Consider the following 144,179-nt stretch of genomic DNA (forward strand, 5'->3'; position numbering starts at 1 on the left):
AATTCAAGAGATTATAAACTAGAGGCAGCTTTTTTGGTGTCACAGCGAATGTTCTTACACTTTTATACATAATAAATTTGTTTATGAATAAAGATTGATCTGTTGAAAGCAGTTATTTTGAATTAGATGCCAAATTTTCTCCTCCTATTCCAATTTGACATTGAAGAGATACATACAACATATTTGCCCACTGGTAACTATAGTTGCCTCACGTTTAAATACGATTTTCAAGAAAAAAAATAGGACACTATTAACATGACAATATGCATGAAACCTTTGAGAAAAATTTGGACACAAATGGGTTAACAACTTTTTCTCAACCAACAGAAGACCTATTCAGATTGATTTTTGCAGGTAATTCAGCATGGTTTTCTACTAAGGTGTTGCTATTATAGATTGCCATTATAGGGGTGAAATTGGGAATATGGTTACAGAAAAGGAGAGGTGTGTCTCTGTGTTACGAGGGTTACACAGACCGGTTCCTTTTTCCAGGAGTGTCTCTGTGTTACGAGGGTTACACAGACCGGTTCCTTTTTCCAGGAGTGTCTCTGTGTTACGAGGGTTACACAGACCGGTTCCTTTTTCCAGGAGTGTCTCTGTTTTGTGAGCGTTACCATACTGGGATTTTTCTAGCTTTCAGTCTTAATTTTATGTCCCAGTCAGAAACTGCAAAATTATTAATTCCTCCCAATTTTGCTATTTTGTATTGACATTTAGCAGTGTAGCAGTGTGCTCAGCAAGTTGACAGCATAGTATCTTAACACTAGAACCGTCGAGATTTCAGATTACATACAACCGCCACACCCGCAAAATGTGCTGCTCCATTTTAAAACGGCTTCGATGTGAAAATGAAAAACAAACAATCGGATACAACTAAGTATTTTTATTTATGGACATCACACATCACATTTTCAGAGCAGGAACACCATATTTAAATTGAAAATTAAACTTTTTTCTTATTTTTTCCAAAACAAGCACAAATGCATAAACATGAAAAAAGCTGTAGTAAAATAAATTTTATGAAATAAACTTCTGTGTAAACAAGTGTAGAAAGCTGTATGCACATATAAAAGTTTAAAACATAAATAACTAATTATAAAAATAGCAGAAAACATAAATATACCAACTTCTGTAAAGTAAAAGCGCTATTATAGCTTTCCTAGTACAGTCTATGCAGAAAACACATTTTTCAACAGTACCAGTGCATTTGCCACAGACTGCCTTTTCACAATGAGCGCAGACATCAAAAGTTATGTTTTTATTGCATTTAGCAACCTGGCATCGTCTTTTATTTGAAAGTGGAGGGGCATTTGCCAGCCGGCTTTCATGTCTCTTATCAAAATGTCCCTCCGAGTGATTGTGTTGCCGGAGCACTCCTTGTACAAAACCAAAGCGTTTATAGCTGGCAGGTCCAAAACACTATAAAAAAAAAACATCCACAGGCCACCTGCGACTACCGCTTTTGACAGAATATAGTGATGCCATTTGACCCAGTATATCCACAATGTACTTTGTTGCATTGTTAAATGCAACAGTTTCTGGCTTTTGTTTAGCATCAGTCCAGTTGGTAACTGATTTGTGCAGAGAGCTTTCAAAAAACACTTTTATTTTATTTAATTTTTTTCTACACCTGTACACACTCAGGGTGGACCAGTCCTTCTACCTGAGGAGTGAAGTGGAGTGCAGGGGGACAGTAACAAACTTGCAAGCTGATTCAGAGGACTGGCAGACAAGAAAAAAGTAGCATAGCTATATCACACTGTATTGTGTATCTTTTGTGACAAATGCTAATAAAATAATACTTATTATTATTATTATTATTATTATTTATTATTATTATGAATAATAATAATAGAAGAAGAAGAAGAAGAAGAAGGAAGAAGAAGAAGAATGATAATATATGATGTGTAGAAGGACTTCCATTAGTATTTCAGCATTCAACATAATACTTTCTTTCACAATGATTTTATTACAAAGCCCAGATTAAATTGTCAGCTATATTGTATTGATTTCAATATGCCGCATAAACTGTGGGTCTGGAGGTTGAAGAAGCGAGTGCTTATAACTTATTAATTTTTAAGATTCTGCAGCTGAATCACCACATGGGTATTTAATTCAAATATTTAGTAACACTTAAGAACGGACATGCACGAGATATTCACATACGCGGAGATATTTAAATTTGAATTGCAAAAGCCATTCAAAAAGCGGCTATAGCAGTGCTAGTGTTAATGTACAAAAATAAACTAAAGAAACTTGTAGATTACTTGTTTAATAATTCTGATTATGTGTTTAATAATTCATATTCTGTTTAACTTACTGGTCCATGGCAGATATTGAAAGTGTCACCAGCCAAGTTAGCCTGTTAAATTAGTCCCTATCAAGAGTATTGTGATTATATATATATATCTATCTAATATATAATATATATATATATATAGATATATATATATATATATATACACACACACACACACCCACACACACACACACACAAACTTGCATGTTACAAAATCCATCCAAAATGTCTTAGTTTTTCTTAGTACTACCCCCTCACCTGTCTGACATCATTAAGATTGGTTTTCAGTGCAATTCTGCAATTCTGTCTAAAGCACAGGGGCCCCGTTTTAATTGAAAGGGTGGTGTTGTTTAGATCACATGTCTCTGACAAGGGTAAACACAATCAGTATAAGCCTGAAATATGTCATTCAAGCTGGCAGAGGAAGCTGTGCTAGACATTACCTTAGAGAAACGGACATCACTCCAGTCAGCAGGACCGTTGATGGGTTATTACTATCGCCATCATAAGAGCGAGGGAGTCATTTTCTGTGAGTAATAGGCAATTGAACTGGTCTCTTCTTTTTCAAACGGATGTTATCATTTCTTGTAATCCTTTTGTGTTATGCAGAGCAGGACATTGACACTGTCTGCATTTGTTATTTCCACTTGTATTTGCTTGATGCTTTTTTCCCCAGCTGTTTTTTTTTTTTTTGAAGATTTATTCAATTTGGCGTCCCGTCATTAAAGGGAATTGAAAACTGACAGGAAGTTTAACAAGAACTGAGAAAGCTGTAACTCAGCTGGTATGGCCTGGCCACTTCACTACAATCTGTCTCTAATATCGGTCACATTGCCTGGCCAGTTCACTATAATCTATCCCTAAAATCGGTCACGGTGCCTGGCCACTTCACTACGATCTGTCCCTAATATCGGTCACGCTGCCTGGCCACTTCACTGTGATCTGTTCCTAATATCGGTCATGCTGCCTGGCCACTTCACTACGATCTGTCCCTATTATCGTGTTGGGCTCCTGTTTGCCCCGATCGAACAGCATGATCGTAATCAGAATTTGTAACTGTTAATTCAGAAGTGTATGCCAACCTGCAGCTGCCTGAAAAGATACAAAACCATCAGTCCTGAAAAACAAAGACATCTGTACTTACCATACGTTATCCTGATTATAGATGTCCAGTGGTTAAAGAAACGGGCTTGTAACCAGGAGGTCCCCAGTTCAAATCTCAGCTCAGCCACTCACTCATTGTATGATCCCAAGCAAGTCACTTAACCTTCTTGTGCTCTGTCTTTGGGATGAGACGTTGTTGTAAGTGACTCTGCAGCTGATGCATAGTTCACACACCCTAGTTTCGTATGTTGTAAAGCTGTTTGTGATGATGGTCCACTATGAAAGGCGCTATATTAAAAACATTTAAAGATTATAAAGATAAGAAGATGATTTATTAACAACAACATCATATGTAATATCTAAAGTGCTAACCAAGGTTTTCAAATCCGTTTTTCTTACCTCTTATTAGCACTAGCAGTATTATCACTGCCCCCTCCTAGCTTCTGTTAAAGATATGTCAAAGGCAAAACTGAGTTGAAGTGAAATTGTAACAGATTTCCTAAGAGTAAGGAGTGGAAACCCCTGTCCCTGCTGCTAACCAGCTGTGGAATGTGACAGGTGCTAATTGATTGCTGCTAATTGGGAGACAGCTCAAGAGAGTTTGTTTAGGAAAAGGACCGGGAGCAGCAGGTTGTGCTTCTTGTCTCTGCACCGAGCTAGCCTGCTTGGACACTTGATTAATGTGAATTTTGATTTGTTTAAATCTTTTGTTTGTTTTGCGCATAAAGTGCGCAGAAAGCACTTTAACTGCAACACCCTGTTTCCTGCCTCTGCGATTTCCAACACTAGCCTTCCACACTGGCTTGCAGAAGTGCGATAGCACCCCTAGCAACCACAAAAAGATGAAGATTGCAGAAGACTGGGTTGTATTAAACTCTGAAGCCTCCAAGGTGCTGTGCGAGCTAGAGGAGTTCCTCGGCTGCCTGGAGGACCAGGGTTGATGTCTTACCTGCGGGGAACGGAGGAGCTGCTGTCCCAAGCTGTCCCAGGAGGGAGAAGCCACCACAACAGCTGTATTAAACAATCCTGGAATCATGGGACCAGGTGGCAACACTATGATCAGTTTTGTATGAATTACATGATCTCTCATATATCTCATATATCTCTGATATATCATGAAAATGTATACTTCCACAGTGTAGCCTTTTGTGCACCCTGAAACCACAGCATTATCTGAAACCAAAGTATATGTATGTATCACACTTCTGTGAAATTTCTATTTATATATTCAGTTACCAGCCTCCAAAATTTTCCTGAATGTATAATTTATTCACAGCCCTCATGTGCTGCCTACATGTTGTTATTTTACATCCTCTATAAAAAGGCTTTAAATCAGAGAGTAAGAGCACCAGGTTTACAGATTCCCTGCTGTGTCATACATTGCAAACTTTTTGTAGTCTTTTAGCATCTCAACCATAGATGACATATTCACATTTTTGATTTTGACAGGGCATTCAAACATGCTCCAGCTACTACAGTGTGTGCAATCTCATGGTCACCCCAAGCAAGGTAGACTCATCGCGGGACTTCAAGGGAAAATTCATAGCTTTCTCTTTCCAGCAGAGAGTGCCAGAGAGCTTTTACGACTTTACTGCTGTCCTGTATGCTATTGTTCCTTAACAAGACAGTTTCTGCTGTTCAGATATTTACTTTTTAATCAGGAATCATTGCAAAACCTTGCTAGATGTGTTTAATATCCCCCCTCTTGGTGACTGTATTATTCATTCTAGTGGTATGTATTTATTGATTAACAAGAATAGTAAGGTATAGGCTAGACTGCATAAAAACGTTTTTCTTCAGCAGAAAATCATAAATGCTATTTTAATTGTGATGTTACTCATGCTAAACTTAGAGCAGGTTTAACTACAGCAGGAAACATGTACAAACTTGATATTTAATTGAGCTTGTAATAATAGTTGTCTTCAAATCCATATGGCAGACTAGAAATGAAAAAAAAACAATTTTCAAATCCATATGGCAGACAAGACGTGGCGAGGGATACCTTTGTCTATTCCAGTTAGAATCGTAACTTTATATATGTATTTATTCAGCCTAAAATATACAATAATATCTGGAATACCTCAGTCTCTGAATATAAACTACATCTTATAGAATATTAGTGTCATTTATATTTACTGTTGGAAATACGAAGTCAAATATTTTGAATTTGTTTATGGCAACATTATTTTCAATAGCATTGATGTTATGAATATGAATTCAGATTTCCCCAGGGCACGTGCACAAGTTCTATTAGCATTGCACTGGATTATGATGCTCAGAAAAATGCAAACAAACTGAGGAGAAAATAACACATTGAAAATAATGCAGGACATTCACAATAAACTACAGTGGACTAAAGAAACTAAAATGTACACATAGAAAAGTTAGTATTTATTGAGAAATATACACAACACAACAGCACTCATGCAGATCTGAATGTACTACACTGCACGCTGATGGAGTCTGTGTTATTGGGGGGGGGGGGGGGGGGGTCAATAAAGACACAGAACAGAAAGTACTGTAACAGTAAGTATAGTATTATTAAGAGCAAATGGTCATTGTATCGTTATAACTCCACAACATGCTGATTATCTATCGAAGACTCTTTATTGGTACATTCACAGTGTTATATAGCATAGCCTAACACTGCCATCTGGTGGCTGTTTGGTATAACAGTAACTTCAGTCTTTCATCAGTCATTACACTAGTTAAATGATCACTAGAAGGCATGCATTGTCCAAAGTTCAGTTAAGCTGCTAGCCTTAATTGAAATGTATGTGTGACAGCACCACGGTGCCACCTAATGATCAAAATATACCTCACATAAATGCAAGAAAAATGTTCTAACTCCACCCCCACCGTTCTTGTGTTGAAGATGCTTTGGTTCTTTGCTTAATTTGTTTCGGCAATATTTCTAACAAGAGGAGTCGAGAATGGATTTTAAACCCTTGGCTAGCGCTCCTTTAAACAGACAGGCACTTCACTTGCTAATCTAGTAGAGATTTACAGGTACTGTAAATATATCCTGAGAAAGGAGAGAAATTATTATATTTGTGTTTTTATTGAAGCAAGCTGAACCCCTGGGTGTTGTGCGAGTCATCATTGCAATTAATTGCACACATGTGTTTTATAGCAATCTGTCTTCTGATGGGGGAAATTGTGATATTAAATTCTGTGAGAAATTATACAGAACAAGGAACCTACTACTGCTATTAAATGGTGTGATATACGTAGAAGTAATGTGCTGTAAAGCATCAAATATTACTGTCAATAGACTATTCACTGATGGACAGTTCTGATGTATTTAATTTCAATTTTTGGTTCAAACTGGGGCTCATGAAGTTACAAAATGATGTGACCCGAGGGACTGCTCCAAAGGAACTCCCCTTGCAAATATACTCACTGTAAGCAATAACTTTGCACTGGTTAAATGTACAAGAAAATAAACACAGAGTTACACACAACCAGACCTAAAGTTATAGCAATTATGCAGCAAGTGTTTTCAGCATGCCTTTAAAAGGATCTGGATTGTGTTAGTGTCTGTCAACAGTATAATCTCTAACTGGAAGTAATGTGGTGGGCTTTGGAATTTTAAAACATTATAATAAGACTTAATTAGACTTTCTACCAGGATCAGTATTAGGTATAATACTACAGTAGGAATAAAGTGCAACTAAAACCTTGTAACTGACACGTGATTTTATACGTCAGTGGTGACACAATGTCAGTTCTTATATATGCCAGGGGCTGTGTGGCCCATTTTGTTTGGTATGCTGTCTAATGGAATGGATTTTACTGTTCAGTTAGAATTCACTAAAGCCATAATAAACATATATCAATAAATATATAATTTTCTGTTTCAGTCATAACACCCTGATGAGCATTTTAAACTCAGCAGTTTGAAGAGCCCCTGTGGCCTCAGTAGAGCCCTCACACAAGTCTAATCTCCAGGTACAGCTGCATTAGAAATCTCAATAGAGCCCTCACACAAGTCTAATCTCCAGGTACAGCTGCATTAGAAATCTCAATAGAGCTCTCACACAAATCTAATCCCCAGGTACAGCTGTATTAGAAAGACCACATTTGTGCTATGTAGTTTCTCTTACTTTTAAAAAATTCCCAGGACTGTTGGCTGAAATACATGTTCAAAAAATACTGACACTTCACTCTGATTGTACATTTTAAAAAACGTCTTCTCAAGAGTTGAGAATCTTGTCATTCCTCTGGCTCAGTGACCTTGAGCTCAATTTTTTTGACAAGGACAACTGCTTTCAATTACTCTGTACCCAAGAATGTCATGCAGGGGGTCAGCCTCTTAACTCTGGAAACATATGGTCCTCTCCTGCCATTTCATTCTGTTTCACTGTGATCTGTGTGGTTATTGAAGAGTTATTACAGGGCACTCAGAAGCCCTGGCAGATAATTGGGACATTTCTTGATAACTTCATTGTATAAAGTGAGCTTAAAAAAGGGAACGGAATATATTTTATAGAAACCTTAGTACAAAAGCTCTACTAATATGAGTATAACCCTCCCATAGGAGCTGATTCAGATACCAGGGAAAGGACTGTATTGATTACACTTTGAATACTCAGACTAAATATTACTGACAGTGCCTGGTGAATGTGTCGATTTCCGGTTGTCGGACAAAAACTAAATATGAAATCACCTGCAAATTTATTAGAACACCTCAACATTTGTTATTTCTATCCTTTATAAACCTGCCTGCATGAAAACCTCTGGGTGTAAGAATTTCAATTTAACCAGTGATATAGAAACAATAGGCACTCGTGTGAAAATGTTAGACCACTTTTTTGCTTTAATTAGGCTTCTTAACAACTTCTAAAAAGTAATGTGGTGCTGTATTAAATATGTGCACTACTCTATATTGTTATAAGTTATAAGTTATAATGGATCTCCTAGCGATTGATGAGTTAATACTGTCATCAGCGTAAGATGTGCACTTAGCTCTGTGCTAGAGCTGGCTCTTCGGTTGAAATGGTAAGACGTATTCAGATGTCCGAGATGTGATGTTAGCAGTTTGTCTCCAACTCTTGCATCTCCATTCAATCCATTACAGTGGCACCCTACAGAAAATAATCTTGTCCCTTGTGGTTGAAACAAGTAAGTGAATGCTTCTTCATTAAAGCTGTATGTAAACTGACTTGCTGGATGGTGGATCGTGTCCAGCCCTTGCCTTTTTATTCAATTCAATGGGCTGAGATGCCAAGCCATTACATGATTGCCACCTCTGGCTTGGCAGGTGTTTTCGTATTCAAGAAGCTAACTTTTAATTCAATTGCTTTTTTTTCCTGCAAACCATGTTGTTTCCTTCTAGTTTTATATCATTACCATTTCTATTGTGACAAAATAAGTGTCAGTGGTGAAATAATCCAAAGCCAAGTATACACTCCCTAGCAACTTTACTATAGCAGTCTATCTGAGTGGATTTGGCAATTGCCCTGGTGTGGGGCATGTTCTCCTGGTATACCCAGGGTTCCTTGATTACTCTGGAAGACCAATCGAATGTTGCAGTTTATTTAAGCATCAATGTGGACCAGTCCCATCTAACAGTGCTGCTGTTGTAGACGATAACAAGAATGTGTGAGGAACATTCAGGACGAGACTTCTGGCATCTTCCATGGCTACCACAATCCTCAGATCTCAATCCAATTGAGCACGTTTAGGATGAAATTGAACAGAGCGTTCATGTGACGGAGAGCGAATGAATCCGAATCAAAAATCTCCCTCTCGACCAGTGAGGGCACTGTACAACAGGAGCTGCGGGCTTCCTACTGAATGGTTGGGCAGTTCATCCTGGGGACAGTCGGGAGCCGGCCATTCAGGAAGAGGGCGGCGTTACGGTACCTGGAGTCATCGCCCTAGTACGGTGAGCGAAGTTTCAGTCATGAATTGGAGGAGACGTGATTGAACTAGCTATCGGAGGGGGCGGGGCTTAGGGTACTTTAGGGGGACGTGACACCGTAATCGGCTCCTTTGTTGTGGTTAATGGGAGGAGACAAGGACGGAATCTTGAATGAAGTGTGGGTTCATTGAGGAGTATTGTGTTTGTTTTGCCAGACAGCTGATACAAAGCTGGAGCTGCAGCAAGAAGCCCGGACCTGAACGCGCACGAGCACCAGCACTCAGAGCACCGCACCTGCACCAGAGCACCCAGTTTGGAGACGTGTTTTTGTGTTTATTATTTCTGGACTGCAACCCCTTTGTTTTGTAGCTGGTAATACCCATTGCTGGGTAGAACCAGCTTTATTATTTTTGGTCCAGTTTTCACTGGCAATACCCATTGCTGGGTAGAGCCAGCTTTATTATTTGAAACCCAGTTTAAAAAGGGCATTAAAATAAACCTGACCGGTAGACTTTGTGTTTGTCCTTTGTTGGAGCACCTCAACTCACCTATACACCGGAGCACTACAAACCACTTTGCCACAGTTCATCATCACAATCCTCTGCTTATGCACCAACTGTGTGAAATATTAATGACTGAAGGAATTAACATCCCTCGAAACGCTGGCCAAGCAGTGTATGTCAGTGCATTTGGAAAATAAAATAGATTACTTTTTATTATAGCAAGTTAAAACAAACTAAAGATCCTTAAAACATCAAAAGTGTTACCAGTGAGTATTTAAAACTCTTATCACGTGTGGCTAATGACAGAATCCACAAATCTTAAAAAATCTTACCATGCGCTAAGTAGGTCTCACATGTGCAGTTTTGAAAGAAGCTAAATGTATTTTCATTTTTTAAAAATAGTATCTGGTACCATACTACATTTTAAAAAATAAGTTAACAAAATATTCTCTGAGAGCTTTCTTTAACCTAGTTTGGTACTAGAATCTATTTGAATTTATATATATATATATATATATATATATATATATATATATATATATATATATATATAAAATACACGTTTGTAATAACATATTCTTCTTTCAAAACTGCCTGTGTGAGACCTGCAGAGCTCAGTGCAGGACAGAAGAGGCACGGAAGATTTGTGGAATGAATCCATGAGCTAGAAAACATTTCAACGTGGCACATGCTGTAGAGAATAACGATTCAACAGCAAGAGGCTGAGGTTTAATTATCATTTTATTAGTGAGCCCATCACTTGGATAAGTGGTTATTGTGTCCTGTATATGCAGCATGTGGCATGCTACCCATTCTGTAATTCCTGGGGGACCCTTTGCTGAGCTCAGGAATGTACTCCTAGGAAACAAAACGAAACAAAGTAGAATTATGGGACATTAATGTGTTGAAATGGCCCGGGTATCATTACTGGCAGTAGTTACTGTGAGTTACTGTAACTGCTTTTCTTCTCATTAGTTCTTGCAGGTCCCTTATCATTTCCCTTTACTTCAGTATTCCATCCAGATCCCCCTTTAGATTCCTCCCTGTGCAGCTGCTATTAGGATCCCGCACACCAGCATGTAAAGCCCTGTCTACAGCTAAGGCGGTCGATGTTTCACGTGGGATTGCTACAGCTTCCAGTTACTGCTGTTTCTCTAGGGCAAGTTTTAAAAGTAGTGACTCTATGGACCATTATGAAGAACAGACTGGGCTAGAGACATGTATACCTCCAGAATGTTTGTGTTAAACCAGTGTTGTACTGGCTGCCTGTAGTCGCTTGTTCCATGTTTTGGAGTTAGAGTGACTTGATTCAATTTGTTTTCTGTCGGATTAGCTATTGGAAGGAACCCATATTGACTGTATAGTCTGCAGGATTCGTTTAATCAGACATGATTGACCTTATCAGGCCCTGATCTTACGAAAAAAACAGGGAAAGATCTGATGCTTCTTTAAGCTGCAGGACTGCTGTCTGAAGATAGTGGCTGGCAGTAGAGTTTATGTTGATTTGTAAAGTTCAATATCTCTAGTCATTAACCAATGGTGTGCTTCCACTTGGGATTTCCTTTAAAAGTTACTATCCCAGATTTAGCAGGGTTATTTTATTTCAATAATACCAGAGGTCTGATACAGTTGCTACATTCAGGTATTTGTAATCTGGGACTGCATAGTCTGTCAGAAATGTTAAGGTGATGTTGTTGTCCCTTATTAGTATTTGACTTCAATGGAAATATTGTAAAGTACATTGCCCCACAAGCATGATATCTGCTATTTCATTTGATTAAAGAAACCTTTGTTTGATATCAGTGCTTTCAGATAGTGTTGCACTTGCTTAGCCACTCCACATGGATGGTGAAATTGTCCCCTCCCCTTCACTGGCTTCACTTCCTGTCAATAACCAATCAACTGCTTCTCCTATTGACTTGCTTCTCGCCAGTAACTTGCTGTGACCCAGAAGACATTGCTGAGGTGAAATGGCCGAGGAAGTGCAAGCATAAGGCAGTTTTTAAAGCCCTGGTTGGTCAATGCCTGCACTGTGGAAGAGCCAGTTGCATTCCGCACTGGTTGGTCAATGCCTGCACTGTGTTGTGGGATGAGCCAGTTGCATTCCGCCCTCGTTGGTCAATGCCTGCACTGTGTTGAGGGATGAGCCAGTTGCATGCCGCCCTGGTTGGTCAATGCCTGCACTGTGGAAGAGCCAGTTGCATGGAGCCCTGGTTGTTCAATGCTGCACTGTGTTGAGGGACAAGCCAGTTGCACAGCACCTGATTGGAAACGATGCCTGGATTGGAATGGCTTTATTTAGTTTTATTTAGTGTGTCTAATTATTACCACCAGGTCCACTTTTAATAAATATTTTATATATTGTATATTTTAGCTATTGGCAATCTCTGAATGGAAGCATATAAAAAAAATCCAACTTAAATGCTTGAAAATACAGTTGAAAACCTGGGACAATAATTTCATTTCCCTCCTCATAAACAGCGAGATACATAAAATCCATCATCAAAATTTCTCCTTTCTTTAAATTAGCACTCCAACCCTCGATATTTCACTACACACAATCCTATTATATTTCATTCTTGTGGGAGCCCTGCCATACATTTTCCTTACTCTGTAATGGTGGTTTACTTTTAATGTGACCTCCTTTTATGCTGGGTTGGTATTGGTATGTGCAAAGAATTACCTTTTTACAGGAAGAGCTAAGCCACAAAGTACCAAGCAGTATAGTTTTTAACAGAGAATAACACATTAATAAGTGCTTATACATTACGTCTAACTCCTTTAGCCTTTAACAAATAGTCTTCAATAGTAGTCAGGCTCACTCTGACTCAGGTTCTGTACTAGACACTGGGTTTGTCAGTTTGCTGTGCAATCTGGTCTCTGATATTCTACAAGCAAGTTTTCAAGAAACAATGAGATAGATCTGTAAGGTTTTAATATCAGGGACGTGCCGAGCACTCAGATCACACGCCTATCTGTTACGATTATGAGTAAAAAGCCTATTACTCATTATTTTCTGAATGTTTTCTGCCCTGTCTACTTGAGAGTATGACATTTCAGTGTACACAATGAGTATGAGTAATAGATGCTGGATCCTGAGTCAGCCTGTATATACAGCAGAACAGTGGTTACGGTGCCATAGTGGTGCTTCGGAAGAAACTGTACATTCTGACTCAGGATATCAGTCAGTTGTAAGGGTAACTCCTTTTGTATTTAAACTGAGTGTTGCAAAAAAAAATTGTGGTGTGCAGGGTGAGTCATACAGTCAAGGGAGTGCAGGCTGTGCGAAGTCAACGGTCACCTCTGGGGATTCCGAAGGGAGACACTTGCAAAGCTAGCCTTTGTCCTCCAGAGGCTGGTAGCTCACTGACATCTGATCTTGAGTTCCTGGGTGTAAAAGAGGAAGCTAGCTTAGTCGTGGGATCGGAGGACGCCTACTGATCCTTCACTTCTCTTGAGCTGTGGTGAGGGGAAGAAATAATTAGGGGAAAAAAATCAGGTGTTAAATAATTAGGCATACGAAATAATGCTGTGGTAAGATCGTTGAAATAAACTTGATTTACCACGAGTTTAGGTGCAGTACCTGCAATGTAAACCTATAAGCACTGTTGAGAAACCGCCCTAAAACAAATGTATAAATACAATGTAACAGCAATACTGTGTGCATTCCTTACAGTCCCATGTAGATTGAATTGTAACTTCCACAGTTTGCAATTATTGACAAAATGTGCTCCAAGTATCCCCATGTGATTACTTTGTAAAAGGAAAACAGTGCTGTTGTACAGTGAAATCACCCAGCTAACATGCCCATTCAGTACTGTCTGAAAAAGGGATTGCACTCACTCATTCAGATTCCTATAACCTTGCTCTCTCATTCCCTATGCTGTCATTAAGCATCACCGAGAAGTGCATATATAGATATTACTGAGGCACGGACAGAATGATGCTGCTTAAAGAACTTGTAGCTTCAAATTGACATTTTATTGCCCCCGGCTTTCAGGATGCTTGCCATCATTGTGAGTGCTTCGTATTGCGATTACTCAAACAATTTTTGGTTTTTAGTTTTTGATAAGTATGTGTTAAGGTGGTCTGTCGAGTTCAGGAGCTGCTTTTGATTTCTAGTTGCCTGCCAGTGTATGTTATATCAGCCAAGGTGTCTTTATACTAGTAACCACCAGCAGCATCTAGTGCTCAGCAGTGTATTGCCAGCAAAAACAAAAAGAAATGCATTTGCAAAGTGCCAGATCACTAGATGGTGCTGATTCTTCTATAAAAACCGTTTGGCTGATCTAGCGTATGCTATATATAAAGATTGCAGGTCACTAGAAGTGAAGAGCAGCTCTTGAACACAGGTGATAGGCTCGTCATATTTGAATTGCACACAGTAATTGCAGTAGAAGCCACTTGAATTATCATGAACAGGTTACGGCAGTAAAAACAAAACACAACAAATCATCTAAGAAAATGTACTATAAACCTACTTCATGTTTAAAGGAACAGTTATGATTAGCATGGTATTTAATTTGTTATCAGAGTATGATCCCATGATTTTTCACTATTTTTTTGTGGTCACAGATATTTGACAGTTGCCAACATATTTGGCCTTTGGAACTGTCTTTGAGCAAGCCAGAGCAAATGGAAATTTGTCTAATATCAAGAAACGAGTGGATAACTGGCGCTCCGCTGGGAGCCACCCCACTCCCTCCCTTGGCAACATTGGCTCCTCACTTTCCTTGACATTATCTATATGGAACTGTCTATTGCCCGAATCCATGGTGCCAGGGGGGACTGTGGCGTCATGGAGTGCAGCTGCGACCATTGTCAGGTCATTATTATAAGATCCAGTGGGATGAAATCCTTAGAGGAAAGGGGGCACCAACGGGGGGGATCGGGTTGTTCTGTGTTTGGGTTTTTATATTATGTTGTGTTATGTATTGTTCCATGTTGTTCTTTTCTCTTTAAATAAAAAAAAAAATGTGTTAAAAAAAAAAGATATAAGCAGGTACTATTTCATGAACTACAGTTATCAGGTATGTTTTTTTTCTTTCTTATTAATGATAATAATGGAATGAATAACTAGTATTTGATTTATAGATATTTACTTTGAGAAAATAATTGAGAGTAGTGTCCATTATTGCTTATAAAGACCCTGAAAATAAAGGAGTATTATATCATTGCAATCACTCAAGTGTAATTGTAATTTGCCCAAAAAACAATATTTTTCAACAAAACTAATGTAGGTCCCTCGGGTCATAGAATAACACATTTTTATACATGTATCTCTAAGCAGAATGAAACGGTATGCTTTCTGAAGTACTTTATAATGTTCCCAAGAGTGTTCTGAAAAAAAGGACTGTAAAAAGTAGATTTTCAGTGAATTTTTATAGTCAAATACAGTCATAAAACGCCTGGTCCTGGGGGAGCATCCCACTGAAAAACGTTTGGTCCTGAAAGGGTTAACTGTCACAAATTGTTATTGACTCAGTCAAAGGAAATAAGAATCATTAAAAACAACTCACAGGATACAAGAAGCAGAGGAGAAGGAAATCGTTCCTATTAAGCTTTTCATGAGTGCATATAATTAACCCATCTTGCCTAAAAAATCAATGAGACAGAAACACTTAAAAGCGAAGTTTCCTGTCAGAATTCATGCAGCAGATTCACGAGTCAATACAATAAGAATACAATAAGCAAGCTTCTAAATATTTACCATACCTTGTTAGGTTTCTCTTAACCTGTTTGCAAGTCACAAGAAAAATGAATCCGTTCCATAGCTGGATGGTATTGAGCTCTGTATTTATTCCTTTTAAATTGCCACAGTAGAAGATAGCTATGCTAACATGTCAACACAAGTAGACAAAACATGACCACTTTAAGTAGTTTTACCCCCAATTATTATACCTCAGTTTTCTCCCCAATTTAGAATGTCCAATCATACTCCATCACCACAGGAACTCTCCACAACAGGTCAGGAGAGCCAAAGGTCAGTTTGAGCTCACCAGGCACTTTGCCAGTAGGGGGCGCAGTGACTCAGGGCCTGTCCATTTCGTGTCCCTAACCCACAGGAGTGCCAGAGTCGTTTCCACTGCTTGTGGAAAAACCCAGGACAAGAATCACAACCAGGATATGCACATGCGCTCCCAGACTGTATTTCTAACCCTGCACACCACATGGTCACCATTTTACCAGTTGAGCCACTTACAGACCCTTGATATTAGTTTCTTACTGCCTAATTTATGCAGTATAACATAAATAAACAATATGATAATTCTAATGTATACCAGAAGAGCAAATATATCTAGCGTGGGATATATTTTTGTTATCCCACTCGTGAGTGGAATAATGTTATTTTTTCCAAAATGTATATTTTATAGATAATTGTGTAGCCAATACTACACAAGTTACAGGGAATAGCTTTCTAGCCTGATAGTTAGCTAAACAATTGCATTAGTAATGAGTTTAAATTGTTAATGTGCTCCGACAAATGCTTTCCATTTGTGCTTCTACATTACATCAGTGATATGGCAATTTGGTAAAATTGCTGTTAGGCCATGTTGAATGTACATTGCACAAAAAAATGATATGTGCAGTTAGATGTACAGTAAAACTATGAAGGAGCACTGTATACCTGAGCTGTCAAAACTAAAAGCCATTCTGACAACCAACATTCTCTTAAAGACTAAAAAAGTCTCTGTAACTCGCCTTGGATAAAGGCAAAAAAATGGTAAACAAATTAAATAAAATGTGAATCTTGCAGACTGAAACCTTAAATATGTCACTGAAACTAAAAAGACAACTAAATTGTGTCCTAAGTGTTGAACTTGGTCTTTACTGAGGGTTCAAGAGAGGCTGTGGCATTGGTTCTGCTGACAGGTCAAACAATTGTCCTGTGGTCTGAAAATGAAGAGGATTCGGTGACCACTATAATGAAGCCCCCTAATCATCCCACCTACCACCCATTAATTCCATTCCTGTCTCCGGCAGATCTCAGCAACAATTCAGTCCCATGTCCTGGGTTTGGTTTTGTATAATCTGCATCTCAATAACACTGAATCCGATCGACCTGTATAATAAAATCAGAAAAAAGTTCATTGAATAGTAATCACTTTCACCTAGACCCCGGAGCCCCACCATACACTATCCCATCTGCTAACTGTCAAGCTCAGTCATAAAATATTGGGACCGCCGCGAGACTTTAAATGGCCAACTACCGTCAGATTTTTTTCAACTCCACATTATTTTAACTGACTGACTGAAAGCTGCTACTAGTTGCTTCTGGCAACCACTTCTTCCCAGCTTTCTCTAACATCTTATTGGTTGGCCTTTTGTTGTGCATTTCTGAACCTTCACTTCACGCAAAAGGAAGATTTTGTAGGAAAAGACGTGGCTACCCGACAAAGAAGAATAGATTTACTAGTGTTTCTACCCTTACTGGGGAAGACGGACACAAATAGCAAGACTTTTTGTGGCACCAAAGAAAGTTGTTTTTTTATACAGAAATGCAAGTGAGCAGACATGTGAGCTGTGGTGACATGCTACGTTTATAGAGTCCAGTTACTATTGATAGCAGCAGATATTACTTCAGGTATGTATAGAGTTCAAATTCAAAGATTTCGCAAAGTTGCATCTTTTTCATATTTTTGTAATACCGTGTAGCTGCTATAAAATATATCCTAGACTGGTAGCTCGCCAACATCTGCTCTTGAGCACCAGGGTGTAAAGAGGCAGTTGGTTTGGATCTGGGATCAGAGGACACCAATGAACCTACATTTCTCTGGAGCCTTTGTACTTACTTAACACCTAGTAAAGCACTTGGGAGTGGGGGTTGATACCATGGGAGGTGGGGTTGATACCATGATGGTTAATGATGAGAGGGGGTCAAGGCCCTTATGACATACCTGATGATGTCATACATTAACCTCTAAAGTTGATCACCTTGCCAGGGGCCCGGAGTGGGCAGACCCCAATTAGTACTAAAGTTGGATTACTCAATGTTAATGTAGGCAAGGTAATCCAATATAAGAGTGAATCAGCGTCTGTACAACTAGCCGATAGAATGTGGAAAAAAAAAACACAACAAATGTTATTAGCAGTGTTAACATTAAGTCTATCTTTATTTTAAACTTGTTATCTCAACAAAAATTCTGACGCCTAAAATATTATGAGAAGTGTTTATGAATAAAGTTGTAATTGTCAGCAAATTAATGTGCAGTCATTAGCTTGTGAGATTAGGTGAGAATTTCATCTAGCTAAAAATATGGAAAAAATATACAATTACTATGGATCCCACTAACCCTTATGTAAATCAAAATAATTGGATTTCAGTTTTTGTTTATGTGGAAGGAAGCTAATGAGACCTAAAATTACCTTCAGTGTTGATTTCTCAATTTTTTTTCATTTTTTAAAATGATTATTTTAAGTAATTAAAAAATGCAAAAACTAATGAATGAGTGTATTGTAACGTCCAGCCCATGTATTTAATTCAAGTTAATTAGCAAATACTTTCAGAAAATTAGTATGAAATGAATGTCAAAACACATTTGTCTTTGTAGAAAACCTGAAAGGTATATTACAAATTACATTTCAGATGAAATTATTGTTAATTGTAATTTTATAGGAGTAATTAGATATGTAAATTAGAATAATTGAAATATATTTATATTCAAAGGGAGATTAAACTTGGTTGAGTGTAGTGTAGAGTGCAACACATTAGGTGAATAATTAAAAGAGGTAGATCTAGTAAATGTAATTCAAAACCATTACCTGAAATCTGTTCTACAACTTGAAGTCAATAAAATTTGAAACTTGAATTTCCCTTAATTAGTGACTAATTAGAGTTTATCAGTAGGGTGTAATAGTCGAAATGGGTCGATTTCCTTTGATGTTTTGTACACTGTGAAAAACATGAACTACATCAAAATGAATCGTTATCCAGGACACAATATATCTGACTTTATGCTGGGCTGAATTGAGACTTCCAGGTATCAATTACATTTGTTAATTAACTTTATTAAACCTTTATTTACCTCCATCTAAAGTGACTGTAGCTGATAGTTTCCATGCCATGCAAATCCAGTCACTTTCTTGATCTCAAACGTGTAGTTTTGAAATAAATGTATGTTTTAATGGTATCTGGAACTACACAATGAATCTCTGTTTGCATGGTTTGCTTTCTGATAGTCTTGCACTTCCGTGGTAATTTCACCTAGACAGTAAAATTTCACCTTTCAACAGCTTCATCGCTGTTAGTAACCAATCAGCTGCACTTCTAACGACTGTTATTCTGTACAGCCATGAAGATGCTTGGCCTTTACAGGAAGTGCAGGCGTAATAGATTCCCTAGCAGGGAAAGCAAGCAAACTGATAACTTTATTTTACCCTGTGTAGTACCAGAAGTCAAGCTTTAAGATGTAAATACCTGACTACAGTATGACATATCTTTCTATACTGCATATTTCTATTCTATACAGGAACATCTACTGTGCGCACTGTTCTAAAACCTGCTGTGTGCCCCAATACCACACACTGTTTCATTTAAAACTGCAGTACCTAAGACAAAACCTGAACATCATTAATCTACATGAAACATGCTGCAGTCAAGGCAGAGAAGTTGAAGATTGATAACCTTTAGTTTTTGCTGATTGGATCCAGACAGAAAGAGATGTTTAAAATAATATGAGGGTATTTATGAGAGGATTTTTATAAAAAATATATATTAAAAGAAACTGGAATTCAATGTTAACCGTTTTGACTTTTTCAATGTCTTCAATTTTTTTTTACTGTAGAGGCAGGAGGGTGTAGAGAAATGTAGAATGGTCAAGCCACTGTATGTGTCTGTCTACAACTGTCAAAATAAAGTGTAAAGCAGGGTCTGCTTATAATGTTATTGGTAGAATAATAAATGGCTTTATAAATAGTTGGAGGTCCCTGGGGGTCTCAGCTGGTAAAGGCACAACCACTTGGTTTGCAGGATCAGTCATACAGTCGAGGAGCTCAGAATTGCGTCCTGGTTGTGCCTAGCTGAGGATTCCACAGGGAGCATTGCAGTGGCACTGTATGAAAGGTGAGTGCTGTATTGTATGGAAAGGTGAGTGCTGTATTGTATGAAAGGTGAGTGCTGTATTGTATGAACGGTGAGTGAAGTCTGAAAGGTGAGTGCTGTATTGTATGAAAGGTGAGCGCTATACTGTATGAAAGGTGAGTGCTGTATTGTATGATAGGTGAATGCGTTATTATATGAAAGGTGAGTGCTGTATTGTATGATAGGTGAATGCGTTATTATATGAAAGGTGAGTGCTGTATTGTATGATAGGTGAATGCATTATTATATGAAAGGTGAGTGCTGTACTGTATGAAAGGTGAGTGAGATACTGTGTGAAAGGTGAGTGTTGTATTGTATGAAAAGTGAATGCTGTTATTATATGAAAGGTGAGTGCTGTATTGTATGAACGGTGAGTGAAGTCTGAAAGGTGAGTGCTGTATTGTATGAAAGGTGAGCGCTATACTGTATGAAAGGTGAGTGCTGTATTGTATGAAAGGTGAGTGCTGTATTGTATGAAAGGTGAGTGCTATATTGTATGAAAGGTGAATGCGTTATTATATGAAAGGTGAGTGCTGTATTGTATGATAGGTGAATGCGTTATTATATGAAAGGTGAGTGCTGTATTGTATGATAGGTGAATGCATTATTATATGAAAGGTGAGTGCTGTACTGTATGAAAGGTGAGTGCTGTATTGTATGAAAGGTGAGTGCTGTATTGTATGATAGGTGAATGCTGTTATTATATGAAAGGTGAGTGCTATATGAAAGGTGAGTGCTGTACTGTATGAAAGGTGAGTGACATACTGTGTGAAAGGTGAGTGTTGTATTGTATGAAAAGTGAGTGCTGTATTGTATGAAAGGTGAGTGATGTCTGAAAGGTGAGTGCTGTATTGTATGAAAGGTGAGTGTTATACTGTATGAAAGGTGAGTGCTATATTGTATGAAAGGTGAATGCGTTATTATATGAAAGGTGAGTGCTGTATGAAAGGTTAGTGCTGTCCTGTAAGAAAGGTGAGTGATGTCTGAAAGGTGAGTGTTGTATTGTATGAAAGGTGAGTGCTATACTGTATGAAAGGTGAGTGCTGTATTGTATGAAAGGTGAGTGCTATACTGTATGAAAGGTGAGTGCTGTATTTTATGAAAGGTGAATTCTGTATTATATGAAAGGTGAGTGCTGTACTGTATGAAAGGTGAGTGCTGTATTGTATGAAAGGTGAGTGCTATACTGTATGAAAGGTGAGTGCTGTATTGTATGAAAGGTGAGTGCTATACTGTATGAAAGGTGAATGCTTTATGAAAGGTGAATTCTGTATTATATGAAAGGTGAGTGCTGTATTGTATGAAAGGTGAGTGCTGTACTGTATAAAAGGTGAATGCTTTATGAAAGGTGAATGCTGTATTATATGAAAGGTGAATGCTGTATTAAGAACATAAGAACATAAGAATGTTTAAAAACGAGAGGAGGCCATTCGGCCCATCTTGCTCATTTGGTTGTTAGTAGCTTATTGATCCCAAAATCTCATCAAGCAGCTTCTTGAAGGATCCCAGGGTGTCAGCTTCAACAACATTACTGGGGAATTGATTCCAGACCCTCACAATTCTCTGTGTAAAAAAGTGTCTCCTATTTTCTGTTCTGAATGCCCCTTTTGCTAAACTCCATTTGTGACCCTGGTCCTTGTTTCTTTTTTTCAGGCTGAAAAAGTCCCTTGGGTCGACACTGTCAATACCTTTTAGAATTTTGAATGCTTGAATTAGGTCGCCACGTAGTCTTCTTTGTTCAAGACTGAACAGATTCAATTCTTTTAGCCTGTCTGCATATGACATGTCTTTTAAGCCCGGAATAATTCTGGTCGCACTTCTTTGCACTCTTTCTAGAGCAGCAATATCTTTTTTATAGCGAGGTGACCAGAACTGAACACAATATTCAAGATGAGGTCTTACTAGTGCATTGTACAGTTTTAACATTACTTCCCTTGATTTAAATTCAACACTTTTCACAATGTATCCAAGCATCTTGTTAGCCTTTTTTATAGCTTCCCCACATTGTCTAGATGAAGACATTTCTGAGTCAACAAAAACTCCTAGGTCTTTTTCATAGATTCCTTCTCCAATTTCAATATCTCCCATATGATATTTATAATGTACATTTTTATTTCCTGCGTGCAGTACCTTACACTTTTCTCTATTAAATGTCATTTGCCATGTGTCTGCCCAGTTCTGAATCTTGTCTAGATCATTTTGAATGACCTTTGCTGCTGCAACAGTGTTTGCCACTCCTCCTACTTTTGTGTCGTCTGCAAATTTAACAAGTTTGCTTACTATACCAGAATCTAAATCATTAATGTAGATTAGGAATAGCAGAGGACCTAATACTGATCCCTGTGGTACACCGCTGGTTACCACACTCCATTCTGAGGTTTTTCCTCTAATCAGTACTTTCTGTTTTCTACATGTTAACCACTCCCTAATCCATGTACATGTGTTTCCTTGAATCCCAACTGCGTTCAGTTTGAGAATTAATCTTTTGTGCGGGACTTTGTCAAAAGCTTTCTGGAAATCTAAATAAACCATGTCATATGCTTTGCAATTATCCATTATCGATGTTGCATCCTCAAAAAAATCAAGCAAGTTAGTTAGGCACGATCTCCCTTTCCTAAAACCATGTTGACTGTCTCCCAGGACCCTGTTACCATATAGGTAATTTTCCATTTTGGATCTTATTATAGTTTCCATAAGTTTGCATATAATAGAAGTCAGGCTTACTGGTCTGTAGTTACCTGGTTCAGTTTTGTTTCCCTTTTTGTGGATCGGTATTACGTTTGCAATTTTCCAGTCTGTCGGTACCACCCCTGTGTCAAGAGACTGCTGCATGATCTTGGTTAGCGGTTTGTAAATTACTTCTTTCATTTCTTTGAGTACTACTGGGAGGATCTCATCCGGCCCAGGGGATTTGTTTATTTTAAGAGCTCCTAGTCCCTTTAACACTTCTGCCTCAGTTATGCTAAAGTTATTTAAAACTGGATAGGAACTGGATGACATGTGGGGCATGTTGTCAGTATCTTCCTTTGTAAAAACTTGTGAAAAGTAATCATTTAACATATTTGCTATTTTTTTTTCTTCATCTACGATTTTGCCATTTGTATCTCTTAAACATTTAATCTCCTCTTTGAATGTTCTCTTGCTGTTGTAATATTGGAAAAACATTTTGGAATTGGTTTTAGCTCCCTTAGCAATGTTTATTTCTATTTCTCTCTTGGCCTTTCTAACTTCCTTTTTGACTTGCGTTTGCAGTTCTGTGTACTCTTTCTGCGTACTTTCTTTTTGGTCCTTTTTTAATGCTCTGTAAAGTGCCTTTTTTCGCTGAATATTTTTTTTAATTGATCTATTAAACCATTTTGGCAATTTAGTTTTACATTTAGATTTGTCTACTTTAGGGATGTAATTGTTTTGTGCCTCTAGTACTACATTTTTGAAGAACAACCATCCTTCTTCTGTGGGTGTTTTCTCTATTTTACTCCAATCTACTTCTGTTAGTCTTTGTTTCATACCTTCATAGTTTGCTTTTCTAAAATTGTAAACCTTAGCTTTAGTCATTACTTTTGGGGATTTAAAAAATACTTCAAATGAGACCATGTTGTGGTCTGAGTTTGCCAGTGGTTCTCTGACCTCTGTTTTAGTTATTCTATCTTCGTTATTTGAAAAGACTAAATCAAGGCATGCCTCCCCTCTAGTGGGTGCCTTCACAAATTGTGTTAGGAAGCAGTCATTTGTCATTTCCACCATTTCTATTTCATCCTTCGCGCTACCCACCGGGTTTTCCCATTTTATTTGGGGGAAGTTGAAATCCCCCATTAGTATGGCTTCTCCTTTGCTACACACATTTCTAATGTCATTGTATAACAGATTATTGTGCTCACCATCTGAATCTGGCGGTCTATAGCATGCTCCTATTATTATGCCTTTTGAATTTTTGTCCGTTATTCTGACCCATATTGATTCGGTTTTATTTTCTTTGTCCAGGTTTAACACCTGGGCTTCAAGACTGTTTCTTATGTATAGCGCTACCCCTCCTCCTCTTCTGTCCTGCCTGTCTTTCCTATACAGTGTATACCCACAAATATTATATTCGTCCCCATCACTCTCAGACAACCACGTTTCTGTAACACCTATCACATCATAGTTACCTGTTAGTGCAGTAGCTTCAAGTTCTAGAATTTTGTTTCTGATACTTCTAGCATTTAGATAAATACATTTAATGGTTGTCTTACCTGAGTTGTTGTTCTTGTTTTGATGCGGTCTCCCTTCTGTTTTTTTGTTGATTTCTCCCCCCTTCCTTTCTAGTTTAAATGCTTCTGAACCTGCTCGAGGATCTTTTCTCCGAGTAGACTGGTTCCCTTTTTATTTAAGTGCAGTCCATCCCGTCTATACAGATAGTCCTCGTTGTAGAATGTGGTCCAATGATCAAGATAGGTGAAGCCTTCCCATGTGCACCACGTCTTCAGCCATGCGTTTTTGATTAATTATTTCCAGCTGTCCATATGGTCCTTTGCAAGGTGCGGGTAGTATACCAGAAAATACCACAGTTTTGGTTTTCTCTTTTAATTTCCTTCCTAGCTCTCTGAATTTGTTTTGCAGGGATTTTGGTCTGTCTCTTCCAATGTTGTTTGTATCAATGTGGACGACTACTACCGGGTCGTCTCCTGTTCGTTCTAGGAGCCTGTCCACGTTCTCAGTGATGTGCTTGACCGAGGCTCCCGGAAGGCAGCACACTGTTGTAGTAAGGGGGTCCAAACTGCGAATTGAACTTGCTGTGTTTCTCAATATGGAGTCCCCAACAATCATGACCTCCCTTCTTTTTGCTGTCTGGTCACCACTGTCAATAGGGTCCTGGATGTTGTTCCTTTCATTCTCTTGTTGTTGGTTCTGCTCATCAAAATTCTGAAGTGACTCAAATCTGTTGGTTGTTTTGATTTCTGGTGGTTGTGTTTGACGAAGTTTCTTTTTTTCCCTGCTTCTGCCTACCTGAACCCAGCTGTTCTGACCTTCTATCTCCCTGGTGGCTTTCAGTCTGTTAGGGGTGATGCAGACTTCCATGAATTGTGGGTGTGCCAATTCTTCAAGATCCTGTTGCTGTCTCACTTCTTCCAGCTCCATTTCTAGCATACTTACTAGTTTATGCAAGTCCTGCATCGCGCGGCACTTTACGCACACTTGGTTTAGCTCCGCTGGGTTTTCTCGAATTTCCCATATCAAGCAGGTGTCACAGATTACTGGCTTGAAGACCATGTTGACAGTTTTTTTTTTTTTAAGTTTAGTTTCTTCTGCAGCTGTCAGCCTGCTTTCAAACTGCTTCTAAACTGCTCTGTACTTTTCCACGCCTGTACTTCTCCCACTCGCTGTCGCTGGGAAGACTGCCTCGTTTAACTGCGTTGTTCTGCTGTGCTGTTGGCTCCTCCCCTTGCCCGTGTCTCAAAACGGCGCTGAATTTGAATCAGCTGCTCCGAGTTTCAGCTTGTTTGTTATCAGAAAAACACACGCGGCTGTTTGACTTTGAGCTGCTGCTGTGTTTCCCCAATGTCCTCTGTTTTCTGATTAAAGCAATTCAAGATGCAATTTCTCCTTTCTGCTTTGAAACTGCTCTGTACTTTTCCACGCCTGTACTTCTCCCACTCGCTGTCGCTTCCACTCGCTGTCGCTGGGAAGACTATGAAAGGTGAGTGCCGTTTTGTATGAAAGGCGAGTGCTGTATGAAAGATTAGTGCTGTACTGTATAAAAGGTAAGTGCTGTATGAACTAAAATGTTGTCATTGTAATTCTGAAAAAAACTAGGAGACAGAGTTCATACTTCTTTGATTAGGAAATATATTCAATCTGTAGCTTCAAACATAATTCAGATTAAATATATAAGAAATATATCAGTTAAGGAAGTTCCTAGATTTTAAAAAAGGAGCTTATCTTTATTGTTTATATTCATTCTATTGTGAGGCTGGCTTTTTAACATTTAGGAAATCTACCTAATATTACAGCCTTGACATATCACCTTTCATACAGTACAGCACTCACCTTTCATACAGCACTCACCTTTCATATAATAACACATTCACCTTTCATACAATACAGCACTCACCTTTCAGACATCACTCGCCTTTCTTACAATACTACAATAGACTACAATATGCTGGAACGTCTCTCAAGGGGTGTTAATGAACGAATATGGTGATCAAGCTCCCACCAAGCATAATCTAATGGAATGAGATGGGGGGGGGGTTGTGATGACGATGGAAAATGCCTGAAGTCTCTGTCTCTTGCTCCTCAGAGCATTCCCGCAGTCCTGGCATGCTGGGTGAGTGCCTGATCCACTTTTATGTTTGAACGTTTTTTCTAATAGCAGAAGAAAGAAACATATTCCACTTTCATGGCAATCCCAACTAAAGCTAGTGTCAGTAAATTGATTGATTTTAAGATTAACCTTGAGTCTAGTAAGTTTATTCACACACAGGCCTTGTGGATGATGGGAGTTTCATGCATCGTGTTGTCAGGGTCAACCTAGTTTATTAAGACAGAGACACAAACGCTCTTTAGGTGTCAAGAAAGGCCCCTGGATTGCAGAGCTCTCTAACTGTAGTATGATAGCTTTTATTGATTCTTGCTGTTTTTTGGGTTTCATTTTTTAAAACAGCCACCTTGAGCTGATAGTTTCACAGTAATTCAATGGAAATCATCATGTAGAAAACCCTTAGCAACAGGAATGTGCAGCACACTCAATATACTTCAACGGGCTAAAGCAATTGATTGGGCAATTGTCCTTTGTCTACTGGCAATCACAGTTGTAGCTTCAAAAAATAATTCCACAAATTGTAAAGCTATGCAAAGTTTCAAGCAGAAAACATGATGATTTGATTGACAAGGAAATGCAACCATCATTCATTGGACTAAGGAGATTACTAGATGCATGTCAATCTCCAATCAATGTCAGTTTCTAATAGTAATTAAGCCAGCTAAATTACCTAATGATTAGAGGAAACAGCTGGTCAGTTAGTGACAGTCACAAACGAAGGCATCGAAGGGGGGGAGGGGACAATTTCATTAACCAGGTGATATGATGTAAGAAAATGCAAATAGGGCTCTCTTTAACTTATTATGGTGCAAGATTTTTGAAACATATGCTTTTTGTAATATCTTTATATAGCACCTTTCACAGTGGACCACCATCACAAAGCATTTTATTGAGGGAGGCTGTGAACTGTACATTATATGCAGAGTCACATGTAATAGAGCATTGATTTAACATCTCATCCTCAGGATGGAGCACAAGCAGGTTAAGTGACTTGCTCAGGGTCACACAGTGAATCAGTCAGTGGGAGGGTGGGATTTGAACCAGTGATCTTCTGGTTACAAGCACTGGACTGTAACCACTGGACCACACTGCCTCTTATAACATTTGTTCCTCTCAAAACTGCACAAGTGGACCCTTCATATGAAATGGAAGAGCACCAGGTAGGATTGATGGAGTTAGTTATTTAGACTTTCAAGAGTGGTGGCTGTGCTGCTGTTCCAGGCAAGCTTGAGTTGGTGTCAGCAGGAACAGCTCCTCCTGTGTTTAATCCAGGCTCTGCTGCAGGTATTGCTATGTGACTCTTCAAGTGCACAGTAATCTGTCAGAGTCGTTCATTTACACAAGAACTCACTTTTACTAGTTCAGCTGAGAGACTGTCTCTAATTCAATCAAACAATTTGTGGCTTAAACAATGTACTCTCCTAACCCTATTAGCCTTGTCTCTGCCAAGTCCCTTGTGAAAACACACTCTCAAGTGGAATCCAGTCCCACTCGCCATTCCGAGCATTCCAGTGTTTAACACATTTTGCACACACGTGTTTATTTTTCATTCAAGAGAGTTTACTTCTGATTCAAATACAGCAGAACGATGTTTTAACATCTTTATTCATTAATTAATTGTAAAACATACATGACTTCTCACAGGTATGAGCTATGGGCTTTATATTATTTATGATTCAGTTTGTGATTCACCACTCTGGAATATACAGGTTCTTTATGTTATGCTAATAATATACAATTATTTATAATGTATGGAGTAGCTCCACAGGCAGCAACTATCTACTTTTTTATTATTATTAAGTCAGTCATTGCCTTCAATTACAGTAAAAAACATATTGAAGAATACCAAAGTATTGCACATCGCTGTCACTGTAGTTGCTGCCCTTCTATTTCTCATGGTTCTCTTACTGCTGATTCCAGTATTATCCATTTGCTTGAAGCACACACTGTTTTTATATATTGTGTTTGTTTCTATTAAAATTTAATATGTACAGTGATCCTGTTTTGCAAAATGCTCATGAGACGACGTTCTTAAACCACAAGAGACACGTCTCAATTAAAAATAGAACAGTTAATGGCTTTATCCAAGAATTTTGTCAGTTGGTAGTTAAGTGTGAAAGTGACAACACGGCAACATAAGATGGAATGTTCAGAAATCTGGTCCTTCAATTGGCTGAGAGTGACGTCATGATTTATAATAAAGCTGGAGACCCTTGTGAGTGTTGGATTAACTGGAATCTTGTGAATACACCATCATAATGCAGGAGGGAACAAAACATGTAGAATTGAAGATTGTATTGCAAATAGTTCCTGCAGAGCACATTTAAAATTACCATGCATTTAGTAAAAGCTTAGTAAAAGATCTAGGAGGGTAACCATTTGCTAGATATATACCAAGGGATGTTTGATTTGAATATGAACTCTTACCTACCTTTGCATTTAAACCATTGCTATGTTTTTAGCTACCATATATGCAGATCAGTAGAACATACTTCTTGACTGAGGTATTTGAATCAAGCTATTCCATCACTGCTGTTGACATGTGCATGGAATTGTCATGGGATTCCAGAAATAAGGTCTCTGTGTACTGAAGGTTGATTCTGATAACTATAGCAACCAGTGAGAGGGGAGGTACTAGAGCCGACCACCAGACACAGTGGAGTCTGCTGAGAGCTGAACAAACTGATTCAACAGAAAAAAACTATCCAGTTGTTAGCATTGCATACAGTTACACAACACTAGATTTGCCAACAGTTTTTCTCTGAATTGCACATGTCTTGTATAATATTACAGTTTTTCCCAATTGTTTACACACGTTTGCTGACTCTTTGGCTCATTTTCCCAAAACTCTAAACACAAAACACAAAACCACAAACACAAAATGCAAAACTGTACAAATCTCTAGCAAAAGCAAACACTGCATTCAAAACTGTTTTATCTCTTTCCTAAATGTTTTTTTGCATCAAAATGACACACACACATGTCATAAGAATAGATCTGTCTACCAACCAACAACACACTGATGTGCTCAACACAAAACACTACTATGAATATCCCATCAGTAGGTTTATGCCTTTTGCATTTTCAGTGTTACACTGTAGCCGGTTGTAGAAAATTGTCACAGTAATGTATATCTACTCAAATATATATAAATAAACACACACAAATGCAATACAGTAACAGAAACATTGTCATATATTTCCAAAATGCAGTATTTTTGAACATTTGTGTTTTGTATGTAGCACTTTCCATACCCAACAGGAGAAAACCAGGAAAAATATTCAGTAAGATAAAGGGTTTTCTGTACAAAAATAAAAAATGAAAGTGGCTCATTCTTTCAGAACTCTAAACACAAAAAGACAAAAACACATGCAAAATGTAAGACAAAAGAAATTAGGCTGTATCCCGCCTCTCATTTTGGTCTGGCCACAGTACCTTATCTACATCACAAGAGATGTTGTCTCTGGCTAAACAGCGGGGAAAGAATCTTCTGGAGTGATGGATCCAGCCGCCGAAAGCCCCCACATCAACTTCACCACATGCATCCTCCATTGCCTGGAGAAGAGGCATGCATGGGAGGGGATGGCGGTCATACATCTTCCATCGCCATGCTGAAAACTCTTCAGTTGGGTTTAGGAATGGGGAATATGGTGGGAGGTATAGAACAATAAATTGTGGGTGGTCCATGAACCAGTTGCGGACAAGAGCAGCCCGGTTGAAACTCACGTTGTCCCAGATGACAACATACCTGGGCTGTTCTGGTCCACCCCTCTGCTCGGCTGGAATGAGGATGCCAAGTAGTGTGTCCAGGAATGTGATGAGAAGGGCGGTGTTGTAGGGACCAAGGTTGGCATGGTGATGGAGGACGCCTTGCTGGCTAACGGCTGCGCACATGGTGATATTCCCTCCACGCTGTCCAGGGACATTCACAATGGCACGATGGCCAATAATGTTCCGTCCCCGTCCCCTTCTTTTGGCTAGGTTGAAGCCAGCCCATCAGTGTAAATATAGACATGCTGAATTATGGCGGCATCCAGCTCCAAGACTCTCTGAAACAGATAACAAGACAATATGTGAAATAGACCTAGAGCAGTCAATATGGTGAGGCACAATACACTGGATTACAATACTGTAATGTGTCTATACAGTGCTGATATGATAGTAAATTCACAGTATAGTACTTACTTGCACATATTCATAGCACTGTTCTTTAACCCTCTCTGAGTTTCACTCAAATGGCACCCTGTAGACCTGTTTCATCTGGATTCGTTTGCGCTGTAATACACGGTCCAATGTAGACAAGCCCACCTGGTGAATGTTATTGAATATTGTGTTGTCTGCAATTATGTGGTTCTGGATTTCTCGTAGTCTAATGGTATTGTTTTCCACCACCACGTTCACAATAGCGGTCTCCTGTTCTGGTGTGAACAGCCAGTGTCTTCCACCATGGCCTGGCCGTCTCTCAGTTCTGAAGAAGATCCACAAATATGATATGATTGGTTACAGTAAGCTAAAATAATCTATTTTCTTTCAATATGAAATGACATTACTGTAACATTGACCAACAATCACTGAGTAACATAGGCCTACTGATATGTCGGACTGCAGTATACTACAGTATACATACATAAAGAGCATAGTGTAGATGGTAGGTAACTTACCGGTTCTCATTTCTGAATGTACGGATGATAGATGCAACCATGTAGCGGCTCAGGTTGGGCTGAACTCTCTGGTTGAGCACATGGTCAACCAATGTGGCCCTGATCTCATCTGAGACAACTGTCCTTCCTCATCCTCATCCTCCTCTTCCTCTCACTCCTTGACCTCTAGCTCTTGCTTCACCATTGACTTCCATTTTCCTCCAAAACAGGAGAGCTCATCTGTGGCCTTTTCTAGTGCTAAAGCTCTGATTTCTAAGTGAACAATTCAGCAACTAGTGTTTACACCTGTGAGGAGTGGGTGTTGCCAATTGGTGTATAGAGCTTGGCATTGTGATTGGCGTTGCTTTCCAAAGGGACTACAAAGACTTTAATTTTGAATGTTGTGCCTAATGTAGAGAACTGTGTGTAGTGTTTTGCAAAAAGTATGATATAGAGTTGGAAACTGAGTGTAAAGCAGGAATTGTGCTTGCAATTTTGCAGACTTGGTTTAGGGATTTGGTACATGAGTTTCAGGTTTCGGTGATTGCGTTTCAAGTTCCAATTTTAGTGTGTAAACAATTGGGAAAAACTGTAATATTGTTTCATAGCTGCTCTTGCAACACATGCAATTGTATTGCGCTTACCAGCCTTCCAAGAAGCTCAAGGGAAGCTAGGCTTCTGAGGCTGCGACTGTACATAAAGAAAAATGAAATGCAGAAACAATGCAAGAACAAGATTTTCATTTAGCGATTTTGTTCATTCATTGAGGGACACTGCTATTGTTGGTAGCATTTGAAATGTATCCTTTAATTGTGTTTCATATTGGTTAAAGATAAGTAGCTTTCTAATTCCATTTTCCCCATAGCTTTGTATGCTGTTTCCAGTCATTTTGAGTGGCTGTTGCAATTACTCAGATGTTTGACAAGTCTGTATTAAAGTGCTTTAACTATGAGTTCAGGGACTGCTCTTCACTTCTAGTTGCCTGACATGTGTAGAAGTAAGAGCCAGCACCATCTAGTGTACTGCCACCTGGGATAAAGATTTATATAGTTTTGCTGGCAATACACTGCAGTGCTCTAGATGGTGCTAGCGCTTAGTAATATAAAGACACTTGGGCTGCTCTAGCCTACATTACGTATGTCTATGACAGGAATCTAGAACCACTCCTGAATTTAGTCAAAGCACCTTAACACTTGTTGTTATTGTTTAATTGCAATCAGAACCACTCCGATTGATTGCAAACCTTGTAAGGAAAGTAAATCAATGTGATCTAAAGTTTATAAAAAAATGAAATCCAATTCCAAATGGCAGCGAGTACACCCCACAGCAGTGTTTCGATACTGGGACACGTCTGTACAGTTCATTTAATGTTGTTCTACGGGGTTAGCCAATGCAGGGTTAAAGAGCTATGCAACTGAACCAGTCGGCCAGCTTGCATTCCTTCACTGTGTTTCTGTCTTCCGAGTTTAAAGTGAGACTCCAGTTGGTGCCCATATCCCAGTGTTATCCAAACAGCCGCCTGGTAGCATGTCCTGTTGTGTGCTGTGCTCTTCTGCCTTGCTGTCATAGACGGTGGGCTATGCAGCTCTCCGTCTCTGGTATTTACAGTGCAGTGCAGTGCTGTTTGTTATATATTTGTATGTAAAGGGATTGACTGATATCTTTTTACGAGGTTTCTTGAGTGGGAATGTTTCACTGTTGTAATTCGATTATGCAGACTATTCAATTAACACCCCTTTCTCCCAGTGAGTTCTGATATAGCTTTTCCTGCACAGTGAAACCCTAATTTAGTGTTCGGTGCAGGTTCACACAGGCGCTTAGTCAAAGCTCTTCTGTATGGTGGGGTTTACTTGCTGTTAGGAACCGGTGCAGCCTTAGTTCAGAATGCTGTAAATACAGTTCTTACTGAATAAAAAATAACAGGGCAGTTGTTTTGTCTTCAGTTTCTCGTGCAGTTAGAATGTCACACAGTAAATAAACTCTGCTGTACAGTTCTGGAGTTGATAGGCAAGCAATATTGTTAGCTGAAGCACAGTGTGTCCTGTCTAGTGCTGTGCTGCTTCCCCCTACAGAAATACCACAGTGCCCCCTGCTGCCAACATTAGAAAACACAAGATAGGATTAAAACTGAATAAGCATGTTATTACGCTTGCTTGGATGCTTACAAAGCTATTTATACCAATTTGTGCTATCGTTAAGTGACACATCACCCTAAATTGTAAATGACTATTTAAACTTAAACAGATTGCTAGAAAATAGGGTGTAGCAAATAACATTAATGAATCTAATACTGTACATGTAAAACTCTGCATTGCCCTGCAGACACCGGAATGCTAAAAAAAAATAATAATAATTTTTGCATAAATAGTAGCAAAGAAAAACAATCATCATTGGCTTTATAAATCTGATTTGAATGTGTTTATTTAAACATAGACAGTTCTTGGTAATCATCTAAAGAACAAACATCTTAATTCGAAAGTTTTTAAGTTGTTTGGGATTCTTCTTGTACTATTCATACACAATAACTACAGTTGAAGTAATTTCTGGGAAGGCAAGTTGCTGCCTCTCTCTTTCTTTCTTATCAGAACACAACCAATGTCCCTGAATGTTGTTAGTATAGTATACTATAGGGGGTGCTTTACTGCATGAAGAGATGTTAAACCAAAGGTCAGTCTGCTTTGCATCTCAGTGGATCTGTCCTTCCTAAATATAGTATTATTAGTCACACTTAAAATATCAATGACAAAGCATTCTAAACTACGCTTTGCCTGACACAGCAAAGAGTGTGCAAGAAATACACTCTCAATATGATTAAACAAAGCCATTGAACACAAATAAACATACACAGTATGCAACTTGACTACTTTATGTTGCAAGATTTTTAATTTAAACTAATTGTGTAGGATATTTGTAACACCACAATCCAGCTTAAAAAAAAAAAAAAAACCTGCAATTTCTGGCATTTGTATTAGCATATGACTAATATCAAACTAATATTATAGTCTGACTAATAGCATTAAATGCTTTGTGTATGCTGCCTCCACTTAAACACAATTTCAGTCCTTGGGTCTTGCTTTGGAGGATATACTTACAAGGAGGTGGCTTGAAGCAGTTGTCAGGGGCTCCCCTGGGGAAGGCACTCCTGTGGGAGGGCAGTGTGACCAGGGGCTCCCCTGAGGCACTCCTGTGGGAGGGCAGTATGGCCAGGGGCTCCCCTAGGGAAGGTACTCCTGTGGGAGGGCAGTGTGACCAGGGGCTCCCCTGGGGAAGGCACTCCCATAAAGGCTTAATCCTTTACAGGGTCACAGTGAGCCAGAGCCTAACCCAACATACACAGGGCACAAGGCAGGACTGCACCCTAGACAGGACTCCAGTCCATCACAGGGCACCACACACACAGAGGACAATTTAGAGTGACCAGTCAACCTAATCAACATGTCTGGACTGTGGGAGGAAGCCAGAGTGCCCATAGAAAACCAACCTGAACACTGCACACACTTATTATCCTGAATAAACAGATTAGGCAACCTTGTTTCTTTAACACTAAAACAAAAGTGGCCATGCAAACCCTTACATGCTGCTTTCTCTCGCAGTTTCAATCTGAATGGAGGAGTATTCAATTGTCACAGTGAGATCAATTATTTTATTTATAGAACAGTAAGGATTATAGAAAAAAAATTCCTGATAAAATAAACGCCGGTGTGTATAATTCAGTTCTTGTCATGCAGATCAGTAAATTTAATCTGACCTTTTTGTTTCAAATCCCGCTAAGAAATTGTTAGGGTCATACTTCCTAGCCCATGAAAAACAGTTATATTGTTTATGTTTGCTTTTACAGTTCATAAAAAAAAGTGCCTAAAATGCAATAGCGTCACACCTCCACACAGGACATTTAAAAAAAATGTAGATAGCTTTATTTTAACAGAGTAAAAGTAGGGGGACCATGTAGGAAACATGGAGGACCAGGGGCCCCTTGGTGGCAGTGCCCTGCTTCCATTATCAATAGCTCACCCACGGCTGGTATTCCTCTTATACCCTGGAAGCCATGACAATACTACTCCCTTGATCCTTAAGTAATCAGTGGCCCATTTCAAATGTTTGGCCAACGTCCTTGGAAAGACAGGTGCTAAATAAATGTAGCAGCCTCATGGGCAGCTATGGTTGATACAGCGCTGGTTACTGCTTCACTGGTGCCACGTTGCCTTCGTGTTTTACTTCATCCGCAGATACTGTCACCCCCAGACTGGAGTGGCTCACAAGACTATGCTGTTTCCCTGACTGTGTACAATGCTCTTGGTTCCCATAGGCCAGATTACCTGTCATGTTGGCCACTGTTTTCTTCTCTTCTCTGGTGACCTAACAGTAACCACGGTGACATCCTCTCCTGACATGATCATAGTTTTCACCCATGTGTTATTTTATATATTCTATGTTTCTGTATGAAGACAGTAAAGTGCTGTTGCACTTGCCAATGAACGTGAACAATACAAAGAAAGATTTGCCACAAATGGTTACAAACCATTGTAACATAAAATACATATCAGTGTTGTAATTGTATTGTGCATTGTAGCTCTGTACAGTATTGCAGTACAATGAAATGTGAAGAGTAGATTGATGGTTCTATGTGACAGGGTTAACAATAGACCCCTGGAATCTGAATAGACCTGGTTCATAATGGGGAGCCAATCAGTGGTAGTATGAATACAAAATTAAAGGCACTTTTTCTGGAGACCAAGTGTTTTGGGACCAATGTTTCCTGGTTTGTAAACAAAGGAACTGTATAGTTTGTTTTGTTCATGTAAAGAGCCAGGTCTGGCCACCTTATTAGGACCTCTACTTAATACTGGGTTGGGCCACAGTTTGCCAAACATGGCATAAACTGTAGGTGCTGAAAGGTGCCCCGATGGCACATCAGGAGAACATGCCACACACCAGGGCAATGCCAAATCAGGTAGAGGGGTTCTAATAAAGTGGCCAGGTATAGTTACAGATATAGCTCTTTTTCCCACTTTTACATAAGATCATTTAAAAAATCTAAATCAAAGCATTAATGCACCATGCATTGTTAACATATACTGTCTACAGAGAGGGCAAATTATGAAAAATAAACATTTAACTAAAACGTATGACACATTTAGTTTGGATTCAGCTTGCAGGCGGTTTGATGCAATATTCAAGAACATTTTGCCTTTTAAAATACAGGAATGCATAGCGTTTTCAAAATAGATAAGCATCCAGTAACGCTTTTTATAAAACTTCCCTATTTTTTGTGTTTTGGCACGTTTACTCATAAATGGAAATGAGGTGTCTTGTGAAGAGATTGCTTACCTGGGTGCCTTTATATTTAAAAAAAAACAGACAATTCTTAAGACAACATCTTGTGATTTATAGCAGCAATAGTACTAATCTCCTCAACCCTCTCGCTGTAAAAGAAAAAGCAATAAAAGCCTTTATAATCTTACTAGCAATAATGTTCTCTAATACCAACATCTAGACAAAATCACTTAGGCTGGCTCCAGCCCAGTGCCATACATCTTGTTGTGTCACCTCTCCATACACTGCATACAGAATGAAGCAACAGCATTACATCTGAATTGACTTTCTGCAGGACTGAAGAACTGTCTCTGCTTCTGCTGTCTGGGTGGAGTACCGGGCAGTGTATTTATTAGTCTCTAGACTCCCTGTTTTAAAAAAAAAAAAAAAAAAAATGTTAATACATTTTAACCCCTGTATCTCACTTGTCAATCTGTATATTAAACTGTGTGTTGTTTTTCTGCTGTTCACCTTTTTAGCCCACTCACTGTGTGTGTGTGTGTGTGTGTGTGTGTGTGTGTGTGTGTGTGTGTGTGTGTGTGTGTGTGTGTGTGTGTGCGTGCATGTGTATGTATGCATGTGTGTGTGTGTGTGTTTATATGTGCGTGCATCCGTTCTGTTACAAGAGAGAAAAGTGGGGAAAATGTAATTTGTGTTTTGGGGAGTAAATGTGATTATATCATCCTTGGACCACAAACAATTCTGTGGCCACTGACTTCACACATTTAGTGAGGGGTAGAGAATGTGTTCTGCATTTAGAAGTCAAACAACCTAAGCAGAAACAAATGGAATTGACTGCCGCTCCACCCCCTTCTCTGAAATCAACAGCCTTTTATCTTCCAGAGACTGAAGGCCAGTTTAGCCTGTCAAGAGTATTATAATTCTATTCAGCAGAGTGCTATTATAATTGCAGGTTTCATTTTTGCAGTGGAAGATGTATGATGGCAAGAGGGAGAATTATGAGCAGCAGGTCACTTAATTATGACCCACTGCAAATCCCTGGAGTTACCCAATCACTGCTTCAATTACATCATTAGAAACACTTGTTCTGCTAGCCCTGCTATGCAAATGTACTTCCACATGACATTGGGTGTCTTTGTGACAAAACAACTTGAATTTACAGGTTGTGTATACCAGACCACCCAAGAGACCCGCATTTAATTGACATTAAACCTGCACAGCCGCGACAATCATTGTACAACATAAAACTTATATATGAGATCACTGGGTGATAACAGAAGTGTGCCATCAGTTACATATCATTTTATGCACACTCCATTCATTGATTGGGTCTGAATTGAAGTTGCAAATGGTCACACAAGTCACTGATGGCAGGGAACATTGGAGAGAGCTTCAGTCTCAAGTCATTTTTTGCATTCAGTCTCTGGCGGTACTTGGTCTTGATCGCCGTGAGGGCAGAGAATCCAGTCTCGCAAAGGTACGCTGTGGAGAAGGGCATGAGAAACTTGACAGCTCGTTTTGACAGGTCCGGGTAATCTTCCACAGTCAGAACAGAGAAAACAAACATACCATTGTAAATATATTATAAATTACTCAGCTTCCCTTAAACTCACAACATGGATAACTAGTTTAGTCAGCTTCACGTAGAATCACAACATGGATAACATTTTTATTGTTCACCTTTCTTTAGGCCTTTTTTGCAGAAAAAATGAATAAGTAACTTTTATTACATTTTTGTAATTTTAATTGGTAAAATTGTGTATTTTCACACGTTCTTATAATTGTCCATCACCATGGTAACACCCCCTCTCCCCTTCCAGTGATGACACAATACTTTAATGTCCTCCTAGTAAGTAGTCTAATTGGTAGGGGTGTCACAGTTCGCAACACTCTATGGTGCTCATCATGACCCGCAGGTCACAATGCCATAGGTATCACCATACATGTAGTGGTCCTGATGGGCTGTATGATGCATAACAGGATCAATCATTTAATAATTAACTATTTTGTTAAAAGACAAACCTTAAATGAGACATGTATTCATACCACCTATAAAACACACTTATTATTCATCCAAGAATCATTGGGAACTACAATGAACTACTGTATGTTGTGCTTTTAAACTGGCATCACGATTACAGTTAACAGATGACTTCATGCACATTGGGACAGTTTGGAACAGTTCAGGCTTTTCAACTCACTTCGCTGTGCATTCTGGCACATTTTACCTGTCTCAGGTACCTTTCACAGTTGGACTACACTTACCAGAATGCATTGGGGTGTGAGTTGAAAAGCCTGAACTGTCTCAAACTGTCCTGCTGTACATGGAGTCATACAGTAACCCTAATGACAATACAAATATTAAGTATCTTCATCATGATACAATATATAATGGAGAGAAAGTATCATGACTCATCGATACACGATTCATAGTGAGTAATGGAGTAAAAACAAATGATCTGCCCCCAGACAGCACTCGTAAAATCTCTCCAGGACTCAGTATACAGATTTCTTCCCATAGTGTTTCCTTAATAAACTAATAAGCACATTTATGCTTGAATGTTGACGGTCTGATTAAAACAATACTAGTTATTGACATTGCATTGGTTTTGTTTTCAATATTGATTTATCGTACATCACCATTAAACACTCACTCAAACTACATTTGGAAACACTACAGAAATTCAATGACAAACATTCTGACTAGAAGTCTTTCTCAGTGGCACAGCGTCTGTCATTCAGTTTACTTCGTCTATTTTAGTATTTCTAAATTCAATATTGATTTAGCATGGCAATACAAATACAAAGACATTCCTGTCTCACCTGGCCGTGCTGCTTCGTGCGTTGACCTTTCCTATTCGTTACTCTCTACATGTTTCACATAAACCCTCCTCAGAACAGGAGCTGCTGCTTTCGGACTACCCTGATCCAGTGACAGGGCTCCCCTGGCTAATTAGGACTGTACTGTTTCAGTAGAGGGATCCCTCATTACAGGGCCTAATGTATCCCAGGTGTCATATTCACAAGCAAGAAGCTCAAATATCTAAAGCACAATCATAACCTTTTTATAGTCCCTGTGAACAGGGTGGCTTTGTAGGGGTGACGTCAGACCAGAAATAGACTCCAAACACTGATAAATGGCGGTGTGTTTTATTGCAAATAATAAGAAACAAAAAGGTTTAAACAAAACACACTACTGAAAATAAAGGGAGTGTTGGCCAAACAAACAAAACGCACAATACTGAACAAGACAGTGGATGAACCCAACAAACAAGTACCATGTTGGCACTTCTAGCACGCTATAGCAATTGTTATTTTTAACTTCCTTCTCTCTCCCATTCTCCACTCACGAACACAAAACCCAGAGTGAGTGAAAACATGCCGCTTTTATGCAGCTGTACCAAGACTCGATTGCTAATCAGTCATTCAATTGGAGTCTTGGTACAACTGCACGTGAATTAATAAAAGTGCAATTCCCCGTGCTCACATATTATTTTACTTGCACGTGAAGTGCTGTGCAATCCTCGTGCCTAAATACAAAATATACATTTTAAACACTTGTGCTCGCAACCCATATTTATATCCAGTGTATTTTATACATAAACATGACATTAACACACTACAGACAAGATAAAACACTTATAAACATAAAGGGGCGGGACACTCCACCACAAACCCCCATACACTGATTACAGCAGAGAAGACAATGCATTGCAGGAACAAACTACCACCAATTGACTTGTACGAATGGCTGGAGAATTATTGACATGGACCAAGCTGAGCAGAACTTCTATGAATCCTATATTTTGTAATGGCTGTTAAAGTCATACTTTCATTAAACAAATGAGGACCTTCATGTGCTGATCATATCTGTCTGTCTGTCTATTGGTTTGCACCAAATTGTTCTCCTAAACTCCTGCAGATGTTTTGGGTTGCATTTTGCATATAATCCATTTAACTAAATTCAATGCAAATAAATTATATAATAATAAAAATTGTAACATTTTAGGTACCGTTACGATTATGACACTGTTATGAGTACCCTCAGTATGTGCGTGCACTGGTTTCGTTAACTGTGAACAACTAGATTATTAACATAGTCTGCCTTGTCACTTTCTAAGGACCTGTCTACCCGGTTTGGCATTGCCCTGGTATGGGGTATGTTTCCCTTGTATATTCTGGGTTCCTTGATTACTTTGGGATAATGAACACATGAAGCATTGCCACCAGAACTGTGCACCACTGGTTTGAGAAGAAAGACAGAGACTTCAAACATTCCTCATGGTCACTACAATCCCAAGATCTTGATCCAGTTCAGCGTGTTGCAACTTGAACTATCATTAACCAGTATAGTGACTATATATATATATAGATATATAGATAGATAGATAGATAGATAGATAGATAGATAGATATATATAGATATATATATATATATATATATATATATATATATATATATATATATATATATATATATACACACAGCTCTGTAAAAAATTAAGAAACCACTGCAAAATTATCAGTTTCTCTGGTTTTACTATTTATAGGTATGTGTTTGGGTAAAATGAACATTTTTGTTTTATTCTATAAACAACTGACAACATTTCTCCGAAATTCCAAATAAAAATATTGTCATTTAGAGCATTTATTTGCAGAAAATGACAACTGGTCAAAATAACAAAAAAGATGTAGTGTTGTCAGACCTTGAATAATGCAAAGAAAATAAGCTCATATTCATTTTTAAACAACACAATAATAATGTTTTAACTTAGGAAGAGTTCAGAAATCAATATTTGGTGGAATAACCCTGATTTTCAAGCACAGCTTTCATGCGTCTTGGCATGCTCTCCACCAGTCTTTCACATTGATGTTGGGTGACCTTATGCCACTCCTGGCGCAAAAATTCAAGCAGCTCGGCTTTGTTTGATGGCTTGTGACCATCCATCTTCCTCTTGATCACATTCCAGAGGTATTCAATGGGGTTCAGGTCTGGAGATTGGGCTGGCCATGACAGGGTCTTGATCTGGTGGTCCTCCATCCACACCTTGATTGACCTGGCTGTGTGGCATGGAGCATTGTCATGCTGGAAAAACCAATCCTCAGAGTTGGGGAACATTGTCAGAGGAGAAGGAAGCAAGTTTTCTTCCAGGACAACCTTGTACTTGGCTTATATGGCTTATTTATAATTTATGTAAGTTGTTGTTTGATGTTGGTATGTGCAGAGTTATTTAATTAAAGGTTTTTGTTTTTAATTTAATGTCATATACACCTTCCTTATCCTACAGATTGCAGATCTGTAGGTCTTTAGAAGAACTATAGCATTTTTGACATTTTCCTCTGCATATATCTAAGGATCACACCTGTCTCTAGTCTTCTATCATAGATTTCTCTCATTTTCTACATATCTGTAAAACTGGCGATACATTTCTTACACTTTCTGTAGATTTCTATAATTATCCATAGATTTCTTGTTTTTTGTGTAATGTTATCAATATCCACCAGAGGGAGTTAGTGATTCAACAGCTGATATATGTTTTTTTAATACAATACAGTAAATACAAGCTGCAGGGATTCTTGAATCGCAGAGAAGTTGGTCCACCACCAGAAAACTGTCTCGTCCAAAAATGATATAGCTTCCTATAGTATACTGTAGTAGTGATTCTAACGTGACAGAGTTGAATAGTTGAGGTAAAAATAGTCGAAAATGTCAACTAGTCACCACTTTAAATGCATGTTAATAAATCATGTGTTTGATTATGCCTGGTGCTCTATTTGTGAGCATATTGTTTCGTAAAGCTGTCTGCGCACTATATTTTAAAACTATTTTTTTATGTTTTAAAATGTCATTTATATATTAATGGATTGCAACTGCAACTGCACCCTCGTCTCTCTGAAACTGCACCCTCATCTCTCTGAAACTGCACCCTCATCTCTCTGAAACTGCACCCCCGTCTCTCTGAAACTGCACCCCCGTCTCTCTGAAACTGAACCCCCGTCTCTCTGAAACTGCACCCTCGTCTCTCTGAAACTGCACCCCCGTCTCTCTGAAACTGCACCCCCGTCTCTCTGAAACTGCACCCCCGTCTCTCTGAAACTGCAATCTCTCTGAAACTGCACCCCCGTCTCTCTGAAACTGCACCCCCGTCTCTCTGAAACTGCACCCCCGTCTCTCTGAAACTGCACCCCCGTCTCTCTGAAACTGCACCCCCGTCTCTCTGAAACTGCACCCTCATCTCTCTGAAACTGCACCCCCGTCTCTCTGAAACTGCACCCTCATCTCTCTGAAACTGCACCCCCGTCTCTCTGAAACTGCACCCCCGTCTCTCTGAAACTGAACCCTCGGGGTGGCACAATATTCTATCATTAAAAATACACTTTGGGTTGGAGTAAAGATTCCACTTGTATATTTCAAATGGATTTCAGTGATTTGGAAGCAGGCTCCTGGCAGTGCAGCCATGAATTAGATACTCTTACCTCTTGCCTTTTTGCTGCAGTATAGTATATTGTATTGGCCAAATGTATACAACCCTGAAATCTGACTTTTTAATACAGAATCGATTGACATAGATGTGTTTAATAAGTATATTGTGCCATTTAACACTAGTTAAGGTGTTATCTAAACTATTACAATAATCCACCAGACTGCCAGGATCAATTTTAGTTGTTCCAAGCCATGTGTGGATATTTTGTATATATATTTTGATATACCCCGATACAGACCAATGCATATTGAGATTTACAACAACTGAAAATCAAAGATCACTGAATGACAAAACAGTTGACATTGTACCCTATATCTAGACAGTCGTTTATCCAATGGTAATGAACACTGGTATTACAATTATTTATTGGGAGAATTGGGAGGATACGTAGGGGTCTGTGCATGTCTGTCTGTACCTGCAGAGCATGACATTCCTTATACAGTAAGAGCCACCCTGCACACCTGTCAAATAAAATCGATAACACATGTCAGAGGTGATACAATTAGAAACTGTTCAGTGGAATGATCCAGGACTACCTGAAAGTAATCAAACTGAAAACTTTCTTTTAAAACTGCACACAGGAGCTCTATAGTGAATGGAAGATTTAAGGAACCCTTTTAACATTGACTGAGAGAACGATTTTCTTAAGCAGCTACGTTTGGATAAATGTTGCATTCCCCCCATCTAAATCCTCCAAAGACAACGAAAAGTCATCAAATCTGCTGACAGTCTCTAAACTGGCAACATAAGAGGAAATATATCAGGAATACTTGTGTTTGGTTTACTTAGATGGCTACATGTATACCATGAATTATTTTCTGTGTCTAGACAAAAGCAGCTGTGCTTTAAATATCTGGTTGAAGAAGAATAAATCTCCCGTTAGGACAATGCTGGAATAAAAAACACAAATCACATGAGTAATGCTGAAGAGTGGGGAGCGTTAATGTGGCAGATCAGGAGATAAATACGTACAACTTAAAAGATTACCAAGCCAAATCTTCAGCCAGAATAGTTATGTGGTTTGTAATCTTTTAACAATGTTGTATTGCTGTGTGTCCATCACTCCCAGGAAAAGTTTTCAAAGGCGTGTGTTGGAGCAAGTTTCTAATGCCAGACAAGCACAGGTATTCTACTAGAATATCACTGTTTCATCATACAGATTGCTCTAATTAGGAATATACAGCTGTGATGGGTGAATGTTACTGACATGGTTACTGTTTCATCATACAGATCGCTCTAATTAGAAATATACAGCATTGAATGTTACTGACATGGTTACTTTTATTCCTTTTGTTTATCAGGTAGGCAGTAGTTGTAGAATAGTACTGCCTTACTAGACAAACCAAAACATAAATCTGGGGGCTGCTCAATGCAGCTGAGATGATCTAATGAATGCACTGTTTACCAACGTAAAGATATAATCATTGCAAATACTTTCAGCATGATTCAGTAAGCACAGTGGGGTATGTCTACACACAGACTGTGTTATGCAATTCAATCACTTTGATATGTGCAGTGGATCACAATACTCACAGTATGGGAATAGGTCCAAGTCTGCTATTCTTCTAATAGCACATGCTGTTCCTGTGTCTGTTTAATTCATGTTTTCCTCTCATCTTTAATTTAAAAGGAAAACCAGCACTGAATAAACACAAGGAAGAAGAAAGGCATGAGTATGCTGTCTGTCTAAATGTAACGCTCCCGAGACATTGCAGAGGCACGCGTCTGTCTAAATGTAACGCTCCTGAGACATTGCAGAGGCACGTGTCTGTCTAAATGTAACGGTCCTGAGACATTGCAGAGGCACGCGTCTGTCTGTCCTTCTAGAAATACTGTAGGTCAAAACTCCTCACTGTAAAACTCCTCAGGTCAGCGGTCCTGTGACATCGGCTGACATACACATAGAATACTTCAGCAGTTCAGGAACAAATCCATTACAATCTATTGCTCTCTTCTCTCAATATCTGCTTTTGTGCCAGTTTGATACACCTGTATTGTCATGTCATTTTATTATACCTTTTGGAGTTTAAGAGAGAAAAAATCTGCCCTCAACCCTGAGCAATACACAGATGTGACCCAGGCCAAAAACTGCTTTAGATAAAAGTTTGTTTGCAGGTGCTGTGACTTTTTATTGTGCTGATTAACAATTGACATCACGAAGATACTGCAAAATGATCTGTCGATCTTGGGCAGGTGTTGTGACTCTTGGTCTCCCAGTTAGTGGCCTGTCATTGGCAGAATGTGTTTGGTTATACCTTCTCATCAGGTTTGAAATCACTGGCTGTGAGTATCCAAGATGACGAGTCACGGTACGCTGCCCATGTTCAGCCTCCAACATGTCGATTGCACGAAGGTGCTGTTCTCTTGACAGATGTGGCATATTGGGTATTTTTTTTGTGTGATTTTCTTTATTGCTTTTATTCAAGCTTGCAACTCAACAGCTGAAATCACTCCATATCCAGTGTCCAATCAACTATCTCACTAATTAGACGATTAAGTGCATTTGCTTAAGTCATAGTCACTCAAGCGTGTCATGGTCAAGGGTGAATGACCGAATGATTAAAAAGAAACCAAAAACACTTTGTCAATGTCCATCATATATATTTTATTTTTTTATTTTTTTATTTTTTTTAAATAAATGTGTTATACTAGTGCTACGTTTCTTTTGATGGTCGGTATGATCTTAGCATTTCTAATTTTACAATTAAAGCCACATTTTGTATCTCTTTTTTCTGTTTTATCAAATTCTGTAACTATTTTTAATTTACTGGTTTAATTGTTCATATTGTGTGTGTGTGTGTGTGTGTGTGTGTGTGTGTGTGTGTGTGTGTGTGTGTGTGTGTGTGTGTGTGTGTGCGAAGCGCTTTTGCATCCTTGTGATGAAAGGCACGGTAGAAATGTGAATTGTTGATGTTGTTCTATCTGAATTTAGGTAACAGTGGCCTATTCTTCTATAGGTTTGGGAATAATAGTAAGAACATAAGAACATAAGAAAGTTTACAAACTAGAGGAGGCCATTCGGCCCATCTTGCTCGTTTGGTTGTTAGTAGCTTATTGATCCCAGAATCTCATCAAGCAGCTTCTTGAAGGATCCCAGGGTGTCAGCTTCAACAACATTATTGGGGAGTTGATTCTAGACCCTCACAATTCTCTGTGTAAAAAAGTGCCTCCTATTTTCTGTTCTGAATGCCCCTTTGTCTAATCTTCATTTGTGACCCCTGGTCCTAGCAATGTTCATTTCTATTTCTCTCTTGGCCTTTCTAACTTCCTTTTTGACTTGCGTTTGCAGTTCTGTGTACTCTTTCTGCGTACTTTCTTTTTGGTCCTTTTTTAATGCTCTGTAAAGTGCCTTTTTTTGCTGAATATTTTTTTTAATTGATCTATTAAACCATTTTGGCAATTTAGTTTTACATTTAGATTTGTCTACTTTAGGGATGTAATTGTTTTGCGCCTCTAGTACTACATTTTTGAAGAACAACCATCCTTTTTCTGTGGGTGTTTTCTCTATTTTACTCCAATCTACTTCTGTTAGTCTCTGTTTCATACCTTCATAGTTTGCTTTTCTAAAATTGTAAACCTTAGCTTTAGTCATTACTTTTGGGGTTTTAAAAAACACTTCAAATGAGACCATGTTGTGCTCTGAGTTTGCCAGTGGTTCTCTGACCTCTGTTTTAGTTATTCTGTCTTCGTTATTTGAAAAGACTAAATCAAGGCATGCCTCCCCTCTAGTCGGTGCCTTGACAAATTGTGTTAGGAAGCAGTCATTTGTCATTTCCACCATTTCTATTTCATCCTTCGTGCTCCCCACCGGGTTTTCCCATTTTATTTGGGGGAAGTTGAAATCCCCCATTAGTATGGCTTCTCCTTTGCTACACGCATTTCTAATGTCATTGTATAACAGATTATTTTGCTCACCATCTGAATCTGGCGGTCTATAGCATGCTCCTATTATTATGCCCTTTGAATTTTTGTCCGTTATTCTGACCCATATTGATTCGGTTTTATTTTCTTTGTCCAGGTTTAACACCTGGGCTTCAAGACTGTTTCTTATGTATAGCGCCACCCCTCCTCCTCTTCTGTTCTGCCTGTCTTTCCTATACGGTGTATACCCACAAATATTATATTCATCCCCATCACTCTCAGACAATCAGGTTTCTGTAACACCTATCACATCATAGTTACCTGTTAGTGCGGTAGCTTCAAGTTCTAGAATTTTGTTTCTGATACTTCTAGCATTTAGATAAATACATTTAATGGTTGTCTTACCTGAGTTGTTGTTCTTGTTTTGATTTCTCCCCCCTTCCTTTCTAGTTTAAATGCTTCTGAACCTGCTCGAGGATCTTTTCTCCAAGTAGACTGGTTCCTTTATTATTTAAGTGCAGTCCGTCCCATCTATACAGATAGTCCTCGTTGTAGAATGTGGTCCAATGATCAAGATAGGTGAAGCCTTCCTGTGTGCATCACGTCTTCAGCCATGCGTTTTGATTAATTATTTCCAGCTGTCCATATGGTCCTTTGCAAGGTGCCGGTAGTATACCAGAAAATACCACAGCTTTGGTTTTCTCTTTTAATTTCCTTCCTAGCTCTCTGAATTTGTTTTGCAGGGATTTTGGTCTGTCTCTTCCAATGTTGTTTGTACTGATGTGGACGACTGCTACCGGGTCGTCTCCTGTTCGTTCTAGGAGCCTGTCCACGTTCTCAGTGATGTGCTTGACCGAGGCTCCCGGAAAGCAACACACTGTTGTAGTAAGGGGGTCCAAACTGCAAATTGAACTGGCTGTGTTTCTCAATATGGAGTCCCCAACAATCATGAACTCCCTTCTTTTTGCTGTCTGGTCACCACTGTCAATGGGGTCCTGGATGTTGTTCCTTTCGTTCTCTTGTTGTTGGTTCTGCTCATCAAAATTCTGAAGTGACTCAAATCTGTTGGTTGTTTTGATTTCTGGTGGTTGTGTTTGACGAAGTTTCTTTTTTTCCCTGCTTCTGCCTACCTGAACACAGCTGTTCTGACCTTCTATCTCCCTGGTGGCTTTCAGTCTGTTAGGGGTGATGCAGACTTCCATGAATTGTGGGTGTGCCAATTTCTCACGATCCTGTTACTGTCTCACTTCTTTCAGCTCCATTTCTAGCATACTTACTAGTTTATGCAAGTCCTGGATCGCGCGGCACTTTACGCACACTTGGTTTAGCTCCGCTGGGTTTTCTTGGATTTCCCATATCAAGCAGGTGTCACAGATTACTGGCTTGAAGACCATGTTGAGTTTTTTTTTTTTTTTTTTTTTTTGAAGTTTAGTTTCTTCTGCAGCTGTCAGCCTGCTTTCAAACTGCTTCTAAACTGCTCTGTACTTTTCCACGCCTGTACTTCTCCCACTCACTGTCGTTGGGAAGACTGCCGCTGGAAGTACAGCAGCTACAGTGCCTACAGGAAGTATTCACCCCCCTTGGATGTTTCACAGTTTGTTGTGTTACAACCTGAAATCTTGATGCATTTAAATGTGATTTTTTGTTCATTTAATTTACACAACCTACTCATCACTTAAGAGGTAAGAGAATGTTTATTGTGAAACAACAGTTAATGAAAAAAAAAACTGAAATGTCTTGGTTAGATAAATATTCACCGCTCTGAGTCAATACTTGGTAGAACCTCCTTCGGCAGCAATTACAGCTGTGGGTCTTTTCGGGTAAGTCTCTGCCAGGTTTGCACATCTGGATTGTGCAATATTCATCCATTCCTCTTGGCAAAATTGTTCAAGTTCTGTTAAGTTGGATGGGGATCGTTGGTGAATAGTAATCTTCAAGTCTTGACACAGATTCTCAATCGGATTCAAGTCCGGTTTTTGACTTGGGCCACTCTAGGACATTCACTTTCTTGTTTTTAAGCCACTTCAGTGTCGCTTTGGCTGTGTACTGGGGTCATTGTCCTGCTGGAAGGTGAATCTCCGTCCCAGTCTTGGGTCTTTTGCAGACTGAAGCAGGTTTTCCTCAAGGATTTGCTTGTATTTAGCTCCATCCATTTTACCCTCTACCCTGACAAGCTTCCCCATAGCATGATGCTGCAACAACCATGCTTCACAATAGGGATGGTGTTACTTGGGTGATGTGCTGTGTTGGGTTTGCGCCAGACATAACGCTTTGCTTTTAGGCCAAATAGTTAAATTTTTGTTTCATCAGACCACAGAATCTTTTGCCACATCTTTTCAGAGTCTCCCACATGCCTTTTTGCAAATTCCAAGCTGGATTTTACATGGGCTTTTTTTCAGAAATGGCTTCCTTGTTGCCACTCTTCCATACAGGCCAGATTTGTGTAGTACCTCAGCTATTGTTGACACATGGACAGTTTCTCCCATATCAGCCATGTAACGCTGTAGGTCTTTCAGAGTTGTCATTGGCCTCTTGGTGGCTTCTCTGACCAATGCCCTTCTTACCCGGCTGCTCAGTTTGGGAGGACGGCCTGCTCCAAGCAGATTCTGGGTGGTGCCGTATACCTTCCACTTCTTAATGATCAACTTGACTGTGCTCCAAGGGATATTCAATGCCTTTTAAATCTTTTTATACCCCTCCCTGATCTGTGCCTTTCCATAACTTTATCCCGGAGTTGTTTTGAAAGCTCCTTGGTCTTCATGGTAGTACCTTTTGGTAGGTTTGAATGCACTACCAAACTGTGGGACCTTACAGAAACAGGTGTACTTAATGTGAAATCATGTGAACCACTTTTATTGCACACAGATGGACTCCATTTAACTTATTGTGTGAATTCTGAAGGCAATTGGTTGCACCTGAGCTTATTTAGGAGTGATTTGTTTTTACAAACCCCCCCCCCCCTCCCTATTTTTTCACACATTGAAAGTGTTGAGTAGGTTGTGTAAAAACATCTGATTTAAATGCATCAAGATTTCAGGTTGTAACACATCAAACTGTGAAAACATCCAAGGGTGGTGAATACTTCCTATAGGCACTGCATATCTTTAGCCACATTTGGGACACTTTCACTGGGCATTTGTTACATATTACAGAATGGATGATATCAGAATAGTGGACACAGACTTTGTGATGGGATGTCAAAACTTAATTGGCTTGATTTCTATGCAGTTTAGAAACTCCAATTCTCTCTCCATTGTTGTGAGAATGTGACGTAGCACACATGTCGCACACATTCCTCACGGTATAGGAAGCATGCGGCCAAAACATGGCACGGCTTCACACGTTAAACGCACATTGATGAAAAACTGATGTTCCCAGATGTCAGCAGTGAAGTGACGTAACCTCACGTAACTTTATACTAGGACTTACCAAGCAATTATTTATTGGTAACTGAGTAGACTTTATATTAATGGGATACAGATGTCTGAAATGTCTTTGTGTCAGATAGTTTGAATCAGGTGGCTTTTATCACATATTTTGTATCAGATGGAAACGACCCATTAAGATGAGCTATGCTGTTCAATTGTTTTTATTTAACTATTTGTCATTCAAACTATAATATAAACTGCTGTGTACTAGCCTTTACAATTGTATTGCTATTTTTCAATCCAGTTAACCAAGCTTATTCTCGCTCCTATTAATATCACCACTTTTTATCACCATGCAGAAATGTCAGTTATGCACCATCTTTCCCAAAAGAAATGACTAAAGCTAAGGTTTACAATTTTAGAAAAGCAAACTATGAAGGTATGAAACAGAGACTAACAGAAGTAGATTGGAGTAAAATAGAGAAAACACCCACAGAAGAAGGATGGTTGTTCTTCAAAAATGTAGTACTAGAGGCGCAAAACAATTATATCCCTAAAGTAGACAAATCTAAATGTAAAACTAAATTGCCAAAATGGTTTAATAGATCAATTAAAAAAAATATTCAGCGAAAAAAGGCACTTTACAGAGCATTAAAAAAGGACCAAAAAGAAAGTACGCAGAAAGAGTACACAGAACTGCAAACGCAAGTCAAAAAGGAAGTTAGAAAGGCCAAGAGAGAAATAGAAATAAACATTGCTAAGGGAGCTAAAACCAATTCCAAAATGTTTTTCCAATATTACAACAGCAAGAGAACATTCAAAGAGGAGATTAAATGTTTAAGAGATACAAATGGCAAAATCGTAGATGAAGAAAAAAAAATAGCAAATATGTTAAATGATTACTTTTCACAAGTTTTTACAAAGGAAGATACTGACAACATGCCCCACATGTCATCCAGTTCCTGTCCAGTTTTAAATAACTTTAGCATAACTGAGGCAGAAGTGTTAAAGGGACTAGGAGCTCTTAAAATAAACAAATCCCCTGGGCCGGATGAGATCCTCCCAGTAGTACTCAAAGAAATGAAAGAAGTAATTTACAAACCGCTAACCAAGATCATGCAGCAGTCTCTTGACACAGGGGTGGTACCGACAGACTGGAAAATTGCAAACGTAATACCGATCCACAAAAAGGGAAACAAAACTGAACCAGGTAACTACAGACCAGTAAGCCTGACTTCTATTATATGCAAACTTATGGAAACTATAATAAGATCCAAAATGGAAAATTACCTATATGGTAACAGGGTCCTGGGAGACAGTCAACATGGTTTTAGGAAAGGGAGATTGTGCCTAACAAACTTGCTTGATTTTTTTGAGGATGCAACATCCATAATGGATAATTGCAAAGCATATGACATGGTTTATTTAGATTTCCAGAAAGCTTTTGACAAAGTCCCGCACAAAAGATTAATTCTCAAACTGAACGCAGTTGGGATTCAAGGAAACACATGTACATGGATTAGGGAGTGGTTAACATGTAGAAAACAGAAAGTACTGATTAGAGGAAAAACCTCAGAATGGAGTGTGGTAACCAGCGGTGTACCACAGGGATCAGTATTAGGTCCTCTGCTATTCCTAATCTACATTAATGATTTAGATTCTGGTATAGTAAGCAAACTTGTTAAATTTGCAGACGACACAAAAGTAGGAGGAGTGGCAAACACTGTTGCAGCAGCAAAGGTCATTCAAAATAATCTAGACAAGATTCAGAACTGGGCAGACACATGGCAAATGACATTTAATAGAGAAAAGTGTAAGGTACTGCACGCAGGAAATAAAAATGTACATTATAAATATCATATGGGAGATACTGAAATTGGAGAAGGAATCTATGAAAAAGACCTAGGAGTTTTTGTTGACTCAGAAATGTCTTCATCTAGACAATGTGGGGAAGCTATAAAAAAGGCTAACAAGATGCTCGGATACATTGTGAAAAGTGTTGAATTTAAATCAAGGGAAGTAATGTTAAAACTGTACAATGCACTAGTAAGACCTCATCTTGAATATTGTGTTCAGTTCTGGTCACCTCGCTATAAAAAAGATATTGCTGCTCTAGAAAGAGTGCAAAGAAGAGCGACCAGAATTATACAGGCTTAAAAGGCATGTCATATGCAGACAGGCTAAAAGAATTGAATCTGTTCAGTCTTGAACAAAGAAGACTACGTGGTGACCTAATTCAAGCATTCAAAATTCTAAAAGGTATTGACAGTGTCGACCCAAGGGACTTTTTCAGCCTGAAAAAAGAAACAAGGACCAGGGGTCACAAATGGAGTTTAGACAAAGGGGCATTCAGAACAGAAAATAGGAGACACTTTTTTACACAGAGAATTGTGAGGGTCTGGAATCAACTCCCCAGTAATGTTGTTGAAGCTGACACCCTGGGATCCTTCAAGAAGCTGCTTGATGAGATTTTGGGATCAATAAGCTACTAACAACCAAACGAGCAAGATGGGCCGAATGGCCTCCTCTCGTTTGTAAACTTTCTTATGTTCTTATGTTCTTATATAGAGTTGACAGTATATACAGGGAGGCAATGGGGACACACTCCTGATAATTTCCCTTTGTTTATTATGACCTTCCAGTTAATATCACTCACATTTATTTGTCATACACATGATTTCAACCCACTTAATATCACTTTGGAAAATAAAAGCATAAAAGTAAGAATGTTTGTTGCTGTACAATATTGAAATGTTCATAATATAAAATATTATTGCACAATATACATTGCATACAGAACAGTGCAATGAAAATGAACATCATTGTGAACCATGCAAAACAGGCTTATGTGTTATATCAGCATTCCTGTGTAACAGACTCTGTATTTTGTCTGGTTACTAATCTGGTATTAGTATGTTGTGGTATTCCAGAGTTCACTTGCCAGTTTCACACCTGTGACGCTGCGTAGCTGCTCAGCCCAGAGCTGATGAAAGCAGACACTGTAATTGAGTGTAGAACAGAGAGAAGGTGTGGGATGGAGTTAAGGAGGGACCTGGGCTCTTATAGAACAGTTCTGTATCTCTGTGAAGACAAGGAAATATAGGAGTTAAAGGCAAATGAGCCGGCTTGGTTTTTGTAGTTGATGACACTATGTAACACAATTTTTGTTCCTGGGTAGTAAGTGTTATTTCCTAATTTTCCTCAAAAGTATAGAAAATGGCTATTATTCCCCACAAACTTTGCTTTTGTGACCAGGACAGTGATATTTTGAAATTTACCTATTTCCAATGAGAAAACGGTCTTTTCATTCACATAGTCAGAAAACAACAACATATGAATCCAAATTAACATGTGTTTATACTAAAGTAATACAAAATTGACTACAAAAGATTTAGAAGTGAGTAGTTTTTCAGGATTTATGATTATACTGTAAATCACTTTCATGAATCAGCCACTAAATGTAGTCTCCCATCATGTTCTCGTTATACTGTCCTTGGTAGCGACGTTCAAAGTCCAGTATATCCTGGTGGAAGCTCTCGCCTTGCTCCTCCAAGTACGCTCCCATGTACTCCTTGAATTTATCAAGATAAGCATCAAGGATATGGACTTATAGGGAAGAAGTCTTGAAGGTACTTGAAGGCTGCCAACTCCTTATCTAGAGCTCTGACAAATTGTTTCATAAGGCCCAATTTGATGTGCAGTGATGGCATCAGCACCTTCCGGGGGTCCACCAGTGGCTCCCACTTGACGTTGTTCCTCCCCACAGAGAACTCTGTCCGCTGTGGCCAGTCTCGCCTGTGGTAGTGCGCCTTGGTGTCCCTGCTGTCCCAAAGGCAAAGATAGCAGGGAAACTTGGTAAAACTACCTTGGAGACCCATCAGGAATGCCACCATTGCAGCCTCTTGATGCCATCTCAGAAAAATGCAGATATGTATCCACTTAGGCAGCTGGAACTAAACTGAACTGGTGGGCTTAAGGCCCCTTTATTTATACTTCTTCTTATATTACTGGAAAGTTCTAGAAAGTTCTAGAAGTTACTCCAAGTTTACTCAGCACTCAATTTATCTGGAATGTTCTGGAAAATAGGTAAATTTCAAAATATCACTGTCCTGGTCACAAAGGCAAAGTTTGTGGGAAATAATAGCCATTTTCTATACTTTTGAGGCATAAGCAATTACACACTTACTACCCAGGAACCAAAAAAAATATATATATTTGTTACACGGTGTGATAAAGTTAATAAAGTCGTACTTGTTTTATTCTCCTTTGAAGTCACAGGGAATCACTCCAACAATGTCCTGACCTGGTCTTATACTGCACAAATGCATGGGATGATCATATACGTTATAAAATAAAAAAAGAGCAGCTGTATTTAAATAGGGATAATCAACAATCAATAATCAGTGAAACTGTGCTATATTTTTGGGGGATTTAAAAATGTAATTAAATCAGTTATACCTTTTGTGGACATCCAAAAAAAAAAAACTTTATTTTTTTTTCATTCAGTTATGCCTCTTACCAAACTTTTATATATAGTAGCAGTGCCAGACTTAAATTCAAATATATCGAACAAATCATTTTAACAATGATGTCATTATCCAAAAACCGAGAAGACAAGAGTGCTTGCATACATAAAGTTTGGTGTGATATTAATTATAAAATCACATTCTGCAATAAAATTAGCTTAAGCAGGTTTACAAGACTGAGAGAGTTTAGCTGCATAAGCACATCATAACCAATGAGACTTGCAGCTCGAGCTTTGCGGCTGACCAGTCGATTTGAATGGCTGTTTGGCTCTGTATGGATTTATACTCATGCATATGCATTTGACTGTGATTTGATTAATGTGACTGGAGAGCTGCAAGGCAACTTGCAAACCGCCCCGATGAACTCAACACAACCTCAACTCAACTACCAGTGTCTATCACATACTGTCTGAAATAAACCTTCAACTATTTACTACTTCAAAAGGAGAAAGGGATGACATGTATTTTTATTTGCGTCAAAGCAACGTGTAAAAGAGCCAAAATAAATAATTATAGTATGATTATAACCGAGGCCCATGCCTCATAGCTGGCTATGGCCTTGACACAATATGTACAGTTGAATTGGAAAAGGAATCAATTTAAAGATGAAAGTATTTAGGAATGCACTAGGACTGCACTGTTCCTGCAGTCTCATGGTCATCCATGTATTCATTCAATATCAGATAACAGTGCCCAAATAAGGCTTTTAAAAGTGTCCTTTGCCTTGTGTTTTTAATTACTGCCACACTTTTGGAGGGGGCCATGTGTTTCCCATAATTAACAGCTAGAAAACTGCTTTGTTTATTTTTACCTGTTTTAAAATATATTTTCTTGCCTCTATGTTATTCTTTACTTCATTGTATTATTTAATTTGTGATATGCATAGATCTCAAATACAACACATAGGTGAATAATTGCTTACTCGTTCTTTAAAATAACTCCACGTGTTCAAATTTCAATAGCATAGAGTAGATCATGTGACCGCCAGCAACGGCGCTGGAATACACCTGTATTATTGTATGGTAGAAATATTATGAAAATGGATTTGAAGTAAACATTCTAAGAATTCTATATATATATATATATATATATATATATATATATATATATATATATATATATATATATATATATATATATATATATATATATATATATATATTCTAGCACTATAAAAGATAATTCTAGCACTATAAAAGATAATTCTAGCACTATAAAAGATAATTCTAGCACAATAAAAGAGAATTCTAGCATAATAAAAGAGAATTCTAGCACAGAGCCAGTGACAATATTGTTAAGAGTAACAGAACGTTGTTAAAACTTTACGACTTGATTTTTAAAATATTTATTGGTAAGTTTTGTTTGTCTGTTTGCTTTTGATTGATAATATACTTTTTTAAGTAAATGGTCACGTTTAAATCAAGACAACCTTTTAACAAAGCACTTTAAGAAACAAAATGTTAATTCTTAAAGAAACATCCATACTCTACAAAGCAGGTATCACATTGTATCAGACAGCTTAGAGTTCTGAACAGATATAATTCCGACGGGATGTTAGCAATGTGTTTATATTCCATCCCCTTCACGACAATTATCCTTTTAAAGCCAAATCATTCTGGTCTGTGTGTCCAGGTTTCGTCTGAACGTTCTTAATTGTCAAGTGTTTGTGCTGGTTCACTGAAGGCTGTGCTTTGCGATTCACGTCCAGTTTTTCAAGCGCCTCTTCCTTTAAAGGAAAAAAATAACATTAAGGATTAAGATGACGGGACACCTTTGAACCTCCTCTGAGTGTGGTGTGAAAAAATGTGAATCAAAAATTCTTTCACTGTCTTATCACTTATTCCCACATGGGTGACGTCATGAATTTCACAGACTGGGTGTTCCCAGATAATGAAAGCGACAGGAAAAAAAACAGGATGGTTCCTATTGGGTGGAACAAGTTTGTATCTGTTTCTGATTGGCTGGCGGAGTTCCGTGAGGAATCCCACCCTCGCATTAAAGAGAGAATTCTGAGGTTAGCTGCAGTGTGCAAACAAGATATTGACAGTGTAGGGCTGATTAATAAAACTTGAACAAATTAATATTAATACAGTAATACAGACGATAAGAGATTTCAAAGAGATACATCTGGAAATATCTGTTATGGATCTCAGCGCTGGAATGAAAAAGGCAAGTTGAATTTTTGTTTCACGGATACACCTTGGTTGATTATAGACACCGACCTGTGTACAGCAATCGTAAATTACATTCATGTACGCATGTTGTATACAATGAAAACTATGCGTCCATAATTTATTTTATTTATTTATTTATTTTTTTGTTAATGATCAGTTGTGAATGTGATCACGGTTAAGGACGCACACCTTTAGTCAGGGGAGTTGCAGGTACTATCGTAACGCCACTTTCATTTTACAGTATTTACAGTTATAGTATTATGAGCACAACATAAACTAGCAACCGCTGCAAAGCATATGAACCCCTAACAATGTGTATCATAAAAGCAGAGCACAGTGAAAGCATGGTAAAGCATAGGTCAGCGTTGTAAAGACCAGAGATGCATGGTAAATACTACAAAAAAAAAAAAACACGGCAAAATATAGCAAGCTGTGATAAATACACAGTATAACCATGCAACCAAAACTGGAAAATTACCCAAATAATTTCCAAGGAAAGCAGTCGCTGTATGTGTTTAAGTGTCTTGGCAGCGTGTCTGTCGGAGTCAGATCCCACTGAAGACAGCAATATATAACGTATACAGTGTAAAGCAGCCAACAATATCAAATGAAGTTTCATTGATTCACTATAAAGCATTACAAATATGTCTAGTGTACTGGGCACGCTACACAGCGCCACGTGACTTATGCATTATACACAAGTGCTGACCGCAGCACCTTCAAGTTTTGAAATTAGCATTATTTATAAATAAGAATATTAAAATAATATGCGTTTTAACACTTGTTAGAAAAACCGGGGATTTTACATGTAAAAAACAAAGCTTTCGCACAGTCGTTTCTCAGGGCAGAGCTGGTGTGCAGGTGTCCTGAATCTGTACGGTGCAAATATATCATGTGTTCCATCTAGTGGAGTGTCTTTTCCTGCCCAGAGAGGAGTCGTGGGTGATAGGAACCCCTGCCTCATGCTAGTGTAGGGGACTGTGTGTAACCAATTCAATTAGATTACATACACAGAGTTACAACGAGTCGTTCAATTGAAGTGTAATAACTGTTTGTAGTCCTACTCTATTCAATATAAACGTGTTGCCCAGTAATGACAATTTAACTAGGCTATTCTAAATGACCTCGTTATTTTGTAATCCATACAGAAAACTCAATAGTGCTACATTTAGAAATACTGCAATAATTAATCATTTCAATGACAGGTGTTTCTTCCAGACATTAAGAAAGGCGTCTAGTTTAAACATCTGCCATTGCATTTATTCTAATAAAAGATAGTAAAGGTACTGTAGTTATTTTATAAACAATCCTTTGCAACAGTACAGTGTTGAGAATGTATGACTGTATTACTACAACACAGAAAATGCATTGGTGCACATTGCAAGGGGCTAGATCCCAAACTGGCTTGTAGAACTGTAGAATCTGCACAATGGCTCCTTTGTATATGGGGTACAGTACAGTATCTAGAGCAATCACACCATACAGATCAAGTTCCTCCAATTGCATGATAATGATGTCTTAATAGTTCAATTGTTTATACACCACGGAAGAACTGTTTATCATATTTCTCTCCTAACATAATCCCTTGTCAGAAGAGCTGTAACACTCTCATACCCAAACCACACACACACACAAACACATTTGATCCAATAGAGCCCTAATTAGGGGTTCTAAATATGAAGCATCAAATTATGGAACCCTTTGAGTCTATTTAGAACTCTTTGTTTTCATATTGAACGTATTACTGTATTTATAACCCTCTGTTCAGCATATAAGAAGGGTTCTTTATAGAACACAAACACAAGGGAATGGGCAAACATGTGGCTTTCTATAGAACACCCGGGAGCATTTTTTATCTCAATGTGTGAGGAATGTTATGCAGCGTTTTATACAGCTAAAGTTATTAATATCACTTTTAATAACTAACGCTTTACCTTGTACTCTGCTTTTGAAGGTAGATGAAATAATATATTTGCACAGTATAGAGATGGACTCCTTTCAGGACCAGTTCATCTTCAGTGACAGACACTGCCAGGACTTAACATCTCAACTGATATTACTGTACATTTTTTGTAATAAAGTAGCCTTTAATAAGAAATGTGTATTATTTTAGTTTGTACAATGAACGTCGACTATAAGTATTTATGTTGTATGTTTTTATATTCTATGCAAGATGTCAGCTAGCGCAGCTCAAACTGTGCACAATGTTCATCATAAAAACCCAACACAATACATAATTATTATAACCAAAATGGAGCTAGAGTTAAACCCACACATTGGAAGTGTTCTGTGAGCTGTATGTTCAGGATTGCTTCTACACAAGGGAAGATGGATTGGAAATCCTGACAGATCCTTAGTGACTGCTTGATTCCTCCTACGAGATTTCGAATTTACATGACAGATATTTCCTCTCTGACAGTAGCCCTTCTTATGCCTAAATAACCTCATAGAGCTTTGTCGCTGGCTCAAAAGATCAGTAGAAAGATAAACATCATCCTGGTGCAATATTGTGTTTGTCTTGCAACACATCTCATTTCTATACAGTTAACCTCTGTTAACTTGACATCCCATAGGGATGCCATTTAGTGTTGACTTATCTGAGGTGTCGAGTTAACCGCAGGTGAGCCATGGCATTAACATGCATACAAGTAACAGAACTCACATGTTTACAATATTACAGTGTTTACAAGTTTATTTTTAGTTAATGAAAATGTTTGAAAACCCTGCAGTGAGTGAGTCAATTGCAGTATACGGTACTGTACAAACTCGCTAAAACTTATATAGTTCGATTGAAGTAAGAATTAATAAAATAACTACAGCATTATTTTTATGAAAATCTAATCATAAGCTGTGCACAAACTGTTGACTATACTTTAGTTATTGGCTTGTACTGCCCAATGTAATGGCTTAAATACCACAAGTGTTATACATTATACAGTATTAACTTGGTCAGCAAAAACAATAATAAACAGTTACAGTTTCACACAGAAATCAAGCATTGTTGATTGTTTCGCATGCAGAAACACACACTTTGAAAGTTCTGCTGACAAGCTTGTTATCCTGAAAAACCTGAGCTTTAAAGACAATTGAACAAGAACTCATTTTTCACTTATTGTGAACTGATATTATAATCAGCTGCACTTGGTCGTTGCGAGTGAGTGAACGATCCGTTTCCAGTCAGAGGTTAGTCATGTGAAACGGCAGTGTTGAGTTATCCACTAGTCTTTAATAGTTTTTATCCCTTTGGTACTATTAATAACTGTCGAGTTATGAGTAAAACGTGGTGTAGAGGCAGGATGCATATATTTCATACAGAGAAAATCTGGGATCAAGACTGTGTCGAATTAAGCAAAGGTGTCGATTTATTCACCAGTCAAGTTAACCGAGGTTGACTATAGATAGATATTTTACAAGGTTATACAGTTTTTTTGTAAAACCTTTAGAAAGCAGCTTGGTATGGGGCGTTATTAGAGGGTATGTTGTTTAGGTTCACTTTATATCATTTTCTGTTTCATTCGTCACATCCAGTTGACTTTTTTAAACTGAGAAGTTTGTAGCACCCTCTGTGGCCTTACAAAGCTCTCAGAACCATGTCATATGACATCTGGTTCAGCACAGGGTGTCAAATTAACCTGCTCTCCTGCCACACTGCACCAGTACGAAATACCACAGAGAGCAAATATGGCATGTCTTACATCTACTGGGGGCAGTGTTTCAGGGGGACAAGTTCATGCTTTCCCGTGGTTGTAGCAGCTGCACTCCAAGGGTAGATGTGTTTTAAGAGCTCTTTTTGAGGTCACCAGGGTGCTTTCATCTTCTGAGTTTTAAAAGGTCCAGCATGGGTTGACTACAGAAAATAATACAAAGTGAATCTTGACAACAACAAAAAAGCATCTACAGGGCTCTGAATTGGCAATAAGAAGGGCAAGGCCAAAATGGCCTTCAGTTCAATGCATTTGTAGAGGAGCCTTAAGGAGGCTGTATGGTCCAGCGGTTAAAGAAACAGGCTTGTAACCAGGAGGTCCTCGGTTTAAATCCCAGCTCAGCCACTGACTCGTTATGTGACCCCGAGCAAGTCACTTAACCTCCTTGTGGTGAGATGTTGTTGTAAGTGACTCTGCAGCTGATGCATAGTTCACACACCCCAGTCTCATGACTTGTAAAGTGCTTTGTGATGGTGGTCCACTATGAAAGGTGCTATATAAAAAGATTATAATGTTGTCATTTTGTTTAGGATTCATATATAAAGCTAATTATTGGCTACAAAAACAAACGCAGTTTTTATTTATTCAGAAAATGCTTTTTTTTTTTTTTTTTTTTTTGGTCAACCAGCAGCCTAGACAGGGCTTCTGGCTTACTTTTTGCCTTCGGAGTCATTGGCTGTTAGGCCAGAAAAGATTGGCCACCAATTCAATTGTTGCTACCATTGTTGCTGTCATATTCAAGTGCTAAAATAGAACAACTTGTTAAGACACTAAATTGATACTAAAACTGCAGCTTATGTTACTACTCCCTTGTTTGTTGCTTCATTCTGTTGAATAGGTAATCTATGCAGCTGATGACTGCAGTTAACTCAGGAGAGAATATATATCTGAGATATTTTGCAAGAATTGTGTAGGGAATTGGTGACTGCACCTTTGTGTCCAGTTGCAATATAGGAAATAGAATGCCGCAGCTCGCATGCTCAGTGTTAATGGAGTCCTGGTCTGAGAGCATGTAACACAGCCAGGTCTTATGTTCATACTGTAGATGTAACCATTTATTGTTTCAGTAAAAAAACAAGTTTCAGCGAGTTGCTTCTGTTATTTTGATATTAAGTACACCACAGTAAACACAGTATCAGTATCTTTTTCATCCTCACAATTTGAAAGTTAAGTTTAATAAATGGCAGTTTTCTACTGCAATCAAGTAAGCTTTTTCCTGAAGACACTAATGTAACCAGATATATCTGAGATAGATGCATCTGCTAAAGAAGATACAGCAAACGATAAAAATCTCTGTCAACTCAAAACTTTATTTATGCACCCTATGATATGAGTGGCGAAAGACAACATTGGTTTATTGGAGTATGCAAAGAAAACATTTTCCAGCATGATACCTTTTCACTTTTTTTATATTGCTGACCTTTTGTTGCATTTCGGCCCTTCATTTTCTTTATGTTAAGTTTCCACTTAACTAGGGTTATCGTATCCCGATGGAGTTAATACAGCACTATCTGATTGCTAGGCATTTGTGTTCGAACAGATTGTTATCATCCCTCTCGCTCTTCACTTTGAAGCATGTGCCGGCTTTGCATATGCAGACCAATGTCAGAGCGCATTCAGAAATATTGACACAAGTGTTGTGTGTGGAACTGGTGTAACATAACCACGTAGTCATGTTACTGTTTAGATCCAAACACTTCCTAATACAGGCATGTCTGGAGTTGCTGTAGCTGAAAGGGAATTGCGGCCATAATTGCTGTGAATAGACATACATTTTGAGGGGCACAGGGGCAACTGGTAAGGGCACTGTGGCAAAGTGGTTAATAGCGTGCAGGTAATTAAAGAACAGATAGACAATTGTAATCCAGGTGCAAAAGGTTTGTTTTATTTTATTCCTTATGTGCAGTGCCTGACGGTGAAACAAACAGTAAATAATAATGCTGGTAAGTAATACAGCGGTGTGTATTACTTACATTTATATTCCCTGGGCTGATCCTGAAATAATTGTCCTGTTCTTGTATCCCCACGTTAAACACAAATACACAAGTCTGTTTAGTGCGTGAATCAGTGGTTGTGGTACAATACAGTTTACAATGATACAAGTGAAAGTGCTGATCCGGCTTTGTGCTGACCCAAGGAGACGGCTCCGGATATGTGTTGGCCGTCTGATAGTTTATAATCACAGACAATTACCAACGGACACAAACAAACAAAACACTCACGAATATTCTTAAAACACAGGTTTATTTCAGCAGTGGTTACTGCGTCTGTCGCGGTCCTTCGGGTTCAAGTTCACAAGCCAAGCGAAGGAACTGATTACGAGTCAAAGTTCATTGTATTTCTGTTGCAGGCACCCATGGTAATTGCCGCATGTTGGTCGTTAATTTTGAGCTCTGAATCTGTTATGGTAACTTTGATAATTTATTCCTTTGCTAATTTACTTTTCAGATCAAATACTTTTTAAAAAATAATAATGACCTTTTCTTTAGTGTGCAGTAGTCAACATCAACCGCACATTGGGAAATACTTTAAAGGTTGTGCTGATTGCATCTAAGAATAGGACATTACAGTGAGCAGGGTCAAGTGAGTTTATAGACAGTAATATGGGGCTTGAATTAGTCTGGCTTATGATCTTACTCTAGTTGCTTTAGTTTTCATTTTGTATATAATATATAAAGGCTGCATCTCCTTGTAAGATTGTTTCAGTCATGCCAGCGATTCTGACAGACCCCTGTTGATAGTATGTTAGCCGTTGTGTTCTGTATATTCAGTGGGATGTATCTTTTCTATCCATCAGTAAGAAATACACTACCCACTCAATATATCGCGGGTGTGGGGGTCCACTGTAGTGAGAGACCCATAGAAAAAACAAATAGGCTAACAATTACTGTACAACCACTCCCTCGCTTTATCATAGGTGTCGGGGTCCAATATAAATCCTACGCAACCAGCTTTTTCTCATTTATCACACAACTGGATGTAGTATTTCCAACATCCAGTAGGGGCAGTGTTGCAAGGGGGATAGGACAGGACGGGGATGTGAGGCTGACTCTAAACCACAGAAACAATGCGCTAGTTAAGATAACTCCATCTCATACCTGTACCAAGTGGCTTTCTGTAACACATGCAGGCCACCCTAGTATGATGGCATGTGTATTCTAACCGTTCACCCACGTGTCTTTTGTACTGGACACCCCTATGTTTTGGAGGGTTGTGGGGTACCTGTAAACCTGCTCCTTCTGGACCCACTAAGATAAAAGTATAGCTCCTTTCTACATTATTTCCCAATGTGCATTCACTGGTCTCGCACACCTTTCAGCTCTGGAGGTCTTGATTTCAAATGCTGCTCAGGTCTCCGCTTCGCATAAAACTGCCACAGTTTGACACGGTTCAACCTCGTTACTCTCTGAGGTAGGCGGAGGGGTTTCAGGTCAGAATTGTAGTGCACTCGCTTACAGAGCTGCCGACCTTTTCAAAAAGTTCCCTGCGATAAGAGCACAGCAAAGTGCACTAAAGCACAGTGAAAGCATGGTAACACATAGGAAGCACTGTAAAGCGCAAAGTGGTATTATAAAGCATATTAAAAAAATATGAGGGACACATGGAAAAATCAAATCACCTCATCTAAAATAGCCAGGCCATCTCTTGGGCTTTACCATGAATTCATACATTGTTACAGAGGAGGGAGATCCCAGCCAAGAATGTGCTGCACTGGGCTGGGGATTAACAGCAGTTACTCTTCCTGTCATATCGGAGGCTGAAAGCTGGCAAGCGGATCAAAATAGATTCCTACACTTCAACGCCCCCCTTTCCTCAATAATATACAATACCGTTCTGCATTGGACAGGAAAACAACAAGTGTGCACACTAAAAGTTCAGATAGTGTACACTTTTTTAAAATATCGCACAAATTGTGTTATGCACACACATGCTATACAGGTCATGCACAACCCATTTTCTGTCATTATTAAAATAACATATTATAGGTTTATACATCATTTGCGTACTGTAGTCTGTCTCTCATTGTGTAAGAGAGAATATCTCGTGCAATTTGGACGAGAGGAACCCGATGCTGAGCTTCTCAAACTGTGCTATAATAAGAGACAACTTACACTGCACACACACAACTTATAATAAAGAACAGCGATAAAGATTGAACTCAAGACTTCTATTAAACATAAAGAAGTTTTTAACTTCAGAATTGTGCCTTTTGTTCTGTGGACTGCATGACATCTCTACACAAATATAATACAAAAGCGAAACAGGTAAGTGCCACCCATACAAGTATCTTATTACAAATGAATGAATACATATATATATATTCTATATATATATATATATATTATATATATATATATATATATATATATATATATAATTTAAAATTGCAAATACAAATTGTAAATTGCAATTTGATTCCATTCATTTGAAAAGAAATCGTCAGAAGGCTCTGGCTAAATCCAGTAAACGCACACAGGGTGTGTATTTCTTTGTGGAGGGACGAGGCTCCAGTATACACAAGGTCAGTGTTTATTCAATCTTTAAACTGGTAGAAAGATTCTGAAAATGTATCAAGTTCCAAGCAAGCTCAGCTCATTTTGTAGAGCAGACAGAGTAGTCAGCTAACAGAGAGTCCATTGGAATTTTGTAGAATTATTTGTTTATGTAGCCGCCTTTATCCAAGACAGCTAAGGTGTGTGAACTGTGGATTGGTGCAGAGTCACTTGCAAGTGCCCAAAAGAGAGCATACGTGACTTGATAAGGATCACACAATGAGTCAGTGGCTGAGCTGGGATTTGAACCGGGGACCTCCTGGTTGTAAGCCCTTTTCTTTAACCACTGGACCACACTGTCTCCTTTTAGGAAGCTACATAACAACATAAGAACATAAGAAAGTTTACAAATGAGAGGAGGCCATTCAGCCCATCTTGCTTGTTTGGTGGTTAGTAGCTTATTGATCCCAAAATCTCATCAAGCAGCTTCTTGAAGGATGCCAGGGTGTCAGCTTCAACAACATTACTGGGGAGTTGATTCCAGACCCTCACAATTCTCTGTGTAAAAAAGTGTCTCCTATTTTCTGTTCTGAATGCCCCTTTGTCTAAACTCCATTTGTGACCCCTGGTCCTTGTTTCTTTTTTCAGGCTGAAAAAGTCCCTTGGGTCGACACTGTCAATACCTTTTAGAATTTTGAATGCTTGAATTAGGTCTCCACGTAGTCTTCTTTGTTCAAGACTGAACAGATTCAATTCTTTTAGCCTGTCTGCATATGACATGCCTTTTAAGCCCGGGATAATTCTGGTCGCTCTTCTTTGCACTCTTTCTAGAGCAGCAATATCTTTTTTATAGTGAGGTGACCAGAACTGAACACAATATTCAAGATGAGGTCTTACTAGTGCATTGTACAGTTTTAACATTACTTCCCTTGATTTAAATTCAACACTTTTCACAATGTATCTGAGCATCTTGTTAGCCTTTTTTATAGCTTCCCCACATTGTCTAGATGAAGACATTTCTGAGTCAACAAAAACTCCTAGGTCTTTTTCATAGATTCCTTCTCCAATTTCAGTATCTCCCATATGATATTTATAATGTACATTTTTATTTCCTGCGTGCAGTACCTTACACTTTTCTCTGTTAAATGTCATTTGCCATGCGTCTGCCCAGTTCTGAATCTTGTCTAGATCATTTTGAATGACCTTTGCTGCTGCAACAGTGTTTGCCACTCCTCCTACTTTTTGTGTCGTCTGCAAATTTAACAAGTTTGCTTACTATACCAGAATCTAAATCATTAATGTAGATTAGGAATAGCAGAGGACCTAATATTGATCCCTGTGGTACACCACTGGTTACCACACTCCATTCTGAGGTTTTTCCTCTAATCAGTACTTTCTGTTTTCTACATGTTAACCACTCCCTAATCCATGTACATGTGTTTCCTTGAATCCCAACTGCGTTCAGTTTGAGAATTAATCTTTTGTGCGGGACTTTGTCAAAAGCTTTCTGGAAATCTAAATAAACCATGTCATATGCTTTGCAATTATCCATTATCGATGTTGCATCCTCAAAAAAATCAAGCAAGTTAGTTAGACACAATCTCCCTTTCCTAAAACCATGTTGACTGTCTCCCAGGACCCTGTTACCATATAGGTAATTTTCCATTTTGGATCTTATTATAGTTTCCATAAGTTTGCATATAATAGAAGTCAGGCTTACTGGTCTGTAGTTACCTGGTTCAGTTTTGTTTCCCTTTTTGTGGATCGGTATTACGTTTGCAATTTTCCAGTCTGTCGGTACCACCCCTGTGTCAAGAGACTGCTGCATGATCTTGGTTAGCGGTTTGTAAATTACTTCTTTCATTTCTTTGAGTACTACTGGGAGGATCTCATCCGGCCCAGGGGATTTGTTTATTTTAAGAGCTCCTAGTCCCTTTAACACTTCTGCCTCAGTTATGCTAAAGTTATTTAAAACTGGATAGGAACTGGATGACATGTGGGGCATGTTGTCAGTATCTTCCTTTGTAAAAACTTGTGAAAAGTAATCATTTAATATATTTGCTATTTTTTTTTCTTCATCTATGATTTTGCCATTTGTATCTCTTAAACATTTAATCTCCTCTTTGAATGTTCTCTTGCTGTTGTAATATTGGAAAAACATTTTGGAATTGGTTTTAGCTCCCTTAGCAATGTTCATTTCTATTTCTCTCTTGGCCTTTCTAACTTCCTTTTTGACTTGCGTTTGCAGTTCTGTGTACTCTTTCTGCGTACTTTCTTTTTGGTCCTTTTTTAATGCTCTGTAAAGTGCCTTTTTTCGCTGAATATTTTTTTTAATTGATCTATTAAACCATTTTGGCAATTTAGTTTTACATTTAGATTTGTCTACTTTAGGGATGTAATTGTTTTGCGCCTCTAGTACTACATTTTTGAAGAACAACCATCCTTCTTCTGTGGGTGTTTTCTCTATTTTACTCCAATCTACTTCTGTTAGTCTCTGTTTCATACCTTCATAGTTTGCTTTTCTAAAATTGTAAACCTTAGCTTTAGTCATTACTTTTGGGGATTTAAAAAACACTTCAAATGAGACCATGTTGTGCTCTGAGTTTGCCAGTGGTTCTCTGACCTCTGTTTTAGTTATTCTGTCTTCGTTATTTGAAAAGACTAAATCAAGGCATGCCTCCCCTTTAGTCGGTGCCTTGACAAATTGTGTTAGGAAGCAGTCATTTGTCATTTCCACCATTTCTATTTCATCCTTCGTGCTCCCCACCGGGTTTTCCCATTTTATCTGGGGGAAGTTGAAATCCCCCATTAGTATGGCTTCTCCTTTGCTACACACATTTCTAATATCATTGTATAACAGATTATTTTGCTCACCGTCTGAATCTGGCGGTCTATAGCATGCTCCTATTATTATGCCCTTTGAATTTTTGTCCGTTATTCTGACCCATATTGATTCAGTTTTATTTTCTTTGTCCAGGTTTAACACCTGGGCTTCAAGACTGTTTCTTATGTATAGCGCTACCCCTCCTCCTCTTCTGTCCTGCCTGTCTTTCCTATACAGTGTATACCCACAAATATTATATTCGTCCCCATCACTCTCAGACAACCACGTTTCAGTAACACCTATCACATCATAGTTACCTGTTAGTGCAGTAGCTTCAAGTTCTAGAATTTTGTTTCTGATACTTCTAGCATTTACATAAATACATTTAATGGTTTTCTTACCTGAGTTGTTGTTTTTGTTTTGGTGCGGTCTACCCTGCCAGATCACACGTACCCTGGCATGGACACAGCTTAAAACCACCTGGGCTGTAGAACTCGCACACTGACGCCAACCACCATGTGAAGAGAAACAGAACAGTGCCATTTCTAACATGTCGGTGACACCAGGAGAATGTAGGATTATTGCTTTTTCAGTTCTGGTCATCATACACTTCATACAGTACAAGAACACGGTTTATCTACAGTCTGTGGTGTAAAGATTTTTTCAGTGCCATCATTTTACGTGGTTGAGATCTGTATAGTATAGACTGAGGCTTTAAGTATTTTGAAACGTAACTTCATAATAGTCTCTAAATTTACGTTAGGAACTCTAGAAAAGAACAACCACCTTAATGAGAACATCCATTCCTTACCATACTTCACACAGCAATGACATTTCTTTCTTACAAATGGCTGGAGCCTGGCAAAATTTTCTTTCAAACTTTGAAATCCGCCCCAGTGTCTCATTGTGAAGCAGCCATTCTGTACAGCAGGGCTTTTTGTGATGAGGTTGTGCTCCCTGCAGTCTGCTGGAGACCCTCACATTCTGCTACTGTCTTTGTTCACACTTTTTTGATGGAAGAGCAAAATGGCAGAAACAGAAGTACAGTACTGTTAACCTGGAGCATGGAGGTGGACTAGCTGAAATGTTTGCCTCTTTGACATATTCTCTTATAGTTTTAGCTTTCCAATTTGAGCGTTTTGAAGTTATGGATGATATTCTAATATATATCATATATATATATATATATATATATATATATATATATATAATATATATATATACAATAATATATATATAGATATATAATATATATTATTACACACAATACTGTGCAAAAGTTTAGATTATATTTATCAATTAACTAAATGCAAAGTGAGTGAACAGAAGAAAAATCTAAATCAAATCCATATTTGGTGTGACCACCCTTTGCCTTCAAAACAGCATCAGTTCTTCTAGGTACACAGGGGTTTCCAGATGTGCTGTCCAAGCTCTTTTGAAGAAGCACAAAGAAACTGGCAACGTTGAGGACTGTAGACGCAGTGGTCGGCCAAGGAAACTTACTGCAGCAGATGAAAGACACATCATGCTTACTTCCCTTCGCAATCGGAAGATGTCCAGTAATGCCATCAGCTCAGAATTGGCAGAAAACAGTGGGACCCTGGTACACCCATCTAGTGTCCGGAGAAGTCTGGTCAGAAGTGGCCTTCATGGAAGACTTGCGGCCAAAAAGCCATACCTCCAACGTGGAAACAAGGCCAAGCGACTCAACTATGCACGAAAACACAAGAACTGGGGTGCAGAAAAATGGCAGCAGATGCTCTGGACTGATGAGTCAAAATTTGAAATATTTGGCTGTAGAAGAAGGCAGTTTGTTCGCCGAAGGGCTGGCGAGCGGCAAACGAATGAGTGTCTGCAGCCAACAGTGAAGCATGGTGGAGGTTCCTTGCAAGTTTGGGGCTGCATTTCTGCAAATGGAGTTGGGGATTTGGTCAGAATTAATGGTCTCCTCAATGCTGAGAAGTACAGGCAGATACTTATCCATCATGCAATACCATCAGGGAGGTATCTGACTGGCCCCAAATTTATTCTGCAGCGTGACAACAAACCCATAACATACAGCGAAAGTCATTAAGAACTATCTTCAGCGTAAATAAGGACAAGGAGTCCTTGAAGTACAGCATTTTTTCACACCTGCCTAAAACTTTTGCACAGTACTATTATATATATATATATATATATATATATATATATATACACACACACACACAACTGAGTGTACAAACCATTAGGAACACCTTCCTAATATTGAGTTGCACCCCCTTTTGCCCTCAGAACAGCATCAATTCGTCGGGGCATGGACTCTACAAAGTGTCGAAAGCATTCCACAGGGATGCTGGCCCATGTTGACTCCAATGCTTCCCACAGTTGTGTCAAGTTGGCTGATAATGGATCTCTACTCTGAATAGCTCGTTCCATCTCATCCCACAGATGATCAATTGGATTGAGATCTGGTGACTAGGCAGGCCACTACAGTAAGCTGAAGTCACTGTCATGTTCGTGGAATCATTCATGGACAATCCTAGCCTTGTGGCATGGGGCATTATCCTGCTGAAAAAATCCATTAGCAGATGGATACACTGCTGCCATGAAGGGATGCTCCTGATTGGCAGTGATGTTCAGATATCCTGTGGCATTCAAACATTGCTCCACTTTTATCAAAGGGCCCAATGTGTGCCATGAAAACACACCCTACACCATCACACCACCACCACCTGCCTGCAATGTTGACATGCGGCATGACGAATGCATGTTCTCGTGAAACAGCAGGAACCGGGATTCATCAGACCAGGCAATGTTTTTCCAATCCTCCAGTGTCCAGTGTTTTCGTTTCTTAGCCCACTGCAACCACAGTTTCTTGTGTTTTGCTGAAAGAAGTGGAACTCTGTTAGGTCGTCGGCTGCGATAAACCCCATTCTTGTCAAGGTACGACGAGTTGTGTATTCTTTTATGGGTCTTTTGGCACCAATGTTGTACTGGACTTTCAGTTGACTAACTGTAGCCCATCTGTTGCTGTGCACAATTCCTGTCAGCGTCCTTTGGCCTCTTTCATCAATGAGCTGTTTTCGACCACTGGCCTGCTGTTGGCTGGATGTCCTTTGGGTGGTGGACCATCCTTGATACACACGGGAAACTGTTGAGCGTGAAAAACCCAGCAGGTTTGCCGTTCCTGACACACTCAACCGACACGCCTGGCACCTATTACCATACCCTGTTCAAAGGCACTTAAATCTTTTGTCTTGCCCATTTACCCTCTGAATGGCACACATACACAATCCATGTCTCAATTGTGTCAAGGCTTAAAAATCCTTTAACCTGTCTGACCTTCATCTACACTGATTGAAGTGGATTTAACAGGTTACATCAATAAGGGATCATAGCTTTCACCTGGATTTACCTCGTCAGTCTATTTCATGGAAAGAGCAGGTGTTTCTAATGTTTTGTACACTCAGTGTGTGTGTGTGTGTGTGTGTCTGTCTATCTATCTGTCTATCTATCTATATATATCTCAAGTGATGCATCTCTGCTATTCGCTTTCTTACGGACAAGGCAGGTACAGTTTGGATAACAAATGTCACAAAGGGTCCCATTCACAGCTCAGTACAACATGCCGCTAAATGACTGATTCCGTTGAAGTCAGACTGAACTTTTTAAATGAAAAAACTGGACCTTAAAGGAGCTGCTTGAACTGAGTAAACTGTGCAGATGGTTGATGAAAAGCAATGGCCAGCAGCACCAGTCAGTGGTGATAGCCTGTGGGATCAATCACTGCTTGCAACTAGCATATCAAATATACAAAACCTTACACTGCACATACCCCTACTGTGAGCTCAATGTTTGACTGCATATCTTTAACAACGGTTAAACATGTATGGGGAAAGAATTAACGTTTCTTATTAAACTAAGTTTGTTGATATAATTCTTTCTCAGTGTCTATAATGTAGGAGTGGGAATTCAAGATGAAAACCGATAGAGTACTAAATTACATTGGAAAACAACAGAAAAATACGAAGGGCAAGCAATAAAGAAAGCTAGGAAAGCAAGCGGTGTATTGAGAGGGAGGGGCTGACATGCTCAACACTTCAGTGTTTCCTGCTTGTAAACCTGCCAATTGCTGTACACTTGCTTCATTGAATCAGTTGCTGTTAAGTATTCAAGATTTTTGAATAAATGTTTATAGTACTTGATATTATGTGGAATTTTTAAAGGGAGAAGAAAGGTAGAGTTTGGTAATGCTGCAAAAAGAAAAGCAAAATGAAGATAAAAATTGAAATAATGCCGGAGAGGAGTATGTTAGTGAGAACTTTCAATCACAGCTGAGGTAATAATTCCATGAATCATACCTGTTTTGCACTTTCATTGGCTGTATATAGTAGTTTTGAAAGAAATACATTCAAACTTTTTCATTTTAAAACTTGTATCTGCTGCTACTTCAATACTGTCTTCTGTTGCTATGCCTCCCCCTCAGGAGCAACAGAAAACACATTTCACCTCAGCAGTGTCTTCTGGGTGAAAGCATGCTACTGGCTGAAAGCCTGTCAGTCAGTAGGGGAAACAGCGTTTTGGTTAATGGCAGAAAGCTAGCCATTGAAAGGGTGGGGACACATTCACCTTCCAGCTGAACTAGCCAAGCAAGTGCAACTCTAACTGAAGGCCTAGCTTTCAAACAGAGATGTCTTTAACCAAGTGTAGCGCCATATACAGCATGACGTTTTTAAATGAAAGTACATGTTTAATATAATGTGTTTTCTTCTTGTTGTTTTTTGTTTTTTCCAAAACTGTGAGACTAAGAATAGTTTGAAATGCACATCAGGTGATACCTTAACAGAAGTGCCATGGAGTGAGCTGTCACTTTGGATCAATGTCCTTGTTGTGTAGTGGGGGTTTTGTCAGTATTACCATATGAACATACCGTGCAATAGTGAAGACAGTTGGTGGATCAGGTTCTGGAGTGGGAATAGTTTTATTTTAGTCTGCCCAACAAATCCTGTTGCAAAGCTATTTGTCATCTGTGTCTGTCAAGAAGGCACTTGACCGTTCTCCCTTAGCACTTTAGCTAATCCAGTCATTGCCATCACGGAATATAAATGGAACATGCTGTGTTGAATGATGAACATCCTGATACTGGGTAGAGTGGTATGCTGGTTAGAGTGGGTATACTAGGTTGAGTTGGTATATTGGATATAGTGAGTATACTGGGTAGAGTGGGTACACTGGGTAAGTTGGCCCATAGCGTTATTTCTGTATAATTTACAGTGTAACACATGAGGGTCCTCAAATTATTAGTTACAGCTAAACCCTTTTTAAACATGGGGGCAATAAGCAGAGTTGACAGTCAAGGGGTTCACCAATAACCTGGCAAAAGAAGCATTAAAACACAGAAGGATTGTTGAGACAACGAATCGACTTGTTTTGCTTCGGAACTGGAAATATAGTACTAGATATTGCATTGATTACAACCGTGTTCAGTAATAATTAGTGGAATCTACAATACTGTTCATGTACAACACGTTTTAATAATGACATACTGTATATATACTTGTTCTGTATGCTGTACTGTGCAGCTTTATGCAGTACAGCAGCAACGGACTTGCATGTACAATGTCTAATCTTATACTTTTACTTGTGATATTATTTGAGGTTGAAATCAGTTGGATGACTGATAATATGATTGATATTAATCAGAGCGTGATAGTGGCCAAAGTGAGATTATCAGGTCCTCATTGACTCCCATTATACTCCGGGAGAGTCATGATGTATTGAAAGTTGCCCAGCAGATTGACCGGGATTGTTCTGTTCTCACTGAAGCCCCCTTCACAGTGGCATGAGGAATGTGATAAGCTGTCTATTAAGTATAAACACAGTGCGTCGCTGGATGTATCCAGACACCGCTTGTCATCACACAACACTCATGCTTATCTCTTAAGGCCCTGCACAGAAGTTAGCGTTGAGCTGTACACATGATGGAAGGCCTGCCGTCACGGTCAGTAAAAATAACAGCGTTGAAATGTATTGCCAGCGAGTGGGGATTTCATACAAACCCATGTACTACTGAAGTAAGTGCTATTGAGAAATGCTTCTGAGTGGTATGCGTATTGTAAACACTTGCTCAATGTTGCTAGTGATAAGTTATAAGCTGTAATGACCTTGCAGGGGTGACTAAACTGGATCAAAGTTTAATGTCCTTTTAATCATGGTTTAATCAAATTTGTTTTCAAGTACATTGACATGTCATTAGATAAAACAATACAATAAAACCCATTTTCATTATTGTCACAGAGTAATAAATGCAGAACAGATTTGTTGCATATCTACCTCCAATTCAGACTCATTGGTCAATTATTGCTAATGCCAGAGAATCCCAAATGAACTCGATTTGATCTAAATCCGCTGCTGATGGAAGTATACAAGCCTGATTTCAAACCGCTTTCCAGTGACTCCCAGAGGCAGGTGGGAACTGTCTTATTTAACTGTCAAGGCATGGCAGCTGGGTAGGACGTGTTATTGATATGTTTTGTCTTCCAGTTTTTGCATTGTCCCTGACGTACAATAGACTAGACCTTAAACACCACAGTAGATGGCTGGCACTTTTATCAGTCCCTGTCAGCACTGCAGTGTGTCTATACATCTGGTTTATGTTCAGGCACAGTAGCTGTTAGCTACAGAGTCCATGGGGTTTTTTGTTCTTTAAATATGACCAGTATTTATTTTTCCTTGCTGGGGATGTAAATCCCCTGCAACAGGGGGAATTGTGTGGGAGGCCTTATATATGTCCATCAGTGCACACACATATATATGGCTGTCAAATAATCACAGTTAACTTCTGCCATTAACCAGGGATAGAAGTTCACGTTACACGATAGTAGTGAGGATTTGCTATCTGCCTGTAAAGCAGGTAGTAAAATCGTTTTATTCGATAGCGGTTTATTCAACTAATAATTCTATATAAAATTTAAAAATAAACCTACCTACTTTTTTAAATAGATTGAATATCCCAAACTATCACATAGTAAGTAACTAAGTAATGGAACTAATGCAATTCCTTGTCAAAATGTATTTTGTTTTATCCTTAAGTTCATAAGAATGCAACCATATCTTACATTAACCATTTGATATCAGTACGGTTAACAAGGTTATGTTTCATCGGTGCAAATTAAGTGGTACGAAATTATCCTCTTATCTGTCTTCAGTTGTTGACTGATATTTTGGTAACTAACAAATCATACACTATAAAGACAGTGATTTTAAAAAATAAAGTAACGTGTGCCACATTATCATTGAATCCTGCATTGTATGACCTTATTAATTATAACGTTACAACCACAACCAAGCTATTTTGAAAACGAAAGCTAATTCCAACACGATATCGCTACATTTAAAATATTCATGCAACGTGTTATGCTAACTGGTTTGTTCATAAATATACAAAAATTGTGAACAGGGAGAGAGGGTTATATTCCTCCCTGCTTTAAAAAAACAAAAAACATGTGCAAATGCACATTTGTTGTTTGATTGTTTTTGTTAGTTATAACCTGCACCGAGCTATCATTGTAAATTAGAGCCAGGTGCAAGGTATTTAAGGAGAGAAGTCAGTCTGCTCAGGGTTGCTGTGTGAAGAGCTCGGTTGTGTGGGTACACAACTGAAAGAGGTACTGTCTGTTCCTTTTGTGTTGTACTGTGTGTGCAATCAATTTTGTTGTGGGTTGTAAATGGTGTAGCCGGGTCTAATTTTAAAGGAGCAACGAACCGCGGAGAGTGAGCCCGGTTTACATATGGTGTATTTATACTGCTGTAGGGCCAAGAACCACCTGGTTACTTTTGCGTTCTTTTCTTTAGTCTCTTTCATCCACTTTAGTGGTGAATGATAAATAAACCGGGCTCACTCTCTGCGGTTTGTTGCCCCTTTAAAATTAAACCCAGACACAGGATTTTGCAGTTTGAGCGCAAAAAGAAAACAGATAAATTTAATGCACTTCAAGATTGTGTTTTGTCTTTTTTTTTTTTTTTTTTTTGTGCTGATAAAACAAGGAAGCCGTTACTTAGATCATGGTAACTATAGCTAGCTATTTGCTCCTTTTTTTTTTCTGTAGTCTGAATTTTGTGTTATTAATACAACTGGGACTGCATGTTGGAAAATGTTGCTTAATTAATAAGGGAAGCTTAAACAGATGATTTATTAAATAAAGGGAAAGCTCTGAAAACAGATGTTGAAAAATAAATTAAAATTACTTAATACTGTAAAAGTATGCATGCACGTTCTGTTAAAATACTAAGTAAAACTTTGCAAGTTTAAGCAAATGAGGGTTGAATACCCCGGTGTCTGATAAAAAAAATCAGTCATTTTCTCTTGATTTTTTTTTTTTTAAGGGACACCTCTGCTACAGACAGCAATACAACAACAAATGAAACGTGTCAGTTTCGACAGAGTAGTATTTTCGAAAATTCAGAATCACTGCAAACCCATGAATCAAGCTAAGTGTGGTGCTATAACCAGCGCTGTTGCAAACTTGATAGCTACTGACCTCAGACTCATTAACATTGCAGCTTTGTTTTATTTCAATAACCACGTATATTTTAAACAATACTATTTACAGTTATGAAGGATATAACCGTTACTCAGTGAAGCAGCTGGGGATTGGCCAGCATGTGGGTGTGTCCCGGTTGAGCATCTCGCAATAAAAGGCTCCTGCTGACAGGCCATGAATCAAGAACCAAGACCGCCCACGCTAACCTGGACAAGACCGCCCACCCTGGGATGGTTAATCTGCCTTTTAACTTTATAGGAAGCCAGTGTGTGTTAGCAGGACCTCCTAGATAGTGGAGTAGCTCTTGTATTGACGGCAGCTTTTGTTTGTAGTTTTGTTTTCAGTGTTCTGCTATCAGTGGGACTGTCACACCTACTCTGTCTCTCCTACCTGTCACCCCCTATCACACTTGCATACCTTACATATAAAGAGACCTCTAGCAATGTTTTTGATCTTTATATCCATCTCCGTGAAGCATTAATGGGAGGGACTTGTAAGGTAAATGAAATGATTTTTGGCAAGAGCAAAGCAAAACTAGTTAAACTTTAAAAATACACATTTGAAAGTTCTGTAGCATGCTGTAAACCTCACAGATCATCTCAACTCGGGTGTTCCAGACTCTGTCTTATCAGATTCCCCAAACTCTCACTTAACATACTGACTAGAAATGCAAAGTCAAAACTCAATGTGGTTCATGAATGGGGTTTGGTTGGGACATGTCGTGGCGAAACTCACTCACGCGAAAACAGTTCAAACACTTAATTGGATGTTTTTCTGATCCCATCCAGGTACACCTCAGTTCCTAAGAATGTTATTGGAGGACCTCCTACCCAATGAATGTCCCTTTTCCTTGCTGATTTAAGAGGCACTGTCCTTTTCATGGCCTCAGAACAGGCTCTCTTGATTTCTCCTTTTGTTTCTTTTCTTGGCAACGGTCCACAGCAGAAGGCCCATGGACCACACAAGTCTATGGCACAATTCCTGGTAGACAATACACAGTGTGATTGCCTCGCTGCTGTGCTGCATGTCTCTGAAAGCAGTTCTTTTTTGTTTCATTGTTCCAGATGTCTGTGGCGCCGGAGTCAGCAGGAAGAGGTGTGCCTTGTTTGAGATGTAAAGGGATCTGCACTGGATTCCAGCCACATTCTTGGAGGTAATGTATCCTCCCTGAAAGCAACTCTTATTTTTTTTCTAATGCTTTTCTCATTTAGTCAAACTGAAGCCAGCGGTCCTATTGCTACCCAGACAGCTTTAACCTTTTCATGGATAAAACTGATGCATAGTGCACGGTTATGAAGTTACAGTACATGAAGAGCAACCTGCAATAAGGATCTTAACTTGTGCATTCTTCTTGTTCTTTAGGGTCCTCCTTCAAAACATGGGGACCCCTATGCGCTGACCATGTCCATCAGTCTGCCATCTGTCTGTCCATCTGTCTGTCACGCTCTGCATGGCGATCACTGCCTCAATCTTCATCGTACTTTTCTGATGCACTCTTAGCCTCCTGCAGATGTTTCAGATTGCATTTCTCTATAATCTGTGTTGATTCATTTTGGTTCTTTGTATTTTATACTTCAGTTTGGAATATGCACATATTTCAAAGACAACTCCTCCTGGTACCTAATTGTCATGTGTTGTAATTAAGTCTCTCTCCAATGATCTAGCTGCAATACGTAAATAAACAATAAATGACCATCAAACTGCAAAGGTACCAGGATGCAGCCGTTTATCCATAGCTAGTACAAGCTAATAATGGGGATTTTAAAGCTTGGGTGAGCACTGTACATAAATTAACTTAAAAAAAAAAAAACAAGGTAAGGACCAAAAGATGATCAGCTGAAAACTGAGTGGAGTGATAATGTTAATAAAGCTATATCACAGTGTGAGTGGTGCAGCTGAATAAAACAAGGTTCACAATGTTTAGTTCCTTCCCAAAATGATCCGTTCTGGCTCAGTTAGTACATCAGCAGTAAGGGTCTGTACTCGCGTAGCTGTGTCCCCTTTGGGCTACCTGAACTCCTCCCCGTGATCAGCCCGTTGCCATGGTGACTCCAATCAGTGTTTACCTCGCAGCTGATCGCAATGGAGTTGCTCAATGTACTTGCAGCTCCGCGCTTTCCTCAAGACGGCCGGCTTCCTGTTTTCACATACCACCGTGTTAGCCCGTCTAGGGGAAAGCTTACCACCAAACTTACATAGCCCCCTTTCTGGTCGGGAGGGAGATTTACAGTTCACATACCTTCTCGCTCTGTCACAAGCTAACAAAGCTTGTCCAGATTCAGTCTGATATAGTGTTAGGTCACAGTTGTACAATCTGTGATCTTTCCAGTTCTACCACTTTCTGGGGAGAACTGTAAAGATCACAGTTGGTGACATTCTGGAGCTTTTCAAAACATAGTACCGACCCATGCAAAAATGTTCAGAATTGAACTTTAAAACAAAGAGTTCCAGTATCTGTGTGTATGTTTACATACTCTTATCCCAGTGGACCCTGAACAGAGAATAATCAGGTTTGTGCAGTGGTGAAGATTCAGTGTGATGCCAGTCCAGGAATGAAGCACAAACCTTCCACCTAGCCACACTGCATTGCCACTGAATGGACAACATTGACAGTGGGCCGTCTTGCTTATTAAAATATGTTGCTTGTATTTGAAGATTATCTAGTCTGAGATAAAAACTTAAGAAACCATCCAGTCTTAACTGACTACTTCAGGTTCCCTGCCAAAATAGACTGACATTATCAATTCACAAATGCTGGAACAAATACCATCACAGAATTCTTTGTAACATTAAATGTAACCTTAACCTGTAAAAATGTCATATTGTTGTATTATAATTGTGAAGCATTTTACAAGCTCGTACTGTAACAAGTTATTGGCATGACAAAACAGAAATCATGTTTTCAAATTAAAGTACACGAGTTTCTGCTGTAACATGAGTTTCTTTTAAAACTCCTCATTTGAGACCTATGTAACTATGGAAAGTGTAAAAGGGATAAGCTTAATGGAATTATTTTGTTAACTACAGTTAATTTAACAAGGTTGAATAATACATGAGGTGACAAAGGGGGTATATTTATGAGTGAATGCAGATACATTCCAAAACGATCTCTGTTGTATAAGTATAAAGGTCAGACTCGCATCTCTACACATGTTAAAATAGCAAATGACTAAAGACCTTGTGTGTTGATGCCAGGTGCCCTACAAACGTCCTTTGGTGTTGGATCCTCTCAGACTGTTATCCCTTGGAGCTGGGCTGCTATAATGCCATGGGATTTGATGCGATCCTCTTTGTCTGCACACAGGAAGCTATGCCAGGTATGCCGCTGCTGCCCGGAGGATCACGACCTGTACTCGGACGCCGAGGACGATCGGAAAATTGGCCTCTTACTGACGGACTCCAAGAATTCTAACCTGACGGCCCGGGTGAAGGGCGGGGAGGGGGGGCGGATTTACAAGAGGAACCGGATGATCATCACAAACCCCATAGTGTCCAGGAAAGACCCCACCTTTGATACCATAACCTACGAGTGGGCCCCCCCAGGACTGACTCAGAAACTGGTAAGAGTCGCAGCCTCCAGTTTCAGATGACGAGGAGCGCATTGCAGGTCTTTATTACCTGCTGGGGATGATCGGTTAAGAGTTGAGAGCCATAGGTAATAGAGTGTGTGATATGTATTCTGCCTTGTATTGAAAATACAGGGGCTAATGTATTAGGGTAAATGGGACCACAGTATACAGGGCCACTTTAAAAGGAGGGAACCTTTGTAACAAGGGAACAACCTCAGTTGTTATACATTAGCGTCTATATAGTAGAGGCCTGTGTAGCTGCATACAGCATTTCATGTTTGCATGTAAAGTTTCTAGATAATGTCCGGTTGTCACAAATCTTGCTTCTGTCCACCCCACTGTCTGTATGTCATTGTCACAAAGACAGCCAAAGTGGGCGGCGTCAGAACCAGGATGCGGGATGAAATACACAAAGACAGAACAGATGAAATGATGATGGCGCTTGCTTGCGCCAGTTTATTGAAAATAAAAGGGTTTAAACAAACAGAAAACAACAAGACACAGCATTCTATGCCAAAATAAAAAGACAAACAAAAACGGACTAATACTAAACAAAAATACGGTGAGCAGATACTTTACGTTATTATTATTATTATTATTATTATTAATATTATTATTATTATTATTATTATTATTATTGTTATTATTTCCTCCGTCTCCAATCCCGTTCTCCACTCACTGAACACCCAACCGCGAGTATGTGAAAACCTGCATCTATATATACTGTTGTGCTGGGATTCAATTACTAATTAATTATTCACGTGAATCCCAGCACGTGAATTAATAAAGTGCAATTCCCCGTGCTCACATATTATTACATTTTACTTGCACGTGAAGTGCTGTGCAATCCTCGTGCCTAAATACACATATACATTTTTAAACACTCGTGTTACCCAGACCCGTTTATATCCCGTGTACCAATGACTATACACCAACATTTAAACACACCACACGCAACACATAACAGATAATATACACAGGGGCGGGCACTTTGTCACAGTCATGCATACATTTTTAAATATAGCTAAAGAACTGCTTATCCAATTGTGATAATAAATAATAATAATTTTTATATAACGCCTTTCATACTGGACCACCATCACAAAACACTTTACAAGATACGAGACTAGGGTGTGTGCACTATGTATCAGCTGCAGAGTCACTTACAACAACGTCTCACCCCAAAGACGGAGCTCAAGGTGGTTAAGTGACTTGCGTAGGGTCACACAGTGAGTTAGTGGCTGAGCTGGGATTTGAACTGGGTACCTCCTGGTTACAAGGCTGTTTCTTTAACCATTGGACCTCACAGCCTCCTATAACTTGAAAGTTTCTGTAGCACAAGTTACCTGGGGTTGTATGGAGGCATGATGTATGTGTGTCTAAACATGATCTTTTTTCACGTTACTTATGGCTCTAATTTGAATTTACTGCCGTGGCTGGCGATGTATGTTTCCGACATGCTGGTAGAATCATTATATACTGCAGTAATAATAAAAGAAAGCTGCACTGGAGTATTTCCCATTGTGCCGCGCTTCTGTAGTCATGCCTGGAGGGGTTAACTCCATTTCTGTGCCACTCAAATGCTTTCGTTCAGTAAGAACACTGACCTTTGTTTGAAAGCATGGCCAGCTTCCCTGGCTGTTTCTTTTCTTACACCGACCTCTATTCCAGCTGGAATGGGCCTGCAGCGTGCGGTGGGATTCGCGAGAAGCAGAGACGCTGTCTTTCCAAACTACACACCATTTTATTGCACTTTAAACCGTACCCAAGATTTATTGAAAGCCCTGTTAGCTTTCTATAGCAGTGAAAGTTGGCTTCCCAAACTTGACTGCCACATACAATAGGCTCCTGTATTTGTCGATACTTTAGAGTTTCAGAAAGCGCCTACACAATTAGCCTGTCATCATACTTCTCCCGAAGGCTCTGATATTGTACTGGGAAACAGTGCCAGTTCCCTGCTTGAGAATCCCCTAAAATATATTCTAAACCTGTCTGAGTCAGTCAGGTTCCCAGTAGTGCAGTTATTATGTAAGAACTAACCCGCGACGGGGTGTAAGACTTATCTATCTAACATGAGCCCATAGGCCGACTGCGTTCACCCACCCAGAAGGGCAGTAAGATATGTCTTACTGCACACCCTCTGGCTTGTTGCCCTTATAAAATGTCTCTGTGTTTATTTTCCAAGAAGAAAGCAATAACATTTTAAACTTTAAATTAGGTTGTATACAATGTGTCCTTGTGCCAGTGTAAAATAGTTCCTATACTGTGTTTTTAGAAGCTACACATTTGCTAGAAAAACTGCTGAGTACATGTTGTTATCTATCTATCTATATATATATATATATATATATATATATATATATATATATATATATATATATATATATATATATATATGATATATATATATATATATATAAATTTTGTTTTAGATATTCAAGGTTATTTTTTTAAGTGCAGTTTGAAAAAAAAAATGTACTACTTAATTACATGTTTTATACACTTTGGTAGTAAAGTTGGCGTTTTGAAATCCCTGTTTCCCTCGTAAAATAATCTTGCCCTGCACCCATGCTGTCTACATCTCTTCTCAACACTAGTTTAACCTCTCCAGAGTCACCCAGTAATTGTAGACATCAGTGTGTATTAGAAAGAAGTGTTCAGGTTAACTGAAATTAGTGACATTCTGCAGTCTGGGAGACTGGAGAAATTAAACAGCTGTTGAGTAGAGATGTAGGCAGCATGTTTGGAGGAATAAATAAAGTTATATATAATATATTTTAAACTGCAAAGATTTACTCAGCAGTAAGTTTTTCAGCCAAATTTGTACTTTTGCACTGGCAGAGGATATATTATATAAGACTTAATTAAAATTGTGAAATGGTATTGTTTCTTGTTTTCTTTTTATGAAATAAACTGAGCCATTTTGTAAGTGCAATAAGCCACTCCAGGGCGTGTGGTAAGATATATCTTACTGTACTTCTGGGTGGATGATGACAATCAGCCAATGGCCTTGTACCTCACAACGCACCCAGACGTGTGTAAGATATGTCTTACCGCTTAACCTGTCGTGGGTTATTGCTTTACTTACTGCCTTCTGTGTAAAAGCTGACAGTAGAATATGATAGTCTTCTTATGTAAGGCTGAAGGGAATGCCATCATGTTGACTGCATGCGCCTGATGGTAGAAACTCTTCTGGAAAAAAGCTTTTAGAAAATTACTAAATCTTTAAAAACTGATCAGCTGAAAGAATGTAAATTGTGCAAATGCGCAGTGTGTATGTGAAATGCCCCTTCAGATTTACATTCTATATGTCTTTGATGCCATTCTGTAGCACAAGTTATTGAATTTCTGTTTTCTTTCTTTTAATTAAACTTTTCCAGTAAAATATTCAGTAAATGGACAGATGTAGAGTAATAGATTCTGATTAAGTACATAGATATTAATGAATGTATCTGTAGGAGTGTTTGTCCAGTGGTAGAGCACGTCCACATGTGTCATTTTTACATGTGCAAACAGTGGTTGTAAGCAACAGGGGTCTTTTACATGTAACCTCTAATGGTGTATTCAGAGCCGTGGTGGGGACGGATCTGCTTAGCACGCTTGTTTAGAATGGCCCCACTTACATCAGTGGAGGCCAAGTTTTAAACAACACCAACCATCTCATTAAATTATTTCTCAGCTTGGCACACACACAGTCGCCCCCAACTGAAAACACATGTTTTTCTTCTACAAGGTTTCCTGCATCCCTTTGCCTCTCCACACAAGCTCCACACAGCTCACTTGCCATTAGGAGTAAATGCTGCAGTGTAATTTTTATTGGCTCATAAATAAATGTGGTTAAATTATTTGAATGCCTTGAGATTTCTATGGTCCCTTTAAGGGATGCAATAAAGAATGTTGTATGATAATATCTCGGTTCCAATCTGAATCCGCCAGTCCATGTGAAGCAGTTTCAAGACCAGAATTGACAATGATCAACCAGTTCCACATTTATTGCAGACATTTATAAAAAGCTGTTTGTTAACATAAAATGTCATTCATATGACAAAATTCTAATGTAATAGTTAAATAGTGTTGGAATCCAGAAGAAGGCTGATGAATTGAGATTTGTTGCTGGTTTCTGACTGGGATTCATCAGACTTGTTTTGTGTATCACCCCACAGTGCTACATTTCAAGATGACAATGCCATGATCATTGACAGTTGTTGTGTGCGATCAGCACAATGCTCTAAATCAGAGTATCTGTGAGATGAACGTGAGCCGCATTCATCAACATAATCCTCTGTCCACGTCAGTGACCCTTTGCCTTCAGTCCTCTCTCACAATGTGGAACTCTTTGACCGAACTAAGTCTTTCCCTGCTCCCTTCTCATAATCTAGCTGCAGAGAATCCAATCCTTAAACTTACTTTACACACTTTTGAGAACACATGCCCACGTGAATTGTCTGATTGCTTTTTTTGTCTTCATTTTTTAACACTTACAGTAGCGCTTCATAGCCTTTATATGCCAGGCCCCCCTTGTAATAATAGGTCTCAAGGGTTTATCCGGGCTAAATAAATACATCTGAACTGGAGCTCTGGAGGAGAGTGGTTCTGGATGTAAAGACAGAACCAGAGTAAGTATAGAGCGTGTATGTGAAAGTTCTGCTTGACGTCTGGACAGTAATCAATGCTGTCTCTTTGGAGATGCTGATGTCAGAGTTGTAGTCACTGAGTCATTTCAGCATGTTTCAGGAGACTCAATACAAATACTAAATACCGGAGTTGAATTAATCAGGAGTTTACCAATAGCTTGTCAATCAAAGCACATTAAGTGTTAATAAAACAAATATACTTTCTTTGCTGTGGAACTCGAAATATAGTTCTAGGTATTGCATTAATTATAAAATGGTAAGCTTTTATTTCCCAAAGTGCTATTAAGAGAGGTGGAAAGCAACATTATTAATGTGAGTGATATTAACTGAAGTGATGTTATCAGGAGCTTGTCCCTATCAAGTCCCATTAATGAGGTGATAATAAGCAGAGGGTGACATTCACAGGAGTGATATTAAGCAGGTTTGACTGCAATATAAAGAATAAGCTTTGGTGTATATAATGCTACCTGTGTTCTTGGTCTTATTCCAAGATGCAGTTCCTTTCCCAGAATCGCACCGAAGGGATGGTTAGCCAGTGATATCATTATATTATTCAGTCCACAGCACCTCACCTCTTACACTAAATTCCTAAATATTTCCAGAGGAAAGCTCTGATCTCCACGAGTGATGATAGGGAGGTTAGGGAAGCATACCCTCATCCCAGGCATGTAGTCGTAAAGAATTCTGGCACAGCTTTCCTGAGCAAGCGCCTGCCAAACATTTTCATTCGTCATGTAATGGCTGTTAAACCGCTCTTAAAGTTTATATCAAAGCAGCAACCAGCCCTGTTCAGCAGAATTGTGAAGTAATTTAACAATGAAGCAGTGAAATATCAGGGAGGTTGATGCCTTTTATTTTTTGACAAGTGGGTTCTGGTGCTTTTTGCTGGTTCGGGAGATGCTCTTCAGTTATATATTTAAAGAGCAGAGCTCTTAATGAGTGTATTCTGTTTGTATAGATCCACTGTTTATATCGTTCTCTGTTTCAGTCATCACATCCTGTGGCCTCTGCACTCGGACAGAGGGCATGCTTGAAAGCTGTATTGAGGCCACAGAGGTGCTTCAAGTTTTTATTATTTTTTAAAGAAGAAATTGGATGGCCTTTCAGTTATTACAATAAAACCATTCCAATCTCGGCAATTGCAGAAATACCAGATTTCAGTGATGAAATTGATTTCTGTTATTTTCTGGCAGTCTGGTGGATTTAAGGTTTTTATTAACGTTTCCCAGTCCTGTAAAAGGAATGTTTGCTGTAGATTAACATGGTCAGCATGAGTAATGTATTGTAGTTTCATTTGGATCGGTAATGAAATGATTGCGGGAAACAAACATCTTTTTAAAGGAACACATTTCAATAAGCCACTATACTGAGCGAACATAAGGAGTATGACACTGCCTCCTCCATGCTTGACAGTGGGAACCACACATGCAGAACTCATGCACTCACCCTCTCTGCATCTTACAAATACTCAGCGGTTGGACCCACATATTTCAAATTTTGACTCATCAGCCCATAAGACCAACTTCCACTCCTCAAACGTCCAGTTTCTGTGTTTTTTGGCCCAGGCAAGTCTCTTCTATTCTGCACTCTTAACAATGGTTTCTTTGCAGCAATTCTTCCAGTTAGGCCATCTTCACGCAATCTCCTCTGAACAGTTGATGTTGAAACATCTGTACTTCTAGTAGCATTTAGCTGAGCTTGTATTTCAGGGTCAGTTAATTGCCGGTTTCGCAGACTTGTGACTCGAATGAACTTGTTCTCTGATTCTGAGGTCAACCTTGGCCTGCCTGACCTTGTTCGGTCCTCATGAGTGCCAGTATCTTCAAATCGTTTGGTCTTGGCCACAGCAGTTACAGACACTTGCAAAGTTCTTGCAATTAATCTTCATTTCTTAAAGTAATTACAGTCTTTTTTCTTTGCTTAACTGAACGTATTTTGCCATTTTCTGCTCCCTTACATTCAGGAATGACAAACTTGTGCCTAATCTAACTATATTTATAGTAATCATGGCCTCTCACCTGTTAACAAAAATTGAGACAAAAGGTTAATTAGGTAACATGCTAGTTAACTTGGAGAACATCTAGCAAAGACACTTTTATAGTTAGGCCAGTGTTCTAACACTGTGTTATACACATTTCAGACTTTTAACCCACTTGGGCTTCAGACTGAAATCCCCTTGCTTTGGGTGACCATTTCAGTGAAATTGACAAGACTTGCATTTTCATTTAAAAATTACATTTTTTAATGCAATTCACTTATGATTATCAGCTTATATAAGTACACGTATCATATAATGAAATATTAAGTGTTTATAGATAAGTTTATACAGTTAAAAGCATAGATAATCATGAAAAACCTGGTTTCAAGCAGGTGTACTCAAACTTTTGACTGGTACTGTGTGTGTGTGTGTGTGTGTGTGTGTGTAATAGTATATATATATATATATAGATATATATATATATATATATATATTATAACCAAGTGTCCGACATTACACCCGGTTCACAGGCTGTAATGTGGGATATTTAGCACAAATGTTGATAAAATATTTAGTTGTACTTTGGCACAGTGATTGCACAATCACTCCACGTGCAGATAAAGTATGTGAGCACGAGGATTGCACAAATTAGTTCACGTGCTGGGAGTCAAGTGAATAATTATTTGAATCCTGGTACAGTTTTTTTTTGTAGATGCATGTTTCAGAGTGGAGAACGGTAGTTGAGAGAAAGGAGGTAGTTAATAACGTAGAAAGTACAATAACAATTGCTATTTCGTGCAGAAAGCACCAGCATGGTACTTGTTTGTTCATCAACTGCTTGGTTTCGTTTCGTCTGTTTTGTCCGTCTGTTTATTTTGACCAACACGCTGTTTGTTTTGTTAAGTGTTTTTTGTTTGTTCAACTGTTTTATTTGTTCATTTACAATAAATCTGCGCAACAGCACCATTCACTTACCGTTCTGTGTTTCTGTTCTGGGTCTGACATCACCACACAAGCCATCCTGTGACAGACTGCCACAGAAGTACTTGTTTGTGTGAAATGATCACATAGCTGTTTTGTTACCTTTTGAACAGTGTGTATTTAAGAAACAATTGCATAATGTTTAAATTAGTATTTAATAAAAACAGCTACTGTAGTGTAAGAGAAACAGCCTACTAACCGGCAGGGACTGTTCCCCTCATTGCACTCCAGTAAACCCTACTGGCCAGACACCTGGAGAGCTCAGGCAGACAGCTGCAGGACTGGCCTCCAGAGACCGGTAGCTCACTGGCAACTGCAGTTGGCTTGGCTCTCGAATTGGAGAATGCCCACTGACCTTCAATTCTCCTGAGCTGTTGTGGAGAATTGCTGCTGTGAGGGAGAGAAATTTGACATTCTAAATTGGGGAAAAATAATTGAGCCCTCTAAATTATTAAAAAAAGAAATAAATAAACTTGTGAGTTTAAGCTTCCTAACTAGGACCCAGTATTTCACAGAGAAGAACATTGCTACTGTATTGTGTGTGTAGTATTTTCTTAATTCGCTTACTGCTGAATATCTCATTACAGGCTATTCTCTACATGGAGCTGATTCCCAAAGAAATGCAGCCTGTGGCGGGGACAGAGGGGGCTTACCACAGACGCAGGCAGCTACTGAGACAGCTACCTGTGTACGACCTGGACCCCGCCCAGTGCCTTGGCCTGTCGGAAGGGGAGGTCGGAGCCATGGAGGAGTTTGTCAAGTTGTATAAACAAGACGCACTTGGCGTTGGGGAGGTAGCACTCCCCGGAGAGGCTGGCACTTCCAAAGACGAGGGCAAGCAACCCCAAAAGAATGGCAAGAAGACCCCACAGGAAACCTCCTCTGCACCAAACGGGACTGCCACAGACTGTAACCAGAAAAGTGAATACGTGAGTATACCTGTCATGAAATAGCTGCTTCAGTCACAGAGTACAGGCCATATTCTCAGAGTTTACTCCAGCCTTTAATTAACATTGAAAAGAGAAAATCACCTACTGACTTCACAAAACTAGTGTAACCATCAAAGTAATTAAAGGTCTCTTAAGCTCTCTCCAGCTGTTTGTCAATTGCTTACCTATTTATTTAATTTATCTTTCAAAAAGTAGGAGTTAATTAAAGACCGCAGTGAATGCTGTGAAAGTTGCTTCACATGTCATTTTAATGTATTTCGTATATTTCTGTAATTAATCTATTGTGTTTGCAATCGTTCTGAGTTTGTTTTAGGTTTGTTCCATTTCTGGAGAATCCTGAGTGCTGGGAGTACACAACTGTCCTCATTCCATTCACATCACATGCCCCTTTGCACTCAGCCCACTACTCCCTGTGGTATATATACACACACGCAGACACGCACACACGCACACACGCACACACACTGACACGCACACTAACACTGGCACGCAGACACACAGTTTACCACAGTCATTTTGCAGTTTGCCCATGCTTGTTCCATGGCTATGCTGTGCAGTTACCATAATTGGCCATGACTTAAAGCATCCCTTATTGAAATACTAATCTCTGTTTCAGATGGTCTGAGTTCAGAAGTTGTTCCTCAGTTCTAGTTGCCAGAGAAGTGTCTATGATAGTCTCTCTCTCTCTCAAAATACACTTTGATTGATCTAGCTTGTGTAGTATATGTATATAGCTATTAGCTGGGATATTAATTTTTTTCTCGGTCGCTTTAAACACATTTCAATAAACAATATCCTACGTTACCAAAACAGTTAACACACGAATCAAAAAGGACTTGTGGTTTGCAAAACTTCAAAAACTCCTTTGCAAAGTGCAATAATGTTCAAAATCAAGTATTCGCATCAAAATTATACATTTGTCATCAAATGAAAAGCTGACATTATCAACTGTTTCACAAAGGAGCAATAAATTCAAAATAATAAACATCCACATTTTTAACCCTTTTTTATTCATTTTTTCCTCATACCATTTCTGCCTGTTTACTCTTCTTACTTTAATGGAAATTGTGTAACGTGACCATACATGTTACCTAGAATTGTGTATCTTTTCTTTTTCAGTAGACTTAGGCCCAAATAGCTCAGACATCACTGAAAACTTGTACATAAAATCATAGTTTGCTATAATTACAACAGAAAACAAACAAAAAAATGATTTTCCAGGTATTCAACATCCAGCTTCTGATTTCTGTCAAGCCACATGTTCTCATCAACATCACAGAGAATGTTTTCTTGGACATACATCTCGGACATGCATCTGCAGTGATGTCTTGACATGCTTCCTCCATGGCCTGGAGAAGTGTTGCCTGCTCATGGGGATTACGGTCAGACACTTTCCAGCGTCAGGCGGAAAACTCCTCTGTGGGGTTCAGGAAGGGAGGAACACCATTGAAAAGCGTGCATGAGCTCCAAACCACCGTCGGACAAGCGCAGAGTGGTGGAAGCTGACATTGTCCAACACAGTGACAAAGTTCGTCAGCTCTGGCCCTTCCAGCACTTTCTCTTCTGGGGGTATAAGACTTTCATACATTGAATCTGGGAACGCCAGCAGCCGTGCTGTGTTATATGGGCCTTTGGTGGTTCAGTAGTATATATGTTTATATTACAGTACAGCACAGTAAAGAATGCAGTGAATGACTGACTTGTTCATCCTGATACTGCATCTCCTTTATCCGCTCACATGACACCCTGTACACTTGTTTCATTTTAATTAGGTTTCTCTTTATGACTCGGTCAATAGCTGCCAAACTAACACAGTTAATATTTGGAAATATATCATTGTTCTGAATGACCCTGCCCTGAATGTCTTTTAGATGGATGGCATTGTTTGCAATGCCCATGTCCACAATTTCAGTCTCCTGTTTTGTGAAGAGTCGTCCTCTGCCACCAAATAGAGGTTTTCTATCAATTCGAAAAATGGATGAAATGTTGACAAATATAAATAAACTTTTTCTCGATCGCTTACAGTACAGACAGTACAGAGGTGTATACTTTGCAAAGGCCACTTATCTATTCTCATTCCTGAAGATATGAAGGACTGAAGCAACCATTGATCTGATGAGATTGGGTTGCACCTGCTGCCCAGCTTCTCTCATGGTCAGTAGATGGTTGATTACATGATCAACAACAATTGCTTGTATCTCATTTGATAGATTATGTGTTTTTCCTCTTTCTCTTTCTCTTTCTCTTTCTCTTCAAGCTCCAGCTTGTCTTCTCTTTCGTACCTGCTCCATTTCTCTCCCACAACTGAGAGTTCACCTGTGGCCCCTTTTATTCATGATTAAGGTCTGATAGATGATTGAAAAATTGATGCATGTGCACATGTGAAGTATAAATGAATGCAATTGGAATCGATTGCTTTCAATTGCAAACATATGGATTCAATGAGAAAACAAGAAACTCTTACATGAATTTTGTGCTAAATGTAGAGATTTGTGTGAAGAGTTTTGCAAAAGCGTGTTTTACTCTTGCAATCTTTGTGAAAACAAGTATAAACACTTTTTTTTTAGCTGTCCCCATATGAGGTTACCATGCTGGAAAGGGTTAAATCATCAAACTAGGTCCTTCCCTGTGATATTACAAATTTTTACAGACAAAGTCACTAAAGAGATGCATTTCAATAACCTGAATCCATGCTGTTTGTTTCAAAGTCTTTATGTAAACAATCACTGAAGTCCAGTTTATATAATGTGCAATGATACTTTAATGAAAAAAACACTGGTTTCTTGTCCAACATTTTAAAAGGAGCTGGCTCTTCCTGTTGTAGATGAGAAGCTTGTCATCTTTCATTTCTCAGACTTCCAGCTTTCAGGGCAAGGGCCGTCCTCGTTCTGCAAACAAAAGCCAAGTTCCAATAGAGAGTTAGCCTGCTTGAAAACAATAGAAAGTCCACATGTGGAAAGCATCTGCAAGGTATTGAACAGGATGAAGAGCAGGAGCGTGCAGGGCTGTGCTGATTGCTGGCGTTGTTGATCTTACATGTCACAGTTACAGACTGCTGTTAACAAAGAACAAATTGCAAAACCTTTAATAGATACAGTATAACGTGCACACTAATAAAAGTTTAACACAGTAAATTTACAAGATCATTTTTCAGTTTTCCCCATCCTTTTCCCATGGTTGTGGCAAAGTGCCACAGTGTAACCTGACTCGCCTCATATGGCCCCTGCCATTTAGGATTCAGTTTTGATTTCAGCGAGGGAAGGAGCAGCGTTACTGTGTCTCCTGGTCGAAAGGTCTGAATTTGTGCATTTTTATTGTAATGCTGCTGTTGCCGGTGCTGAGCCACTTTGAGATTGTCATGGGTCAAACGACCGACCAAATCCAGGCGATCTCTAAGTAGAAGCACATGCTGCACTACATTTTAGGACGAACCTTTGTGCTCTTCCCACCCCTCTCTCAACAGATCGAGGCTGTCGGCCATACAAGAGCTTGAAGGGGGAGAACACTGTCAAGCTCTGCGGCACCTCTCTCACTGCCAAAAGGAGATAGGAGAAAAGCGTTGCCCAATGTTTTTTACTCTTGGCTCACAAAGTCTCAGCATCTGCCTTAAGGTCTAACCAAACCATCTGTCTGTGGATGATAAATAGATGTCCTGATGGGATGTATTTTTTATATTTTATATACTTGCTGTAACGTATTAGACAGGAAGTTAGTTCTATGATCAGTCAGTATCTCTTTTGGGATCCCTACTCTCGATATAATCTGCAGTTCTTCCTTGGCTATTGCAGCTGCACTAGTGGACCTAAATGGAACTGCTTCCGGGTATCGCGTTGCATAATCTGCCACTACTATACAGTGCCGAGAATTTTGTGAACCCCTTAGGATTTTCACATATTTCACATATTTCAAACCTAAAATGTTATTAGATCTTAATCCAAGTCCTAATAATTGATAAAGATAACCTGATTAAACAAATGACACAAACATGATACTTTTTCAACATTTATTTATCCACAAATGATTCAACATTCAGTATCCATGTGTGAAAAAAAGTATATGAACCTTTTTTGATTCAGGAACTGGTGGCACCCACTTGAGCAGCAATGACTTCAACTAAGTGTTTTCTGTAACTGTTGGTCAGTCTGTCGCATCAGTTTTGAAGAATTTTATCCCATTCCTCCTTGCAGAACTGACATTTGAGGGCTTCCTTACATGGACAGCTCGCTTCAGATCCTGCCAAAACATTTCAATGGGGTTTAGGTCCGGCCTTTGACTAGGCCATTCTAAAACGTGGAAAATCGTATTCTTTTGTAGATCTGCTTGTATGTTTAGGATCATTGTCTTGCTGCATGACCCACTTTCGGTTCAGCTTCAGCTCACGGGCGGATGGCCTGACATTCTCCTCTAGAATCTTCTGATACAATGCAGAATTCATGGTTGGGTCACTGATGGCAAGCTGTCCAGGTCCTGAGGCAGCAAAGCAGCCCCAAACCATCACACTCCTACCATCACACTACCACCACCATGCTTGACGGATGGGATGAGGTTCTTCTGTTCGAACGCAGTGTTTGGTTTTCGCCAAACATAACGTTTCTCATTGAGGCCAAACATTTCTACCTTTGATTCGTATGTCCAGAGAACATTGTTCCAGAAGTCTTGTGGATCATCAGTGTGCTCTTTGATGAACTTCAGATCAGCAGCAATGTTCTTTTTAGAGAGCAGTGCTTTCCTTCTGGCTATCCTTCCATGAACACCACCATTCTTTTTCTGATAGTTGAGTCTTGAACACTCACATTAGCCAAGGCAAGAGTGTCCTGCAGATTCGTGGAAGTTACTTTAGGGTTCTTTGTGACTTCCTTGATGATTTTCCAGTTTGTTCTTGAAGAGATTTTGGTAGGATGACCACTCCTGGGTAGAGTGACTGTGGTCTTGAACTTTCTCCATTTGTAGGCAGTTCTTTCTGATAGTGGATTGAGTGGAGTCCCGAATCCTTAGAAATGGTTTTATAACCCTTTCTAGACTGATGAGCATCAATAACTGTTTTTCTGAGGTCCTCAGAGATTTCTTTTGATTGTGGCATGACGTGTTTCCACACAACTGTATGGTGAAGACCAAACTCACAAAGTTTCTGATCTTTCTATGGAGTGGGGCCACCCAAACTCACCGCAGAAGATCTACTTAATTATTTAAACATCTGATTCTAATTATCCCCTTAATTGAGCTGATAAAACCAGGGGTTAACTTACTTTTTCACATACCCTGAATCTTAATTACTCATTGTTTGCCTAATTTATACATCATTGTGTTTCAAAAGACATGGAAATGGTTAATATAAACCCTATTGGATATTTAAAAAAAGATTGGTTTTGATTCAAGAAGGCTAAAACTATGGAATTTCCATAATTATCGTTGGGACTTACAAACTTTTTCTTGGCTCTGTATATGCGTATATCCAGATTCAGAAGGTAGCAAAGGGCCCACTATGTCCATTGCAATGCGTTCAAAAGGAGTGGAAATAATGGGAAGTGGGACCAAAGGGGCAAGGTGCACTGGACCCGGCGCTACTCTGGCAGTCTGGGCATGGGGCTACATATTTCGACACTTCATTATGAAGCCCTACCCAATAAAATCGAGCCAATATACATTCCCTTGTTTAGTCAACTCTGAGGTGCCCTGCAAAAGGGATATCATGCGCCAGCCTCATGACCTCGAGCCGACAAGGTGGGGGAACCATTAATTGTGTTACAGGCTGTCCTGTGCCCGTGGCAAGTTTTAACCTATATAATAATTGCCCCTTAATAATGAAGTGTGGATATACTAGCGCCCCAGCGCCGTCTACCTTCAATAGTCCGGACCTGCCACCCCCACTAAAAGTCTACTTTTAGTGTGGTGTATGCCGCTGTATCTCCATGGATACAGGAGATAGCACCCTGACCTTGTGGCTCTCACACACATTTTCTGTGCCCGTGCCTTTGGAGCCATCATCACAGTTCTCGTTGATGCATTGGGCATTGTTGCAAGACCGATGCTCTCGATTTGAGCCATGTACCTCTCCTCTGTGTACCTCTCGTCGACCTCCCATCTGCTATCCAGTGCCTCCAGCAGCACTGATAATGTAGTGTGAGCCATCCCACTTCTTACACCACATGTGGCAAAGTGGTTTGCAGTGCTCAGGTGTAGTGGTGATGTGATTAGGAAACAGAAGACAGGCAACAAAGTTCACAATCCAAACAGGTTTTATTATTGTAATCCTGGCCTGGCGACCACAAAGAATGAATTTGATTCACTAGCTTATTTCTGTCCTAATGGATAAACATGTGTAATTTGAGGTTTATTTTATGAATTGATTTCAACTGCGAGGGTTTGCAGTGATGAGCAATACAGGGGAAGGGAGAGAGGTAGAGTCAAACCCGTTTACTATCACTTCAAAGGGACTAACAAAAAGCAGAGTTCATGAATAACCTGGCTAAATATACACAGTAGACATTGTGATACAACAAGTACATTTGTTTTGTGTGGCACTCAAAATACAGTTCTAGGTGTGGCATTGCCCTTATAAAATTTTCCATAATAAAAGCATTGCAAAGTGTAAAACAAAAACAAAAGCATAGGTGAGCACTGTAAAACCCAAAGAGGAATGGTAAAGCATATTCAAAGCATAAACTGTGGTAAAAGCTTAGTATAACCATGGGAAAAGCAATTACTGTAATAAACTATTAAGGGTGATTTACAGTGTTCATTATAGTAATGCAGTACAATTTGATTTTAATCAGTTGTCGCTTATACAAACATCTACATGCCGAACCTATTGTAATAATTAAAAACATAAGCTGGAAACGGGCACAGTGCAATGGTCTATATGCTGTATTGCACAACTTTTACATGTCCGAACATTTCAGTACTGTCTATCAAAGTAAGTTATTGACTTCGAGCTGGTCTGGGACAATGTAATTGACATGTGGAAAAGCAGCTGGGGGTACAGCAACAGGACCTCGGGATGTGGACATTTTCAGTGTCCAGGAGACCATGACAGTGTAAGACTAAAAGCAAGGGTTGCAAATAGAATTTTTACTTTTTACAAAACTAGAACCAAACAACTAAATACTGTAACCCTAGTTCTCTTCAGCACGCTGATGGGGCCCGATATTCAAAGGGTTTGCACACCGACGACTTGTATACCTCAATGCTGCATGAGATAGCGAGTCCAGTTTACCTAAAGTTGATGGTGATGCAAACCTATATACTGCATCACCATTGTCAATTTGCAGCAAAAACATACACGCAATAAGCCTCTTTTTTTTCATTTCCATAACATATATAACATGTTCATATCACATTGACGTTTATAACATATTCCCATGCCCAACAGACGAGTGTGGAAACATGCACTCACCTCTGTCCAGCACACTGCCTTCCTTCTGTTCCTTTAATACAGTCCTATTAGCATATGGTAATGCATTGGTAAGTAGAAACATGTGATGCAAATGTATTCTAGGTGGACATTCAATATGCACATAGCGCAATCAAATTTGAATTGTGCGAAAGCCCTAATTCGTCTGAATATACCAATTATCTGCGCAATAGTTGCAATGTGCTAGTTCCAATAACAGCGCACCGCTGGCTCAAATAGTGTCAGAGTAACAGTCCACTCTGGAATAGGGTACAATAGTACAAACATACAATAGTACAGAACCCCAACCTCCCCCTTCCGGACACACCGAATGGGTGGATCAGTTGTGTGTTTTATCACTGAGTATTGTATTGATATGATGGACAGCGGTAGTGTGTTTACATATACAGTTATATGTGTTCTTCACTGCTCCACAGGCATATCGGCATCCAACGTGTGCCATCAAAGTATGGAAATGAAGATTTAGAGAAGGATGAAAAGGGGAGGGGGGCCCTGCCTGTTATCTTTGCTATGTGTTACTACACATCTGTAAATTAATTGTATAAATGCATGTTACACCCATCTATTCCATAGGTTGCTGTGCAGTACAGGCGAGGGGTGGGCAGCTGCAGTTAACGTTTTCCTAAAGTCAGACCGGTGATACGATCAACCAAAGACCTGTATTTTCTCTGCAGCAGTCCAATCATAAGTTAGCTGAGGCGGGACAAACAGTTCTTTTAACTGTAAATGACGAAGTTGCTAATTGTACAGAGACTGTTCATTTATTGAGAATTGATAGTAGACTACAATTAACATTTTAGGAGCGTATTTAGAATTAATTATTATTCTTACAAAAAATCCATTCTGGCGACACTCAAAACCTTACAAACTGGGCTTAATCATGATGTTCAAATGGGCGAGTAGAATGAGTCACATAACGCATTTCTGTGTATTGTGTATATAAAAATGCTTGATTGATGTTTATTTTGCAGGTGAATGACCTTGACTTGGCAGCATTCTCGCTTGGCTGTTGTGTGCAGTTGCTGTATTGGTAGTGAATGCGCAGACGGTTTTGCGAGGCACAAACAGATTTGCGAATTGTTCTAAAAACTGCTACATTTCAATGTCTCGCAACTGCTTTGTGCCATTTTGGAATATCTCTCATTTTGTGCCAAAGCACAATTTTTTTTGCGTGGCTCAAATTTAGCGAGGAAATCGAAGATCGAAGATCGGGCCCATGATCTTTTTTAATCATTTTGTAACATTAACATTTGTTTTTTTCTCCTTTACAAAAGATAGGAATATCACCCATCACATTTTAAAATGGAAATAGAGTGCAAGAAATACATCTCTACACATTTAAGAGCTATATAGTGATGGCGTGGAAAATGGAAGGAATTCTTTTGTAAGCTACGATCACTTTAGTGGTGTTCTTGGTCCGACAGTCAATCAGTAGGTTCAGTTCTTTGAGAGAGTTGAGTTCACAAAGCCTGCCAGCTGTCAGGTGACAGTGAGTGGGATTTAGTGCAACTTCTACTGAGCCTGCTCTAAACTTCCACTGCGCCTTGTCACCTGCACTGAGCCTGCTCCACTGCTCCTTGTCACCTGCACTGAGCCTGCTCAACTGTGCTTTATCACCTGCACTAACCCAGCTCTAGCTGTGTCTGTGCGTGAGCCTCTTTTTGTGTTTGATGTAGTGTCTGAGAGAGTGAATCCCAGCCCTAGGGAACCAGTACTGTGTGGGCTCTGTGCCTCTGCGTCCAAACTGTTTAGTCTGTCAGTTACGTAACTAGGAATATATTTGATTACATATTGCAGCCAGATAGCGTCAGTAATTAATCAGAGGCTGAAAAGCTGCAGTGGAAGTGCTGGTTGCACACGTTTATAAACCAGATAAACAACAAAATGGCATAGGGTCTAAAATAAAAGGTTCAAGCAAAACAATACATACACTTCAAATGAATGCTTCTGCTTGTTCAGGCTGAGCCTTCACTGGATGTTTTCATCCCACTCCTTCCAACCTGCTACCACAAGCAAAGGATTATCACCGCTTTATATACAGTACACTACCACACACTGTTTACACGCAGGGCTTACACCCTGCCACACTTACAAATAAAGGACTGTAAGACACTGTAAAAAATCAGACAGGACTGTTGTCATACCGACAACTCATTTCAAGTATGTTTCTCCAAAAAAAGGAAGCATAACCTCCTGTTGCTGAATGTTTGATTCACAGAGTCTCGTTATTACTATATTGGGGATTGTATGAAAATACAGACCTTTTTGTTCTCTGAGTAAGGTGACAGAACGGATGTTGTAAATGTAACCGCTATCGTGTGAGTGAGTTGTGTAGATGCCAGGCTGTGTTGCATTGCCCATGCTGTGTTTGAGCACTCTACAGGCAGAGAGAGCTGTGAGTTAGTTGTGTAGATGCCAGGCTGTGCTGCTTTGCCTGTGCTGTGTTTGAGCACTCTACAGGCAGAGAGAGTTGTGAGTTAGTTGTGTAGATGCCAGGCTGTGCTGCTTTGCCTGTGCTGTGTTTGAGCACTCTACAGACAGAGAGAGCTGCAGCATGGGGATATATTTAACTCGTGTTAGGGTAACATTCAGCCAGCACATGAAAGCGCTGTGCTTGATGAATGAGTAACTCGCACACAGCAGCTGCAGGGAGAAACGTGCCTTACCTCAGCTGGCCTGAAATTTAAAGAACTCAACCCAAAACCAGACCTCCAAACCAATAATTATTCAAACATGTTCTGTGCCGAGGCTAACTCAGTGCAGATCTGCCTGATTGCCTCGAAACTGGAGACGAATGGAGGGGTCATGTTGGTTCAAGATCATTTACATTAATCTATCATTAATTAAAAAAAACTATCTAGAGGTGCAGTCACAAACTGATTACCTAACTGAGTACCGGACAGGTAATATTCAGGGCTGTTGCTAGATTAACGTTTAAACTTTAGCCAATCGCTTACATTGTTTTCCTAAATGTTGAACTACTGTCAGAAATATACAGGCCAAATAAAGGTGTTGGCCTTAGTGTTTACAAAGTAGTATCCAGCTGATTTCATATTCACTATTTCTTCACAGTATTTTCCATATACAACCATATGCTGTACACATAGTTTTATGCCCAGAATCATGTTGCAGTCATTTTATATAAAAAGTTGTGTCAAAAACCTAATCTAAAAATCTAATAAAATTTTATCAAATAAAATGTGTGTGTGTATATATATATATATATATATATATATATATATATATATATATATATATATATATATATATATATATATATATACACACCACACACACACACACACACACACAGTCGGCACCACCTAATCGGGATACTGATGATCAGGAGTCCTGCTTAAATGGGATGCAACTCTGGGAGACAGTTCTTCCCAATGCTATTTATGTTGTTGTTTAATTGGGACGTCACTTTGTTTAATTGGGATACAGTATTTTCAAATGGTGAACAGAGGTCGCTTTTCAATGCAAGACAGGTTCGCATAGCACAGTACACTGAGTGTGTGAGTACGTGATTACGCTGTGACTTGCGTAAACCACTTTGAACTCTTGAAGATGGAGGAGTCTCCTTTGGTTTACAAAGAAAGTTGGCGTGTCAACATCGTTAGGAATAAAAAAAATGATGGCGTCTTTTAAATGATGTAGTTAACATTTATTCGTAATGTGATATAATTGTGTTTCTGTATTTTTCAATGCTTCTTTTTTGATTGGGACAACCGCTTATTCTGGATATTTTTACATCTCCGGAGGCGCCCTGATAAAGCGGCGCCAACAGTGTGTGTGTGTGTGTGTGTAAGTTAATTTCCACTTCATTTTGATTTCCTCTCAAGAGATTGTTACTGTTATGACCCCATAACGCCTTCAGACCAGAACCCTGGGATTTGTAAGACACTATGGGCAACTACGAGAAGATCTGGATTACTTGTCTTTCGAACATGTGCCACTCTGTGTAGAAACTTCTGTTGAGTGATTACAGGATTGAGTGCAGTAATGGCTTCCTCTGTCTGCATTTCTAAACATTGACCTCAAAGTTCAATCTACTCTGCGCGCCCTGGCCTATTGCAGCACGGCAGTGACAGCGAGGAATGTAAATGAGCTGGAAGAAATGCTGGCACTCCTAGTGAGGTGATTGGTGAATCTGAAGGGGAAAGGGTCTCTCCTCAGAGCTTAGGCCTGAGTGTATGAGTCAAGGACTTCAGAAAGCTCAAAGAAAGCAAAACTGAACAATAAAGAGACTCTTCTGTTTATAAGCAGTGTGATCTGTCTGGGTAAAATGACTCATTGTGTATCTGGATGAATCAAAATACCTACATGATATATACAATACTGTGACACTGGGCTTGTGTAGCAGAATGGATGATCAGAACACTGCATAGCTGTCGGTAACAGGGCAGAGGTTGTGTGCAAACTAGGGCTGTCAGTTAAGCCTCCAAATAGCAATCAATTAATTGGGCACACAAGATATAATCGTTTGAAAAAATATCAATGATTGTACCAACCACAGGAATTTCCGCTCCCCCCTAGATGTCGTCATCAATCAGGAAACCCAGATGGAGCACGCAGCCTGGTCTGATAACATACACTGTACAAAAGCTCCAAAAACATAAACAATATTATCCCCAGGTTCATTTTGAAACTCCAAAGTTGTGCTTTTTGTTTACATTGAATGTATCACTCTTACCTGTTTTGCCCTTCCATTCGCTATATAGGTTTCAAATACGCAGTTTTGAATGAAGCACATGTTCTATCAAACCTTATTTACTGTGTTTAACCTTGTGGGTGGCTCTCCTCCACAGCACTGTGAGCGCTGTAAGCAGGTGGCTCCGCTGGCCAGCCCAGCGGTGTTTGCTGAGAGAGGGGGCTACGCCCGGCTCTGGCACCCCACCTGCTTCGTGTGCTGCAGGTGCAACGAGGCCCTGGTGGATCTCATCTACTTCTGGAAGGATGAGTCTCTGATGTGCGGCCGCCATTACTGTGAGACTATGAGACCTCGCTGTGCTGGCTGTGATGAGGTGAGAGATGAGGGGTTTAAACAGGGACAGGCAAAGTGAACAGCATCTCACACTGACAGGGACAGGCAATGTGAACAGCATCTCACACTGACAGGGACAGGCAGTGTGAACAGCATCTCACAGTGAATGATTTGTTTTTATTTATTTGTGTATTTGGGTAGTCAGGCTTTATTTGTGTGCTCTAACTTTTACCCCATTTTATACAAAGTTTACCCCAGTAATTTCTGCTTGGTTATACTATGCATTTATTGTGTAAAAAAATGGAGACAAATCAAGTTTGGCATAACAGCCAGATTTTATATTGGAGGAAGTCATGATACAGAGCACCATCCATTAGCATGCTTCTACTGGCTCTAATCACAGTAAATCAGGATTGCCATTAGTCCTCTAGCATCCCACAGCCCTCTCCAGCTCATGAGAAAGATGAAAGGTAGGAGTTAATAAAAGACTTAACTAGTTAACTCTTTGAAAATCCCTTATAAAAGTTTACCACTGTACTTTTGCAGTTTTCCCATGCTTGTCCCATATACAATTTGCCATAGTTTTCCATGGTTAGCTATGTTTTTGAATATGCTTTCTCATTCCTCTCTGGGCTTTACAATACTTGTTTATGCTTTATGCATAGCTTTTCTATATCCTATGCTTTTAAAGTGGTAAACTTTTAAAAGGTAGTTCTGTCACTGTTATTGAAATGAAACTTCATTGTTCTGAACTTTGAGCATGTTCTCTCTATAAGCTGAAATGCAGCTCAGTTTGCCTTCCATTCAAGACATGTTTAGGCAATGCTGTACGTGTCTACTGTGACATCATTCTGTCCCAGTGTCTGCTTTCTGTGTTCCATTGTTTCTAAAGTCATAAACCACAGCATTTTGCTAGGCAGTGAGGATAGATTTGATGTGGTGAGTCATGCAGTAAGGGGAACGCAGGATCTGCTCTTCGCTGGGGGTTCCAGAGGACGTGTTCTGATAGTATAGGGGTAATTGGCTTGGTTGTGGAATCAGAGGATGTCCTCTGACCTTTAGTGCTCCTGAACTATGGGGGAATCACTGTGGTGAGGGAGCACAGTTAAATTGGGGAGATAATAAATGGACACACTAAATTTATGGGGTTTTTTTTAAAGCTTTATACAGGAAGGGACTTTTCCAAGCACCCTGTTACACTGCTTTCACTCTGCTTTCACTGTGCTTTCATTCTGCTTTCACTGCAATTTAACTCTGCATTCACTGCACTTTCACTCTGCATTCACTGCACTTTCACTCTGCATTCACTGCACTTTCACTCTGCATTCACTGCACTTTCACTGTGCTTTCACTCTGCATTCACTGCACTTTCACTCTGCATTCACTGCACTTTCACTCTGCATCCACTCTGCATTCACTGTGCTTTCACTCTGCATTCACTCTGCATTCACTGTGCTTTCACTGTGCTTTCACTCTGCATTCACTGCATTTTCACTCTGCATTCACTGTGCTTTCACTCTGCATTCACTGCGCTTTCACTCTGCATTCACTGCACTTTCACTCTGCATTCACTGCTTTCACTGTGCTTTCATTCTGCTTTCACTGCACTTTCACTCTGCATTCACTGTGCTTTCACTGTGCTTTCACTCTGCATTCACTGCACTTTCACTCTTCATTCACTGTGCTTTCACTGTGCTTTCACTCTGCATTCACTGCGCTTTCACTCTGCATTCACTGCACTTTCACTCTGCATTCACTGTGCTTTCACTGTGCTTTCATTCTGCTTTCACTGCACTTTCACTCTGCATTCACTGTGCTTTCACTGTGCTTTCACTCTGCATTCACTGCACTTTCACTCTGCATTCACTGTGCTTTCACTGCACTTTCACTCTGCATTCACTCTGCATTCACTGCACTTTCACTCTGCATTCACTCTGCATTCACTGTGCTTTCACTCTGCATTCACTGCACTTTCACTCTGCATTCACTGTGCTTGCACTGCACTTTCACTCTGCATTCACTCTGCATTCACTGTGCTTTCACTCTACATTCACTCTGCATTCAATGTGCTTTCACTCTGCATTCACTGCACTTTCACTCTGCTTTCACTCTGCCTTCATTGCACTTTCACTCTGCTTTCACTCTACATTCACTGCGCTTTCACTCTGCTTTCCACTGCTTTCAGTGCTCTTTCACTCTGCTTTCACTCTACATTCACTGTGCTTTCCACTGCTTTCACTCTCCTTTCACTCTACATTCATTGCGCTTTCACTCTGCTTTCAGTGCTCTTTCACTCTGCTTTCACTGTGCTTTCCACTGCATTGCCTTTGTTTGACACATCCTTTTTTTTGGGTGGGGGATTATTTCAGATCATTTTCTCTGAGGATTATCAGCAAATGGAGGGCCTCGTCTGGCACAGGAATCATTTCAGCTGTGTGGAGTGTGAGCAGCCACTGATGGGCAAGTCATTCATCCTGGACCAGGCCAAGCTGCTGTGCACTACATGCAGCAAGAGCAACAAGCGAGCCTGAAGGGCTGCCCTCCTCCCTTCATCACAACCGCCTGGGCGACAGGCTGACACACATGCACTGTGGCTTTATTGAAATCGGCATTAACATCATATAATCAAAGAAACTGCAAATCGCAAAGGCCTACCAGAAGCCATAATAATAGTACAGTATGTCATGTTAGATTTCAAAATGTCACATTTTTCAATTTATGTCAGTTTTTCGTCAGGTATATGGAAAACTACAAAGCGATATGTAATTCAATATTATTCAGCGGGTTTCATTTGACTTTATGAAGAAAAATGAGTTAATTCTATAGGGTGATGCAAAACGTTTGGCCATAACTATATATGTATTTGTACCATTAGTGGAACTACTATAGGCTAGAATTGCAGAAATTGCCACTCTTATATTTTTCATCTATATCGAATCCTATGTAGGCTCACTTGCTCATTTTAAGGTCATATTCCCTACTCTACAACAATTTTGTATGTGAGTTTTTGATGTTGCTTAGCAGTGTAAAATGTGATAAATACTAAAAAGGCACTTGCATTAAAAAAAAAAAAAAAAAAACATTTATGCAAGGTAGAAAAAAAATCAGCAAAATGATTTGCTACAAATGGAAAAAAAAGACAGTAGAAAACTTCATTTCTGCAAATACAGCCTAGGGTAGTTCCATTAATGGTAAAACAACTTCCAGATTAATAATTTTGCTTTTGGCAGTCTCTTTTTCCCCATCTTGTAGAGGCTTGTGCTTTACCACAGCCTGTACTGATATGAGATAAGGGACCAGTCATCTGGTCACAGGTACCAGCACTAAAACAAGCTCCACAGGTCATTTCTCTACCTTGAACTGGTCTCCAGTGTGTTTGGTTCTGTCTCAGTCTTGCTATGAGTAGCTGTGTAGTGAAATGCAGATGAACTTGTAATGTTTGTTTTAAAACACTGTTTAATTCTGTATTCTAGCTGTTTGTTAAAATGCAAACTCTGACGACTTCTGCCTCGTGTAGAGTAGGAGGATACTGTATACTAAACTGCTCTGATAGTTACTAAAATTAGCTTTATTGTGTTAATGGTAGTTGTTTAATCTTGCAAGCAATTGTATAAAACACTATCTTTAAAACCAATGTCCACTGTCAGTGATTTGTTTGCAGGAGGTCTTTTAGTGTTTGGAAATGAGGTTTATTTGAAGAAAAGCTGTACTTGGAATTATGGCAAAAACAAGCTGATACTTAAGATGAAAAACATTTCATTTTTTGTTTGTTTTGGTTTTTTTTTGACTCGTTAGTTTTTCATAGATTCAGCACAGACACTGTCCATAAACTCACCACTTTCTGTGTAAAAAAAAAAAAAAGTGCCTCCTACCTTCGTCCTAAGTCTGTCTCCACTCAATGTCCCACTGTGTCCTCTGGCCCTGGTTTCTGTGCTCTGCTTGGCGAGGGTTACACTGTGTCCTCTGGCCCTGGTTTCTGTGCTCTGCTTGGCGAGGGTTACACTTTGTCCTCTGGCCCTGGTTTCTGTGCTCTGCTTGGCGAGGGTTACACTTTGTCCTCTGGCCCTGGTTTCTGTGCTCTGCTTGGCAAGGGTTACACTGTGTCCTCTGACCCTGGTTTCTGTGCTCTGCTTGGCGAGGGTTACACTGTGTCCTCTGGCCCTGGTTTCTGTGCTCTGCTTGATGAGGGTTACTTTGTCAACTCCTTTAGGTTTCTAAAAGGGTCTGTCAGCAAGACAAGTTTTTTAAAATACCATGATCCCTTGCAAACAGAAAATCAGAATGAATCATGGCGCTAGCTATAAACAGGTCACATTAAAATGTAAAAATGCAGCATGCAACTGAATCCCACAATGTGTATCTGAGGTACATTGCACATGTTGTGCTTTCCATTGCAACACCTGGGAGACTGTCTTGATGGACATGTTGTTCAATGCAGCCACTGAGGGAGCCACTATCATCTTCTGCTTATCCATGATTGTTGCTGAATAGTTGCACAGAAACTCTCACATAGCTGATGTAGGTCTGGTGGGGGGGTCACATAACATTTGCAATCAGTGTATGAGATTGATGGTTAAAATTCCCAAAGATGCAAATACACCTTTCTCATGAGAGCGCTAATTCCCCCAGGAATTTGAAACAGTAGCACTGAATTTAACATTTACCTCATTGACTTATTAGCTTGCAGTTCTGAAGGTTAGTATCATGGTTTATGATTTCCAGAAACTGTAATTCATATATAATAAAGTATTTAACAGAACTGTGATGGACAGTTGGGGAAAAAAATGGTTTAGCATAATATACTTACAACTGGTTTCAAAGAACCCAATTAGCACTAATCTTGGACTACCTAAGGTCAAAATAGGTAATTCAAGATTTACCAGCCATTAAGTTACCTAAATGCCTCTGTAAGTGTTTCTTAATGGCGCATTCAGGTTTCAGTCTATGATCTATTAATTCATGAAGAATACAGAGAAGCGCCTCAAGGCTTGCAAGCTTTTTCTACACTATGAATTCTAGAGCATCTGCAACAGTGTCAGGGATTGAAGTGGCCCATGTGCTAAAAACCATGTGTTTCAATTAGCCAGTTGGATATTCTTATAAGCTATATGTCAAATACCTGAGGTATACAGTGGTCTAGCAAACTAAAGCCTCCTTTGTTAACCTTGACACTGTAAGCACATTTTCCAGGTGTTTTGACAGGTCTCGACTAGCCTTTGCCAGGTTTAAAGGAGTGATTTAGACTGGAGCACTCGGTCCCAGTGTATAAACCCAATGTGTCAAATGTATAAACAAAGGTGAAGCGAGGAGAGAGGGTTGAACATTTAACCCTCCTATTAGGTTTCGGGTCTGTTTGACCCGCTTCTAGTTTCCAGTTAGCTTAAATGCTATTTTTCTTTTCATTTTCTGTATAATATTTTATGACTTTTCCTAAGTTGGAGTCATGAACTTATATACAGAAAACAGAACCTTTGAGATGTTGATTTTTTTTAGAACAGGTCAGTTATACAAATAAGATGCTTCGGGTCACTGTGACCCGTGGCATTTATCTATGTAGATTTGTGTGCAGGAATAAAACAAACTTCTTCAATTTGTTATTTTATTATTATTACATTTGTATTATTATCTCTGGAAATGGCTGCACCTGACTGGAGATATTGTAGCATCTCACTGGCAAAGACAATCCAAAATGTGGAGCTCCCAGGTTGGCAGTCAGAGAAGTTTTTATCACAGCTCCTGGACTAAGAGCATAAGAGTAAATCCATGTTCAAAACGCTAAATCAGAATTCAGTAGTAAAACTGGAAGAAACCAAGTCAAGTTGATAAACTTCTCGTCCAGTGCCTTCTTTAGGGTCCTGTTACACTGTTTGCCTACTTCACTTAGAGCAGTTCCTTATTGGTTTTGCTCATCATCTCCTAACCTCATGAAGATTTGGTTTGTATCTCTGCAGCACCCGGTATTGAGTTAATCTTTTGTCAAAACAAGTCAGTGCCTGGTTTCTTCTTTTCTCTCATTTCAAATTCCTAACAGAAATTCTGTCTATTAGTTTTGTATAGTTCTTCCTTAGTGTATTCTGATTGAGTGTTTTGAAGATAGGGGTGATTGACCTTTTTTTTGGTTTAGTTTTCTTATAGTTATTATACCTTTTAAAAAGCGCAGTGTATTTTTAGATGTTGGGTTTCCTAAAGCAGTAGGTGTTTTCAATGGAGGCTTGTTCTAACAATGCCCTGTTCAATTAAACTGTGTTTAATTGACTCAAAGAGACCAGTCAAGAAATGGACATGGTTCTTCCTCCCAATGTCCACTATTAGTTTGGCACATGTCGGCACAGACATAAACCTGGCTGCTAAATCACAGCTACATTCTCAAGCGCAGTGATGGGCAGTCACAGCTCAGTGTTCCGCATTAGCTTGTGTTTGTGATTGTGTTTGCTGAATAGGGCCCTTAGACTATCATTACTACATGTAAAAAAATACTCTACAAGTAAATGATTAACACATTTGTTAGGAATAAAAACAGTAATAACACAAGTCATTAGCGGCTGTATCTTGTAATACCCGTGCTCTAGCCTAGCACCCAATCCTAGGTTTCAGAGCTTGTTCAGGTATATTATTGAACTGTCCAGGAAGGTGGCAGGAGTTTGAACCGTTAGGCCCCTGGTGAATCTGCTAATAGGACTTGTTTATGCAGCTATAAGGAAGGATTAATGCGTTTAACATAAAACTCCTGGCTCCTGATCATTTGAAAACTTATACTTTATTGAAGGTAGTTCTACAACCCTGAACCGGGTGCAGGGCTAGTGGGAGTTTCAAGTCCTGCATTAGTGATGTGAAGTCTCTCCAGACATCCAGACCTCAAGACATAACAAACAGTGCATAATGAAATACATAACAGTGACAGCCTCCCAGACTCTGCTGTTAGTTACATCATTAATCAACAGGGCGAGAGTCTCAAACGTGGCATCAGTGGGCAAGAAACTAAGAAAGCCCTGTGTTGAGTGATGAATGATGCATCGTACATTTAGATCATCTCTTGCTCCACTTTGGTGCCTTGGTTGAATCACTGCTTACATCATCACCGCACACAACAGCGAATCATTAGTGTGGAAATTGTGTCATTTTACCCCATTACCACATGCACATAAACTGCAATTTCACTGTATTTTAGCTGCTTTCAGGGTTTGTCTTACATCTCCCAAGTTTTTATGATGCACATCCCCAGCAATCAGGATATAGAGGAGATGTCTAAAAGTTTGGGGTTATGTAAGCAGGCACTGTCCGTCTATCTTTAAATACGCATAGATATCACACATTTTTATCCAATAATAATACATATGTTACGTAATATATCACACAAAGGGCTGATTGCACAGACTAGTATTAATCTTGAACTACTCCATGTTAACTAAACTTTACGTTTTGACTTATGTTTAGAGAACTTCTTATGCAATGTTGATCAAACTTGATTACTATATTGTTACAATGAGTTTCAGAATCTGGGAATGTAGAGGAGGTGCCTGTCCATCTGTCCTGAAGTACGTGCTCACACAGCATAACAGTTTCACGCATGTGAATGACACCCAGTAACTCTCCATGTTGACCTCTACAAGCACTTCTCTAAACTGTATCACCTCATCATGCTTTCTGACCCCAAGGTCAGTGCAGGTTACAAGACAAACTGTCTAGTTTTCTTTATTTTGTTATTTCTTATTAGTATATCATGCCACATCTTGCACCTGTCAAAAGTCAAACATAGATTGCTTCAGTATTTCAAGAGATCCAGAGCTTTAAAAACAAAATGAAAGATTTCTGAAGCCCACCCCTATTACACTTGTGTAACCACTATTGCCTAAGCAATGGAAGTAGATGCAGTTGCAGTTACTGGTAATGTAATTATATGGATAGGATTGAATACATTTTGTAAAAGTCCCATGTAAGTCTGAGCTGGTCAAGTGGAGAGGACCACTGGTTGGCATTGACTGACTCCAGTTAAACAGTGATTTATTACACCGTGTAACAATTTTTTTTTTTTTTTTTTTGGTTCCTGGGTAGTAAGTGTTATTTCCTAATTGCTTATGCCTCAAAAGTATAGAAAATGGCTATTATTCCCCACAAACTTTGCTTTTGTGACCAGGACAGTGATATTTTGAAATTTACCTATTTTCCAGAACATTCCAGATAGCTTCAGTGCTGAGTAAACTTGGAGTAATTTCTAGAGCTTTCTAGAACTTTCTAGTAATATAAATAGTAGTATAAATACAGGGGACTTAAGCCCACCAGTTCAGTTTAGTTCCAGCTGCCTATGTGGATACATATCTGCATTTTTCTGAGATGGCATCAAGAGGCTGCAAGCATCCGGCAGACGCATTTTGCTCTGTCTGCGGCCAATTTATCAAGACAAGAGCGAAAAAGTACTCCATGGAAGCATCTGCTAAGATGTGTGAGGCCTACAAGGCATATTTCGGCATGCCTGTTGGGGATCAAGACAAACCTTGGGCACCTCATTTCACCTGCGAGCACTGCAAAAAAAAAACTCTGGAAGGTAAGATGGAGAATTGTTGCTCGGAATTTTATGTTATAAAATTTTTAAAATTGTAAAAGTTTTTAATTTTAAAATGTTTTACAAGGTTCAATGTTATTGAAAAAATATATTGTATATGAAAAATGATGAGAAAAACGAGAATCTCTTACACATTAGTCATGGGTGAAATAAATGTATTTTTGTAGGATGGTACAGAGGGGAAAAGAGAGCCACGAAGTTCGCTATCCCAAGAATTTGACGGGAACCCACTGACCACTCAAGCAACTGCTACTTCTGCATGGTGGACCCTTCCAAACGTCGGACTGGCAAGAATACACCTGCTATCATGTATCCGGACCTTCCTTCATCCATCACACGGTGCCACACTGCCACGAGCTCCCCGTACCCACTCCTCCGGGGAGAGAGCAGCAAGTCAGAGAGCGAGGAAGACGTTGTAGATCCAGATGACAATTTCAGAGGTGGAGCTGAGGAGAGAAACCCATACTGCCCCAACCAAAAAGACCTCAATGACTTGATTAGAGATCTTGGTCTCACCAAGTCCAATGTCGCGCTTTTGACGTCTAGGCTCAAGCAGTGGAACTTGTTGGATGAAAGGGTGCAAGTTGCAGATCAGAGGAAGCGTCACCAACCTTTTTCCAGCTTCTTCACCCGTCAAGATGGGCTCTGCTTCTGCCACAATGTGACCAGTCTGTTCGAGGCAATCGGAATCGCCTGTAACCAGAATGAGTGGCGCCTCTTCATTGACAGCTCAACCAGGAGCCTCAAAGCCGTGCTGCTCCATAATGGTAACAAGTACCCGTCTCTTCCCCTGGCTCACTCGGTGCACCTCAAAGAGGATTACAACAGCATCAAGACCTTGCTGGACGCCTTGAAGTATGATGAATATGGCTGAGAGGTCATAGGAGACTTCAAAATGGTGGCATTCCTGATGGGTCTCCAAGGCGGTTTTACCAAGTTTCCCTGCTATCTTTGCCTTTGGGACAGCAGGGACACCAAGGCGCATTACCACAGGCAGGACTGACCACAGCGGACCGAGTTCTCTGTGGGGAGGAACAACGTCAAGTGGGAGCCACTGGTGGACCCCCGGAAGGTGCTGATGCCACCACTGCACATCAAATTGGGCCTTATGAAACAATTTGTCAGAGCTCTAGATAAGGAGTCGGCAGCCTTCAAGTACCTTCAAGACTTCTTCCCTAAGCTGTCCGAGGCAAAGGTCAAAGCCGGTGTCTTCGTCGGACCACAGATAAAGAAGATCCTGGAGTGCAATGAATTCCCCAAGAAGCTCACTAGTAAGGAGAAAACGACTTGGAACAGCTTTGTCGCAGTGGTTCGGGGCTTCCTGGGCAATCACAAGGCCGAAAACTATGTGGAGCTGGTTGAGACTCTGGTGAAGAACTAACGCACAATGGGCTGTAGGATGTCCTTCAAAGTCCATATCCTTGATGCTCATGTTGATAAATTCAAGGAGAACATGGGAGCGTACTCGGAGGAGCAAGGCGAGCGCTTCCACCAGGATATACTGGACTTTGAACGCCGCTACCAAGGACAGTATGATGAGAACATGATGGGAGACTACATTTGGGGGCTGATTCGTGAAAGTGATTTACAGTATAATCGTAAATCCCGAAAAACTACTCGCTTCTAAATCTTTTGTAGTCATTTTTGTATTACTTTAGTATAAATACATGTTAATTTGGATTCATATGATGTTTTTTCTGACTTTATGTGAACGAAAAGACCGTTTTCTCATTGGAAATAGGTAAATTTCAAAATATCACTGTCCTGGTCACAAAAGCAAAGTTTGTGGGGAATAATAGCCATTTTCTATACTTTTGAGGCATAAGCAATTAGGAAATAACACTTACTACCCAGGAACAAAAATTGTGTTATATAGTGCTATGTCTAAACATTGCCAGACCATTCTTGGTGAAAACACAGGCCGAACCCAAGTCCATCGTTCAATCTGAAGGACCTGCAGAGGTTTCTATGAAGCACTGATTGTAGCATGAGCTCATCGATGGCTTGTAAAGCTGCTTCTCCTCCTTGATTACATCACCAACCCTTCAGTCTCAAAGCCAGGGTAGCCTACTCTTCAAAGGCGTACGAGTCATTTCCTGAATCCCACAGTTTTTTAACAACATTGATAAAAAGGCGTGGAGTGCTTGTGTTTCTTGTGCCAGCTTGCTCTCTCTATTCAGATATCAGCCCTCCAGCAGCCTACTCCCTTGGCTTTGAGGCTGCTGATAGGCTTCAGCAGCAATCCAATCATTTGAGGTTAGCTGGACTACATGCTGTGAGGCATTAATGGCAGGTAAAGCTTTATGAGGTTTCATGACTGCCCTATACACAGGATATTTGCACTTTTGCGTGTATCATAGTTTACCATGGTTTGCCATGTTTTTAATATGCTTTGTCTTCCTGGGCTTTAGAATGCTTAGGATGTTGCTTGGGATGTGACACAAACAACAGCACGTATACACAGATTCAAGCAAAGACATGTGGTACCCTACCAAGTGTCTGTGTGTGAGTGTATGTATATTATTGGGACTCCCTTGCTGGCTTGTTGCGCATTTTAGCTAACCCTTCTACCAATGCAGAAAGACTGGGTGGGATATTACCATGCTTACCCCAGAAAAGGAGTTTCTGTAACAAGTACAACATTCAGTATGATACCTCCGTGGGCAGTCACCATTGCAGATCCATTTTGTGTGTAAAATACAGAACAAATGACTCATACAGATATTCCGCATTGGTAGTAAATTGGTAACATTTGGGGTGTGTAAACAGGATGGCTGCAGGGGTGATGTCAGACCAGACAGACTAGAAGTCAGAAGTAGCGGGGCGAAACTGGGACGCTATGATGCTCAGTATTTTATTAAATGATAGAAAATAAATGTATTAAACAAACACAAAACTACACAAACAGAAAGGCGCATTGGCCAAACAAGTAAATAATAACAGTAACGAGTAGTATTTTGCAGGTGCACGTCTAGCAATTCGTATCTCTAGTTAATACATTTACCTCCTAACTCCTCATTCGTTCTCCACTCTCCAACACCCTTTGAATAATGAGTTTGGAGTGGGTCTTTTATATCGGTGCTGGAGCCTTAATTACCTATTAAAAATGACCTTATTAAGGCTCCAGACACATTCGCACAAACTTTACAGGGATGGGGATTCAACCCCATCCACAGCAGCTACACTTTATGAGACCAACTTATATATATATATTACTAATAATAATAATAATAATAATAATAATAATAATATAATAAATCATAAAAATTGCACGCAATATATACATAGGGCTGGGGCTCCCCATCACAGGGTGCCAGTACACTTAGTAAAGAAGGGTTGGATTGAGGCAATAAGCACTCCATTCAATATCCCTATAAAACAAATAATATTTTAGAGGTAGCATTGCTTTTGTGAGATGGTCTGCTCATTAAAGTCATTGATATGTTTTTGAAGACAGTTGGTTTGGCTTGTCGTTTGCCGGTTTGGCCTGGAGTCACTGTGGCCTACATTCCTCTAGGAACGTGGCCAATGCAGTGGGCTGGGCAGTCAAGTTCATCCCTCAGATGCTCAATTAGAATGAGATGCAAGGAGTGTGCTGTCCTGATTTCCATTACATGAGAGTAGATGTTAAAACTTTATGCTGACTTTAGACTCAGCTCTCGCCAAGATAAGCACCAACTAAGACGTAGCTTTACAGTAAAGTAATGTGATCCATCTGCATCTCCATCCATTTGCGTTTCCTTCCCTCTGATTATATAGATAGCCTTCTGTCTGATGTTGATGGCTAAAGTGTAATGCTGGCTCCAGGGATCAGCTTATTTTCCTTCCCTGGCGCATCAGCACACACAACGGCTGCGGTGCTGGCTCCAGGGATCAACCACATTGCAGTCTCCCCAGCGCCTCAGCATGACAACCGTCTGGATTGAGCTAAGTAGGGTACATATCTGGGGTCTTCAAGTGGGCACCTTCCATCCTTGGTGTTTTGTCAGCTAGCCTACGACACCTCAAGTGGACTCGACAGTGACTCTGGCATCCCAGCATCACCCCCCTCCGTCCTATTCCATTTAATTCATACCCAATGTTATTGGTTAATTTGCCCAATAACCGATTAGTGCAGGCTACTGGTGTAGTCATGGTTGTCATGTAATCCATGTGTGCTCGAATTGGTGGTAGTGGCATTCCACCAGCCGAGCACTGTCCTCCCACTAACCATTTTGATGCCCTAATAATTACTTCCATTGCCATGGTAAAAGCCAGTGGAGAAATGGTGCATCCTGTCATTATTCCAACTTCTAGGCATTGCCATGTAGAGCTGAATTCTGAAGTTGAAAAACAAAATTGCAAATCTCCAAAGTAGGCTTTCACTAAATTTCTTATCGTCATCAGTACACTAAAAAAATCAAATGCTGCTCAAGAAGCTCACGTGGTACTGAACCACATGCATTAGCTAAATCCAGGAATGTCACATGGAGCGCCTTCCTCTCCTTTTTAGCTATTTGAATTTGCTGCCAGATCAAACCGATGTGCTCTAGGAAACCTGAAATACCGGCTTTCTGCAACTGAAGTGTCAATGAAGCAGTTCTTCAATAGGTAAGCTGACAATCTCTGAGCAATAATACTGAAGAAAATCTTGCTTTCCACATTTAACAGGGAAATAGGGTGAAACTGACTGATGCTTGTAGAATCCTTTTCTTTTGGTATAAAGACCCCACCTGCTCAGCACCATGCTCATGGTACAACCTGTTTTTCCCATGCCACTTTCATCAATTTCTACAAGTTTCGTAGAACTCCAGAAGCACTCTTGTATACTCTGTACGGAACTCCATTAGGCCCCAGAGATGATGATGCCCTTGCTTTTTTCATAGCTTGCTCTACTTCTTTCCACTTAGGTGCACAGTCCTCCATTTGGTATTCTGGTGGATTGATAGGTGGGATGTCTGAAAGAATTGATATAGGCTCCAGCTTTTTTGAAACTGTGTGTTTCCTCAAAATATCTCTCCAGCTCAAACTTCGATGCTTTTAGTATGCCATTTTTCTCACTGGTAAATAACTTCTTTACAAATTTGAATGGGTCTTTATAAAAAGTTAATTCTTGCACGCTCCTTTTTGCAGCATTTCTATAGGTGCTCAGCTCTGCGCAATGTTGCAAGCTTATCTTTTATGACCCTTTGTAACAGATTTAGTGCCACCTCCTTTGATTCCATATGCGTGGATGATGTCCCCAAATATATCCAGCTTCTTTTCAACTGTTCCACTTAACCTTTCCAACACAAAGATCCATGTTTACTGTGTCCCACAGTTTTCTCACAAGTTCTTGGCCATTTAACTCCAGGTTTGTGCCCGTTGAGGATCTTTTCTCTCTTACACTGGCTTGTCTGACTGGGTTCGCACACAAGGATCATTAGGCTCATCACTAGTTGTATCCATGCAAGTTCCCTTCACATCTATAATGGATGCTGATATCCTGTGAACTGTGGTTTGCTTCCTGTCGCTGGAATTCATTCGACTGACTTGACTGACTTCGTAAGAAGTACTGATCAATGTGAGGCCCTTGTCCCTTCTACCTTGAGCATTTAATTCTCCCTTGATGAATCTTCAAACCCCTAACCATTGTCACTTTGCTCCAGCCGCAGACACAAACCTGGAGTTCCATGTCTTTGCTAACTGCAGATCTTGAACTAGTCTTTTGTGAAGTACTCTCCATTTTCATAGCCATTTCCTTCCCTAAGTCATTAATCGTGTTGTCTAACATTGAGTCATCTTCCACTCTTGCAGACTCTAGGGGTATTTTTTTCTTTAACTTCTTAGACGTTTTGGGCGGCTGTCTCCAGCATCCTGTCCCCTTGAAAACAGAGAGCTGGATACTGCCGACCAGGGTAGCTAACCCCTGCCAGCCCCAATGGGGTCTCTTTCCTCCTGTCTCTCCAGACTGCCACAAGGTCTTCCCCTTGTTACCAGCTGCACTATTCACTACAGTCACTGGATGTGTCCAGATCTTCATGATTTCCATTACATGAGAGTAGATGTTAAAACTCCATGCTAATTTTAGTCTCGGCTCTCGCCAAGATACGCACCAACTAAGACATAACTTTACAGTAAACTAATGTGATCCATCTGCGTTTCCATCCATTTGCATTTCCTTCCATCTAATGGTGTAGCTAGTTAGGTGAATAACGTCTGTCTTGAGATTTGAGAAACAATGTTCAGGTACACACAGGATGCTATTCTGCTTTCCAGGGTAATATAAGGATCCATATATGTTTGCATATCCGAGTACACTGAAGCATACAGATTTGCTGTTACTTAAATCTGTAGAAGTAAAGATTTATCGGTTGGTGTTACACCACGACCATGCACTCTGCTAGTGAATTTCTTAACTTAAGAGTCAAACTTGTCGGCATTAGCTTTTAACATCATCTAATTTCACCAACAGGGGTCAGAATCCGTAAGAGCAATGCATCTCACAACTCTCTCCCTGTAACCGCAGTGTTGGGCTGTAGCCAATCTATGAGGTCCCAATTACAGGACCAGTGTAACAGGGTGGAGTCTTACTTACCATGCCAAAGCATCATGTGAGCCTTATGCTTTCAGGTTGCTGAGACATGCATGGATTACAGTACATAAAGCCCATTGTTAACTCAGAAAAATATGTAACTGTGATCATGAAGAAAAGGACTACTTAATTGTTTCCAGAAATGGAAAAAAAGAAAATAGTGGCATCTCTTGTTCAGCATAATTTGCTCCACCAAAAATTAGAAGCGGCAATCTACTATAATTTGATCTGTTAAATGTTTAGTAAAATAGATATTATACAAACGCCATCGTCATGCTAAAAATAAAAGACATATGCTCCTTTTTTAAGACAATGGACTGCATTTCTTCATTGCTTCACTTGAAAATGTACAAACCTAGCCCATCTCAATATGGATAGATACTGTTACATTTAGAATAAAAGGCAAGTTATTCAGACAGTTTCCCTGAGTTTCAATTTCTTCTTAGTTCTATAGTTAAGTTAAATTATGCTAAACAAAGTAACAGTAGCCATGAGTAGCACTGGTGAATGCTGGTCAGAGCTGGTGGTTTGCTGGTTTTCAACTGGTCTTACTGGTTCAGGAGACTTGGGGCTGGATAAGGGCACAATTCTAAAGACAGCTGTGCGCTGGCCACCAGCTCACGAAGGTTTCTTATAGTGACAGCATGGTAAAGCATAGCTAAGCACTGCAAAGCCCAGAGAGGGGTGGTAAAGCATATTAAAACATGGCAAATGATGGTAAATGTATAGTATAATCTTATCCATATACATTTATAAAGCTTGCTGAGGACATTCTCTGCATGTCACATTGTTACATATTAACAAAGATCCAAAAAATACTAAAAGAAACATAATAAATTAAATGCCAAATGTTTAGTCTAGAAGTCTTTTTCAGTGTCTTCAATGAAATAATAAAAGAAGCATAATCAATTCAATAATAAACATTTTGATTAGAAGAAATTGAGAAAGACTTTTTGAAATGGTGAAATATTTGTCACTGAATGTATTAATTTTCTTGTAGTATTTCATTGAAGACATTGAAAAAGACTCCTCGTCAAAATATTTACCATTGAATTTAGTCAGTTTCTTTTAGTATTTCTAAATTCAGCCCTATTGAGTGTTTAGTGGTTATGGATTACAAATAGAAACTGATTATCGTTATAATAAAACTTATAAAGAATTTTAACGCAGGTAATAGTATCTAACGCTGGGGTTCAGGCAGGCATCTGTCTGTCTATCCTGCATGTTTCCATACGCAAACAGAGGATGTAGGTTGTGGTGATTTACTTTTTTCTGCTCTAATTTTGAATTTACAGCCATGGCAGAGGAGGAATGTTTTTTCTGTCTCCAAAACCTGTTTTATGCACATTTCATTAAATACCTGCCCAGCTACAAATATTTTCACAGCCTTTCTTTGTAATTACAGATTTAAGGATGACTGCCCAGGGGCACCAGTAGCTGTAATAAATGACAGGGTTATACAAAGTTGCTAGTGTTTGAGGCAACAATAACAAACACTCCACAAACAAGCTTCTCCAGGGAGTCTTTTATCCAGGACGTTTCGAGCCAGTTGTCCAGTTTATTTGCCTGTGTCACTTTAAATAAACAGAAACGAATCTACACTTTAGTGTTAGTGTTGGACGGGCTGCTCTCTTTATTGGTCTAATATATCCCTTCAGGGGTCCTGGAGGCAGTGACACAAAGGGCTTCTTGAAAACAGAGACCCATGTGTGCCTAACCAGACCCAGGCACACCGCGCCTGGCAAAGAAAGAGCCTTTTTATAAAAGCGTTTATTGATATTCTGCCAGCCCCCCCCCCCCCCCCCCCCCCCCCCCTCTGGGGACAATGTAGCTAATTTCCTCTGATTGACAAAAAAACAACAACTTGGAAGCCCTAGCAGACTAAAATAGAAGCAACATGTGCTTGACTAAAAGGCACAGAAGTGATTGCAATAGATTTTAAACAAACAGAAATAAGCTAAGAAAATAAGTCAAGCAGACCTATATAGTTTGGGTTTTCAAAATGACAAGGAATATGAAGGAAATATAATTAACTTTGTCGTTTATTGTTCATGTGATCAACAAGGTATTTTACATGTCTGACAAGGGACTACAGCTGATTAAATAATTCAATACATCCAGGCCATGAATAGGGGAGGCAGTGTGGTCCAGTGGTTAAAGACCAAGGTTTGTAACCAGAAGGTCTCTGGTTCAAATCACACCTCTACCACTGACTAACTCACAGTGTGACCCTAAGCAAGTCACTTAACCTCCTTGTGTTCCATCCTGCAGTGTTCTATTGTAAGCAACTCTATATATAATGCACCATTCACAGCATACCTCTGTGTGATGGTGGTCCACTATGAAAGGTGCTATATAATTAATAAAGGTTCTCAAATGTTGAGTTTAGAAAGAAACACATGTTAGTGCAAACATGTATTTAAATTTTAAAACATGATATCTGGTACTCTCTAGGTTAAAGTTATCTTTGTTTGCAAACCTTGCTTCAGCGAGAGTGAAATCGTCTCCAACCCATCAGGGCTTTTTTCCCTATCAATAACCAACCAGAGGCTTCCCCTGATGACTGACATGCTTTGCAACCAGTAAGATGATTTGACCCCAAAGACACTGCTGAGGTGAAAAGACCCAGGACCTGCAGGAGAACGGTACTGCATGCCAGGTATTTTATGGAAGTATTTCAGTGATATCATGGGGCAAGTACAACAGGGAAGAGGAAGCCTTGGTTTCAGCTCGGCTCCCAAAGTGGCACAAAGCAGCTCCAGCTGAAAGGAGGGTCTCAGTCTGGCTCCCCCGAGAGGCACAAAGCAGCTCCAGCTGAAAGGAGGAAGTTGGTAGTCACTGAAGTGTAAAAGCATGAAGAGAGGTTAAGGAGTGTCACAGTGGTGTCCCAGGCTGGCAGGGAGAATAGAGAAGGTGGGAGAATGTGGAACAGCATAAGATTGGCTGGAGAGACCTGTGGACAATGGAACAGAGGAGGATCAGTTTCCTGATCAGATCTGCATATGATGTTCTTCCATCAGCGCAGAACCTGAATGTGTCGGTAGGAGAGAACCCTGCATGTCCTTTGTGTTAATCATTGATTACCCTGACCCACACTCTTACAAGATGTAAGGTGGCTCAGAGCCAGGGTTGCTTCACTTGGCGTCATGACCAGGTGCTGCGATGCTTGGCATAAGCACTGGAAGAATGGCATAATAAGATCAACAGCTCACCACCAGTATTAGCAATAGCTGCAAACAAACAACATTCCCCCGTCCAGGAGAGCAACAGGGAAGGTTATTAGAACTAAGATTCACTTGGAAGAATTGGAGGCTGCTAGAGAGTGGAAGATGTTGGTCAATGCCTTATTTTCCCAACCGAGAACAACCCTTCAACCTGACATTGTCTTGTGGTCAGTCTCAGCACGCCTTGTTCTCCTGGTGGAGCTAACAGTGCCATGGGAGAATTCCATGATGAGGTATACGAAAGGAAGAAACTCTGACATGCTGAGTTAGCCACTGAGGTGGAAAAGTGGGGGTGGAGAGCCTGGGTTTATCCAGAAAAGGTTTGAATTCAGGAATTCACTGCATACTCCATGATCCGGCTTCTTAGAGATACTGGATTCAGTGGACAGGAGTTGTGCCGTGTACAGAAGGATCTGTTCCAGGAGGCAGAGAGAAATAGCAACTGGCTCTGGTTGATGAGAAAAGAGGTTAACTGGGGACCTCAAAAGAGAGGTGAAGGATGATGTTAACAGCAGTGAAAATGAATTGATGGCTAAAATAAGTAAACTGGGCAGGGAGTGGTGATGAGAAGCCAGCATCACTGTTGAGCCTTCCTGAGGTGTCGCGGGCTAGCTAGAAACACTGAAGACGGGAGGTGCCCACCCGATGACCCTGCAAAGTGCCCCACCCAGTACATTCCAGTCCATTCCAGGTGGCTGCAATGCTGAGCTGCTAGGGAGGCTACAAATAGGCTGATCAATGGCCAACATTAAACTTTAGCCACCAACACTGGGCCAATAGGATATCCACATTACCTGGTGAAGTAAAAGCACTGAAGGCTCATATATTACAGTGAAGCTATGTCTTGGTTGGTTCCCACCACTACTATCTCATTTTATCTTGCCGAATACAGAGTCCAATATTTATAAAGTATATTTTCTGTATTTTGTACATGATTTTACTCCTAAAGGTAACCGTATTCACGTTGTTTGTAATTGCTCTTCTTTGAAATCATTCTTATCTGTTTATTGTACTCACTACTTGCTCTTAATGGGATTTACTCTTATAAGCACATATAAGTAAACTTAAACTATACGTTTAACTGCTCTTAGCCGAAATCGCTCTCAAATGTAATTATTTACTGTATTTTTTTTTCTCTAATTTGAATTTGCTTTTATTTAGTATTTTAGAACTGCTCTTATCTGTAATATGATATTTTGTATTGTGATATTTTGTATTGTGGTATTTTGTAACAAATGTAAGTCGCTCTGGATAAGGGTGTTTGCTAATTAATAATAATAATAATAATAATAATAATAATAATAATAATAATAATAATAATAAAAAAATAAGACCTAATCTCATGTAATAGAAATCTGGCCACAAAGACTAAGACAGCCAGCAGTACTAGTGATGGTACTGTTAGACTTTGAACTGTACACCCAAGTCCTTGAACCTGAAAGCATGAAAATTAATCCATTAGAAGAAGTGTTGTAAAGAACTGTTTATACAGTGTTCACTAATGGGTGGCTTTTGAAAATCAATTTCTAATGTCTTTACCATTTCCCCCAGACTTCAATGAGGTTTTTCTGTTAGCCTTAGCATGTGAAAGTATCACACTAGGTTAACAAAGAAGCCAAGATATCTCCCTTTTCATGCAGATGTATCCATTGACAGTTTACTGCTGTTTGCACCTATCACTCAGACCCCCAGTCTTCTTCAGTTGTCCTGTAAAGCTGTATATCATGTTTCTGCTATCAATGTCAGTCATTCGACTGCCCAGGTAAATAAATGCTATGATTCCTGGTGGGCAACTGTACCTAGCTGAACCTAATTGAAGAATTTTATAATCGAACAAGAATCGTGTATACGTGAATCTACACCGTCATGGGGTGGGCACCGTGTTTGGCGAAAGATGTTGTGCTGATTTCTTTAAAAAAAAAAATTGAGGAAAAGGCTAATTACTGTATGAGGGTAGCAACATTAATAATAGAGTATCATGCAGCTTATTTTTTATTGTTTTTTTTACAATAAGAGTAATTGTAGTGATTAAGGACAAATAGTACAATTATAGCCTTCTCTGGTACTTTTTTGCATATAAATGTAACTGCAGGGGTCTTTCACACACTATCCTGGAAAGGTCTCCGATCCGTTTTACAATCAAGCTTTTAAACACCTACTACGGAAATCAAAATTCCCTTCTCTCTGGTCTTTAGTCAAAAAAAGAACAGCTGAAATGAGCAGTGCCCGCACACACCTGCACAGACCACAGCTGCAATTTGTCGAGTAATCTGGCAGATTTTAAAACAGGCCCCCCCCCCCCCGTGTGTTAATGGTCATTCTGGTGTAGCTGCTAATCTCCTCTGGTCTTGAGTTGCTACTCACACACAAACTGCACAGCAAGCTGAGAGTCATTTCACTATCCCAGCTGAAAACAACTCCTCTGAAAGAGACACCCTGACTGAACCTGGTCCGTTATCTGATTGGGCTGAGTGACAGACAATCAGCCAGTGCATTTCACACATTCTCACATGGCTACTTAGCTCGCTTCCATCGAAATGGCAACATTTATATTAGGCTGATGCGTCCAAATAGCCAGTGCTGGATCTCTATCTTCCACAGTAACATCCATTTCCATCTGCCATTGGCTATGGTGCTCAATTAGGACCTCAGCCACGGTTAGGATTGCTGTCTCTGCGGCTAAAGTGGTTAAAGAAAGGGGCTTATTACCAGGAAGCTCCTGGTTCAATCTGAGCCACTGACTCACTGAGCAAGTCATTTAATCTCTTTGTACTCCGTCCTTCGATGAGATGTAAAAACAAGGTCCTTAAGTGACTCTGCAGCAGTAAGTCACTTTGGATAAAATCATCTGCTAAATGAAGAAGAAGAAGAAGAAGCTTGGCATAAGCATGTCTATTATTGAAACAAATCCATATAATATAACAGGCTGGCAGGTTCATGTTTTGGCTAAAATAAGTAAACTGGGATATAGAAACAAATCCATATAATATAACATGCTGGCAGGTTCATGTTTTCTTTGAGAATTAGAGATTGAAGTGCTAGTAAGAGTATCTTAAAACCATAATTATTAAGACAGAGGTACTGAAACCAGTCATATAATCTTACCTTGAACACACATGGGAACCCTAAACACATACAACTAAATAAAGAAATCCTTGCAGACCAAAAAAAACACAGCTCTGTTCTACAAAATTCCTCTTTCATAGCTCCCTGCCTTGCACCACACTCCTGGAATGAATACATGAATGTAAATACTGTATTGTACATTTAAATGTTTCAGCTTAGAAAACAGACTGCTGGCTAAGAAACTCCAATTAAACAATGAAAAGAACATAATTCAGAATGTGCGCAATGGCAAGGCAGACAAGGACTTTATTCACACATAAAGTACGGGTGTAAAACAGGACATTTATACTTGGTAGAGCCTGGCTTCTTTCCAGGGCTTGTTCTTTATTCACAAGTTGACAGTAAGCACTCAAGCAATCACACAAGCATGGAAGTTAACAACACTCCCAATGGAAAAGCAGGTAGCATAGCGTGTTTGTCCAATGGCGGAGAATGTCCCATTTATGAAATCTAAAAGATGTTCATTTAAGTCCCTATACACACTATGTACTATTAATGTCATTTTAATGATAATTGAAATTGAAACAACATACAAGGATGGAGAGTCCGGGTTTACCTAGTGGAGATGGGTTGTCAAGGATTTGTGGTGCACTCTACAACCCGGTTTTCTCAGAAATGTCTGGTTCAGTGGCCAAGAGTTGCGTCACACAGTGAAGAACTTATCTGAAGCAGCAGAAAGGAGCAGCAATGGTTGTGGTTGAGACGGAGAGACCCTGGATGGGGATCTCAAGCACAATACAAAGAAGGCAACGCTGATGTACAGGTAAGTAAGCTGGGCTGGGCTGAGCTGAGTGGGGGAAGGAGGGGGGTGATGCTGGGACGCCAAAATCACTGTTGAGCCCTCTTGAGGTGTCGTGGGCTAGTTGACAAAACACAGAGGACGGAAGGTGCCCACTTGAAGATCCCAGAGATGTACCCTACTTAGCTCAATCCAGATTATTGTCGTGCTGATGTGCTGGGGAGCCAAAATAAGCTCATCCCTAGAGCCAGCATTGCACTTCAGCAATCAACACCAGACAGAAGGATCTAAATCATCAGATGGAAAACAACGTAAATGGATGCAGATGGATCACATTAGTTTACTGCAAAGCTGCTTCTTAGATGGTGCTTATCTTGGTGAGAGTTCAAATCAGCATGAAGCTTAACATCTACTCTCATGTAATGGAAATCTGTATTCCTAACATTGCACAAACCAAACTGATTTTCTACTGTGATATAGTGCGCTTCACTATATCATTGCTTTTTGTAATGGGTACCCCTAGTGTGTAAATCATTGAAACCATCTTCAGAGTTTATGGAGCTTAATTAAGCAGCACGGCATTCTCCAGTGAGGTGGAACCTGATGTCAGCTTTATTCACTTTGTGTTCAGGGCTTGGCTCTGTATTGCTATTTTTACTACTTACACTTCCAGCAAGGCATAAAGTGATGGAATTTCGACTGATTCCAGAGTTCTGGAGCCAGACCATTGGAAAGCGATAAGATACTTCAAGCTCCAAACCTGCACTCGGATTTATTCTTCTATTACAGGCAAGACTCTGGGTTAAATATAACAAAGCCATGTTTAGACTGAAAGAGTATTTAAGGTATTTGACATATTACATTTTAAATTGACTAGCGCACAGAATTGCCGAAGCAAACAGTTCCAGAATTATTCTAGGAATTCTAGCGCAATGCTGAAACAATGTTTCATTACAATTTCAAAAGCACTCTACAATCTCATTATTGGACCATCTGTTGTAGCTTTTTTGGAACCTGCCCCAGCTCCATTAACCGCTTATGAACTTTCATAAAACAAACACTGTATTTCTAGACCATATAGAACTTCAAGCACTCAATCATAAGATCCATAGGAAAATCTAGTAATACATGTTGAATATCACTTCAACGAGAAGTCTTATATATGTTATTCAATAGGGCATGCCACAGTGAATGCAGTTTACTGATTGCAGAGGAGTAATGAGCAAGCATAGTCATTATACAGATTAGTGATTTATTAACAAAACTACAATTTACATAGGATCTTCATTCCATGGCACCTTTACACTCAATAATAACAAAAATAACAAGAGTAAATGGCTTCAAATGCATTTTCATATCTTTCTTTTATAGTGTGTTCAATCTTCATCCTGGGTAGCTTGGGGTTCTGTTACTCCAATACAGACTAATTATCATTGTTCTCTGAATCGGCCTTTATGTGCTTTGAGCTGCTTGGAGTTTGTTTGGAGAATCCTAAGTGCCGGGCACTGAACAGCCTTCTTCATTCCAAGGAAACATCTTGGGAAGTCTCTTTCCAGACTCCTTTATAATTTAACCTGTTTACTAAAAATGAATAGCTATTTCCTTTTCTAATTGTATTCAGAATCTGCAAGAAACTGTATCTTGGCTTTATATAGACTGAAAAAAATCACTTTTGATAAATATCGTTCAGACAGTTAAACTAGAAAGTGTTTTTTTAACGTAAATACCAGTATCACCTGATTAACCTGAATGGGGAGGGGTAATAAATCTGTGTGAAGAACCCGCAGCTCCGGCAATGGAACACAGAACTGGTACTAGGAACACCACTGACCCCCAGTGTCTCTCTGTGCAATAGTCTGGAATCACACAGGCCTACACAGAGCAGAGTGGCCACTTCGATGACACTGTACAAGCTCACGAGACCTTGTGATACCCTGTGCTTCCTCTAACTTCAGGTTCTCCAGAAAACTTGTCCCTGTAATAGATCTCCTAGCAGCTGATGAGTTAATAATACTAACATCAGCATATGACACTTACTGATCTCTTGACTACAGAGCTTGCGCTTTCATCTTTGAATCATCTGGTTTGCAGTTCCTGTCCAGCCCTTTCCATTCCACTCAATTCAATGGGCTGATGTGGTGCCCAATTGGAAGGAATCCTGACCCCTGTGGTAGAAACAGGTCATTTATTAGCAGGTATGCTACCTTGCGAGACACGTGATTCTCTAAAGTTCGTCCAGATTCTGGGGCACGGTCACAAACCTGGCATTGAAACTCCCTCCCTGAGACTATGTGGACAAGCACTTGTGTTTCCACTCAAAAATGAGCTTTTATGAGGCAGGGGGAGAATGTAATTAATCTCCTCTTTGTGGCTGAGAAGTTAATAATACTGATATCAGCGTAAGACCCCTATACTTACCTCTTGACTATCCATCAGTTCAATGGGCTGAGAAGACAATTTACCCATATGGAAAAAATGTAATTATAAACAAATCATACAAGCTGCTTCTGTGTTATGTATGCATAACATATTTAGCATATATGTTGTGAATTTAAAATACAAGTATAAGCGTTGTCACATACAAGGGAAAATTCATCATATAAGGCAGACATGTTGGATTTTATATGTTGACTCATATATGGGCTGCTTACCGGTAGTGTATTACCTGGCCATTGTAAGTTTTGACTTGTCATATATATATATATATATATATATCTATATATATATATATATATATATATTATATAGTATATATATATATACTGGTACACTAGATCAATCCAATAAGGATTTGTATACCAAAAAAAAAACACAATGAGCAAATGTAAATGACTTTGTGGATTTTTAATGAGTATAGAGTATACTTGCAGTGGTTCAAAGAGACTATGTATTCAGCATTATTTCATATTAACATTTGTTTTAAAATGCATTATAAAAAACTGCAAACTGGTCACCTTTATGAAAAAGTAATGTATATTTTCAATCTATGTGCTGACATTTAAGAGTGGCAATACAGTAAAAAGTCTGGTTGTAGTGAAAACAAAACACAAGTACACTAGAATGATTATTAAAAAATATGAGAATAGTTCACAGCTTTATTGTATGCTTGTGTAAATATGGGGGGACACTGGGTGGCGGTGATTTGGGGACAAGGGCCAGTGGTCACTGCGTGAGGGGGGCGCTCCTCTGTTGTGACCCTCCCTGCTTTTACAGTGTTCAAGCAGACACCCTTTGGACTCTGCAATAATAAACTGCCTGAGCATTCATTGAGTGTGTCAGTCTGTCTTTTCTTTCACTGGTGCCAATCACATCAGTGTGATTGCTTTTGAGGAATCCTTGTAAGGGCTATCCATATACCCGTCTCGTCACAATACTTATATAATGCACATGAGTTTGCTTGTGTGAGGCATATGTGCACACAATGCTGTCTTGTTTAAGTGAAATGATAAGAAACTGGCCCTATTTACATTACAGTTCATATATGATTTTTACAAGGTTGCTTGTATAAAGTGTGTGTTTTTTAAAACGTTGTCTCACAAGAAAGTGGCCACAGTAGTACCACAATGCTTATATGGTTCATACAACAAACACTTATATGGAACCTACTATAGAAAATTATATCATATATATAATATATTATATATCTATATGGGTATTACCTCTTACACGTACAAAATACCTCTTACACGTACAAAATAAAACATGCTCAATATCCGAGAATAAAGCATAAAAACAGGGAGCTTCCTTTAACCTAAAGTAGTACCAGATATTATGTTTAAAATTGAAAATAAGCTTGTTTCTTTCAAAACTGAACAACTGAAACCTATTTATCTAAAGATTTTCTTTATACAATGACTTTCATTTGAATTAACTTGGTCTTGGAAATGTTGCAAGCTGAATTGTTTTTTGGTTTTTTTTTTAGCTCAACCTTCAGCTTCAAACATTATAGTTTTCAAGTTGATTTATTATGGCTGTGTGTTGCCAAATGCTTTTTTGTAAACTGCCACCAGTAAGATGATGTTTCCATCTGCAAGATTCAAATAATGAATAGAAAAAAACACAGGAAAAACATCAATTATGAGCACATGTTTCTTTCTGGCCATGTTTGGTCAGTTTATAATAATGCTTTGAGAGAACCTTAACAGCTGCCACCAGGATTTGAATGGACTTTAAGGGTTGAAGTGAGCAATTCTTCTCAAGGGTAGTGTGGTAAAGGCATGGCCGTGTGTTGTGCAGGGTGAGTTATACTGTTGGGAGTGCAGGGGGCACCAAATGGCTCACCTGTTAAAGGCATGGTTGTGTGGTGTGCAGGTTGAGTCAAACAGAGGGGAGAGCAGGGGTCTCCAAGGGACTCCCCTGGTAAAGGCTTGATTGCGTGGTGTGCATACAGAGGGGACAGCAGGGGTCCCCAGGGTCTCCCCTGGTAAAGGCAAGATTTTGTGGTGTGCAGGGTGAGTCAGACAGAGGAGAGATCTGGGGTCCACAAGGGTCTCTCTGGGGATTCTACAGGGAGAGTTGCTCTGGCGTTTCTGTGGGTTAGACAGGCAAAACTAGGGCTGCAGTTAGCTCAAAGCAGATACCTGCAGGCCTAACCTTTGTCCTCTGGGGCATATTTTGGCATTCTAAATTCTAATGTTTCTAGTCCTAATAAGAGGTAGCAAAATGGATTGCAAAGCCTTGGTTAGCATTCATTTAACTACAGACCTTACAAATTCCCTGCAGAAAATACGTCTACCTTTTCAAACTAGTAAACCACAAACAGCTCTGAATGGCAATACAGGGCTCCACATATCTGGGCAAATGAAGCAGAAAGTGGCACACTTGATTGACTGAATATAATGTAAATAGTGAGCGTTGTGGAGTGTGAAATCTTTTCATCTTCCACAGACAGACCAAGCTCCTGACTACACTGGCAGCCCAGCGGAAATGTTTCTCCAATCAAATTATTAATGGTCTAGGTGAAAAGGAGGGCAGAGGGAAAGGTATGCACTGACCCTCACAAGAAACACTGCATGCAAAGAATCTTCTTACAGTATTTCGAACAAATAGGGAGTGTGGTGCTACAGGGTTCCTTGTTTCCTTATAAAAGTTCTGTCTGCTTCTGCCTCTGCCTCTGTCTCTTCCTCTGCTTCTGCTATTATTTCTTGTTTTGTATTTGATGTTGTGGTAAAGTGGCGTGCGGTCAGTACTGGCCAGTGGCAGAAAGAGTGGATGCAGAGGTGGAAGACTGCAGTTCAGCGCTTCTTGCACACTTTTATTTATTGTCAAAACAAGCAAGGTTTAAACAGCCAAACAAATCAAAACCAGCACCCAAGCTGTGCTATCCCGGCACCTGGACATGCAGCACAACCTGTTGCTCCCAGTATTCTCCCTAAACTGATCTCTCCCAAACAAAGGCGCTGGCTCTTCTTTTAAAGCATGTGGCTGGGCTTCATTGATCCTCAATTCATCAATTAAGCCCCAGGCACATTCTGTACATTTTAACCCCCTCCTCGCAAAAAAAAATATAAACTTTATTTATGCAAGCCAAACAAAACACACTGTGAACATGCGCAGGGCTTCTCCGCTATCACAGATGCAGTGATGATTTTGTAAATGTATATATAGATATATTCATGATTTTGTGATATTCAGGTTTTTTGAAAATCAATAAACATAATTTTAAATGACCATAATAAAAGCATGGCACAGTGTAATAAAGCACAATGAAAGAATTTTAAAGCACAGGTGAGCATTGTAAAGCTATGGTAAATGCATAGTATAACCATAGGGGGGGGGGGGGGGGGGGGGGGGGCATGGCAACACTGAGCATGCACAATTACCATGGTAAACTTTTATAAGGATTGTGCCACTTTGTAAATATATAGGGAATATTGTAGAGGGTGCCGATCTCCACCCCTCGACTGGGGTGAAAATCTGTTTGGATCTTGCAGTACCCAATATAATATTTTATATAATGTGTACTAGATTGTATATAATATTTAGTTAAATAAGAATCCTTAAACAGTATGGCTATGGGCTAATCCTAATGTGGTGTAATTCCTATCTGACACAAGCTATCTTAATCAAACTGTATGATACAGAGAAATTTCAAATAAAGCTGTATATCACTATTAATTTGAAGTGTTGGTTGCAGACCTAGGATAAATATTGATTTTATTTAAATATTTCAAATAATTTATTTGATATGATTCTAAATCATTAAATATTTCAAATAATGTTGTTGTGAATATTTACAAGCATTCAAATATTTGATTTCTGTTTTACAATGACATTAAGTCTTATATGAACATCTATTTAGTATTATATACACTAAATATTTTCCAGTATGCAGCAAGCATATTTATATTTTCAAACTTGAATCATAACATGGTTTAACTCCACTCATTAAAATGTAATCTGCGATGTACAGTATGGCTTATTGTTTTCCACTGTGTGTTTAAAAGGCCCTCAACAATGTTTATATAATTATGTAACAAGCACTTCCCCTGAGATGCACAAGGAGGTCTGAGGTACATTTCACTGAGGTACCAACTTCTTGTTTACAATATTTATAAGTGGCTTTGAATGGTCCGAGGCATTGGCTGATATAATGAAATGCAAAGCATTCTGGTGTCCTAGGTGGAGAGAAGTCTTGTCTGAGAGCTGTATTGAGGCCATAGGAGTGTTTTACACAGCTGAGTTTTCAAAAGTCACCAGCATGTGTTAATTGAAACAGAAAATGAAAAGAGTGGCACAGAGAAGCATCTTCAGCATGCTTAACGACAAGGGTCAGTTACCAGGAGATCTCACTGGAGTGTGTTCCCCCCCACAAAAATGTCTTCAGTGTGGAGGCCAGAATGTGAGGAATGTCAGTGCTGGCCAGACATAGCACAGCATGTGTGCGTGCGTGTTTATCATGAAGATGAACCTTCCATAGATGCTTCTAGCATTAATTGGCTCTAGATAGTCTTTTACTTTTTGTGCGATTCTGGTGGGGTGTGTGCACTACATTTGACATTCTGTGGTGGGGTGTGATTACAGCAAATATTCTTCTTCTGTTTTTAGAAGTCTTGTAAGTCTATTGGACTGTTTTAAACAGATTGAGGTACAGCTATGTGAGAGGTATACAGTGTTTCATTTAATGTTCAACCCTGTAAGGTTGTAACCCTATTACCGTCATATTATTGATAATTTGCTGTGTATTGTTCATCATCGCCTTCTCTGCATTAGTCGTGTTTTTGACAGTTATTTAAAGCTGAAAAGCAGCAGCACCACTGCTACTGGGGTGTGTTGTTTCTCTCTCCCTGTACACAACCGTGCATAAAGAGAAGCTGGGAGGTGATAGGTGCCGTGCAATTAAACTGAACTGAATTAAACTTAAATTGACATCAGAGAGTCCTTTCAATTGACACCCCCTCTATTGTGGGAGAGAACAGGGTCAGGGCTTTATTTTAAAAAGTGGAAAAGAATTGTGATTATCGTGTTTTACGTTCGTGTGTCCCCCGAACCCCCCCCCCCCATTTTCTTTACTCCTGATTTGTCCATTCTTCAGTTACGCTCCCTCACCACAGCAGTTCAGTGGGCGTCCTCCCATCCCACTACGCAGCCACTTGTTTCTTTACACCCAGGAGCTCGAGAGCGGATGCCAATGAGCTGTCCGCCTCTGGAGGACAAAGCTCTGCCCTGCAGGTGTCTGCCAGAGCTCACTGGGCACCTGGCCAATAGGGTTAGGCGTAGAAGAGAAAAAATCCCTGACTCACTCTGCACATCACATGGCCGTGCCTTTACCAAGAGAGACCCTCAGGGATCCCTGCACTCTCCTGACTGTACGACTGACCCTGTATACCACACGGCCAGGCCTTTATCAGGTGAGCAACTCAGGAACCCTGCAGTTATCCTGTTTCAAAAAACAACTGAGCTAATAACAATTTATCAGTGTGTTTATAAAATGTGCACGGCTTTAGGGAGAAAAATGCAACAATTTTGAAGTCATACCATTTTGGGGAAAAAATGTAAGCAAAGTCATTGGAGTGACAGAACAATATCTGGGCCAAGTAATGATGATGGGATCTCAGCCATAAAGCTGATCTATTTGCAAAAACATACTGCATTTATTTTAGGCACTTTCATACAAAAATAACAGTTGACTTATGTTGGAAAACATGGATCGAGAATTGATTAGGGGTTTGCTACGCATGTGGACTAGCAGAGCTATACTGGGGTTCCTTTCTGAAAAGAGACTAATATTGCAGATAGCAGACTGTTTGGTTCAAATTGCATGTACTGCTAACCACTGATAGAGACGATGCGTCTACAAACTGCCCAACAATGACTGCAAGCTAATGAGATAACAATGCTGTGGACTAGAAGGGAACAGGCTCTGAGGACTTCAGAGAGATCGAAAGAGATAATGCCACTGGCATCAAAGGGGGTCGCAAGGAGATAACAAAAGGCAGATGTATGGACCTTTTGTCTCCAGGAGTGTGAAGAATGCACTGAGTTCAGAGGTTGTCACACTAGACTACACACACACACACACACACACACATTAACACTCACACAATAAATTAAATTACCTTGACAATTGGTTAATGTCAGAGAAAGGGGAGGTGGACCATCTATACAGAAGGGTATTTAATGTCATGCAAACATTGTAATGTTGAGTATTGCTTGTCCTGTACCTGGGACCAGACTCCCTGCATATTTCAATAAACCTGGCAACTGACTGAAGAAAAGGACTGTGCATTTTCTTGAATCTACTTAATTACCATCTATTTTTTTTTGTAAGTTACTTCATTGGCGAGCCACCTGTGGACTGTTTCCTGAAACTTTTTTTTTCCAAATACCGGGGGGTTGATACTTGATTATGGAGAAACCTTTTTTGCAAGCCTGTATCCCATGAAGAGGACCAGGACAAAGCAGACAGAAGGAGACTGTTTCTACTTTCAGCTCAGACAGTGTGGAGAATCTTTGAATCAGGACTTCAGATCAAACATATAACCACATACATTGGTGAGTAGTTACTGGTTTTTTGTTTTATATGCAGTTTTTAGAATGTAGTGAGAATCAAGGGTAAAGTATGAAAGAGGACTTTTGACTACTTGATAATTCATGTACATTGAGGACACAATTAGTTAAGACTGCTTAATTAAAAGTGTATTGACTATTAGGACTTTAGGTATGAAAGAGGACCTCTGGAATCCTAAAAAAAGTCATGAGTAAATCGTGTAGTGTTATGACGTGCCAGTAGAGTTTATTGGACTAGTTACACGGACTTGTATTGCTCAACAGGTACGGGCATACTCGGATTTATGTTTTATGTTTGTTTTTGAGAAGATTTGTTACACTTGTTTTGTCTTTGTTTGTACTGTTTGGTTTATATGTCACGATAAGGGGGCAATAGGATAAGCCTCTTATTTAACTGTCCACATTAGGTGGTACAAATAAGGAACAATCAGACAATAAGTTCCAGTTAAGCCCAATAGCACATACAAAAGTGTAAATTAAATGTGCAATAAACCAAAATAAAATTTTATGCTTCCTTAAGCATAGCTTTAAACACGGAACATTGGTAACAACAAGACAAAACTAAAAAGTGGTGTTTTTTTTTTTGCTAGTGTTGTGTTTTGTTGAGAGTCTGATCAACTCCAAATATGTTCAAAAATAATCGTGACAGTCATCGAATGGATGACTGGAGAATCTGGAGTATAGACTATGTTTTTAAACATGACAAGGAGGGACCCTATACAAAAGACAGTAATGACCCAGTCAATACTATAGGGCAGGAATGTGTGTCTCGGAATGGAAAAGAAAAGCGTAAGAAAGTGAAACAGGCTAATTGCATAAGAGCAATGAGGCAAACTATTGAAGAATTGAAAACAAGATATGATTTTACAAGGGAAAATTGTAAGAAATTATCTGTTGAAAATGAAGGTTTGCATGAGGAAATTAAGCGATTAGAATCAGTTACAAGTGCTTCCATGGTTGAAAGGCAATTGGCTGCCACACAACAATTAGAGATGCGTAAGGAAAACGCAACCCAAAAACACCGCTTGATAGATTGTCAGAGAAAGACAAGTAATTTGGAATCAAGTTTGAAAAATGCACTGATTACATATAAGGAATTATGGAATGTGTCTGGAGAAAACAAAGACAGACATATTGTACAAAAGTTGAGGGAGGTACGTAAAAAAGCATGTGAACAACGACAGAATAATAAGGTTTTGCAGCGCAGAATTGCAGCATTGGGATTGGTTGATAATGAGCAAGAAACAGATAGTGAGGATAGCGATGGTCCTGAGGACTGGGATCCTAGACAGGAGAGTGAAGAGGATGAAGAGGTGGAGGACTTAGATGAGTTAGAGGATTTTGCTCTAGCACCTGAGGAGGTTCAGAAACAAAAGGAAGGCACTAGAGGGGACTATATGTCCAGTATTGCAGAAAATGTTAAATCAAGGAGGCGCAATACTGAAAGAACAGAACCGAAAGGGAGAGTAAATTTTGCAGGCAAGTATGTCAAAACAGCTCCTGTAATGACTCGTAGGATACGCACAACTGGTACTTTGGACCAGCAAACTGGAATAACTACATATGATTATGCTGATGAACAGGTCAATAGGGATTTGACATTGTCAGAATTGGCTTTGATGAAAGAACAGTTGCCCAAATTGGATGGTAATACAGATCCTACACCTTTGTGTGAAAAGCTGCATGGTATACAACGTACGTTTAATCTCACTGACAGGGATTGTTGCAGAATCCTGAGTTCAGTATTACCAGTTGAAGTGATTGCACCAACTGAATTTACACCACCGGGTGCTAACCCACAATATCCAGGTCATGATGAGAGAGTTAGATTAATGTGTGTGGCTGCTAATTATCGACATGCACCAGATCTCAGTAAGGTTCTTGACGCTGTTCCCAAAAAGGGACAACATCCTACTGACTTCATTCGAAGTTTTGTGCAGACGTATAATACCCACAGAGAGAGAGCTGCAGCAAGAGTTGCGATTACAGATGATAACGTCACGTTTTGGCAGTTGGTAATCAACAAATATAAAGACTTAGTCTCTCCTACATGCAAGCATCTACTGATACAGTACAGCAGGGCACTGTCAGTAGACCCTGTTCCGCAAGGTACAGGGCAAGACATACATGATTGTTTAAGAGACTGGAATGAGTCTGAAACAGATAAAGCACCAATAGAGAAAAAGAAAATTGCTATGATTGTTGCCAACGAGGGTGGTGTTAAGTCAGGATGTTTTAATTGTGGTAAGCAGGGCCATGTGTCAAAGGAATGTAAAATGTCTAAAATGTGCGCAAACTGCAAACGCGCTGGACATACAATTAATCAATGCTGGGCTAGAGGGGGAGGTGCTGAGGGGCAGGGTCCACAACAAAAGCAGCGGGCTGTAAATAGCTCGAGATTACCTACTGCACCTACACTCTTTTATGAGGAACTGAGACAATTGTTACAGACCTTCTCAAATCAGATAGGAAACAATGGCCAACATAACCCTTCCCACATCCCACAGGAACCCCCACCTTCATCTTCCCTATGAAGGGGTCAGACCTCTATTGCAGCAGTGAGTGATATTACTGCTGACAAGGAGGGCCGCCCATGTGTGAAAGTTTTGGCTGGAGGCCGTCAAGACACATTTCTGATAGACACAGGGGCTGCTTGCTCTCTCACTTACCATACAGACCTACCACCCAGTGGGAAGTCTATTCAGCTTGTAGGAGTAGGAGGAGGTGTAACCAAAGCCAGAATATCCACTCCAATTACATTGCAATTGGGTACTATTAAATTTGATTTACCATTATGTATGGTCAGTACACATGAAGTTTGTATTTTGGGTGCTGACGGGATTGCCCGTGCTTGATTGATTATTGATCTTTCTAATCGTTTGATTTGGCAAGGGGCAAGAGATCCCCAGGGCATCAAGATGCCAATCATGATTTCAGATAGGCATTCAGTGTTTACTGTGAAGGGTACAGAAGATTATGATGTTGTGAAGTTACTACATACTAGTGACAGCCGGCTGGCTGAGATTCTGTTGCGTCACATTAAAGTGTGGGCACAGCACAAGCATGATTGTGGTAATGTTAAAGGTATGGTAGTAGCTGTGAATAGCATTGATCCCCCTCCACAGAAACAATATCCCTATCCAAAGGAAGCAGAAGCTGCAGTTAGTCAGACAATTGACTCATTGTTAAGACAGAAAGTAATACGTGAGTGTGTCTCTACTGTAAACTCACCTGTATGGCCTGTAAAGAAACCAGATGGTTCATGGCGTCTAACTATTGATTACAGGCAGCTTAACAAAAACACCCCCAGTGCTACAGCATTGGTATCCACCACACCAGACATGATGTCACAATTGAAAGGAACAGCAACAGTGTACTCTACACTGGATGTCTCTAATGGATTTTGGGGAATTAGAGTACACCCAGATAGTCAGTACAAGTTTGCTTTTACCTTTAAGGACAGGCAATTTACTTGGGCTGTGTTACCGCAAGGGTATAATAATAGTCCTACGCTGTTTCGTCAATGCATGGCTAACATTTTGCAAAGTTGTTCTCAAACAGATAACATCATCCAGTATGTGGATGACATACTTCTACAAACGGATACCAGGGAGGAGCATTACGGGCTCCTTGATGAGGTTCTCACTTTGTTGGAGGAGGCCGGCATGAAGCTGAACCCGAAAAAGGCAGCATTAATGAAATCATCTTTTTGTTTCTTAGGAGTACAGGTGGAAGCTGGAGGACGTATACCTGACCCAGAAAAGATTAAGTTGATTCAAAATCTGCCCCGCCCACACACAGTTACAGCCTTACGATCACTTTTAGGTATAATAGGCTTCTGTAGGGACTTTATAGAGGGTTACAGTGAGAAAGCTGCACCTCTATATGAACATCTAAAGGGAAACCCAGGTAAGGAAGACACACTTACCTGGAACAGTGCATCACAGAATGCTTTCATGACACTCAAGACGTCACTAACACAGGCACCAGCTCTGCGTAGTCCAGACACCACACTTCCGTTCATCATTGAGGCAGCCGCATCAGACACTAGTTTGTCAGCAGTACTCATGCAGGAAGTGCATGGTAAGTGTATACCTGTGGGGTACTTCTCACGTATGCTTACACCGGTAGAAAGATCGTATGATCAATGTACAAAACAAATTTTGGCAGTACATTGGATTGTGACGCACACTGAATACATTTGTCAGTTTGGGAAAATAATAGTACATACACCACACACCCCAGTCGCTCTGCTCATTAGAGGGCAGGTGAAGGGAGTGTCAGCCCAACGATGGGGCAGATGGGTTACTGAACTTGCATCTAAAAACATCACAGTTAAACACTCTGCATCCTACACACTTGCTAACATGCTCACCTATGAAGGGGAGGCTCATGAATGTACGACACGACAGTTGGAGGCAAAGGCTGGTCCTTTTGCGACAGTCCCGCTTGCTGACTCTTTGTCTGTATATGTCGATGGCTCTCGCTTTTACGACAATGGCCTGTATCACACAGGTGCAGCATGTTGGGCTCCAGCTATTGGAAAGGAGGTACTGATAAAGTGTAAACCCACAGACTCTGCACAAAAAGCAGAAGTGATAGCTGTACTAGCAGCACTAAGGGAGTTCACAGGAAGGCTTACTATCTATTCAGATAGCGGATTTGTTTGCAATTCCCTTACAGAGTACTTGCCGGTGTGGCAGAAACAGGGTTTTTGTACAGCCAACGGTAAACCACTAACACATTACGCACAGCTCTTGCAGATCTGGGATCTGGCCTATGAGCGTACACCAGGCACACTAGCCATTTGTAAAGTCAAATCTCATCAACCAGAAGGCAGAACGGTACAGGGAGATGCAAATAATACTGTAGACATGCTAGCCAAGAAGGCAGCCATTGATGGGATCCCATGGGATTCCTCAACTGATCCTGTTCATGTATCACCTGTCACCACGGCCACACCTACCATGTTAGATTTGAAAAAGGCACAGGCACTCGATTCTAAACTGGTTGAGGTCATGGACGCCATTACCGCACAGCAGACACTTCCGCAGCCTTACCATAAATACAAGGACACATTGTTGGTATTCGAAGGAACATTGTATCATACCACACCCCAGCTTGCCTGGGTGACACCTCATTGTTTACGCAAGGATCTAGTCATCTACATGCATCAAGTGAGTGGTCATGCAGCATCACAAAAAGTGTTAGACCTCTTACAGGGATGCTACTGGTGGCCAGACATGAAAGCAGATATAGATCATCACCTTGCGCTGTGCTTAATATGCGCACAAATGAATCCAGCTCCCGCACGCCGCAAGGTCCCAATGGGTACCTCACATTGGAATGATGGGCCCTGGGAATCTATTCAAATTGATCACACAGGACCATTACCTACAGCCAAAGGAGGATATAGATATATCCTAGTGGTAGTTGACATGTTTACACGCTGGGTGGAGGCATTTCCTGCACGTCGATGCGATGCTCTTACGACAGCCAGGATTCTATGGGAACAGGTCTTCACTAGATGGGGCTTCCCTAAGAGACTGGAAAGTGATCGTGGAACCGCATTTACGTCCGAGGTAATGGCCTGCCTATGTAAAATGTTAGGTGTAGAACAACACTTCCACATTCCTTACCACCCGGAGGCTAGTGGTATGGTTGAACGGATGAATCACACATTGAAAGATGGTCTCAAGAAGGCTGTATTAAAAGCAACTACTGATCTAGGTAGATCTACACCTGACTGGGTTGCAGCTTTGCCCAGAGTGCTAATGGTATTTAGAGCAACTTCAGTGCGAACAACAGGATATTCCCCATTTGAGCTAATGACAGGAAGGACAATGCGGGTGGCACACCCTACAGGGGTCCCAATCCCTATTACGAGCAAGGTTACTAATGACCAATTCCTTCAACAGGTACAATTAGCTCTCCAAAACAAACTTCTGGATGCTGCTAACCGGATGGGGGCAGCACATCAATACACAGTTCAGTCCTCTCAACCCCCATATAGGATCTCCTTTCAAATTGGAGACCAGGTCATGCTAAAAAACTTTTTAAAAGGCGGGGCCTGGGAAGCTAATTGGGAAGGTCCATATCAGGTTATGGATAAGTTGGGTGAAACCAACCTGAAATTGGCAATACAGAAACGTGGCAGACCAATACAATATTTTTGGTTCCACGGTGACCAGTGTAAGCCATATCAGAAAAAGGTCATTGAGCCTACACAAACTGCATAAGAATATACACTAAACCTGGTCTTTTGTGTCCCCACAGGTGAATTATGAAATACCAACTAACAACCTTGATTGGCATATTCACTCTGCTCGCTGAAGCACGATGGGACCCACCAACGACATTGGTGACAGAGACACAGTGTATAAAGAAAGGACAGTATGTGCAGTTACAATTTCAAGATAGCCTGGGGCTCCAGGCATGGAAAAAGGACGGTAAAATGTTTGGTCTTGACAAAGTATGGAAAATATCTGGTAATAATCAAGTGCCAGAGCCCAGATATGTCCAAAAAGGAGGGGACATAATACTACAATGTCCAGGGGACAGATTTGGAGATATTTCATTATGCCAGTATAATAATGAGAAATGGACATTAACAAAGGTCACGACAAACCCAGAGAAATGCACCTACTCGATTACGAACTATGATGATTCAAAGGGAGGTGTCTGGGAATTTAAAGTTATCTTTGTAGCGGGTGATGCACCACGTGATAGGGTTTGCAGATATAAAGTAAAAACCTGGTCTGATAATGATGCCCAAAGGTTTCTGTGGTCTAAGAACCACGAGGGACGGTATGAATCTATTATATGTGAACCTCCACAAGAATGGGAAAACCCAGATAGTTGGGAAGATGGACAATTAATGGCTGGACACCCAAAAAGGTATTTTAAAAAATCAGACATACAGGATGTTGACACAATATATCAGTATCAATATCCAAATCAAATTAGTAATATTTCAGTTCATAGTCATAACTGTTCATACAAATCACTCAAAAATATAACATTAACATCATGCAAGGAGGACAAACCCAAAGTATGTCCCCCTTTGCACCCCCTACCTCGGGAAGGTATCATTCTCGGACCAGAACGAAAAACTGTTTTGGATAATGTGAATATAGTATTATCATATGTGATGTATAATTTCACGAATCTAACTGTTATGTTTGAACAGCATTGCAAGCAACATACCAATATCCAGAATTGGCTTCAAAGGGAAATAGGTAGTACAATAAAAGATTACAAAGAGCGAATAGCTGAACGAATGTATGAAGGTAATGAGAAACGTAGGAAGAGGGGGCTTTTTGATGAAATAGCAGGCTGGTTTGGTGCAGGAAATTCTGTTGCAAACAGCTGGGATATTTATCAAATGTCAAGAGGGCAAACTTGGATAGCAAGTACTGTTGGAGAAGGAATGGAAAGATTGGGGAATGGACAAATGTATGTAAATCAAGGGATTAGACTCCAGGGTACAGCTATATATGAGCTAATGGATGGAACAGAGGGAGCCTTGCGCAATTTGACCAAAGCGATAGATTGTAGAATATTTGCGGGTGACCTTTTAAAAACAATGAAGGAAGAAATAATGGACATTAGGCTAGGAGTGGTACCTAGACATGCACAGGAGGAACTCAGGTTGAGGTTGGCAATGTTCCATCCTGATCAGACTGACCTCCTGGGAGCTAGTTTAGTGTGGCCAAAGGAGAATGGCAAGGAACCACCTGGTCATATAGGGTTCTATCTCTCAATACCATACATGGATCCTAATAACCAGTATAAAGACAGTTTGAAGATTAGACCGATAGGAGTACTACACAATGAGACAGTGATAGTTTGGGAAAAGGCTACGTGGAAAGTTCAACGAGGGAACTGGAGTGGTGTGGTGCATAAAGCATGCTGTTATGAAACAAATAGTCATGTAGTTTGCCGGTGTCCTGCAATCACTGGAATCAATAGAAATATAAACACTGAATTAGAGGTACATCCACTAGAGGGGTGGAAAAAAGCAGTGCAGGTTGGGAAATATCAATGGTGTGTGTTGAGTAACCATACCAATTTTAAGTATGGAGATTTAACTTGTCAGACTTCTCCAGGATTTTGTTTTACTCCAACACATGCAGTTCAGATTGGAGATATATATATACCTGAACCTGAAGCAGACGAGTTCCAAATTACAGCTTGGTGGGATGACACATATCTAGATTCATATTCGGTCATTTTTTCTCAAATGCACAAATTGGTTAAAATAGCCCTACAAAGAGCGGAAGAGAAGCTGCTCAAAGCTAAGGTCGAAGTTGATTTGGCACAATTAAAAGCCACTGTATTGAAACGATATGGATGGTTAGGGCAGGCCTTAGGGAACACTTTTTGGGATTATATTGTTTTAATAATACTGTTATTAGTAATAGTATTGATCCTGTGGAATAGCATTCAGTGTTTTTGGTGGAAAAAACAACAGCGACAGTTAGAAAGGACCATTGACAGATGGGAAACTGTAAACTTACTGGGAGCCACCATGAATAAGAAATAACACCTGTGTACAGTGATATTAACTGTATTTACTGTATTTTTCTATGTTTATTTTTCATTTTTTTGTATTATTTGTACGTATCTTTGTTTTGTTTTTGCTTATAGCACACTTACATATAGAAACAGAGAAAGCAAGGTAGATACCTACACATAATGGAGAGACTTAGAATAAAGGAACATGCTTCACTATAATATATTATACAAACACGTTACTTGATGTGACTACTCAGAACCAGCGAAGAGGACATCTGAGGGCTCGGGATCACGTGAGCAACTTGGTTGTAGCGGGTCACCCCCCTCCATCTTATATTCTAAAAGTAGGGTATGTTGGAAAACATGGATCAAGAATTGATTAGGGGTTTGCTACGCATGTGGACTAGTAGAGCTATACTGGGGTTCCTTTCTGAAAAGAGACTAATATTGCAGATAGCAGACTGTTTGGTTCAAATTGCATGTACTGCTAACCACTGATAGAGACGATGCGTCTACAAACTGCCCAACAATGACTGCAAGCTAATGAGATAACAATGCTGTGGACTAGAAGGGAACAGGCTCTGAGGACTTCAGAGAGATCGAAAGAGATAATGCCACTGGCATCAAAGGGGGTCGCAAGGAGATAACAAAAGGCAGATGTATGGACCTTTTGTCTCCAGGAGTGTGAAGAATGCACTGAGTTCAGAGGTTGTCACACTAGACTACACACACAGACACACACACATTAACACTCACACAATAAATTAAATTACCTTGACAATTGGTTAATGTCAGAGAAAGGGGAGGTGGACCATCTATACAGAAGGGTATTTAATGTCATGCAAACATTGTAATGTTGAGTATTGCTTGTCCTGTACCTGGGACCAGACTCCCTGCATATTTCAATAAACCTAGCAACTGACTGAAGAAAAGGACTCTGTGCATTTTCTTGAATCTACTTAATCACCATCTATTTTTTTGTAAGTTACTTCAACTTGTTTTTTAAATCGGCAGCTGTGACCAGAAAGGGTGCCATGTAAGGTTGGTGGTACACTTTCTCAGAGACGGCTCGACTCAATGGTGAGTCGGAACCGGAAGTCAGCCATTTTGGAGAAAGTTACAAGACGGCTAAACAAATCCATTGTGATCAGCTGCGGGGAGTGCCGGGCTGATCACAGGGAGAAGTTGGGCAGTACAAAGGGGACTGTGACAGAGAACGTATGAATCCTAGTCAACAGTCCTAGTCAACACCCTCCCGACCTGTGAGGGTGCGGTATAACAGGAACAGTGTGCCTCGTACTGGATGGTTCGGCAGTTCATTCCAGGGTCAGTCAGAAACAGGTCATCCAGGAGGGGGGCAGAGTCACAATACGAGAAAGCAGCGCCCCAGTACAGTAAGTGATGTGTTAGTCATGGATTGGAGGAGACGTGATTGAACTAGCTATCGGAGGAGGCATGACTAAGGGTATTTTAGGAAATGTGACAATGAAATCTGTTCCTTTGTTATGTTTGTATTTGTGTTTGTTACTAACTGTTTATTTATAATTATTAGATGGCTAATAAACCAAGTGCCGTCACGGTCAACCAGCATCACACCTGAATTATTCACCACCAGCACGGGAGCACCACGAAAGGACATGGAGTTGTGCCTGGACATTGCCTTTGTTTGTTATTGTGCAAACAAAATAAAATCACTGTTAGGACCGTTAACTCTGTTTGTTTGTTGTTGTTGGAACACTGCATCACCACTACACCTGCACACTGCAAATCACTTGTTCATAGAGATGCACCTACGTGAGTACTGCACAGCACAACCCAGCACGGAGCCAGCACAAACCTTGAGCACTACCACCACTGCATGGCACATCACAGCACTGCACTGCACAACCCAGCACTATGGTCCTTAGAGCACTTTTCCTGTGCACAAAGATGGACAACTGGGATTCTGTATTGTTATAATTTAGGACTGAAACCCGCCATATTTATTTCACCCATAGCACTGCTAGTAGAGGGGAGAAGTGTTACTGTTTTTCATTTAATAAATACAGACGTTATTTGAGTCAAGTTGAACTGTTTGGACATTGTATTCTTCCGACAAATCCTGACAGCGGCACAGAATGATTGCATATAAAATACACATTTTGAAAGCTGTTTTAATATTTCAAAACTCATGGCTGCTCCACTATCCTCGTCTACTCACCTTATAAATCTTGTTAACATGAAGGCCTGGAATGCCTTGGTTTCAAATCCAACTTGACAATACATTTCTGGTGTTTAGTATTTTTTCTCATGGCAACCAGTCAGTCCAGTACCCAACCGAGACAGTGAATTTATTAAAATTGGACAAACGCAGCACAACACAAGAACTGAATTAACGAAAGAGGTACTGTTTTGAATCAAAGTGAAGTCCGTCACAGGCTTGGCACAGTGACTTCACCTTCTAAATATCTACTGGCCCTGTCTATGCATCCAACTTAAAAAAAAAACATTTCTATTTATTTATAGAGAGAGAGAGAGAGAGAGAGAGAGAGAGAGAGAGAGAGAGAGAGAGAGAGAGCAAGAGAGCAAGCATTTATCTTGACCTGCTTGCCTGCCATTCAGTCTGGGTCTCTCAAGCAGAGACTGACAAGTGTAAGGCTTGTATGCAAAGCACTTCTTACTAACACTAGCTCAATGATTACACTTGAAACAAAATAACCAAACAAACCTCTGTGATAAACGGATGGTATTGTGCATCTCGTGCAATGTTGCATGCATTCAATAACTGTAGATAAAACAAGCCCATAAATATTTTGCATTGCCATTATCTACATACACGTAGATCTCAAATGTGCAGTTTTAAAGAATGTATTGCCTTTAAAAAAACTTTACCTAGTACTACTTTAGGTTAAAGGAAGTTTTTTATTTTCTCCTTTTCTTAGGAAATGTGTTAAATTGCACTTCCTGGGTTATTTTACATCAGCATTCTCTTCTGGGCCATGCTACTGGCTGAAAGCATGGCAGTAAATAGGGGAAGTAACTGATTCTTTTTTTTGACAATGAAGCTCACCGATTAATTTGATTTTAAAAATATTATAAGAGAATTGGAAAATAGAAATAGAAGTGTGAATAAAAGACTTTCCTTGGTCGCTTACAAGGGCTTGAGTAGAGTAGTATAAAAGGGGTTTGAGTTGAGGAACGGGGGTGCTTGTGTAACAAGGAATTGGAGACAAAAAGCTGTACAGCTTGAGAAGAAAATAGCTGGACAAGACGTGTGATGTAAAACTGAACTCTCACGTCTCACCAGGTCAGGCAGCATATGCAGCGCTTAGCGGATATTGAGAATGAGAGACAGAACAAATAAAGGCAAAGCTTTCAGTCCAGGTCGTTAGCCAGGCGGCGTCTCTTAGCTGCTGGTCGAACAAGGAGAATGAGAAGACAAATATAAAAGACACTCTCGACGAGAGACATAAAAGACAAAGGGATAGATCCGTCACTACTCAGTGCAGCATCCTCAGGCAGCGTGGCTGGCAGCTGGGTGGCGTGGAGAGTTAGGATAAAGTGTCTCAGGTGTGTTGGAGAGACAAAAATAGAGAACCCCCCCTTTGGCAGGGCCCGGCTCAGCAGGTGGGGACTCGGCCAGCCAGAAGGGGCAGAAAGGTGCTCGAACCTGAAAAGAAATGAGGGAGGTGGGATATCAAGGTTGTGGTCTGGGTGAGGCTAGCGCATGAGCTGCGACAGGATAGTGGCCGGGGGTCCCCTCTAGCCAATAAAGAACTGCTGGGGACGGCATTGATTGGGCAGGAGGACAGAGGTCAGAAGAGTGAAACTCACTTCCCCTCAAAGGAAGGACCCCCGGGTCCCCGCAGGACCGCACCGTGAAGTTAGGGATGAGACCGCTGAGCCACAGTCATAGATAAGAGAAAGCTGTAAAGAA

General features: G+C 39.7%; 1 protein-coding gene across 3 annotated transcripts; it reads left to right on the forward strand.

The window, feature by feature from the left end:
• The first annotated feature begins 56,325 nt into the window (after positions 1 to 56,325).
• LOC121298026 (LIM and cysteine-rich domains protein 1-like) lies at positions 56,326 to 117,074 on the forward strand. 3 transcript variants are annotated; one of them, XM_041224749.1, is made up of 6 exons: positions 56,326 to 56,474; positions 77,090 to 77,178; positions 79,330 to 79,585; positions 87,775 to 88,116; positions 100,360 to 100,575; positions 102,905 to 103,222. In XM_041224749.1, exons 1-6 carry the CDS (start codon positions 56,448 to 56,450, stop codon positions 103,064 to 103,066), a joined length of 1,092 nt encoding a protein of 363 aa, XP_041080683.1. In that variant the 5' UTR covers positions 56,326 to 56,447; the 3' UTR covers positions 103,067 to 103,222. The 3 variants fall into 3 exon arrangements, with proteins under 3 accessions (XP_041080683.1, XP_041080685.1, XP_041080684.1); XM_041224751.1 differs by lacking the exons at positions 100,360 to 100,575; positions 102,905 to 103,222 and adding an exon at positions 117,054 to 117,074; XM_041224750.1 differs by lacking the exons at positions 100,360 to 100,575; positions 102,905 to 103,222 and adding an exon at positions 89,359 to 90,179.
• Positions 117,075 to 144,179: the final 27,105 nt, after the last annotated feature.

Source organism: Polyodon spathula, chromosome 23 (assembly GCF_017654505.1).
Source record: "Polyodon spathula isolate WHYD16114869_AA chromosome 23, ASM1765450v1, whole genome shotgun sequence".
Taxonomy (NCBI): Eukaryota; Metazoa; Chordata; class Actinopteri; order Acipenseriformes; family Polyodontidae; genus Polyodon; species Polyodon spathula.

Bases quoted from the DNA above. Each gene is read 5' to 3' on its own strand.
- LOC121298026 (XM_041224749.1), top strand. From the start codon at position 56,448: ATGGATCTCAGCGCTGGAATGAAAAAG. The intron at 88,117-100,359 runs GTGAGTATACCT...TCTCCTCCACAG, and splicing joins GTAACCAGAAAAGTGAATAC to CACTGTGAGCGCTGTAAGCA. The intron at 100,576-102,904 runs GTGAGAGATGAG...GGATTATTTCAG, and splicing joins GCTGTGCTGGCTGTGATGAG to ATCATTTTCTCTGAGGATTA.